The sequence below is a fragment of the Phyllobates terribilis genome, unplaced genomic scaffold (assembly GCF_046119375.1).
Source record: "Phyllobates terribilis strain yellow unplaced genomic scaffold, ASM4611937v1 Scaffold_11__3_contigs__length_659146591, whole genome shotgun sequence".
Lineage (NCBI taxonomy): Eukaryota > Metazoa > Chordata > Amphibia > Anura > Dendrobatidae > Phyllobates > Phyllobates terribilis.
The window spans coordinates 134763973-134908151 of record NW_027362771.1 but is presented as its reverse complement, the minus strand read 5'-3'; the positions used below and the strand labels follow the sequence as shown (position 1 = coordinate 134908151).

Genomic DNA, 144179 nt, shown 5'->3' with positions numbered 1-144179 from the left:
TTAGTGCCGCTGGTGGAATTATAACTGATAAGCGCATCCGCCTGTCAACTGAAAATGCTGACAGGCTGACTCTTATAAAAATGAACAAGGGCTGGATTGGGCCAGACTTCTCAACACCACCGAATGTCTTTTCTTGGGAGGTGTATTCTCATGCACCTTTTCACACCCACACATGGGTATACGCTTCTTGATTTTGGCTATTTGCTCTTGTCCTCCTCCTTCTCCTCATCCTCCACCACCATATCACCTGGGTGACCGTGGTCTGTGATGCAACACCCACATAATTTTTTAAAGGGTGTTTATGATGCCCGTTAAAAAAGCTTTTTATACAGTAAGTTCAGGTATACCCCCCAGGGGTAAATGTTTGTCAGCCCATACACTTAGTGCATGGGCATTACATGTATAGGAGGCCCACTCCTTTCTAATGGGAACATTTTTTTATGAGGCCCTCCGCCACGTCTCTTCCAAGGGGCATTGAAGTACCTCCAAATTTTTGGCAGCCCTTGCATTCACTGCATAGGCCAAGACTATGGGAGACTCTCTCCTTTGTAATGGGAATTTGTCTTTACTGTGGCCCTGCTCTATGTCTCTTTAAATTGTTATTGAGGTTTTTCCTAAATTTGGTCAACCGTTGGACTCACTGCATACCCTATAACTGTATAGCAGACCATCTCCTTTCTAATGGGAACATGTCGTACCTTGTTACTGTGGCCCTCCTCTGTGTGTCTTTAAATTCTTAGTGGGGTTTTTCCTAAAATTGGTCAGCCGTTGGACTCACCGCATACCCTATAACTGTATAGCAGACTCTCTCCTTTCTAATGAGAATTTGTCGTTACTGTGGCCCTGCTCTATGTGTCTTTAATTTCTTAGTGAGATTTTTCCTAAATTTGGTCAGCCGTTGGACTCACTGCATACCCTATAACTGTATAGCAGACTCTCCCATTTCTAATGGGAATATGTCGTACCTTGTTACTGTGGCCCTCCTCTATGTGTCTTTAAATTCTTAGTGGGGTTTTTCCTAAAATTGGTCAGCCATGGACTCACTGCATACCCTATAACTGTATAGCAGACCCTCTACTTTCTAATGGGAACATGTTGTACTTGTTACTGTGGCCCTGCTTTGTGTGTCTTTAAATTCTTAGTGGGGTTTTTCCTAAATTTGGTCAGCCGTTGGACTCACTGCATACCCTATAACTGTATAGCAGACTCCCTCCTTTCTAATGGGAATTTGTCGTTACTGTAGCCCTGCTCTATGTGTCTTTAATTTCTTAGTGGGGTTTTTCCTATATTTGGTCAGCCGTTGGACTCACTGCATACCCTATAACTGTATAGCAGACCTTCTCCTTTCTAATGGGAACATGTCGTACCTTGTTACTGTGGCCCTGCTCTGTTTGTCTTTAAATTCTTAGTGGGGTTTTTCCTAAAATTGGTCAGCCGTTGGACTCACTGCATACCCTATAACTGTATAGCAGACCCTCTCCTTTCTAATGGAAACATGTCGTACTTGTTACTGTGGCCCTGCTCTATGTGTCTTTAAATTCTTATTGGGGTTTTTCCCAAATTTTGGCAGCCCTTGCAGTCACAGCATGGGCATTACCACTATAGGAGACCGGCTCCTTTATAATGGGAACTTTTTTTTTACTGAGACCCTCCTCTATGTCTCTTCAAAGGGGTATTGGGTTGCGTCCAAATTTTTGGCAGCCCTTGCAGTCACTGGATACGCAATAACAGTATAGGAGACCCACTTGTTAATAATGGGAACAACAAAGCATAGCCGGCTGATGGCTCTCTAACAATAGCAAGGGCCGACTGCTGACCTTTTAAGAATAGTAAGGGCCGTCTGATGGCCCTATAAAAATAGGCTTTATGACTTTCAGAGTCCCTCCATCATAAATAAAACAGGATGTGTCTGATGATGCGTCACACACCACATTGCCAGATAAGATTGTAAAATGTTAAAATGACATTTCCCGGTGAATGCATTTGACTTAAAAAATAACGTAAAAAAAACAAAACAATAGGATCTTTCGTTAGTATAAAAAACAGCGTCACCAATTTAACCTCAATGTAATCACATTGTTCAGCTCCTGCACCTCCTCCTCCATCTCCGAAATGACCACATCAGTCACAAGCTGACAGCACTGCAGCACTGCCTTGGCCAAGCGGCAACAGGCTGTGCTGAAGATAACATGCTTAATGCTTAATTGACAAACCACCCAGCGCTGCAGAGTTGTTGAAAGCTCTAACACAGCAGCCTGATCTGTGGCTCTCACCGCTGAACATACACCCAGGCATGGTCGTGTGTGACAATGGACGGAACCTGGTGACGGAGAAATGACAGCCGGAGTAGATACGGTTTCCCTCTCCAGTCCTTTCACCGAGCTAAATACAACTCTCAGCAAAAAAAGCTGTGTACTGGCTTCGCACCGTCCCTGGCCACATTCACCTGTCCACGTTTTTGTGGGTAGGCGGTCCTTCCCAGTAAGTGCACTGGGGAGGGCACGGGTAATGTTGTGGGACCTGTGCTTGTGGAAGGCGGAGGCGATACCGGGAAATATAGTGGGGGCTGGGGACCGAGTATGGATACCCGGTCGCCGCCGGCATGAGGTTGTGAAAAGCTTCCGTCTCCACGAGCCTAAAAGGCCATATTTCAAGTGCAAGCAGCTGCCCAGAAATCTGACAGTTTAGTGTTGCAGTCTGTGGGTGGGTGGGTAGCTGGCTGCATACTTGCGCTTGCATTCCAGGTAACAGAAAACTAAGCAGATGGTGGCCTCTATCATCATCATGCCCTCACCTCGGCACTATGAGCTCTCCTGAAGGAGAAGTCAGGGCCCACCGGAGGAGTCTCCGGTTCTCTGGTGGGCCCTTCCAACCCTGCCTAGAAGCAGCCCTTGCTAAGAAAAGTGTGGGGGAAGGTTCCCGGACACTCTATGGCTTCTTTTTTAATGTGGATCGGACATGCTTATGCATGTTATTCCTCAAACCGCATTGCAGATCAGGCCATTGTCCAACTCTGTATTCATGAAATTAAATGCGCAAAGAAAGATGTTTGTGTGTCAAAGCACCACCGACAAGTGCGAGTTGATGTTGGATGGGCTGCCATTGCTTCTGCAACTAGCTGCTTTAGAGGACTTCTTGGGAGAAATGACACCCAGGGTAGATACGGTTTCCCTCTATGCCAGTCCTTTCACCAAGCTAAATACAACTCTCAGCAAAAAAAAGCTGTGACTGGCTCCATACCGTCCCTGGCCACATTCACCTGTCCACGTGTTTGTGGTTAGGATGTCCTTCCCAGTAAGTGCACTGGGGAGGGCACGGGTAATGTTGTGGGACCCGTGCTTGTGGAAGGCGGAGACGATGCTGCGAGAAATAGTGGTGGCTGGGGACTGAGTATGGACACCCGGCCGCCGTCGGCATGAGGTTATGAAAAGCTTCCTCCTCCACGAGCCTAAAAGGCCACATTTCAAGTGAAAGCAGCTTTAGAGGACTTCCTGGGAGAAATGAAAGCTGGGTAGATATGGTTTCCCAAGTCCTTTCACCTAGCTAAAGAATATGGCTGTGGTGAAATACAACTCAGCAAAAAAAGCTGTGGACTGGCTCCATACCGCCCCTGGCCACATTCACCTGTCCACGTGATTGTGGTTAGGTGGACCTTCCCAGTAAGTGCACTGGGGAGGGCACGGGTAATGTTGTGGGACCCGTGCTTGTGGAAGGCGGAGACGACACCAGGAGAAACAGTGGCGGCTGGGGACCGAGTATGGACACCTGGCCGCTGCCGGCATGAGGTTATGAAAAGCTTCCTCCTCCACGAGCCTAAAAGGCCACATTTCAAGTGAAAGCAGCTTTAGAAGACTTCCTGGGAGAAATGACAGCTGGGTAGATATGGTTTCCCAAGTCCTTTCACCAAGCTAAAGAATATGGCTGTGGTGAAATACAACTCAGCAAAAAAAGCTGTGGACTGGCTCCATAACGTCCCTGGCCACATTCACCTGTCCACTTGATTGTGGTTAGGTGGTCCTTCCCAGTAAGTACACTGGGGAGGGCACGGGTAATGTTGTGAGACCTGTGCTTGTGGAAGGCGGAGACGACACCAGGAGAAACAGTGACGGCTGGGGACCGAGTATGGACACCCGGCCGCTGCCGGCATGAGGTTATGAAAAGCTTCCGCCTCCACGAGCCTAAAAGGCCACATTTCAAGTGCAAGCAGCTGTCAAAAATTTGACAGTATAGTATTGCAGCCTGTGGGTGGGTGGGTGGCTGCATACTTGCGCTTGCATTCCAAGGAATGGAGTAGGGACAACTGAACGCTGCACTGGGACATGGACGTGGGCGGTGTTTGTTGCAAGTCTAAAACGACAGTTGCATGGTGGGAGGCATCTTCACATGCGCCAAGGATCACTTATGATGAGCACACTTTTAGGCAGTGACCTGGGAGTCAGAAATGCTTCCAGAGGTCTTCCCCATGCTGTTCCCATGTCTTTTCAGCACTGTATGCATGTGTCTGATGATGTGTCACACACTACATGGCCAGATAAGGTTGTAAAATGTTAAAATGTCATTTCCTGGTGAATGCATTTATCTTTGTTGAAAGCAATGCAAAAGTGCAAAAACGCATCAAAATTCGCTTCGTGTGAACATAGCCCAAGGTGTGGAGGAGTATTTTTGGTTTTGGTAATTTATTTTGCCTTATATACAGGTCATTACCCTGGAAAGGATGTTCCTTAATATATTTCCCAGGAAAATCCATTTTGGTTTTGTTTTTGTATGTTTTATTGTGAATCCGTAAAAGTGGCGTAATACTCTGACAACGTTGTTGACAGCAGTGACCTGGGAGTCAGAAATGCTTCCAGGGGTCTTCCCCATGCTGTTCCCATGTCATTTGAGCACTGTTCCCATCGATTTGGGCAATTTTTATGCCCTCTGCAGACCCCTGGGGGGAGCTGCCTGAAAAATGCTCGGGTTTCCCATAGACTTAGATTGGGCTTGTTGCTAGGGTTGAGTACCCGAGTATTCCAATTTGCTCAACCCGAGCAACGAGTACCCGATCATTTTAGTGCTCACTCATCACTACTCCCGTGTGGTGTGCTGAAGAACACTGACCTGAGCGGGCAAACCCGCCATATTGTATGAACTGTTTATTTTCTATTTTCACTCTGTGCTGGAAAACGCTGTTTTTGTTTGCATATGCTGAGCGGTATATGAAGTCTGAGTAAACCTGCCTGAACATATTTTTGAAACCGCCTCGTGTGCCTACCTGAACCGCAGCTGAGTGAGTACCAAACCCTTCTGCTGCTATAGTTCTCGGGAATGCGAGTCCTGATTGCACAGAATAATATGCCACAGACAAAGATGATCTTGCACTGCATGGCAGCCTGTTTACACTCAAAGATTAGTGTTCTTAAGGCTAAGGTCACATGAGCGTGCACTCTTTCATCAAAGAAAATAGGGTTGATTATGAGACGGAACAAATGAGAAAAGACACAGACAGATATGTTTTTACAGGCCAATAGAACAATTTCTTTACTGTTCAAGAAAATGGAAGGTGCTATTGTTAAAGAGTAACTAAACTTTAGCAAAAAAATGTAGTAATTTTTTGTCCCTTTAATTGCTTGTAGATTAGTGGGGGTCTGGACCCTGAGACCCCTACAAATTACTCAATAAACCACAAGAAGAACAGACTTTCTATTAAATCTTTACTTTTCAATGAGAGGGTGCTCAGGCAGGAATTGTGAGCTCCTGTTTCCTAGCTGCACAGCTTCTCATATAGTGGCTTGTGAAAGTATTCAACCCATTGGTTTTTTACCTATTTTGTTATTTTGTTATATTACTACTTGTGTTTAAATATTTTTGTAATCCAATTTGTATGTGATGTATCAGCACCAAATAGTCTAAGTTGATGAAGTGAGAAAACTATAGGCATAAATTAAATTTATTGGATCAAATAACTGAAAATTGGCAAAAATATATGTATTCATCCCTTTTGCTTTGAAGCCCTTAAAAATTTCTGGTGCAAGCAATTACCTTCATAAGTCACAAGCTTAGTGTAAGGAAGTCCACCTGTGTACAATATAAGTGCTGCATGGTCTATCAGTAAATACACACCTTTTTTGAAAGGCCACAGAGGCTGCAACACCATTAAGCAAGAGGAACCACTAACCAAACAACACTATGAAAACCAACGAGATCTCCAAACAAGTCAAGAGCAAAGTTGTTGCGAAGTACAAGTCAGGGTTGGGTTATAAAATAAATCCCAATCTCTGATGATCCCCCAGAGCACCATCAAGTCCATTATCATCACATGGAAAGAACATGGTAACACAACAAACCTGCCAAGAGAGGGCCTCCCACCAAAACTCTCAGCCCGGGCAAAGAGGGCATTAATTAGAGAGGTAGCACAGAGACCAAAGGTAACCCTGAAGGAGCTGCAAAGTTCCCAAGAGACTGGAGTGTCTATCCATATGACCACAGTAAACCGTACACTCCATAGAAGTGACTTTTATAGAAGAGTGGGCAGAAAAAATCCTTTACTTACACACAGAAAGTGTAAGGCTTGGTTTGAGTTTGTCAAAAGACGTGGGAGAATTCCCAAATTTATGGTGGAAAATGCTGTGGTCAGATGAGACCAAAATTAAACTTTTTGGCTGCCAAGTTAAACGCTATGTCTGGCGCCAAACCAACACAGCTCATCACCCTAAGAACACCATCCCCACAGTGAAACATGGTGATGGCAGCATCATGCTGTGGGGATGTTTTTTTGGAGCAGGGACAGGGAAAATCGTCCAAGTCAAGGGGAAGATGGAAGGTGAGAAATACAGGGATATTCTTGAGTAAAACCTATTTCAGTCTGTCAGTGATTTGAGAGTGGGATAGAGGTTCACCTTCCAACAAGAGAATGACCCAAAGCATACTGCTAAAGCAACACTCGAGTGGTTTAAGGGGAAACGTGTAAATGTTTTGAAGTGGCCTAGTCAAACCCCAGACCTTAATCCAATTGAGAATTTGTGGTCAGACTTGAAGATTGCTGTTCACCATTAAGAAACCATCTAACTTGAAGGAGCTGGAGCAGTTTTGCCTTGAGGAATGGGCAAAAATCCCAGTGGCAAGATGTGCAAAGCACATAGAGACTTATCCAAAGTGACTTGAAGCTATAATTGCTGCAAAAGGAGACTCTACAAAGTACTAACTTTAGGGGGGTGGATAGTTATGTGACTCGCCCCCTGGGCCGTGGGGCACTCGGATCCGGGCAATAGGGGGAACGATGGGGGTAGTAGTGGCAACCCGGTTCCGTGGCTCAGGGTGGTCAGGCCAGTGGTAGTCCGTTATATTGATTATGTCCGACTACGCCACCCGTGGATTGCGGTTATTAGGAACCGCCGCTGCATGCAGACCGCTGGGGCTGATGAGGTGTGCAGCTATGGTAGTGTGACTCCCCACGGGAAGAGTGCGGCCCCAGGGCAGTATAGTGGATGGTGGGAGTGATGGTAGTGCTGGAGGAGCAAGGAGCACACAGACAACAGGTTGCAGTCCAGGGTCTTTACTAACAGGTAAACTGACCCACAAACAGTCCCAGCTAGGAGGGGACCTGGATGTCTGAGAGCAACGGGGAAATTGGCCCTGGTCAGGGTGAGGGTGTAGGCCTACCGTGCTTTCTGCGCTCCTTCTGACTATCTCCTCCTGATAGGATAACAGCCCACGTTTCCGAGCTTTCCGTGCTTTCTCGCCTGTATGACCTGCGACGTGGGTTCCTTTCTGCTCCCAGCCTTGTACGGCTTTACTGGTCCCTTCGGTTGTGGCAGGGCCTCCAGGCTTCTTAGGCCAAGGAATGTACAGTCCCTTGCGGGCTGGTTCTCTGCTGGGGGATGTGGAATCCTTCCAGCCTCAGACACCAAAGTCTGGTAAAGTTAAGTCTTTTCTCTGCCAAGACAGGCTCTCTTCGCCTCTTGTCTCTGGCTTGTGGCTCTCTCCTACTGCCACACTTCCTCTTAGGTTACAATGCAACTTTCTGTCCCTGCTCCACTCTGGGACACGTCTCAGAGCTGAGACAGGCAATCCAGTTCTCCCTAACCCTGTCCCCAGTACCAGCTTTTATAGGGGCAGCCTGCTCCCCCTACTGGCCTGAGACAGGAGGCATTGCATGCTAAAGTTCCCCTAACCAGAGAACCTCCCCCTTGCTCTCAGACACAGCTTTAATTACACTTGTGGCATCCAGGTAGGGTGACACATTCCCCCCTAGTGAAATTTAGTACTCCGGGACTAAACAATAAACAAAGACAATATGCACAACAATAAAACATTAACAGACAGACGACGCACAGATCGAGTTCTTAAGGTCACAGTGTGGTCTGTGACCGGGTGTCCATATCACCAAAACAACGGGGAGCCTTAACCAGGTGGGGGTCTGTCCTACCCCAAGTCCTTCACAGTCTTAGTTCATTCCTGGGTTAGGCTCAGAATGCAGTCCATGCAAGGTCCCGGTTATAAAAGTCCATAACCTGTGAGTCCTTACGGTTGCTGCAAGAGACTGAAACACACTATCAATAAACATGCAGGTAACTTTGGCAAACATTTTAACATTTGGCAACAAGGTTATTTACAATTTAGTGCATCCTATATTCTCCAGCGAGCGGGTATCTGTCCCTTTGTGCTCCTGGTTGACCTACGTAGCCCACTGTCTGGTGGTGGACCAACCTGACTTTCCCCACTAGCGTTAGGGGTACAGCTACCAGCTGGGTGTACAGGTAGGGCAGGCAGCTGTCTGCGGGTTCTTTGGCTTACCGCAGGCATGGCAGGCTCACTGTCAGCAGAGGGTTGACTCTCCTGGGCTGCTGGTACAGGCTCTTCTGCCTCTGGAACCGCTTGCTCCTCTTCACCTTCCGGCTCTGGTGTTGGTTGTTGCTGTGCCGGTTGCAGGAAATGCAGGACAGGTACCACTATGGCATCATTTATGCGAGTCCAGGACTGAGGGAACTCTCCGAGAACGGTGCTGATCATTTCTTCCTTGTCCTCTGCGGGTTCAATGTCACTCTGATCCTCTTCTGCACTACGGAGTTGCTCAGGGCACCTTTTGAGGTGGTCTCTGGAGACGACACTAGTGGTTTCTCCTCCGTCCTTGGTGATTACGCACACCTTTGGGTTGTCGTGGTCAGACTGCAGTACGGTGTAGGGTTCCCTTTCCCACTGGTCGTCCAACTTATGTAGCCTTCTTTTTCGCTTCAGGACTTGCTCACCAGGTTCTAGGGGACTAGCAGGGGCGTGTTGATTGAAGAGTCTTTCTTGCTTCTCTCTCACCTGGGCCAGGCTCTTCTCCACACTCTCCTGTACCTTCTTGTACTGCAGTTGCCTTTCCGTATCCCAGTCCGCATCCGGGGAGGTGTCCTCAGGTATTAGGACTCCCATCTCCAGGTCTACGGGCAGCTTTCCTGGTCTAGCTCGCATCAGGTAAGCCGGGGTGCAGTTTGTAGCATTCACCGGGATATTGTTGTACATGTCTATCAGGTCCGGTAGTTTTTCTGGCCACAGGCTGCGTTCCTCCAGGGGCAACGTCTTCAGGAGATCAATGACTATATTGTTCATCTTCTCACACATCCCGTTGGTTTGTGGATGGTAAGGCGTTGTCCGAATCTTCTTACAGCCATAGAGGTTGCAGAACTCCTGGAAGATTTCAGCCTCGAACGCTGGACCCTGGTCTGTCAGGACCTGTTCCGGATACCCGTGTGGACGGCAGAAGTATTGCTGGAAGGCTCGGGCCGCTGTTTGGGCTGTCAAGTCCTTTACCGGGACCACCACTAGAAAACGGGAATAGTGGTCCACGATTGTCAGGGCGTAGATGTATCCGGACCGGCTTGGAGCCAATTTGACGTGGTCCAGAGCTACCAGCTCAAGAGGCTGCGTGGTGACGATGGGCCTCAAGGGTGTCTTCTGGCTAGTGCGGTCCTTCCTCCTCAGGTGACAAGGGCCACAGTTTCTGCACCACTTTTCTACAGCTCCTCTCATGCCGACCCAAAAGAACCTTCCTCTTAGTAGGAACTCCAGTTTCTTCCAACCGAAGTGTCCCGCTCTGTCATGGTAAGCCCCCAGGACCATAGCGGCATCTCGCCTTGGGACCACAACTTGCCAGGTCAGCTCGTGCGTCCGGTGGTTAACAATCCTTCTGCACAACTTGCCTTCGTAGAGGAACAGCTTGCTCTTCTTCTTCCATAGCTGCTTGGCTTCCTCTGGGGCATCTGGATCTAGGCGGGCGTCTTCCCGGGTCAGCAGATCTTTCACCAGGCGGACAGCAGGGTCACTATCTTGGGTCTCGGCCCAGCTGTGGTGAGGTAGGGGATTCATCATCACAGTTGTTAGATCCTCCTCCTTCACGCGGTGAGAGTGTTGAGCGGCTCCATACCGGTGAAACGCGGGGAGTTCTACCTCCTCCAGCTCTTCTGGGTCTTCGTCACCTTCAGGTAAGTGAGGCATTCTTGATAGGGTATCCGCGTTGGCGTTGGTTTTGCCTGCCCGGTACTTGATCACGAAGTCATAGTTGGAGAGACGGGCCATCCACCGCTGTTCCAGGGCACCCAGTCTTGCATTGTCCAGGTGTGTCAACGGGTTGTTGTCCGTGTACACGGTGAACTTTGCGGAGGCCAGGTAATGCTTGAAGCGTTCCGTCACGGCCCACACCACCGCCAAGAATTCTAGCTTGAAGGAGCTGTAATTCTCCGGGTTCCTCTCGGTGGGCCTCAGCTTCCGACTGGCGTATGCGATCACCCGTTCTCTGCCCTGTTGGTTTTGGGACAGTACGGCTCCCAGTCCCACATTACTGGCATCTGTGTGGAGAATGAAAGGCTGGCCATAATCAGGGTAGGCCAGGATCTCATCCCCAGTGAGGGCCAACTTTAACTGGCGGAAGGACTCCTCTTCCGGTTTATCCCACTTGAAGGGTGGCTTCTGACTTCTGGACTTAGACTGTCCGATCAGGAGGTCCTGCATAGGAGCTGCCATCTTAGTGAACCCGGGGATGAACCTTCGGTAGTAGCCTACCAACCCGAGAAACTGTCTCACCTCTTTGATGTTCGAGGGGCTTGGCCAGCTCTTGATTGCCGTGACCTTGTCAGGGTCGGGGGCCACTCCTTCCGCGCTTACCATGTGCCCTAGGTACTGGACCTTTGGTTTCAGCAGGTGGCACTTCGATGGTTTCACCTTCAGGCCATAGCCTGCCAGGGCTTCGAACACCTCGGCCAGGTGCTTCAGATGATCCTCGTAGGTTTTCGAATAGACGATTGTGGCACCCCAGGGGTCTGGTTTCCACAGTAATAGCAATCTTACGTCTGAGAGCAGGTGGGAGGTCTCTTGGTCAGGAATCCTATGCATGCCACACCTCCTGCCCAGTCCTGGGAGGGGAAGAACTTCCCCTATATAAAACTGGGGCTGAGGCAGGGTTAGAGAGTTGAGAAGAAGAGAAGCAGCTATAGGAAAGAGAGATCAGGAGCTCTGGGGAAGTCGTGCTAAAAGGAATCAGGGGCTGGCAGCTGTAGAGCTCGCCCTGATTGAAGAGTTACCACCGGACCCGGAGTCCGAGGCTGTGGGGGCTAATCCTTACCCAGCAGCAGAAACCGACCGGCAGGGGATTTCAGGTCCTCTGGCCAAGAAACCCGAAGGCACGGTCACACGCATGGGACCAGCACCGCCGTCGTGGAGCGGAAGCTACCAGAAGGCCCCGAGTCACCGGCCATACGGGTGAGCACCACACGGTACACTCAGGGACGTGGGCTACTTTTACCCGCCTCTAGCAAGGTAGCCAGAAGAGTACAATTAGTTGGGGAGGCCTACAACTCCGCCTGGCCAGGGGAGATCCCATCTGCTCAAAGACTGACCAGGCCCCGATCGCTAGCCAGTACTCCGGGAGGGTCTATCTTTATCACCAGTAAAGACCCTGAACTACACCGCATCGTCTCTGAGTGGTTCCTGCTACCCCCATCATCCACATCGGCTGCCCTGAGGCCATACCCCTCCCGTTGGGGGTTATACCATCTACGCTGCACAATCGTACCACCGGCCTCAGCGGTCTGCCCTGCAGCGGCAGCTCCATAGCTGCATTCAACGGGTGGCGTAGTCGTCCAACATCTACTGCTAATACTCAGCCACACAGTTTGACTCCCTGGGCACGGACCGGGTCACCGCCACGAAACTACTACCCCCAACAGGCCCGGCTCCGGGTAGTCCCCGCGTGCGCAACGCTACACTAAGTAGGCCCAGGGGCGCGTCATCTTTTGGCGTAGTCGGCAGGATCTCGTGCCCGCAACCACCGGGTACTGCGTGCCTGAAAAAGACTGTTCAAACTTACCAGTGGGGAAGATTCCCGCCATCCGGCGCCATCTTCTACCTTCTTCCCGCCATCCGCGAAGTTTTCCCGCCATCTGGCGCCATCTTCTGCCTTTTTCCCGCCATCCGTGGAGTTTTCCCGCCGTTGGACGCCATCTTGAAGACGCCGCGCGGGAAGAAGAGGGGCGTGGACTCTGAAAGCGCGCGAGAACTGAAGCCCCGCCTCACGTCAGGACGTTGCGTAAGGTCCTGGAAGGAGCCCAGCAGACGCCGACGTCACAGGAGTGCGACGGAAGGTCCTCAACCCTGACGATCCACTGCGGAGCCGCGGCCTACGGAAGAGAATCATCGCAAGGTAGGCCACGGTCCACTAGGGGGGGAGAAAGATGTCGGATACGGAGGAGAGCTTCACTGCCTCAACCCCCGCCAGCGCCACCGCTGCTGCAGTCATGCCTTTCACCATGCCCTATATCCCGGGAGCAGCCTGGCTACCCCAGTACTCAGGGGAGTCACATACCCTGAATGACTTTAAAGAAAAGCTGGATAGCCTCTTCCAGGTGTACCCCCTCACAGAAGAGCAAAAAGTGAGCATCCTGGTGGCCCAACTAACCGGGGCAGCCCAAAGGGAGGTAAAGTCCTGGCCACCTGGGAGGAGGACTGTCGCAGGGATACTAACCCGGCTGAGGGACACCTTCGATACCCGCACCTCAGCCGAGATTAAGCTTAGATTCTATGGGTGCAAACAGCGAGCACATGAGAGTATAAGGGACTATGCACTAAACCTACAAGAGGCCCTGAGAGCCATTAAGCAGACCGACCCTGACAGCGTGGGAAACGAGGACAGGCTGTTGACCGAGCAATTTATAGAGGGACTATATTGCAATGTCCACCGAACCCAGTTGCGGGCCATAGCCTTACAGGATCCTCATCTGGACTTTGCACAGTTCAAGGACAGAGCCATCCGGTTGCTCCGAGAACCGACACCGGGTGGCGTTGTGACCCACAGGCGCCCAGCTACCACTTACCACCAGGAGGCGGCGCCCTTGTCGGCAGGGCCTGTGGGGGCTGATGCGCAGGCTTTGAACAATGACCCGGCTCCGGACCTGCACCATCAGGTCCAAGAGCTAGCTAAAAGCGTTGCTGCGCTAACCCGAACTCTGCAGTCTTTACAGGTTTCCACTCCAGGGAAGATCCAGCTGGCATCCGGAACGGAGGACATCCCGTGGCGCTGACCAAGGAGGACCCCACCGGCCAGAGGAAGACCCAGCGACCGGTACAACGAGGACGGACAACCTATCTGCCGCCGCTGCAATCAACCCGGACATATGGCAAGGTACTGTCCTTTAAACTGGCACAACCTGGGGTAGAGGGCCAACCCCCAGGAAAAAGATCACCAGGCCCATCGAACTGGCACGACAAATATGTGGGAGGACGTCCAGTCTTGCCTGTGGTACTGGATGGCATCCCTATGAGTGCCCTACTGGACACCGGGTCACAGGTCACCACCATCCCGTACGTGCTCTTCAAGCAGTACTGGAATGACTCGGATATAACCCGCTATCCAGACGACGACTTGAGTATCATCGCCAGTAATGGTCAGCCCGTGCCACAGATCGGATTTAAAGAAATGACCATTAAAATCGGTAGAGTCGAACTGGCAGCACAGGGACTGATCATTGTAGACATTGACAAGCGCGAGAGTCACCCAAAGATAACTCTAGGAACTAATGTGATTGAAAATTGTCTTGCAGAGGTGATTTTCATTTTACAGCAGGTTGCCAAGAACGCCAGCTCTGGCCAGCAGCGAGTGCTCCAGAAAGAGATCCGGGCACTGATGCGACGGCAACAGGTGGAACTCTCCGGTGGTGAGATTGGTAGCGTAAGAATGTGTGACCCTTTCCCTATTGCCATGCCCCCGAAAAGTGAAATGATGATTTGGTGCCGGGCAGCTATTGGTCTGAGAGGTAGAGATTACCAGGCCATGGTAGAACCAGTCTACTCAGACAGTAGGCCCACCATTTTGACAGCACGGGGGGTAGTTGATGTACGCCATGGGATGGTGCCCGTTCGTATAATAAATATCGGGAAAAGGGAAGTATACCTGCCCCGGTATGCTACGCTAGCCAAATTATATACTATCAACCAAAATTCTATACAGTCTGTGGAACCCTTGCCTCCATCTCACCCGGAGGAAGGTAACGGCTCTACGAAAATAATGGAGGATTGGTGTCAGCAACTACATTTGGGTACTGACTCCACTCCCTCCCACCAGAAACAGGGAGTCTACCGGGTGGTTCGAGAGTACGAGAGAGTGTTTAGTAAACACCCGTTAGACTTCGGGCGAGTCAAGGGGGTAGAACACCACATCCCCACGGGAGACCATCCTCCCATAAAAGAGAGGTATCGACCCGTACCCCCTGCACACTACCAACACGCCAAGGGGATGCTTAGAGACATGAAGGAGGCTGGGGTAATCAGGGATAGCTGTAGCCCCTGGGCAGCTCCACTAGTCTTGGTCAAAAAGAAAGACAACACCATGAGAATGTGTGTAGATTACCGGAAAATTAACCGTATCACACACAAAGATGCGTACCCCTTACCAAGAATAGAGGAGTCTTTGGCTGCTTTAAAATCTGCTAACTTCTTCTCCACCTTGGATCTCACTAGCGGGTACTGGCAGGTTCCTGTAGCAGAGGCGGACCGGGAGAAGACCGCATTCACCACCCCGATGGGACTTAGCGAGTTTACCTGCATGCCGTTCGGACTCTGCAACGCACCAGGAACCTTCCAGCGATTGATGGAATGCTGTCTGGGACACCGAAACTTTGAGACGGTCCTGTTATACCTGGACGATGTCATCGTCTATTCCAAGACCTACGAGGACCACCTGAAACACCTGGCGGAAGTGTTCGAAGCTCTGGCAAGTTACGGCCTAAAGGTGAAACCCTCCAAGTGTCACCTCCTGAAGCCAAAGGTGCAGTACCTGGGACACGTGGTGAGTGCTGACAGAGTGGCTCCCGACCCTGATAAGATCACCGCAATTAAGGAATGGCCAAGCCCCTCCAGCGTAAAGGAAGTGAGGCAGTTCCTCGGGTTGGTAGGCTACTACCGAAGGTTCATTCCCGGTTTCACCAAAAAGGCAGCTCCTATGCAGGACCTCCTGATAGGCCAGTCCAGGAAGGCCAAGAACCAGAAGCCACCCTTCAGATGGGAGAAGCTGGAAGAAGAGTCCTTCCGCCAGCTGAAGATGGCCCTCACGGGGGATGAAATCCTGGCGTACCCTGATTATAGCCAGCCCTTTATCCTCTACACCGACGCCAGTAACATCGGGCTAGGAGCCGTACTGTCCCAGATCCAGCAGGGGAGGGAACGGGTAATTGCTTACGCCAGCCGGAAACTGCGACCCACCGAAAGAAACCCTGAGAATTACAGCTCATTTAAGCTAGAGTTCCTGGCAGTGGTGTGGGCAGTCACCGAACGCTTTAAGCACTACCTCGCTGCTTCCCGGTTCACCGTGTACACGGATAACAACCCGTTGACACACCTGGACACTGCAAGACTCGGTGCCCTAGAGCAGAGATGGATGGCCCGCTTGTCCAACTATGAGTTTACAATCAAATACCGGGCAGGACGCTCCAATACCAACGCGGACGCCCTGTCCAGGATGCCGAACCTACCGGACGTAGGGGAAGATTCAGAGGAACTGGAAGAAGTTGAACTCCCCGCGTTCCACCGTCATGGGACTTTCCAGTATTCCCACCGTGTAAGGAGTAAGCAATCCGCTACGTTCAACCCATTACCTCATTACAACTGGGCGGAGACGCAAGACAGTGACCCTGCCGTCCGACTGGTAAAGGAGATGCTGACTCAGCCAGAGGCTCGCCTTGACCCAGACGCTCCGGAGGAAGCCAAGCAACTGTGGGCTGAGAAGAGTCGACTGTTCCTTTACAAGGGGAAGTTGTGCCGCAGAATGGTTAACTCCCGGACGCATGAACTAATATGGCAAGTAGTGGTGCCAAGAAGAGACGCAGCTATGGTGATGGAGGCATACCACGACGGAGCTGGGCACTTCGGATGGAAGAAGCTGGAGTTCCTGCTGCGCGGGCGGTTCCATTGGGTAGGCATGAGAGGAACCATCGAGAGGTGGTGCAGAGACTGTGGCCCATGCAACCTAAGAAGGAGGGACCGTGCCAGCCAGAAGACTCCCCTGCAGTCCATCATCACCAGACAGCCGTTGGAATTGGTAGCCTTGGATCATGTAAAACTGACCCCAAGCAGAAGTGGCTACGTCTACGCGTTAACCATCATGGATCACTACTCCCGGTTCTTGGTTGTCGTCCCCGTCAAGGACTTAACGGCTCAAACAGCAGCTAGAGCCTTCCAGCAGCACTTCTGCCGTCAGCACGGATACCCGGAGCAGGTGCTGACGGACCAGGGGCCTGCCTTTGAAGCGGAAGTCTTCCAGGAGTTCTGCACCCTGTATGGCTGCCGGAAGATTAGAACAACACCCTATCACCCGCAAACTAATGGACTTTGTGAGAAAATGAACCAGGTGGTGATAGATCTTCTGAAAACATTGCCCCTGGAAGAACGTAGTCTGTGGCCTGAAAAGCTGCCCGACCTGGTGGACCTATACAACCACATCCCTGTAGGTTCCACCAACTGTACCCTGGCTTACCTAATGAGGGCAAGACCTGGTAAGCTTCCTGTTGATCTGGAGATGGGAGTCCTGACACCCGAGGACACTTCACCAGAAGCAGACTGGGACACAGAGAGGCAGCAGCAGTACCGGAAAGTACAGGAGAGCGTGGAGCGAAGTCTCTGTCAAGCTAGGGAAAGACAAGAGAAAACTTACAACCAGTATGCTCCCGCTGTTCCCCTGGTGCCCGGAGAGCAGGTCTTGAAGAGGAAAAGACGGCTCCACAAGTTGGACGACCAGTGGGAGAAGGACCCGTACACCGTACTGCCCTCAAGCCACGACAACCCAAAGATCTGTACAATCAGTAAAGACGGAGGGGAAACCACAGCCATTGTATCCCGGGATCACCTGAAGAAGTGTCCTGAACAGCTACGGAACCCTGAAGAAGAACAAGAAGACCCTCGACCCGCAGAGGAAGAGACAGAGACGGTCCGTACTGTACTTGGAGACTTCCCCCGGTCTTGGACGCAAGTCAATGGTGCTGTTGTGGTACCCGTCCTCACGTTCCTCCAACCAGCATCCCAAGTGCCTACGGAGACACAGGTAGAGCTGGAAGAACAGCCGGTCCAGGAGGCAGAAGACCCCACACAAGCAGACCAGGAGAATCAACCCTCTGCTTATAGTGAGCCTGCCATACCTCTAGTGAGCCAAAGAGTCCGTAGACGGCTGCCCAGTTTACCCTTGACAGCTCCTACACCCTGTAGCTCAGGACCAGTCAGTCAGCTTCGTAGGTCCACTAGGGTTACTAGAGGCCAGCTGCCCATACGTTGGAGGATCTAAGTGTTTAGACTGTATTATTTGTATTCACTTGTTTTCTGTTACTTGTAAATAATTATGTGTTTCTAGTTATTTCATAGGAGTCTTTGGTGGATTTACCGGGAATCCTTTGTGCATATGGTTGGAGCGTAACCCAGGAACGGACTAAAGACTGTTAAGGACTCGGGGCAGGACAGACCCCTACCTGGTTACGTCTCCCTATTTTTGGTGAAATGGACACCCTTGTTTTCTTGAAAAACTGCACCCGGTTGCGGACACGCCGTGACCATCCTAATGTTTTTCTTTATAGCGTTGTTTCTGTTTGTAATTTGTTATGTTACAAAAATATGTTTAGTCCCGGAGTACTAAATTTCACTAGGGGGGAATGTGGCACCCCAGGGGTCTGGTTTCCACAGTAATAGCAATCTTACGTCTGAGAGCAGGTGGGAGGTCTCTTGGTCAGGAATCCTATGCATGCCACACCTCCTGCCCAGTCCTGGGAGGGGAAGAACTTCCCCTATATAAAACTGGGGCTGAGGCAGGGTTAGAGAGTTGAGAAGAAGAGAAGCAGCTATAGGAAAGAGAGATCAGGAGCTCTGGGGAAGTCGTGCTAAAAGGAATCAGGGGCTGGCAGCTGTAGAGCTCGCCCTGATTGAAGAGTTACCACCGGACTCGGAGTCCGAGGCTGTGGGGGCTAATCCTTACCCAGCAGCAGAAACCGACCGGCAGGGGATTTCAGGTCCTCTGGCCAAGAAACCCGAAGGCACGGTCACACGCATGGGACCAGCACCGCCGTCGTGGAGCGGAAGCTACCAGAAGGCCCCGAGTCACCGGCCATACGGGTGAGCACCACACGGTACACTCAGGGACGTGGGCTACTTTTACCCGCCTCTAGCAAGGTAGCCAGAAGAGTACAATTAGTTGGGGAGGCCTACAACTCCGCCTGGCCAGGGGAGATCCCATCTGCTCAAAGACTGACCAGGCCCCGATCGCTAGCCAGTACTCCGGGAGGGTCTATCTTTATCACCAGTAAAGACCCTGAACTACACCGCATCGTCTCTGAGTGGTTCCTGCTACCCCCATCATCCACGTCGGCTGCCCTGAGGCCATACCCCTCCCGTTGGGGGTTATACCATCTACGCTGCACAATCGTACCACCGGCCTCAGCAGTCTGCCCTGCAGCGGCAGCTCCATAGCTGCATTCAACGGGTGGCGTAGTCGTCCAACATCTACTGCTAATACTCAGCCACACAGTTTGACTCCCTGGGCACGGACCGGGTCACCGCCACGAAACTACTACCCCCAACAGGCCCGGCTCCGGGTAGTCCCCGCGTGCGCAACGCTACACTAAGTAGGCCCAGGGGCGCGTCACGATCACGTCGTCCAGGTAAAGGAGGACCGTCTCGAAGTTTCGGTGCCCTAGACAGCATTCCATCAGCCGCTGGAAGGTCCCTGGTGCGTTGCAGAGCCCGAAAGGCATGCAGTTGAATTCGCTCAGTCCCATCGGGGTGGTGAAGGCGGTCTTCTCCTTGTCAGCCTCTGCCACAGTAACCTGCCAGTACCCGCTAGTAAGGTCCAAAGTAGAAAAGAAGTTAGCTGATTTTAGTGCGGCTAAAGACTCCTCTATTCTAGGCAGCGGATATGCGTCTTTGTGAGTGACACGGTTGATTTGTCTATAGTCCACGCACATTCTCATGATGCCGTCTTTCTTTTTGACCAGAACCAAGGGGGCTGCCCAGGGGCTACAGCTGTCTCTAATGACCCCAGCTTCTTTCATCTCCCTCAGCATACCCTTGGCGTTCTGATAATGTGCAGGGGGTACAGGTCTTTGCCTCTCTTTTATTGGTGGGTGGCTCCCTGTGGGGATGTGGTGTTCCATCCCTTTTACTCTGCCGAAGTCTAGCGGGTGCTTACTAAAGACTCTCTCGTAATCCCGTACCACCCGGTAGACTCCTTGTTTTTGGTGCAGGGGAGTGGAGTCAGCACCCACGTGGAGTTTCTGGCACCAGTCCTCCTTTTGTTTCTGGGAGCCATTACCCTCCGCCTGTGGAGATGGAGGCAAGGGTTCCACGGCCCTGATAGCTTTGTGTTCGACGACAAACAGTTTGGCGAGTGTAGCGTACCTGGGTAAGTGTACTTCCCTCTCCCCAATGTTGAGGATGCGGACGGGCACCCTCCCATGACGGACATCAACCACCCCCCGGGCTGTCAAAATGGTGGGCCTGCTGTCTGAGTACACGGGTTCTACCATGGCTTGGTAGTCTCTACCTCTCAACCCGATTGCAGTCCGACACCAGATCATCATTTCACTTTTGGGAGGCATGGAAATGGGGAATGGATCACTGAGTCTTACACTACCGATCTCACCACCAGACAGTTCTACCTGCTGCCGTCTCATCAGGGCTTTTATCTCCTTGTTGAGGACTCTCTGTTGGCTGGAACTAGCATTCACCGCCACCTGTTGTAGAATTACAATTACCTCTGAAAGACAATTTTCAATTATGTTAGTACCCACAGTTATTTTAGGGTGACTTTCATGACGGTCAATGTCCACAATAATCACTCCCTGTGCCGGCAGTTCAACTTTACCAATTTTAATGGTCATCTCCTTGAACCCCATCTGCTGCATGGGTAAGCCATTACTGGCGATGATGCTCAAGTTACTGTCTGGATACCGTGTGATATCAGCATCAGTCCAATACTGCTTAAAAAGTACATAAGGGATTGTGGTTACTTGTGACCCAGTATCCAGCAAGGCGCTCATGGGGATACCGTCCAGCACCACGGGTAAAACCGGGCGCCCCCCAACGTACTTATCACGCCAATTATAAGGGCCTGGTGATCTTATGCCTGGGGGTCGGCCCTTTGCCCCAGGTTGGACCCGTTTAAATTACAGTACCTGGAAATGTGTCCGGGCTGGTTGCATCGACGGCAAATGGGCTGTCCATCCTCTGCGTAGCACTCTGTGGGTCTCCCTCGGAATGACGGGATCCTCCTCTGTCGACGCCACGGGACATCCTCCGGACTTGAAGCCAGCTCGATGGGTCTTGACGGGTCCACTTGCAACGCTTGGACGGTCCTGGTCAACGCCGCGACGCTCCTGGTCAGCTCCTGGACTTGGTGGTGCAGATCTTTCGACGGGGCTTGGTTCAGGGCCTGTGCATCAGCCTCCACGGAGTCCATAGAGGAGGGCGCCGCCTCCTGGTGGTAGATGATAGCAGGGCGCCGGGGGTTTATAGCGCCACTAGGTGCAGATTCACGGACCACCCTTATGGCCCTGTCCTTAAATTGGGCAAAGGTCAGGTCGGGGTTCTGGAAGAACATGAGGCGCAGCTGGGCCCTGTGGGCGCTGGACAGCAGACCCTCTATGAATTGCTCTGTTAGCAGCTTATCGGTTTCCTGCACACTGCCAGGGTCAGTTTGTTGAATAGCCCTCAAGGCTTCCTGTAAATTTAAGGCATAGTCTCTGATGCTGTCCTGTGCCCGCTGCTTACATCCATAGAACCTCATTTTAATTTCAGCGGAGGTACGTGTATCAAAGGTACCTCGCAGCCGGGCCAGAATACCCTTCACAGTCCTTTTCTCCTCAGTGGGCCATGATTTTACCTTCCTTTGGGCTGCGCCAGTTAACTGCCCTGTCAATATGCCGACCTTCTGTTCCTCTGTCAGGGGGTAAACTTGGAACAAACTATACAGTCTTTCCTTGAAGTCAGTTAGGGCATGGGGCTCCCCTGAGTACTTGGGCAGCCAGGCCGCTCCCGGGATGTAGGGTAAGGAAAAGGGCATAACCGCTGCTGCAGCTGCATTGGTGGTAGTGGGTGCCTCTGTGTCCGACATCTTCCTCCCCCCTAGTTAAGCGTGGCCTACCTTCCGACAATCCTCTTCTGCAGGCCGCGGCTCCGCTGCTGCTCCTGTGGACGAAGACCTGGCGTCGCGTCCTGATGACGTCAGCGTCGCTCTCTCTCCCTTCCAGGACCTTGCGCAGCGTCGGTGCGTGGGGCGGAGCTTCGGATCTCGCGCGGTTTTGACGTCCACGCCCCTCTTCTTCCCGCGCGGCGTCCTGAAGATGGCGTCCGATGGCGGGAAGACGGCAGAAGACGGCGGGAAACGGTCCAAGATGGCGTCTGATGGCGGGAATCGGCTCCGGATGGCGGGAAACGACTCCGGACGGCGGGAAACTTCTCCACAGGTAAGTTTACAACAGTCTTTTTCAGGCACGCAGTACCCGGTGGTTGCGGGCACGAAATCCTGCCGACTACGCCAAATCTGACTCGCCCCCTGGGCCGTGGGGCACTCGGATCCGGGCAATAGGGGGAACGATGGGGGTAGTAGTGGCAACCCGGTTCCGTGGCTCAGGGTGGTCAGGCCAGTGGTAGTCCGTTATATTGATTATGTCCGACTACGCCACCCGTGGATTGCGGTTATTAGGAACCGCCGCTGCATGCAGACCGCTGGGGCTGATGAGGTGTGCAGCTATGGTAGTGTGACTCCCCACGGGAAGAGTGCGGCCCCAGGGCAGTATAGTGGATGGTGGGAGTGATGGTAGTGCTGGAGGAGCAAGGAGCACACAGACAACAGGTTGCAGTCCAGGGTCTTTACTAACAGGTAAACTGACCCACAAACAGTCCCAGCTAGGAGGGGACCTGGATGTCTGAGAGCAACCGGGAAATTGGCCCTGGTCAGGGTGAGGGTGTAGGCCTACCGTGCTTTCTGCGCTCCTTCTGACTATCTCCTCCTGATAGGATAACAGCCCACGTTTCCGAGCTTTCCGTGCTTTCTCGCCTGTATGGCCTGCGACGTGGGTTCCTTTCTGCTCCCAGCCTTGTACGGCTTTACTGGTCCCTTCGGTTGTGGCAGGGCCTCCAGGCTTCTTAGGCCAAGGAATGTACAGTCCCTTGCGGGCTGGTTCTCTGCTGGGGGATGTGGAATCCTTCCAGCCTCAGACACCAAAGTCTGGTAAAGTTAAGTCTTTTCTCTGCCAAGACAGGCTCTCTTCGCCTCTTGTCTCTGGCTTGTGGCTCTCTCCTCCTGCCACACTTCCTCTTAGGTTACAATGCAACTTTCTGTCCCTGCTCCACTCTGGGACACGTCTCAGAGCTGAGACAGGCAATCCAGTTCTCCCTAACCCTGTCCCCAGTACCAGCTTTTATAGGGGCAGCCTGCTCCCCCTACTGGCCTGAGACAGGAGGCATTGCATGCTAAAGTTCCCCTAACCAGAGAACCTCCCCCTTGCTCTCAGACACAGCTTTAATTACACTTGTGGCATCCAGGTAGGGTGACACATATGCACACTGAAATTTTCAGTTATTTAGTCCTGTTTGTTGTTTGCTTCACAATAAAAAGAAAACCAAATGTTATCAGTTGTAGGTATATTCTTTACATGAACTGCTGCAAACCCTCAAAAAAACAGTGAAATTCCAGGTTGTGAGGTGGCAAAATACAAAAAATGCTAATGGAGGGGCAGAGTGGGGTGAATACTTTTGCAAGACACTGTAGGTCTTTCGTGTAATTGGTGTGAGTGTCAGGGCATAGATTCCAATTGATCCATGAGCAATTGAAGGGACAGAAAAATGTATATATAAAAAAGTGCAAACAATGTATTACTATTTAAAGAAGCACTCCCATCAAAGTTTTTATCCTCTTAATATATTGAAATCATCATATTCTATAGCACTGTGTACTAACAATTGCTTATTAGAAATAGAAAGGCAAAATGAAAGTACACAGTGCTATATAATATTATGATTGCAATACATTGACAGGATAAAAACTTTGATGGGAGTGCTTCTTTAAGAGAAGCTAACTCCTTTACCCCCGAAGGTGGTTTGCACGTTAATGACCAGGCCAATTTTTACAATTTTGACCACTGTCACTTTATGTGGTAATAACTTTGCAAAGTTTCAACGCATCCCACTGATTCTGAGATTCTGTTTTTTTGTGACATGTTGTACTTCATGATAGTGGTAAAATTTCTTCAATATGACTTGCGTTTATTTATGAAAAAATCGGAAATTTGGTGAAAATTTTGAGCATTTTGCAATTTTCAAAATCTGAATTTTCATGCCATTAAATCAGAGAGATATGTCACAAAACATAGTTAATAAATAACATTTCCCACATGTCTACTTTACATCAGCACAATTTTGGAACCAAACATTTTTTTGGTTAGGAAGTTATAAGGGTTAAAAGTTGACCAGCGATTTCTCATTTTTCCAATAAAATTTACAAAACCATTTTTTAGGGACCACATTACTTTTGAAGTGACTTTGAGGGGCCTTTATGACAGAAAATACCCAAAAGTGACACCATCCTAAAAACTGCACCCCTCAAGGTGCTCAAAACCACATTCAAGAAATTTATTAACCCTTCAAGTGCTTCACAGGAATTTTTGGAATGTGGAAAAATAAATGAACATTTATTATTTTTCACAAAAATGTTATTTTAGACCCAATTTTTTTTATTTTCACAACAGTAGCAGGAAAAAATGGACCCCAAAATTTGTTGTGCAACTTTTTCCGAGTAAGCCGATACCCCATATGTGGGAGAAAACCACTGTTTGGACACACGGCAGGGTTTGGAATGGAATTAGCGCCATTTGAGGTTTTGAATGTAGAATTTGCTTGAATTAGTGGATGCCATGTCACGTTTGCGGAGCCCCTGATGTGCCTAAACAGTGGAAACCCCTCACAAGTGACACCATTCTGGAAACTAGACCCCTCAGGGAACTTATCTAGATGTGTAGTGAGCACGTCGAATCCCCAGGTTCTTCACAGAAGTTTATAACATTCAGCCGTAAAAGTAAAATTTTCACAGTTTTCCCACAAAAATGTTTTTCAGCCCCCAATTTTGCATTTTCATAAGGGTAACAGGAGAAACTGCACCATGTAATTTGCTTAGAAATTTCTCCTGAGTACACCGATACCCCATATGTGGAGAAAAACCACTGTTTGGGCACACAGCAGGGTTTAGAAGGGAAGGAGCACTGTATGATTTTTTGAACGCAAAATTGGCTGGAATCGAGAGCGGACACCATGTTGCATTTGGGGAGCCCCAGATGCGCCTAAACAGTGGAAACCCCCACAAGTGACCGCATTTTTGAAACTAGACCACTCAAGGATTTTATCAAGGGGTATAGTGAACATTTTGAACCCAGAGGTACGACACAGAATTTGATAATATTAGGTCATTATTTTGAATAAGTTGTCATTAGTCTTGAGCGCAAGTGCTCGCTAGTTGAGTTTGCATCGGGTACTCGGGTATGCACCAAGTATCGCGGGTGCTCGAGTGACATGCTCGAGTCCCCGCCCCGCATGTTTTATAGTTGTTAGACACCCCCAAAAAAACATGCAGGGATTGCCCATGCATGGCAGGCAACCCCCGCATGTTTTTTTGGATGTATAACAGCCACAAAACATATGGGGCAGAGACTCAAGCATGTCACTCGAGCACCCGTGATACTCCGAGCACCAGATGCAAACACAAGTAGCAAGCACTTGCGCTCAACACTAGTCGTCATATTGTCGTAATTTTTTTTTTTTTCACTTTTGAAAAAATTCCAACCCCAACACAATCCTAACCCCAACCCTAGCACAACCCTAACCCCAAGCCTAGCACAACCCTAACCCCAGCACAACCCTAACACTAGCACAACATGTATGTAAGTACCTGGATAAGAATGAAGTGATTAACCAGAGTCAGCATGGGTTTATAACTAACAAGTCATGTCAGACTAACTTAATTTCCTTCTATGACAGAATCACTGACTGGGTGGATCAGGGAAATGCTGTAGATATAGTATATCTTGACTTCAGCAAAGCATTTGACAAAGTATCTCACACCATCCTTATTGAAAAAATGACCAAGTATGCAATGGACCAGGCAACTGTTAGGTGGATTCATAACTGGCTTAGTGATCGGACTCAAAGGGTGATTGTAAATGGCTTCACATCCAGCTGGATGAATGTCTCAAGTGGGGTACCACAGGGCTCCGTCCTGGGACCTGTATTGTTCAACATCTTTATCAATGATTTAGATGAAGGAATTGAGGATAAACTGATTAAATTTGCTGATGACACAAAGCTAGGAGGGATAGCTAATACTAGAGAAGAGAGAGAGAGGATTCAAAAAGACCTAAATAAACTGGAGCAGTGGGCAGCAACCAACAGAATGGTTTTTAACAGGGAAAAATGCAAAGTACTACATCTGGGCAATAAAAATGAAAAAAGCATATACAGAATGGGAGGAATAGAGCTAAGCAACAGTACATGTGAAAAAGACTTAGGTATACTAATAGATCATAGACTGAACATGAGTCAACAGTGTGATGCAGCAGCAAAAAAGGCAAATACAATTCTGGGATGTATTAACAGAAGCATACAGTCTAGATCACGTGAAGTCATTATTGGTCTTTACTCCTCTTTGGTCAGACCTCATCTGGAATACTGTGTACAGTTTTGGGCACCACATTTTAAAAAAGACATAGACAAACTGGAGCAAGTTCAGAGAAGAGCGACCAGAATGGTGACTGGTCTGCAAACCATGTCCTATGAGGAACGGTTGCAGGATTTGGGAATGTTTAGCTTGCAAAAAAGAAGACTGAGAGGAGACTTAATAGCTGTCTACAAATATGTCAAGGGCTGTCACATTGTAGAAGGATCATCTTTATTCTCATTTGCACAAGGAAAGACTAGAAGCAATGGGATGAAACTAAATGGGAGGAGACACAGATTAGATATTAGAAAAAACTTTTTGACAGTTAGGGTGATTAATGAGTGGAACAGGCTGCCACGAGAGGTGGTGAGTTCCCCTTCAATGGACGTCTTCAAACAGAGGCTGGACAGACATCTGTCTGAGATGATTTAGTGAATCCTGCTTTGAGCAGGGGGTTGGACCAGATGACCCAGGAGGTCCCTTCCAACTCTACCATTCTATGATTCTATGATTCTATGATTCTACAACCCTAACCTTAACCCTAGCACAACCCTAACCTTAACCCTAGCACAAGCCTAACCCTAACACAACCATAACCCTAGCACAACCCTAGCACAACCTTAACCCTAGCACAACCCTAACCCTAGCACAACCCTAGCACAACCCTAGCACAACCCTAACCCTATCACAACCCTAACCCTAGCACAACTCTAGCACAACCCTAACCTTAGCATAACCCTAAACCTAGAGTTTATTTTTTACACCGTTCCTCATGCGGTATAAGTGATTAGACAACTTTATTCTTCGGGTCGGTACGATTACAGCGATACCAGATTTATATTGGGTTTTTATGATTGACAGCTGTCACACACTAAAAAACCCTTTTTTTGTAAAGACTAGTTTTTGCATCGTCATATTTTGAGAGCTATAATTCTTCCATATTTCTGCCGACAGAGTCATGTAAGGGCTTGTTTTTTGCGGGACAAGTTGACGTTTTTCTTGGTATCATTTTTAGGCACGTGGCATTTTTTGATCGCTTTTTACTCCAATTTTTGGGAGGCCGAATAATATGATACAACTCACTAAAGACACCTAATACCATAGAAACAGACACAAGTAAAAATGTGATCCATCCACTGACAGCCAATAGATATATCACTTATTATAAAGCAGTTTGTGGCACTCGTGCAAATGACACCGAGAGCCACTGGTACACTATCTCTGAGTCAGAATCCATCTACCTATGTCAGTGATGAATCACAGATATACAAATACCACCAGGAAATACCATTAATAAACAATACCGGTGAAGAAATCTAATTCCACTCCAAATTAGCAGTATAGATAAATATTTCCCCAACTGAACCACGGTAGCAGATAATAACCCACACAAATTACAGTGAAAAATTTCATATGGATACAGTAAACATTTACCAAGCTATTTTCATAGATAATTAGAATACATAGCCGGAAACTGATAAAAGTTGCACATGGGTCCCTTCCACCATTCACATTAGACAATGCTAGATTTTGCCCAGGCATTAATTATAAAATGAGAGTGCAAGATTTCTCAAACTGTGGGAATCCTGCCTCCCCTGTCAGTCGTGGAATACCACAATAATCAGACTGAACCACGGTGGCAGAAGATAACCCACATAAAATACAACACAAGATTGCATAAAGATACATTAACAGTTGCCAAGCTACTATCATAGATAATTAAAATACGTAGCCCTTCTGGGCAAAAGCTAGTATTGTCTAGTGTGAATGGTGGTAGAGACCCATGTGCAAATGTTTTTCTGGCTACGTATTTTAATTATCTTCGTAGCGATCTATACACAGCAGGGAGCCGCACGGTGCCATCTATACACAGCGGGAGGCCGCACGTAGCCATCTATACACAGCAGGAGGCCGCACGGAGCCATCTATACACAGCGGGAGGCTGCATGGACCCATCTAGACACAGCGGGAGGCCGCACTGTGCCATCTATACACAGCAGGGAGCCGCACGGTGCCATCTATACACACGTCCCCCCTTCCAGAGACAGCAGGAGGCCGCATGGCGCCATCTATACTCAGCAGGAGGCCGCACGCAGTCACGCACGCAGTCACGCACACAAACATATACAGACATATACATACACGCATAAACACATTTGAAACACAAAAATACATATAAACAGACATCACACAATGATATCTGCCTGCACACAAATACATACATACACATACACACACACACTCACTCTCACACATACACACTCTCTCACACACACACACTCACCATCCCCCGGCTCGGCTCCAGTCCTCCTGGCTCTTGCTCCTCTCCGGTGGTAAGTAGCAGTGCAGGCCGGGCGCGCACTGCGCACAGGGCCGTGTCTCCTAGTAGTGACACGGCCGGGCCAGCACACAGGGAAGTTAACTGCTGCAGTGCTGGCCCGGCCGAAGAAGAAGCAGCGGCCGTGCACCGCTGCTGGGGGAGTGGTCCGGGGGCCCCCCCCGCCACTGTCTGCTGGTATGTGCTGCGGGGCCACACATATAATGAGGGCAATCCGGCCATAGCCCCCCCGGAGCCCCGGGCCCCCTGGAGACCCGAGGCCCCGGGCAGTAGCCCGGATTGCCCTCATTATAATCCGCCTATCATCAGTGGCTCTCGGTGTCATTTGCGCGAGTGCCACAAACTGCTTTATAATAAGTGATATATCTATTGACTGTCAGTGGATGGATCACATTTTTACTTGTGTCTGTTTCTATGGTATTAGGTGTCTTTAGTGAGTTGTATGACACTATTTTAATATAATCTATTAAAAGTTTTTTTTTTTAAATGGGTTTTTCTATGTGAGACGTATTTACATACCCATGAGCATATCCTATTTTTGTGATCTGAGGCAGAATAATAATCATTTTATTTATTTATTTATTTTCATTATAATATTTATTTATGGGTACAGTATATTTTTATTTTTTAATTATTTTTTCATTTTTTTTTATATTTTGTTAAAAAAAATTCACTTTCTAACACTTTTTTTTAACATTTACACTTTGTCCCACTATGGGACTTTCATTTTTTGCAGGCTGATCACTTGCACAGCATAAGGATGAAGCATCATCCCTTATGCTGTGCAGGCTGCGGCCCCTGCACACACAAGTTTGGGCTCGCTCTCACTTGCAATTAAATCGGACAAATGCAATCCGATAAAAATTCAGATTGCACTTGGACCAATTTAATCCCATGAGTGTGTGCTCAGTGGCGTTTTTTTTTCCAGCAGCGATCGGATTGCGATCGGACTGGAAAAAAATTACAGCATGCTGCGATTGCATGCTGCATTCTGATCACACACACCCATATAATCTATGGGTGTGTGTGAAACGTCGCACTGCACTCAGATTACACCTGAGTACAGTGCAATACCCTCCGATGTCAGCAGCAGAGGAGATGGAGAAATTGATTTCTCAGTCCCTTCCGCAGCTGTGCTTCGATCCTCTGCGTGCGAGCGGGAGCTGAATGTCATTAGCATATCGCATCCAATGCTATTACTTCAAACGCCATACGCTAGTGGGACCCTGGCCTTAGGTAGATTGTGCACTGAGCATGATCTACCTATCTTGCTGATGCATGGTAACCCGGATGTCGTCATGACGACATCGGGTCACCATAGCAACTATCCGGACCCAGCATACACAGCGAGGGATGCGGGATAGAGGTAAGAGACTCGCTCTTACTCATGCCTGCACCGGAAAATGCTGCGATTGACTTCGATCGGAGCATTTCGGGGGTTAATGTGCTGGGAGTGGTGCGGCACTGTTCCTAGCACATAGTACCGGGTGTCAGCTGTGAATATCAGCTGACACCCGGCGGCGATCGTGCAAGAACAGCCTCTGTGCGGGCGCGATCGTCAGGGCATAATAATATATACAGTACAGATCAAAAGTTTGGACACACCTTCTCATTTAAAGATTTTTCTGTATTTTCTTGACTATGAAAATTGTACATTCACACTGAAGGCATCAAAACTATGAATTAACACATGTGGAATTATATACTTAACAAAAAAGTGTGAAACAACTGAAAATATGTCTTATATTCTAGGTTCTTCAAAGTAGCCACCTTTTGCTTTGATGACTGCTTTGCACACTCTTGGCATTCTCTTGATGAGCTTCAAGAGGTAGTCACTGGAAATGGTCTTCCAACAATCTTGAAGGAGTTCCCAGAGATGCTTAGCACTTGTTGGCCCTTTTGCCTTCACTCTGCGGTCCAGCTCACCCCAAACCATCTCGATTGGGTTCAGGTCTGGTGACTGTGGAGGCCTGGTCATCTGGCGTAGCACCTCATCACTCTCCTTCTTGGTCAAATAGCCCTTACACAGCCTGGAGGTGTGTTTGGGGTCATTGTCCTGTTGAAAAATAAATGATGGTCCAACTAAACGCAAACCGGATGGAATAGCATGCCTCTGCAAGATGCTGTGGTAGCCATGCTGATTCAGTATGCCTTCAATTTTGAATAAATCCCCAACAGTGTCACCAGCAAAGCACCCCAACACCATCACACCTCCTCCTCCATGCTTCACGGTGGGAACCAGGCATGTAAAGTCCATCCCTTCACCTTTTCTGGGTCGCACAAAGACATGGTGGTTGGAACCAAAGATCTCAAATTTGGACTCATCAGTAGTGTTGAGCCACCCCCGTAGTGTTCGGGTTCGGTTCGGTTCGTCGAACACCGGGATGTTCGAGGAACTGTTCGTCGAACTGTTCGTCGATCACCTTAGAACACCGTCGAACACCGTTAAAACCAATGGCAGGCAAACAAAAACACATAGAAACACATAGAAAACACCTGCAAAGGTGTCCAAAAGCTGACAAACTGCTCAGAAGACACTCTCTTTAAAAAAGCCGGCCGGCAAGTTCAGCAGCGGCATACACCGGTACCCGACAATTTAGACAAGAAGGAATAGAGCATCACACATAGATTAGATAGATAGAAACATGTCAGTCACACATATAAGAAGCACAGTGACAGTGTTGGTTACTGCACTTGTCATTTAGTGTAAAGGATTTATTAAAAAAAATATTAGTGTTTTCATGCACCGTCTCTTTAAAAAAGCCGGCCGGCAATTCAGCATCTGTACCCGACAATTTAAAACAGAAAGAATAGAGCTTCACACATAGATTAGATAGATAGAAGCATGTCAGTCACATATATAATAAGTACAGTGATAGTGTTGCTTACTGTACTTGTCATTTAGTGTAAAGGATTTATTTAAAAAAATAATAGTGTTTTCATGCACTGTCTCTTTAAAAAAGCCGGCCGGCAATTCAGCAGCGGTACCCGACAATTTAGAACAGAAAGACAGAGCTTCACACATAGATTAGATAGATAGAAACATGTCAGTCACATATATATGAAGTACAGTGATAGTGTTGGTTACTGTACTTGTCATTTAGTATTAAAATAAAGGATTTATTATTAAAAAAATTGGCGTGGGGTTCCCCTTAATTTTAGGCTCTAGCGGAGGTTAAGCAGATGGCTGGGGCAGATGTTTGAAGCCTGGGAAGGGGGTAATACCCACGGAGCTTCCCAGGCTACTAATATCAGCCCCCAGCTGAATACATAGCCTTTACTAGCTATTAAAATGGGGGACCCCCCCAAAAAAATGACGTGGGGTCCCCCCTAATTTAATAGCTAGCAAAGGCTAGGCAGACAGCTGGGGGCTGATATTAATAGCCCAGGAAGGGAGCCATGAATATTGGCCCCCTCCCAGGCTAGAAACACCAGCCGTCAGCCGCCCCAGAAATGGCGCATTCATAGGATGCGCCAATTCTGGCACTTAGCCTCGCTCTTCCACGCTGCCCTGGTGCGGTGGCAGGGGGTAATAGGGTTGGGGTTGATGTCAGCTTATAATGCCAGCTGACATCAAGCCCAGGTTAGTAATGGAGAGGCGTCTATAAGACACCCCCATTACTAACCCCATAGTCAAAGTTAAAAAAAACACAAACACCCAGAATAAAGTCCTTTAATTGAAATAAAGACACAATCCTTTATTGTTCTAAATTAAACCATACTTACCATCACGCCCATTCCAGCTGAAGCCAACGATCTCCTGCAATAAAAGAAAAATAATAAAGCAACCTCATCCTTACCTTTCCATGGTTCCCACGACAGCTTCAGCTCTGCTACATCGAGATGACAGGCTGGACCGCAGCAGAACGCTGCCATCCAGCCTGTCATCCCGCAGACACTGAGAAGCGCAGGCTTGCTTGCGCTGCTCAGCGTCTCTCTGTGACGACATCCAGATGAGCCGAGTTCATGTCCAATGAACTCGGCTCACCTCATGCACGTCACTGACAGCGTGGGAAAATTCTCACGCTGAAGCGCTGATTGCAGGAGAATTTTCCCACGCTGTCAGTGACGTGCAGGAGGTGAGCTGAGTTCATTGGACATGAGCTCACCTCATGCACATCACTGACAGCGTGGGAGAATTCTCCTGCACTCAGCACTTCAGCGTGAGAATTTTCCCACGCTGTCAGTGACGTGCATGAGGTGAGCCCAGTTCATTGGACATGACCTCGGCTCATCTGGATGCCGTCACAGCGAGACAGTGAGGAGCGCAAGCATGCCTGCGCTTCTCAGTGTCTGCGGGATGACAGACTGGATGGCAGCGTTCTGCTGCGGTCCAGCCAGTCATCTCGATGTAGCAGAGCTGAAGCTGTCGTGGGAACCATGGAAAGGTAAGGATGAGGTTGGTTTATTATTTTTCTTTTATTGCAGGAGATCGTTGGCTTCAGCTGGAATGGGTGTGATGGTAAGTATGGTTTAATTTAGAACAATAAAGAATTGTGTCTTTATTTCAATTAAAGGACTTTATTCTGGGTGTTGTGTTTTTTTTAAATACTTTACTAGAAATTCATGGCGGTCATGTCTAATACTGGCGTGACCCCATGAATTTTGGGCTTGGGGCCAGCTGATAATACCAAGCTGGCCCTAACCCCTTTATTACCCAGTGAGCCACCGCACCAGGGCCCTGGATGAGTTGGGTACAGCGCCAGAAGATGGCGCTTCTATGAACGCGCCATTTTCCGGGGTGGCTGCGGACTGCAATTTGTAGCGGGGGGGGGCCCAGAAAGCTTGGGCCTCCCTGCGCTGCAGATTCCAGCCCCCAGCTGCCTAGTTGTACCTGGCTGGACACAAAAATAGGGCGAAGCCCCACGTACTTTTTTTTTAATTATTTCATGAAATTCATGAAATAATTAAGAAAAAAAGGCCTTCCCTATATTGTTGTGTCCGGCCAGGTACAAATAGGCAGCTGGTGGTTGGGGGCAGCCCGTTCCTGCCTGCTGTACCTGGCTGGACACAAATATAGTGCGAAGCCCCACTTCAATTTTTTTTAATTATTTCATGAAATTCATGAAATAATTAAGAAAAAAAGGGCTTCCCTATATTGTTGTGTCCGGCCAGGTACAAATAGGCAGCTGGTGGTTGGGGGCAGCCCGTTCCTGCCTGCTGTACCTGGCTGGACACAAATATAGTGCGAAGCCCCACTTCAATTTTTTTTAATTATTTCAGGAAATTCATGAAATAATTTAAAAAAAATTGACGTGGGGCTTCGCACTATATTTGTGTCCAGCCAGGTACAGCAGGCAGGAACGGGCTGCCCCCAACCACCAGCTGCCTATTTGTACCTGGCCGGACACAACAATATAGGGAAGCCCTTTTTTTCTTAATTATTTCATGAAATAATTTAAAGAAAATTGACGTGGGGCTTCGCCCTGTTTTTGTGTCCAGCCAGGTACAACTAGGCAGCTGGGGGCTGGAATCCGCAGCGCAGGGAGGCCCAAGCTTTCTGCGCCACCCCCGCTGCAAATTGCAGTCCGCAGCCACCCTGGAAAATGGCGCGTTCATAGAAGCGCCATCTTCTGGCGCTGTACCCAACTCATCCAGGGCCCTGATGCGGTGGCTCACTGGGTAATAAAGGGGTTAGGGCCAGCTTGGCATTATCAGCTGGCCCTAAGCCCGAAATTCATGGGGTCACGCCAATATTAGACATGACCACCATGAATTTCTAGTAAAGTATTTAAAAAAAACACAACACCCAGAAAAAAGTCCTTTAATTGAAATAAACACACAATTCTTTATTGTTCTAAATTAAACCATACTTACCATCACGCCCATTCCAGCTGAAGCCAACGATCTCCTGAAATAAAAGAAAAATAATAAAGCAACATCATCCTTACCTTTCCATGGTTCCCATGACAGCTTCAGCTCTGCTACATCGAGATGACAGGCTGGACCGCAGCAGAACGCTGCCATCCAGCCTGTCATCCCGCAGACACTGAGAAGCGCAGGCTTGCTTGCGCTCCACAGTGTCTCTCTGTGAGGGCATCCAGATGAGCCGAGTTAATGTCCAATGAACTCGGCTCACCTCATGCACGTCACTGACAGCGTGGGAAAATTCTCCTGCACTCAGCGCTTCAGCGTGGGAGAATTCTCACACTGAAGCGCTGAGTGCAGGAGAATTCTCCCACGCTGTCAGTGACGTGCAGGAGGTGAGCTGAGTTCATTGGACATGAGCTCACCTTATGCACGTCACTGACAGCGTGGGAAAATTCTCCTGCACTCAGCGCTTCAGCGTGGGAGAATTCTCACGCTGAAGCGCTGAGTGCAGGAGAATTCTCCCACGCTGTCAGTGACGTGCAGGAGGTGAGCTGAGTTCATTGGACATGAGCTCACTTTATGCACGTCACTGACAGCGTGGGAGAATTCTCCTGCACTCACCGCTTCAGCGTGAGAATTTTCCCACGCTGTCAGTGACGTGCATGAGGTGAGCCGAGTTCATTGGACATGAACTCGGCTCATCTGGATGTCGTCACAGAGAGACGCTGAGCAGCGCAAGCAAGCCTGCGCTTCTCAGTGTCTGCGGGATGAGAGGCTGGATGGCAGCGTTCTGCTGCGGTCCAGCCTGTCATCTCGATGTAGCAGAGCTGAAGCTGTCGTGGGAACCATGGAAAGGTAAGGATGAGGTTGCTTTATTATTTTTCTTTTATTGCAGGAGATCGTTGGCTTCAGCTGGAATGGGCGTGACGGTAAGTATGGTTTAATTTAGAACAATAAAGGATTGTGTCTTTATTTCAATTAAAGGACTTTATTCTGGGTGTTTGTGTTTTTTTTAACTTTGACTATGGGGTTAGTAATGGGGGTGTCTTACAGACGCCTCTCCATTACTAACCTGGGCTTGATGTCAGCTGGCATTATAAGCTGACATCAACCCCAACCCTATTACCCCCTGCCACCGCACCAGGGCAGCGTGGAAGAGCGAGGCTAAGTGCCAGAATTGGCGCATCCTATGAATGCGCCATTTCTGGGGCGGCTGACGGCTGGTGTTTCTAGCCTGGGAGGGGGCCAATATTCATGGCTCCCTTCCTGGGCTATTAATATCAGCCCCCAGCTGTCTGCCTAGCCTTTGCTAGCTATTAAATTAGGGGGGGCCCCACGTCATTTTTTTTGGGGGGTCCCCCATTTTAATAGCTAGTAAAGGCTATGTATTCAGCTGGGGGCTGATATTAGTAGCCTGGGAAGCTCCGTGGGTATTACCCCCTTCCCAGGCTTCAAACATCTGCCCCAGCCGTCTGCTTAACCTCCGCTAGAGCCTAAAATTAAGGGGAACCCCACGCCAATTTTTTTAATAATAAATCCTTTATTTTAATACTAAATGACAAGTACAGTAACCAACACTATCACTGTACTTCATATATATGTGACTGACATGTTTCTATCTATCTAATCTATGTGTGAAGCTCTATTCTGTCTGTTATAAATTGTCGGGTACCGCTGCTGAATTGCCGGCCAGCTTTTTTAAAGAGACGGTGCATGAAAACACTATTATTTTTTTTGATAAATCCTTTACGCTAAATGACAAGTACAGTAAGCAGCACTGTCACTGCACTTCATATATATGTGACTGACATGTTTCTATCTATCTAATCTATGTGTGATTCTCTATTCTTTCTATTCTAAATTGTCGGGTACCGCTGCTGAATTGCTGGCGGCTTTTTTTAAAGAGACGGTGCATGAAAACACTATTATTTTTTTTGATAAATCCTTTACGCTAAATGACAAGTACAGTAAGCAGCACTTTCACTGTACTTCGTATATATGTGGCTGACATGTTTATATCTATCTAATCTATGTGTGAAGCTCTATTCTTTCGGTTCTAAATTGTCGGGTACAGTTGTATGCCGCTGCTGAATTGCCGGCTTTTCGTGTTTCACTGTGAGCACTGTTCCCATCGATTTGGGCAATCACTGTAATGCCACAACCACCATGGCTGTGGCATTACAGTGAGTGGCAGACAATCCCTGCATGATTGGTGCTCTAAATAGCGCCAGACATGCAGGACACGCTTTTGGTGCACGAACAGTTATCGAACATAACCTCGAACAGCCGAATTTTTTGCAAATCGTTCGGGTTCGTCGAACAACTCGAACACCGCCCAAAACAGCTCGAATTTGAGATTGGCGAACAGTTCTAGTCGAACACCGCTCATCTCTACTCATCAGACCAAATCACAGATTTCCACTGGTCTAATGTCCATTCCTTGTGTTCTTTAACCCAAACAAGTCTCTTCTGCTTGTTGCCTGTCCTTAGCAGTGGTTTCCTAGAAGCTATTTTACCATGAAGGCCTGCTGCACAAAGTCTCCTCTTAACAGTTTTATGCAAATATGAAATCTATGAAATTAGAATATTTTTATGTTTACAGTGTTAGCTGTTGTGGCACTTGTGTCTCCTCAAAGGTATTTTTGGCTTTCGACTGACTTTGCTGTTGCAATAAATAACACTGAGGTTGCACCTGCAGGCAATTAGCACCCTATTCTTGCAGCACTAGAGTCCTTTGTGCACACCTGACCAAAGTAACATGTACATCGATGCCGGTATTTTATCTCTTCAAATACTCTGATATATGGTGTGTGAGATAGCAAAATTAGAAAAGAAGCACTACTAGGATAAAAAAAATCTTTGTCTTCCTATTTATCGTTATACAGTTTTATCAGTCATTACCTTCCTAAGCTTTCACCATTGTTCCAAAGATGTCTATTGTCCAACTTGTACTTTTAAAGACATTTCTTAAATGACAGTTAAACTGGTCATAGTTGTGCACTTAAATATATTCATTCAACACAATTTTGACTTTTTTTTCTGAACATCTGAGCTTTAGTCTCCTTTTCCTAAGCTTTCTGCTCAGATGACTGTAGATATCATTGTGTATACTAAAAAGAGAGAGTCATAACAAACAGCACATAAATATGGAACATACACAAACTCTTAATTATAATTTGTTTAACAGTGATATTAGACCTATGATATAATAACATGTTAGGCATTGCTTAGGATTTGGATAAATACTTTATTTCGCAATCTATTAGCCCAGACCTAAAAGACAATTTCGGGTGAGCTAAGAAGACTCTCATGCTGTGTATGGACCACTCCCTGGGACCAGCATGATGCAGGCAGCTTGCTACAGCTTGTATGAGGTGGATTTGTTTCAGACACTATAGTCTCCTCCCATTCATTCCTCCTCTTAACCCAGCTCTGATGGAACATGTGCAGATCCGTCATCATCACACAGTGTATACACAGCAGGCGTGCTCTCGGATCACATCACCCATCATCCTCATCTTCTTTCCTTAGGGAGGTAAGGTGTATCATTTTATAACCATTGTTTTATTGATGTGTAGCTGAAATGTGCGGCGGGGAGGTGAAGGGGTTTTATGTGCGGTGGTGATGCTGCGTGCACTGGAGGCCTGTCTGATGCTGATGGGATTTTATTCCTAAACAGACTCGACCATGGGATGGAGCACATGTCTGCAGCTGGTGCTCCTGCCAATGTGCTTGTGGTTGGAAATCAGGTGGCATCTAGGTGACCATAAATCATAGAAAGATGAACAACCGCCTTGCAGGACCCAACGTTATTACATTATGAAGCTATTGAGAGTCGGCACCTATTGTATTGTATGGATATAGATGTTATATTACAGAATTGTAAAAAAAAAATGAATAGACTACCTGATTAGAGATGTTGCCTAAAGTGAAACAATTGCTACTTATTATTTCATTTCAGAGTAGATACACTGTATTGACTGGATGAAGAGATCCTTTACGTCTGCGCAACGTGAATGATTCATTTTCTACTGATATCAGCCTCAGGCGCCTGTGAAGGTCGAAAGGTAGAATTGTGGTTAAATCTTGATGTCATTACCCTTTTTGATGGCCCTAGTAAATCTCATTAGGACGATGCAGGTTCCTAATCATATAAGCTGACAGGGAGGATAAAGGGATGAAGGTTGGTGCTACCGCTGGTATAGCGTCTGTGGTATACATCGCTCAGCCACAGGAACGCAAGACCTAGAATAAATAGTCGCAGGAAATATTATTGATTAATGTGTCCGACAAGTTGGAATATTTTGAAAACTCAGTACGGTCCATGCTCGGAGGTAGTGCATTGCCTTTCAAGGGCAGCCTCCATTGCCCCCCTTCCTCCATGTAAACTATGGTAGAGTAAACCCTGCCCTGCTGCTGCTGCCTGCTGCATGAAGCTGTGTGGATTGCCTTGCTTGCAGAGAAGTGCCCTCCTCCTCCCATTCCTCTTATGTCTATTCTCCTCAATGACAAGGATAGGCCCACTTTCATCTGAGTGGAACGCCCCTATTCATTGTATCCTTGTCATCTTTTAAACATGAACTCTCTGGGAGCGCTCCAGCATGGGAACAGCTGCTTTCAAAAGAGAATATAAAGCAATATGTCCAAGAACGTTCAACCTTTTATATGTTAAACAGCAATCACTTTTTGGCCTTTTCAGACATCACAAATACATCTATACACAAACCTTACATGTGCGTGTAATTTAGTGAATCCCTGAGCACTTAAATGCTAGTCTAAGTTATAGCAGGTTAGTCAGGGAATGAATAGCAATTTAGGGTTCTTTAGTTACATTTTAGAATATGACCAAATCTACTTTAAAACTATAGGAACCGGTCAGACATTTGCTTCTATTGTATAACTTTCACCTCACAGATGATTGGTTACTCTGGTTTTGGCAGTTTTGGTGGTTTTACCTAAGCAAGTGAATATGTTTTACTGAACTAAATAGGTTTCCCACATCTTATTTAGGTTATTCTACACTATATATATAAGACATACTTTGTGACCAAGTGGTTAAAGAGGAAATTCTGTAACTACATTAAAGTTGATGATCTACTTCCACTTGGACTGTGCCGTCAACATCTTAGCTTTTACTTTAGCATGGGTACAAAACCTCCAACCTGGGGGTGACATGTGACCCTCAAGGTCCTACTTTGCAGCCCCAACCATATAAACATATTTTTCAAGGAACAGCATGTAGTGTGGGAGCAAGGATGGGTAAATATTGATGGTGTGTCCAGTTCTTTAACCCCCATACATTGGTAGATTGGGGGTCTTCTGACCTAGGTGGCGCTCTAGAAGGGGCTTGATGAGTTGTTAAGGTGTCTTTTCTGATTAGTAGGCCCAGTGCAACATTATTTGATGATGACGTGCTAGACCATCTAACTAATAAATAAAAGGAGGTTCTCCACAAGTCCGATAGCCACAAATGTATTGACTTATTGGAGTAATTTTAGCAACTCATTTAAGCTATGAACCTAATCAGACATTTATGACTTTAGGTATGTATGTATATGTGTTATATATGTCTGATATTTTAATTCCAGCCCCTGGGATTGGTTCAATCTGATGATGTGGGCCTTGGAAGAGAAAATGTTGTACACCGCTGTTCTATAGTATATATCAATTAAACAATTGATTGATTTAGTTCCTTTAACAATGATTGAACCTGGTGTATGTTTGTGTATGTTTCTACTGCGATTAAAGCTCATTGATTTGTTTAGTGAGTACATTACTAATACACACAAAATCTATTTGCTTGATGATGCAATACAGCCATTTTATTGCAAACCTTCAGAGTGGTAATGGCTCTTATTGAAGAGACACTTTAGTAAGGGCAGACTTATTTACAGACAATGTGGACTGTGAAAAAAAAATTAATTAACTGGCTTCCAGAAGGAAAAAGCCTGTCTTATATCAGCCACACCAAATATCCATCCAAAAAGAAGAGAGACCCATCTAGAGGGCAGTGACTGGCTGGATGAGTTGCCTTAGACAAAGTTGATTGAGAGTACTGTAAATTAATAACAGTACATATACCATGGGTATATTAAAGACCACCATTATTTAAATATTTATTTTTAACACATGAATAGTACAGATGAAAATAAGCAAGTTTGTAATATATCTTATTAGAAAAATCTGTTTTTTTTTTCCTACTGAACTGACCATTAATTCTAAAAAATCGCAATTCATGGGTAAAATCTGTCTTCAGTGAATACAGATTTTTCCCTTCAATGAGATAGGCGATAACATTGTCTGCCTTCTCCTCCCCTTCTCCATAACATGAAAGCAACACCGCTTATCTCAGTAATGGGAAAATCTTTCTTCATTACATACAGAATTTACAGATTTTATCCAAGAATTGAGAATGACTGATCAGTCCAGCAGAGAAAGAAGCGGATTTCTCTAATAATATATATTATAAAGTTGCTTATTTTCATGTGTATTATTAATTTAGGAAAGAAACATTAAAACAACAGTTACTTTTTTAATGACTTTGTACTTTTCTTTTGACATGAACTTATATCAGCAGAAATAATTATTTAGTCTAGAGTTGAGCAAAATCATTTTACCTTGTCCATAGTCCATGGCTGCTGGACAAGAACTCTGTGAATCTCCTCCTACCTGCCGGTATTCCTGGTGCCTCTTCTTATTAGTGGTAGTCCTGGTTGGTTCAATATCATGCGTGTGTCGCTCCGCAACAAAGATGTCCTGCTGGATCTGCTAATTAGAAGTGGAGCCAAGGATGTCAGCAGATAGGTTATTCGCCTTTGGTCTGATGGCCACAGACTACAGATGTGACCACTGTACCTGGGTCCTGTGAATCTTGTTGCAAAACTCTAGTTTAGTCCCATAATTTTATATTTTGTTCCTGACTTAGGATTTCTGGTACTATGGCTCTACATATATGCTGTGCATATTTACATACATCCACACAAAGCTGTCTTTAAATGACGTCAATGCATATCCACAAATATAAAATCACAACCTCCATAGGTCCACCATGCACCGAGCAGTACAGCGATTTCCATTACCCTTATCAACCTCTGACCATTGCAGCTCACAATGTAAATCTTAAACTTTCCTATCAGTATGTTTTTTTTTTTTATAGTGATTGGAAATTGGAGCTTCCAGAGAAAAGCCAGTCATACATTGGCAGAACATACACTAAGCAGAAGTTTCCCTTGGTCAGATTCAAATCCAAGACTCCCGTGCTGCAACCCAACAGTACTAACCACTGAGCCACTGAGCTGTCCATGCAATATAATATTATATGAATGACCATAAAACAAATACCTGCTGCAGCTGCAATATTATTATGACTTGTTTGTCTGGAAACATGCCAAAATGCAAGAAGGCCCCGATTCATCAAAGCGATTATGCCAGAATTCTGGCATAAATCACTTTTGAAAGTTGGAACATTTTTGCGCTACTTTCACCCAAAGGGTGTAGCTGGTGGTGGTGAGGGATGATAGTTTGTCATGAATTAGTCCCTTATGCTAGAAATCTTATTCCAGTCTTTAACTGGAGTGACATGTGTGGTGAGGTGCAGCCAACTTTTTAGACATGCCTGATTCAATAAAAGGCACGCACCTCTTAATGAGTAAGGCACCTCTGACTCCAGCACACCCCCTCATCAAGACTGGCATGAACAGCACCATGCTTAATGAATCAGGGCCGAAATGTCTCACCAACCAGAAGGAACGGTGAGAAATATCACAGTATCAGACTGGTCTTTAAAGGTGTCATGTCTTGTAAGTAATGATGTTTAATTGTGTATTAATTGTCATTTGATTTATATTTTAATAGCACCTCATTTTCGTGATCTCTAGTAAGGGTTTGCTGCAACTGTATTCAGTCTAGTCGATTATCTGTAATCTAATAACTGCACTTTACTTATACATCTCATTAGGCCACGTTCACACGTTCAGTATTTGGTCAGTTTTTTTTTTCTGGAGTGGGAGCCAAAACCAGGAGTGGGTGATAAATACAGAAGTGGTGATGTGTTTCTATTATACTTTTCCTCCACTCCTGATTTTGGTTTACAAATACTGATGTAAAATACTGACCAAACACTGAATGTGTGAATGTGGCCCAACACTGATACACAGAAGGAAATGATCAGGACAAGTCTTTTGCTGCTGATGCATTTCCTAGAACTACATACAACTGTAGCAAAAGCCTCAACAAACCTTTAGATGATGTAGGAAAGTTTTCAGCAACCGACAATGTTCTTTTCACTGGCACGAAACTGAAAACATGTAAATGGGGCAGAATCGAAAGTCAATGAGTAAGCTTTATTCCCATAAAACTGGAAAACCCTCCATTATATTTATAGCCTGTTATTTCTTTTAGACAGATAAATTATGGCTCTGTAGTATGGAGCCATATGGGGCTTTGTTTGCCAATGTACAGTCTCTCTGTCTATTGTTTAGAAATAGGAGGAATCATCACATGCCATTCTGTGTATGTTGGCATTACCATCTAATAGATGGCTTATGATAACATGTTTTTGAACAGGAGGAACACATTTAGTAAATTTTTCTAGATTCTATAATTATAATAACTCAAATTATTATATAAAGTGGTTATCTCAGGACGACAAATCTTATCTTTATGCGCAATTAAGGGCAAATGGACTTCATAGAACAATCCTCCTGTAAGGCCACGGCCCCACTGTCAGTATTTGGTCAGTATTTTTTCTCAGGAGTGGGAGACAAAACCAGGAGTGGGTGATAAATGCAGAATTGGTGACTTGTTTCTATTATACCTTTTCTCTGATTGCTCCTCACCTGGTTTTCCCACTCCTGAGAAAAAATACTGACCAAATACTGATAGTGGGGCCATGGCCTTACAGGAGGTATCATTCTATGATCCCCTTTAAATATAAATAAAAGTATATGAAATAACAAAATAATGACTACTAAAGTCCCACTTAAATATTACTTTCTATGGAAGTATATCTAAAAAAAAACCAAGATTCATGATGTTAAGATCTTGACAAAGCCACAGATAGAGGTGGGAAAGCTGGAAATAAACGTTAATGAATGCACATGCTTGGTACATATCGTCCAAATGCCTAAGTGCACTTGTCAGATTTATACGCAAAATGCGGCATTGGATAAAACAGCTGCATTTCTATGGCTACTGAAACTATGGAAATGAACTTTTTTTTTCTTTAATCCCCCGAGGATTGTTGTCACATGATGGAAACTCTACAGCCATTTCGTTTTTTGGCAAACTTTTCAAACAGCTATATTGATAGCTTTGAAGTTTCTTTGAGTATGTCATGTGAATAAGATATTTATGATTATTCAGAATAATTTGTCTTTCCAAATTACAATCCCTTTTCATTTTTGAAGCAGAAAATATGAGATTTGTTCTCTTGTCAAGAAAAAAGTTTTCTTAATGGAAAATTAACTTAATATATTTTTTTAAGAACTGAGCTCCTGAAATGTGATGCGAGGATAGAAGGTAAAGGACGTATATGTGAAAATGGTATATTAGATGTATAGGAAAGAGCTCCTCCACTTACACATGTACAGCCACTTATCTACTCCTGTTACCACTAAATCCTAGTCCTTTTTGGGTCCTGTAGGATCATGTATTAATGCCATTATTTGGATAATTGTTTGGACAAAAAGACTTTTCCGTTTTTATCAGTACATGGTCTTCCCGTGATTTCTGCTGATTTCTGTCGTTCACTAGGGTGGGCTGTAAAGCATCATCCATTGTGCATGTTTTAGGAACATAAGTCATAAAAAAAAAGTAGCTTTGGTACTGTGTAAACTGGTTGAATCTCAGTAAGGCCTCAGTCACACGTCAGTTTTTCTCTTACGAGTGGTATTTGTGTTCTCCATGGATAACTCTCATACCTACGATAGCGAAAAGAGCCATTCACATGTTTGTGTTTTTTCGTGGAACAATAGAGCAAAATCACAAAGACCTGTCCAATTTTGATTTGACTGTCAGATCAAAATCAACAATGCCATTCTATGGGTCAGTGAAAGAATCAGACATCAATCGGATACCATACGAGTGCAGTACGGTTTTATGGGCTGTTAGGTTGGAGAATGTGAAGAATCTTTTTTTTTTCACAAATGAGAAAAACTGGTTTAAATCGGACCAACTCTGATGAAGCTCAGATGAAAATCACTGATGTAACACGGTCCATTTTTCTCTTATGTGATAAAAACTGATGTGTGAATGAGGCCTAAGAGAAACAAAATAATCTTGGAAATCTTGCTATTATTATTTTGTTTCTTTTACTGACAACAATACACGACACTCCTCTCCCACAGACTGGCCGGTCACTCTTTGGCCACGTGCACACATTGAGTATTTAGTGAGTATTTCCATCAGTATTTGTAAGCCAAAACCAGGAGTGGGTGATAAATACAGAAGTGATGACGTGTTTCTATTATACGTCTCCTCTGATTGTTCCTCTCCTGGTTTTGGCTTATAAATACTGAGGTAAAAAACTCACCAAATACTGAATGTGTGCGCGTGGCCTTAGGGTTTGGGTGTGCCCATCTTCACAGGCGCTGCTAAAATTTATATAGATGATATTGCAAGAACTTAACAATGTAGAATTGTGTATAGCTTTGCCAAATACATGTTATAATTTGTAATTTGTGTTGTAAAGACCTTGTTCTTTTTTGTACAAAGACACTTTAGATGGGATAAGGAGGGGGACTTGCTAAAGAAATGTGACACAAATAAAAATGCATGAAAGACTATTTCTACCTTTGCCACAATTTTTGAACAATCTTAATGCATCTAAAATAAAAATTTAGCCAACTTTGCAACAGGCATGGTTAAAAAAGTCCTATTGTTTTGCTTCTACAGCTACTGTTTAGACCCCTGCATCTTCAGTTTTTGGTATCAGACAACACATATTCTGATCTAGCAGTCATTATTGCTTCCATTTGTTTCCTACTGTACACTAAAGTACATTTTGTAGGTGAAGGGATTATTTCTGTCTTTAAAAGTTATCAGTTATGTCATACCGTTCACGAGAACAGGGTTCTGAATGTCCAATCTGAACAGAGCTGTGGCCATACATGCCGACATCTGCTCCATTCATTCTCTATGGGACTGCCAGAGTTAGACAAATACAGCGCTCTGCTTTCTTTTGGCAGTCCGAGTATAAATAGAGTGTTGGTGAGCATGTCTGACCTCCGCTCCATTGAGGCGAACTCTACAGGGCCCTGAACTTGGGATCGTTGAGCGATTCATTGGTCAGATCTCCTGCAACCACCAAGTTGTAAAACTTTCTAAAGTTTGTGAATAGTCTTTATTAAAGAGTTACTCCCATCTTTAGAAGTTATCACCTAGCCTAAGGTTAACTTCTAAAGATGGGAGTAACCCTTTAATTAAGACTAGTCACAAACTTTTGAAAGTTTTACATAGTCTTTTCTAAAGATATAGTTCCTCATCCAGGATCCTTTCAATTTCTTAAATCTAAACCACTTACCGTAATCACTATTTTGGCTCTATTTATAGCTTACACAAGGCCTATAACATTTGTTGAGATCTATCCATCTATCTCTGTATCCATATCTATCTATCCATCTATATCGGTATCCATATGTCTCTGTATCCATCTATCTATCTATTTATGTATGTATGTATGTATGTATGTATCTATCTATCTATCTATCTATCTATCTATCTATCTCATATCTATCTATCTATTTATCTACTGTATATATATATATATATATATATCTATGTATCTATCTATTTATCTATCTATCCATCTATCTATGTCTGTCTTTCTATCTAAAAGTTACATTATCATTGTAGCATATTTTTAATAGTGTCATAAGAATTACGGTTTACAAAAGAAGACTGAGCAACTTAATGTAGGTCTGTCAACAAATTTCGGTTCATTATTAGATAGGTCTCTTAAACCAAGCTGGTGTACTTATTCAAGCATACATGTTTAGTAAAATACTGTTTTTCATTTCAGGCAGGAACATTTTAGAAAAGAACTATACAGCCATTCACAAATTCTGGCCAATAATTCTAACCCTTCAGTAGTCCACCATAAAAACCTTGACTCTCAATATTAAGGTCTACTGTAATCTGGGAAAGTTTTGTGTGGTAACTTTCCTCGTGCTGTGGGAACAATTCTGCATATTCCAGTACTAGCAATGTCCTTCAGAGAAGGCGGCAACATTGAATAAAGCCATTATGCCTCACATAATGAGTTGTGAATGTGAAATAATCCCTCCGAACTAATATTACAGTCATTTTAATCTCATGCTTGGCTTTTACCCAGCAGTTAATAAATATTCTGTACACTCCATTTAAAAATTCCTTTTGAAAGTGAAGCAATGAAGTGGGTGTTAAAATAGCCAAGAAGATTACTTTCATATACTAAAACCTTGTTTTCTAATATGTGAATATATGCCTTCTATTTATTTCATAGATACCAACCACTATGGATCTTTAGAGAAAGTCGCCAGTGATGCCGCAAATATAAACTTAACTATTACTAAAAAGTAAACCTATTTTATCAGATCAACTTTGCTGACAAGATCCAGTATTTGAGGACATTTGTCTTTCTATCTTGAGCCAATACAGAAACTGTATCATACCTTCAGATGCCTAAGAACAGTAAGGTAGCCAAAAGAGAGCTGGACGATGATGTTGTGGATTCGGTTAAGGATCTGCTGTCCAATGAAGATTCATGTGACGAAAGCTTTAAGAAGAGTGAGCTGATGGTCCAGGATGAGTTGGACAAGGACAGAGATATTGAGGATGGATCTGACATTGATGATGAACGTCCAGCCTGGAACAGCAAACTACAGTATATCCTCGCACAAGTTGGCTTTTCCGTTGGCTTGGGAAATGTGTGGAGATTCCCATACTTATGCCAGAAGAATGGAGGCGGTAAGAAATAAATATGCTTTTTATATGATAAATTAACAAATAATAGTTCTATATTATTAACAGCGAAAAATCAAATTAGCACAACTTATCATTAGTTTTGGAGGAATTAAGAGACAGAATACAAAATGAGAGTGATAAAAAAATGTTGTAATGTTACATATGACAATGACAGGCATTACACAGTAATACAAATCTGATTTTTGGTAAAGTACATCTGTAAATCCTCTAGTTTGTTCAATACTATACCATGCTTTTATCTCAGACTCAGTTCAGACTATTTTACGGAGGCCCCGTCTCAGGTTTTTTTTTTTATTATTTTAAATGTCAAGCAAAAATTGAGTTAACGCTATGCAAATAGGCTAAAATAGCAAGTATAAAAAAATGTTCTTTTATGTTACCTTCTGGAGTCTCTTTCTGGTTTTGGTGGAGAATTGATTATCCAGAAATGACTATAAAAAAATTTTCTCTTGTAGTCTTTACCAACCTGTTGCTTCTGAGATTTAGCAGACCAATAAAACTTTTCACAATTTCATTTTTTAGTAGCCCGTTTCCAGGAAGATTAAAGGGATTTTCTGTGAAATTATATTTACCGACATATCTGTAGGGTAGGTCATAAAAATCAGAGATTCCTGGTACCACTACAAATCAGATGATTAAGGGGATTGCGGTACGTCAGAAGGGTCACTGCTCAGTACAATGCGGAGTTGCTGCCAATGGTATAACAAGCTATTTTCTTTACAAATGAATAGAAAGCTACTACAACATCAAAACTTCACCTAGTTAATTATTTTACACCTTATGAAGACTATTATATAAAAGGGAACCTATCACCGGATTTATGCTGCCCAAACTATTGGCACAGGAATCAGAGATCAACTTAATTTTTGCACTTGTGTATGTTTTACTCTCAAACGCTGCACCCGGTCTGGAGTGCTCCAACTAGGATGACTAGTCCAAGAGGCAGGTCCCCGGCGGCTACTCTCTGCCCCACACCCTTAGACTGACAGGACTCTCCCCATACACACATTTTAATTTATGTTTGTATATAATAACGGAGCCTGTCTCTGATTAATGTTGTCCATAGTTCGGGCAGCATGAATCAGCTGCCAGGTTCCCTTTCAGGCTCCAGACCTACTTGTTTTGCAGTTTGTTTTCTTATGGACTATATTTGTATGTACAATGCTAAAATGACTTAAAGATCTATGTTCAGGTTTATTATCTCTACTTTGTAGTAGAATTAAACCTTGTCCCTAATTGTACTTTTATATTCCTTCCAGGGGCTTATCTGGTGCCATATTTAATACTTCTATTAGTTATTGGGATTCCACTTTTCTTCCTGGAGCTTTCTGTGGGCCAGAGAATACGTAGAGGAAGTATTGGGGTCTGGAATTATATCAGCCCTAAAATGGGTGGAATCGGATTTGCCAGCTGTATTGTAAGTATTCATGTTGGTGCTAATTTTGTCAAATTTCCGCTCACTCAGGTGGTCATTTTCACTCAGTGAGCAGAAGCATGAAATAATGGGGTCAAAGAAAAGTGGCAACGCAAATGTAGAATCCAGTCAGCAGGAGGGTAAATTAAATGAGCTTATGCTTCAGATGCTGGAGGGAAAGGAAGCTGACAAGCCAATCTGTCTTGGTCAGGATATTTAGGTATAGGCTTGGGCAACAAACCAAATTATAGGCATGGTGAAACAAGCCTACCTATGACTCTTCATAACTGTAAGCCTAAAAGAAGATTATTTACTTGTACAATATTCTGGTATTAGCCATATCAGTAGATAATGGTGAGACCATGAAGCTAATCCTTTGAATGAAAGGGCCCAGTACTCAGTAAGGAGCCAGATCAAGGGTGAGCATCTCTGGGTCATCCATCAAAAAGGCCGAGCATCCAGTGACTTCAATAGAGTGATTGTATAGCATTCCTGAGTCATAACCTTTAAGAACCCGAGAGCTCCAGCAGTTGTCCAAGGGCAAGGGCACCTTTGTTCAGAGCATCCATGATATAGTACTTTAAGTTCATTATTTGATACTCTTCTCCTTTATGTCAGGCAACTGTATTTATGTATTCATATACCAGGGTTTGTTCACCTGAACCGTACAGTTGGTTTCCCTCATTCCCTCATAAAGTTCATAGTATGAATCTACTTTTACTTTTTATTTCTTTTATCTATATATTTTAGTAACCCTCGTTTCACCATACTGCTGCACGACCAGCTCTACCCTCACCTACTGTATTCTCACCCATCCCTTGTAGACTGTGAGCCCTCGCGGGCAGGGTCCTCTCTCCTCCTGTACCAGTCGGTGACTTGTATTGTTTAAGATTATTATACTTGTTTTTATTATGTATACCCCTTTTCACATGTAAAGCTCCATGGAATAAATGGCGCTATAATAATAAATAATAATAATATTTTATGTACTTATATAGCGCCATTAATTTCCACAGAGCTTTACATCACCACTTTTTTACTTAAAATCAATACCAATGTGGGTTCCCACTAGAAGAGCTGGGTTAATGTATTGTTTAAAAATTGCAGAATAATTAGGACATATCATATATTTGTTTAAGTTTGATTGTAATCAATGTCTTATCTAGCAAGAATAATTGTCCTGCCGCACATGCGATAAGGATATAAGCTGAAAAATTTCTATAAATATAGTAATGAATAGCGAGAGGTGTATGCATCACTCTGATAGAAAGTTTGAATTTGAATTTCAGGCTTTTATTCTTAAATAAATGGGGTTATCCACTATTTAGCTCAAAGGTTCAGCTATGTATGAAATAACAAACTATACTTTCTTATTCCCGATTCAGCGAGATGTCTCTGCCATTGGCCCAGTATCTGTTGTTTGGCTGCAGCGGTGACATCACTTTGATAATACTGTATTGAATCACTGATATCAGCAGCTCCTGCCCTCTAAATCGAGCCGATTGGCTGCAGCACTATTGACAGGATGTTACCGCTGTAGCCAATCCACAGGGACTGGATGAAAGGCGGAGATGCCTCGCTGGACTTGGTAAAGAAAAGTATAGCTCAGTTTGTTATTTTCTACATACCTGAGCTGTTAGCTAAATATAACTGAATAAGGACAATCCCTTTAATGACATCTAAAATAGGATGTATAATTGTCCACTTCAATTGCATGCACTTACCTGAATGAAATATTGCATTGCGACTGTTGATATATGCAGTCACTCTGATGGCCATTTATTACACAGTCATGGGACTCTGCATCTTTATTAAAGGGGTCCTCTGGTTTTTAAAATCCATTGTTGTATGGCCTAATAAGGGATTCTGGGTTAATAGAGGGTCCACTGTTGAGAATCCTGATCTTTTGGCCAGTGTAGAGTGGTTGTAAAGAGCATCACTTGTTCTGGAGGATACTTGGGATCAGCTTATTCAATGGCTAATAGTCAGTAGATAAGTATTTAGAAGCCTATAGTCTTAGGCTAGGGTCACACCAACATATTTTCTCTCATCCGAGAGAATCAGTCAGATGCTAATCACACTCTGATCACAGTGTGATCTGATTCTCTCGGATGATAGAATGGATTAAAAACATTCTCCATCTTCACCATTCTGTCAGTCTGTGAAAATCGGACTGCACTCAGTTGTCATCTGAGCGCAGTCCGATGCTTTGCACAGGCTTATTGACTTGCATGACCGAGTGTGATCCGAATATCGGATGCAAATCGTGCATGTTGCGAATTTTTCCTTGTGCAGACTTGGACCGAGGAAGAAAAACGGACATGTGCATGGCCTCATAGACTAACATTGGTCCAAGTGTGATCCGATGTTTTCTCGCATCGCACTCGGACCAAAAATACGATCGTCTGCTCGAGCCCTTAGATAACAGTTTCAGTATCTCTGATTAGGACCTTCCCAAGTTTATAGTTTGCATTTTCATGAAGAATATTTATATCTTTATCAATTTAATTTGAGAAGATTAACGCAAAAAAATGTGCAGGGTACGTTATTTCATTCTATTACAAAAGCTGGTCACATAATAGTAAAATAGTTTTAGATTAAATGGAAATTTCCTGCAGTGAAAGTGGAACAATTATTAAAACTGCTTTATTTTCCAATGTAGAAGGATTTATGAAGCAATTCATCATCAGGGAGTTATCTGTAGGGGAGGGAATGACATGTGAACCCTCATGTTCAGTGATAGCGAACCACTGACACTTATTCTGTAGTATAATCTTCTTCATTGCATTCATCGTTTTTTTCAATCCACGGGTCACATTGGCACATGGTGCTGTAATTATAAAAAGACAGCATTATGACATGATGTGGGCTGCAAACATATTATTTCTATTACTAACCTAATTGTTGTTGTTTCCATACATCTGTACTCATACACTTGATCTATTTCACAGGTCTGCTTGTTTGTGGCTCTCTACTACAATGTCATTATTGGATGGAGTCTCTTTTATTTCTCACAGTCCTTCCAACATCCTCTGCCTTGGGACCAATGCCCTTTGGTGAAAAATGCTTCTTATACCTGTGAGATATTAACATGCTGTTATTTACTTGCATTAAAATGCATCCCATAGTGTAGATATTGATAAGGGTATGTTCACATGGGTAGGATCAGCAGTGGATTTACTGGTCGGAAAACTATCTGAATATTTCACTACCAGCATTGAGGAAGGACCTTTATGAATTCTCATTCATAAGCTACATAGAAAATCCACAGCAGTTTTTGATGGAAATTTTCATGCATTTACACAGCAAAATCCATGATTTGGAACAGAGTTTGTTGCTGTCCACCAAACCAATGCTTTCTTATAGGTACTTGTAGGTAACTCTTAAAGGAAACCTATCACCTGTAAAAAAAAAAAGCTATTAACCTCAGATATGGGGTTAATTTGGAGGATAATAGCATTCTGAACCTGCCCGGCGCCTGCACTTTGAGCCCCGCTGCCAGGAGGAAATGAAATTTATTCCTCCCATCAGTGTTCTGGTTTCAGTCAAGGGGGAGGTGCCGGTTGGTGCAGGTTCAGTCACCACACTGTGTTTGTGTATAGAGAGCAGCAGCTGTAACCGCGCCCCCTGCACTGACTGACAGCATCTCAGTATTAGAGCTGGCTGTCAGTCAATGTCAGGGGTGCAGTTACAGCAGCTGCTCTCTATACACAGAGTGGTGACTGAACCCATGCCAGTGCCATCCCCATGACTGATCACAGAATGATGCCAGAAGGAATAAAGTTAATTTCTTCCCGGCATCGGGGCTCAAAGTGCAGGCGCCTGGCAGGTTCAGAACGCAATTAGCCTGCAGATTAGCCGAATAGCTGCAGGTTAATGGCGTTTTTTTCATGTGACAGGTTCCCTTTAAGGCACATCATTCTTGTTTTCTATAGGCAGCAGTAGGGATAGCTTAGATATAATGATTAGTGTTGAGTGAATTTGTTCGGCATTTCAAATTTGGGTTTGTGTTCGGGGTTACGGCTTGTTCGCGCCAAAAAAATCGGCTCCGCCCATGAACATCCCTGATTTGCCACGCTGTCACGTAGATAATAACATTTGCGTGACAATGTGGCAAATCAGGGATGTTCATGTGCGGAGCCAATTTTTTGGCGCGAACAAGCCGGAACCCCGAACATAAACCCGAATTTGAAATGCCGAACAAATTTGCTCAACACTGATAATGATATTTCATAAATGTGTAATTTTTTTAACTCTTAAAGCAGATACCATAGTATAATGTAGCGGATATATAATTGGCGCAACCTGTGCAGCCGTGCAGGGGCCCACCTCCAAAGCAGCTGGAATTGTGCATTATGATGAGCTATTGGACTGCAAACGGTCCATATATTGTTCTTGCACAGGGGCCGTCTTCTGTCAGTGTCCGCCAGTGCAGGTCGCCATTTTCTCCCAGTTTCAGTGGCGCATTTGTTTCCTGCTGAATCAAACAGTGGTTGTTTTCTGGAGCGGAGGTGTCGTTTTTGAATCTTCTCAATGCAATTTTCTTAATCTTTTCAGTGCATGTCTATGAGACTCAGAACTAGATTTCCATTTCCTGATTCTCATAGACTTGTACTGAAAGAGTAACCACCGCTGCACACAGTGAAATGACAGGTTACAGATGGTGCAACAATGCACAGGAGTGCCGCTGAAACTAGCAGAAGATAGCAACCGGTGAGTATGCTACTACCGTCATGACACTTACACACATTATACCTAATAAAGATCACTGAAGTGGTGCTTTATGTAGACTTTAAATGGGTTATCCACAACTAGATAACCCCTTATTAATGGGCTCAGAGAGGTAAATAATAATAAAAAAAAATTGATGCAAACCTTCCAGATTGGCTCCTCCATAGTCAGTGCTGCGTCCCCTACTGGTCCATTGGGATCAACATCTGGCAGGGGCAGCATGTAAGCGCTACAGCCAATCATTAGTCACTGATCAGCTGTAGTGCTTACATTTTGTTCAAGCCAAACCCCCCCAAAAAAATTGGGTAGAAAAATATGTATATTTTTATCACCTCTCTGAACCCATTAACATTGGGTTATTTATGCACTAAGTGGGGTTTAAATAGTTGCAAACTCCAGCAAGCTTATCGTGTGTTACACATCTAGAAGAATTCATACTATTCATACTAAAGTTTTATTGTTTTTCAGATATTGAACCTGAATGCGAGAAAAGTTCTGCAACTACTTACTATTGGTACAGAGAGGCTTTAAATATATCCAACTCAATCACAGAAGGTGGAGGCCTCAACTGGAAGATGACTCTGTGCTTACTAGCTGCATGGATAATGGTGTGTCTCGCTATGATCAAAGGCATTCAGTCTTCAGGCAAAGTGAGTATATATGAGCAGTCCTGTGACATCCTCTGTGTGCTGACAACAGGTTTATAAGTTCGTAAAAAGGGGCAGGGAAACCATTTTAATAACGTATTATTGTAAGTATATTGAGATTACGATATATTGTTACCATAAAATGTACAGTATGTAACAAATCATGCAATATACAATTCTTATTCACAGTATATAGAAAAATTATGGCATGATTCGTTAGGACTGGCGTTTTGCACACTAATCATAATAAAAGGCGTGCGGGAATACGATGCACCAAATTTTCAGAGGAACATGCCACATGAATTTGGCGCACTTTATCAGTGTGTTGAATTTGGTGTTCTGCTGTATCCAAGCTCCATCCTGCCCTGACTTCTCTCTAGCTCTGCCCATTTTGGCAAAGCTGCCTGAAACTTGCGTGTAAATGGCAAAAGTTGAAGATTTCTGGCCAGCTCCTTGTTGCTCAAAAACTCTGCGACATTTCAAAGTGTTTTACCCCAGTTTTCCGGCATAAACACTTTGATGATTCAGAGCCTTCGTTTTTTTCCAAGTTACTTTTGCTGTCACAGCATAGAATGTAGTTGAGGGCGTATTTGATGTAGGCAAAGGAAAATGAAATTTTTCAAAAGCCCATTTCACAAATAATAAGATTCACAAATAACTTGTACTAAGGATTTAAAAGGTTATTTAAAAAAAAAAAAAGTTATCGCCATAACATATAGGGATATGTTACCGCTCACTGAGAGTCTAGCAGCTGGGATCGATAGCGATCTTGAGATTGGAGCTCTGGAATCCCCAGAACAGGGCTCTGAATGGAGTAAAGGTGCCAATGCTCGACCTACACTACATTCATTGTTTATGGGATATCTAGAAATAGCAGAGCGCGGTACTGCCCGTCGAATAAACAATGAATAAATCAGAGGCCAATCATGTGCACCTCCAGGATGGGGCTGCAGAGCCCTGTTCTTGGCATTCCAGGGCCCTAATCTTGGGATCGCTGTGGTCCAATGCTGGGACGGTCAACAATCAACAGGTTGTCCTCTTTTCCACAGATAGCGGATAACTTGTATTTTTAAGGAATAACCATTTAACTGCAAATTTTGGCTGCATGTTGCATACCTTAGCTAATCTTTTTGAGAAGTAGTAAACCTTTACCATTTTTCTGAATGTAAATATGAAAATGACCATTCACAGACAGCAAGCTGATCTTAAAATGGTAAAAAATGAAACCAAAATATTAAAAAGTAGCCAAAATTTTTACTGAATTATGTTATATATTAAAATTGTTAGGAGATTCATGCTTCCTGCAATACCGGTAAATGCTCCCTTGGCACAAACAGCTATCTTCCATCCTGTTGTGCTATTCTGCATTTGATTGACAAGCCTTTCCCTATTTGTGTTGATAGAGACCTGTCAATCAACCTGAGCCAAGCAGCCCTTATGCCTTCTCCCTGTTCCTGGCTCACTAATAAACAATTGTATGTTTTCTCTGAAGTTCAACATCATTTTGGAGTAAAAAGTAGCAGCTTGTAAAAAGGGAGCCTGTTCCTTTTTGTACTGCCTGTGGTTCACCGAAAAAAAAAATCTCCTGACCCTTTAGGCTCATCTGTCACTTGAATATGCCACCCTGTTGAAGCCAGTCAGACATTTCTCCTGCGGTGGCTGACAGTCATTCTGATGAATGGGTCTCCATGTAGTACATGGAAGGCTTGTGTCCACCAAAGCGGGAGCGCTTACAGAGCAGATTTCCTTTTAGGCTCCAACAGGCCGGTTTAGAGCTCGGGTTTCCCTTTATGAATCCATATAATTTGAAACATGTCTGAGAGCTGCAACTAGTGTATATATCCAGCTCATTTATGTAGGGTCTTTTATAATTCATCTTTGGCATCTATAGACCATCCTTTACCAGATAGAAGCAATGACTCAATGTACTCCTTTGAATGACGGATGCCAAAATGTGGCATTTGTCATAACTTTTCACTATAGATATACGGAGGGCAAAACGCAGTGTGAAAAGAACCTGAATTATAAAATCTTTGAGCAATGTTGAAGGACAGCAGTGCTGCTAGAAGTATGGGGAACTGAGGTTGTAATGTTTTGCATAGGTGTGGGTCCTCAAAGTCAATTCCACTGGGGCACCTAATGTACCCATAGATATGACAACCATTCCAGGGATCCCTGCCTACTTATGCCCAGGCAGCTTAGCTGGCCAAGCCACATGGATGAGATCAAAACATATAACAATCTCAGAAAGAAGGACCGTGAAACTAGGATAGGACTGTGACAATGTCTAATATGTTCTGTATTTGTGTTCCCCAGGTCATGTATTTCAGTTCTCTTTTTCCATATGTGGTTCTAACCTGTTTCCTCGTGAGAGCTTTGCTCTTAAATGGCTCAGTTGATGGCATCCGACACATGTTTACTCCAAAGGTAAGAGTTTATAGTCAGATAGTCAGAGTCACAAGTACTTGACCGTTTTCCATTTCTTTTATTTTCTGTACGTTTTGCCAAAAGCAAGCACAGAGGTTGATTGTTCACTAGGTATTATTAAAGGGAACCTGTCACCAGGTTTTTCCCATATAAAGTATGGCGAGTATCGTAAGTCCTCTGTTACAGCATTCTAGAATGCTGTATATATGTCCCCAATCCGCTCTGTATAACACAATAAATAGTTTTTTTTATACTCAGCTATGGCACTGGTCTGGATCAGGCGCCTACTCTCTTCTTGAGATCACCGTCCTACTCCTTGCTTTGTGTGGATGACGCGTCCGTAGATGAGTATAATAAAAGATATTTTTTGTGTTTTACCGAGCGCATTGGGGACATATATATACTACATTCTAGAATGCTGTAACAGAGGGCTTACAGATGCTGGCCCTACTTTATATGGGGAAAACCTAGTTCCCTTTAAACTCATGATGTTATCATTCACAAATCTAAGAAAGCAAATGCTACTCATAAAGCTGTTCTAGCTGTATAAGACTCTATTAGCACCATGTTTAGGTTATATATCCTGTATACACATTATAAATATCTGCACACACGCAACTGTATAGCATATAGTTGTGTATGTGTGCCAAAACTTCCATTGCAAAAAATATATATATATACATATATATTTTTTTAAATGACACACACAGCACAATGCAGGAAGATATCTTTTAGAAGAAACAGCATCTTGACACCTAACCCGAAATTAACAGTGGCTTGTTCAGTTTTCTTTGAAATGGTATACTTAAAGGGGTTGTCTACTACTCTACTACTATCATCGGATAGCACTCGCTCCAATGTTATTGACTAGCCCAGGGGATGGGGGATGACTCGGTTACCCGGGCCTTTAGCCTTAAGGAGGTCGCGGTGGTTGGCTCCCGGGTCCGTACTCTGGTGTAGATATCAAGTTTATAAAAGTTCGTGACGCCACCTATGGTTTCTGATGATATTCACCAGCGCTGCGCAGTCCACTGAGGCCGGTGATAAGGCTGCTAGATGGTATGGCTCCCCACAGGTGGAGCTAGGCCTCAGGGCAGGGTACGGACGGGGTATGCAGGACGGAGAGACTCAGCTGGGTCAGAGCAAGAACAGGGACGGACACAATAGTCACTTCAGTACCTTTTACTGATGGAAATTCAGGCACTCCCCGGAGCACTGTAGGGTGAAGGGTGTATGTCCGGATCCTCCCCAATGAGCGGGTTTTGGGCCTCCTGTTTCTTGCCTCTGCGTAGTAAGTTTCTGACCTGCCTGGAGCTAGGCCTAACTTTGTCTCTGTCCTGCGCTGGCTGACCTTGTGGTAGGGCCTTCTCTTGGAGTGCACGCTCCCAACCTACGGGGCCTATGTGTCTCCTGGCTCTGGTACGTATCAAAACTTTAGCGATCCTGGGACTTGTAGTTCTCCAGGGATTCCGGTTTATCTTACTGGGTCATGGAGATCCCGAAAAGCTTCGGACCCGGTGTCCGGTAACTGCTTCTTCGGGGTGAGCTAGTTAAGCTCCTCTGCCCCCTATGAACTAACTCTCTCTACTCGCCTTCGGCCTACTCGGGCCCTCAATAGGCTACTCACACTAACGGCAGCTTGCCCCGCTTCACCGATCTTATGGCGCCGACACACCTAAATCTCACCTCTCTGAGCTACAACTGAGTCTAGAATACGCTCCACCGCAGACTGACCTCTCTCAGGCTTCTACTGCTGGAACCCTCTCAACAAGTTTGCTCCCTGTCAGTTCCAGTGTAGACTAACTGAGCTCGACTCTGCATTCAGGTTTGTACTTGCTGAACTCTCCAGAGGAACTGAGCTGCCTCGCTCCACCTTCCCTATTTATCTATCCATAACGGGCTCCCTCTGGTGGTCTGAGGTGGAAGGTGGAGATGTGTGAATGGTTATGGGGGCCTCTTGTGGAGGAATCCTTTAATACACCCTTCTAGGATTTGTGATACCAAGCACAGCTGGGCTTCACATTCCCCCCTAGTTAAACTCAGCACTCCCGTGCTGAAGTACATTTTATATAACAGTAACAATAGGAACTTAAGCAATACAAGAACAATCTTCCCTTTATGGGAGGCACAAATCTTAAAACGTTACATAACAATAACAAAGCAGAGTGTCCTCAGAATTCAAGTCTCTTATGGTGAGGTTCCCAGAAAGGATGTCCATCTCACAAGGTAGAGTACTTTGGTGGTTTTGAGGGACCTGTCCTAAACCCTCTACGTAGGCCCTGGGGTGGCTGCAGGGCATGAAGATCCTGAGTTGGACCTCCTAGAGAGCCACTCCAGACAGGTTTTCCTTCTGAGGTCACCTAAAGGGCACTCCAGGGAGCGCAATTATATACAATAAAAGTTTTTGGGCTGCACACAGTCCTCAGCCACGAAGTTCATTATGTAGGCATAAAGAATTAATAGGAAAAAGCACAAATTGATAAGCATGCATGAAATTATACAACTATGCAGTACATCACAATTTAATATACAATACTCCAGGGGTAACTATCTGCACTCTCTGAAATTTTGCTACTTTACTCAGTGTACCTAGCAGGGGGTTTACCTCTCGTGCTGCGTACTGATCTGTGTAGTGCTGTGGTTGGTGGAGTGTCAGTGTCTGTATCCTCAGTTACTCTATCAGTTCTACGTGTAAGCATGTTGTAAAGCTGCCTTAACCTCTCTCTTGGACTGGCAAGTCTACCATTGGCTGGGCCTTCTTGCTCTGCTCCTGCCGGGGATCCTTCATTAGGGGATACTTCTTGAGCTGGCTCTTCTGCAGCACTTACAGGTACAACTTGCTGTGGAGGGTTTTCTAGCTGTTCATAGAATTGGAGTACAGGAATGATTACTGCATCTCCTATCTGAGGCCAATCAGCTGGCAAGTCTCCAAGGTCAGTGTGTATCACCACTTCTTTAGGTTCTTCCTGGATTGTGAGAGCCACTTTTTTTTGGGGTTTCAGTAATTCTGGACACAACTTTAAGTGGTCCCTGGACACTGTAGCAGATGTTTTTCCTCCATCACGACTGATTATGCATGTCTTTTTGTTGTCAAATCTTGACGGTAACACAGTGTAGGGTTCTTTTTCCCACTGGTCACGTTTGTGGTTACGTCTTTTCCTTTTTAGTACTGTTTCACCAAGTGTGAAAGGTTCTGCTGGTGCGTTTTTGTTGTAGTGCATTTCCTGCTTTTCTCTCACCCGAGTAAGACTGTCCTTGACACAAGCTTGTACCCTTCTGAACTGCTCTTGTCTGGTCTTGTCCCAGTCCTCAGTGGTCATATCAGTTTCAGGTTCAACAACACCAAGCTCCAGATCCATGGGCAGCTTTCCTGGCCTTGCCCGCATGAGATATGCCGGAGTGCAATTGGTGGAACTGACTGGTATATGATTGTGCAGATCCACTAGGTCTGGTAGTAGGTCTGGCCACTGGTTTCTCTCCTCAAGTGGTATGGTATTTAGCAGGTCGATGATGATGTTGTTCATCTTTTCGCAGAAACCGTTTGTTTGTGGGTGATAAGGTGTAGTTCTTATCTTTTTACAACCGTAGAGATGGCAGAACTCTTTGAACAATTCAGCCTCAAAGGCCTGGCTTTGGTCCGTCAGCACCTGCTCAGGGTAACCATGGGGTCTGAAGAAATACGCTTGAAATGTCTTTGCTGCTGTCTCTGCCGTTAGGTCTTTGACGGGGACGACCACCAGAAAACGTGAGTAGTGATCTACCATAGTCAGAGCATAGGAGTACCCTGACCTGCTGGGGGACAGCTTGACATGGTCCAGGGCCACGATCTCCAGGGGTCGAGTCGTCTTTATGGGTTGCAGGGGTGCCTTCTGGCTGCTGAAGTCTTTCCTTCTTAGGCCGCAGGGTCCACAGTCCCGGCACCACCTTTCAATGGAGCTGCGCATTCCTACCCAGTAGAATCGACATTTCAGCAGGGTCTCTAGCTTTTTCCAGCCAAAGCTCCCCGCTTGATCGTGGTAAGCCTCTAATACCATCTGGATGTCTGTCTTCGGGACCACTATCTGCCATACCATCTCATGGGTTCTTGGATTAACGTACCTCCGGCACAGCTTCTCACGGTAGATAAACAGTCGGCTTCACTCGTTCCACAGCTGCTTTGCTTGCAGAGACGCATCTTTCTCCAGGGAGGCACCTTCTTGGGTTATCAGCTGTTTGATGCGGCTGACAACCGGGTCACTGTCCTGGGTCTCTTTCCAGCTGTGGTGAGGAAGGGGGTTTAACGTCTTTCCACGCTGCTTCCTCGAGGCTCGTTGCTCATGGATCATCCCACTTCGGTGAAAGGCAGGTAGCTCTATCTCTTCCAGGTCATCCACCCTCTTCTTCTGTGTCTGACTGGTGAGGCATCCTAGACAGGGCATCGGCGTTGGCGTTCTTGCGGCCCGCCCGGTATTTGATTGTAAACTGGTAGTTTGACAGCCGAGCCATCCATCGTTGTTCCAGAGCCCCCAACTTAGCTGTTTCAAGATGGGTCAAGGGGTTGTTATCAGTAAAGGCAGTGAAGTTGCTGGAAGCCAGATAGTGCTTGAATCTTTCAGTGATGGCCCAGACTAAGGCCAGGAACTCCAACTTGAAACTGCTATAGTTCTCTGGGTTCCTCTCAGTCGGACGGAGCTTCCTGCTTGCGTATGCGATGACTTTCTCTTGCCCTTTCTGCTTCTGACTTAAGACAGCGCCCAGGCCTTCGTTGCTGGCATCCGTATACAGCAGGAACGGTTGGCTGTAGTCAGGGTAGGCAAGGATCTCATCACCTGTCAGGATCTCCTTCATCTCCTGAAACGACTCTGCTTGCTCCTTACCCCAGTGGAATGGAGGGTTTTTGCCTTTGGGGGACTGTCCTACCAGGAGGTCTTGCAGAGGAGCTGCTTTTTTTGTGTAGTCCTTTACGAACCTCCGGTAGTATACTACTAGTCCCAAGAACTGACGCACCTCCTTGAGGTTCTTCGGCTCCCGCCACTTCTGGATGGCTGTGACTTTCTCCGGGTTTGGTGCTACGCCTTCCAGACTGACAATGTGTCCCAGGTACTGTACCTTCTTCTTGAGCAGATGGCACTTTGAGGGTTTCAACTTCATCCCGTACCAGGACAGTGACTCAAATACCTCTGCCAGGTGTTTCAAGTGGTCCTCATATGTTCTGGAATACACAATTACTTCATCCAGGTAAAGTAACACAGTCTCGAAGTTGCGGTGTCCCAGGCAGCACTCGATCAATCTCTGGAACGTTCCGGGGGCATTGCAGAGTCCAAACGGAATGCTGTTGAACTCGCAGAGTCCCATCGGGGTGGTGAAGGCCGTCTTCTCCCGATCCTCCTCAGCCACAGCTACTTGCCAGTATCCACTAGTGAGGTCAAGGGTGGAAAAGTAATTTTCAGACTTCAAGGCAGCTAGGGACTCCTCTATGCATGGTAAAGGGTATGCATCTTTATGTGTAATGCGATTTACTTGACGGTAATCTACACACATTCTCATGCTCCCGTCCTTTTTCCTAACCAGCACTAGGGGAATCGCCCAGGGGCTACAACTATCCCTTATTACTCCCGCCTTCCTCATGTCATGCAGCATTTCTTTTGCCTTCTGGTAGTGAGCTGGGGGTATAGGCCTATAACGTTCTTTGATTGGGGAATGGTCGCCTGTGGGGATATGATGTTGAACCCCCTTAACCCTCCCGAAGTCAAGTGGATGTTTACTGAACACCTGCGAGTATTCCTGAACCCCCCTGGTGTACACCCTGTTTTTGATGGGCAGGAGTGGTGTCTGTCCCAACATGGATCTGTTGACACCAATCCTCCACCTGGGTTGCAGGCTCATTATCCTCTACTTCATCTGGTGAGGTTAAGGACTCCGCCTCATGGATGCAGTTATTATTGACAGCATGTAATTTGGCAACAGTGGCATAACGTGGCAGTCTGACCTCATCTTCCCCTAAGTTGAGAAGACGGACGGGCACCCTCCCATTACTTACATCTACCACTCCCCTGGCGGTTAAGAGCGTGGGTCTATGCTCGGAGCAAAGGGGTTCTACTACCGCCTGGTAGCTCTGTCCTCTAAGACCTATGGCAGCTCTACACCAGATGAGCATTTCACTCATTGGGGGGATGACAATGGGTATGGGGTCTGTTATCCTCACGTTACCGATTTCACCGTCTGTTAGCCTTACTTGCTGTTGATACATCAGGACTCGGATCTACTTCTGTAGCGCCCTCCTCTGTCCTGGTTTGGCAGTGTCAGCTATCTGTTGGAGTAAGAACACAACCTCTCCCAAACAGTTACCAACAATGTTAGTGCCAAGTACCATGTACCGAGTAATATGTTAACAGGATTGGTCTCTACTACAATTAGTCCCTGGTCCTTCAGCTCCACTCTCCCCACCTTTACAGTCACATTCTTAACCCCGAGTAGGTTAAGGGGGAGTCCATTTGAGGCATATACAGTCAAATTTGGAGCTGGCGGACGTAGGTCGTCCATGGACCAAAACCTCTTGTAGAGAACGTCAGGCATGATGGTTACCTGAGATCCTGTGTCCAGCAGGGCATACGTCGGGATCCCGTCCAGTACAATGGACAGGAAAGGTCTTCCTCCGACGAACCTGTTGTACCAGTCTGATGGGCCTGGTGAGTCTACTCCTGGGTGTCGGCCCTCGGACCCAGGGTTTTCTCGTTTAAAGGACACTTCTGGGCGAGGTGTCCGGTCTTGCGGCAGCGGTAGCAGGTCGGGTCCCTCAGTGGATGATGCTGGTCACTAGTCCTCGGCGAGGGCGGAGTTGGCCTCCTCCTCCTGCGCATCCAGGGGACATCCTCAGGGCTATCGGCTAGCAGGATCTTCCCTCCTTCCTTGGGCTCCGTCCGCAGCTGCAGAGCACTCAGCACGGTGGTCAGAGTTTTGCTCAACTGACGCACCTCAGAGCGCAGACTGTCCAGTTCTTTAGGGGACGTTGCTGGGACTTTAACTTCACCAGCCACTGGGGATAAGGTGGGTGTAGCAGGCACTGGGGTAGCCCCACCCTGGTAACGTTGGATGGCATTTGTTTCCAGGGGCTGCAGTCCTTTTATAGCCATGTCCTTAAGATTGTCAAAGGTGGCATCCGGATGATCGAGGGACCACCAACGCACAGTCCTGCTCTCCTCTGGAGACTTCAGTCCCCGGACAAACTGTTCCTGCAGCATTTTGTTCTCATTCTCAACGCTGGTTGGACTAACCTGGTTCAGAGCCCGCAGGGCCCCTTGGAGACGCCAGGCATAGTCCCGAACATTGTCCTCTGGTTGTTGGGAGCAGCTGTAGAACCTCATCCGGAGGTCCGCCTCAGTAAGGTCCTCAAATACAGTCTGTAGTTTTTGGAATATTGCGGACACTGACTCCTGGTCTGTGGCTGACCATGTTTCCACTTCCCGTTCCGCAGCACCGGTCAGTTGTTCTAATACAACGGCAGCTCTTTGTATGCCAGTCATTGAGTACATGTCTAAGATACCACATATCTTCCGTTTGAATCCAGACAGGGTATCTGGTTTGCCGTTATACTGGGGGAGCCACTTTGCTCCAGGAATGTACGGTAAAGTCAAAGGAATGACGGGTGTTGCAGCCTCTGCTGGTGGGGCGGCGGCTTCGGCCTGCTCATCATCGGGCGCTGGTTGAACTTCAGGGACGTTGACCGGCAGGTCGGCGTTCTGCTGCTCGTCGGACATCTTAGCGCCCCCCTAGTTAACCGTGGCCTACCTTCTGGTTTTTCTTCCGGTAGGCCGCAGCTCCGCAGGTGACGGTTATCTTCAGGACCTTGCGTCGCTTGCGTCCTACGTCAGTGCGTTCAGCGACGCTCCGTACAGGACCTGGCGCTTCCTGACTTGACGACGAGGCGTGGGGCGTGTCCGGGACTTCGCACTCTTTTGCAGGTACGCCCTTCTTCTCGCTCAGCGGCCCAACAATGGCGGCAACCTTCACCACAACTTTACGTACACAGTTCAGAATAAAGGCGCACAGTACCCGGTGGCAACGGGCAAAACACGGCGTCGTTGCAGCGGGCACGCAATCCTGTTCATGACGCCAGAAGAGATGACTAGCCCAGGGGATGGAAGATGACTCGGTTACCCGGGCCTTTAGCCTTAAGGAGGTCGCGGTGGTCAGCTCCCGGGTCCGTACTCTGGGGTCTCTCTTTAAAAAGGCGTTGATAGATATCAAGTTTATAAAAGTTTGTGACCCCACGTATGGTTTCTGATGATATTCACCAGCACTGCGCAGTCCACTGAGGCCGGTGATAAGGCAGCTAGATGGTATGGCTCCCCACAGGTGGAGCTAGGCCTCAGGGCTGGGTACGAACGGGGTATGCAGGACGGAGAGACTCAGCTGGGTCAGAGCAAGAGCAAGGATGGACACAATAGTCACTTTAGTACCTTTTACTGATGGAAATTCAGGCACTCCCCGGAGCACTGTAGGGTGAAGGGTGTATGTCCGGATCCTCCCCAATGAGCGGGTTTTGGGCCTCCTGTTTCTTGCCTCTGCGTAGTAAGTTTCTGACCTGCCTGGAGCAAGGCCTAACTTTATCTCTGTCCTGCGCTGGCTGACCTTGTGGTAGGGCCTTCTCTTGGAGTGCACGCTCCCGACCTACGGGGCCTATGTGTCTCCTGGCTCTGGTATGTATCAACACTTTAGTGATCCTGGGACTTGTAGTTCTCCAGGGATTCCGGTTTATCTTACTGGGTCATGGAGATCCCGGTAAGCTTTGGACCCGGTGTCCGGTAACTGCTTTTTCGGGGTGAACTAGTTAAGCTCCTCTGCCCCCTATGAACTAACTCTCTCTACTCGCCTTCGGCCTACTCGGGCCCTCAATAGGCTACTCACACTAACGGCAGCTTGCCGCGCTTCACCGATCTTATGGCGCCGGCACACCTAAAGCACACCTCTCTGAGCTACAACTGAGTCTAGAACACGCTCCACCGCAGACTGACCTCTCTCAGGCTTCTACTGCAGGAACCCTCTCAACAGGTTTGCTCCCTGTCAATTCCAGTCTAGACTAACTGAGCTCGACTCTGCATCCAGGTTTGCACTTGCTGAACTCTCCAGAGGAACTGAGCTGCCTCGCTCCACCTTCCCTATTTATCTATCTCTAACGGGTTCCCTCTGGTGGTCTGAGGTGGAAGGTGGTGATGTGTGAATGGTTATGGGGGCCTCTTGTGGAGGAATCCTTCAATACACCCTTCTAGGATTTGTGATACCAAGCACAGCTGGGCTTCACATTATCCTATGGAGCAGTGCCGTCTAGCTTTCATTTTCTCATACTGAAACGGCATGAGATGAAAATCGCTGCGTGCTGAGATTGACAGTGTCTATCGGACGGCACGCATCCATTCAAGACTATGGGTGCGTGCAAAACATTGGACTGCACTTGGATGTCGTCTGAGTGCAGTGTGATTACCCCAGACTCCGGCAATTGAGGAGATGGAGAAATTACTTTCTCTGTCTCCTCCGCACCAGTGCTGTGATTTTCTCATGTGAGAGGATCGGAGCACAGAGCACTGATACTCGGCTCATGCTTGCAGCAGAGCAGGAGCCGAGTGTCATTAGCTTATCACATCCCATGCTCTCACATAGGATGTGATATGCTAATGTGACTGTAGCCTTAGAGATTTATGTTGAAATGGATGCACTTTGTGATGTGGATAAACTGCAAATCCTGAATTTTTATTTTTTTTTACTATATGCACCTTTTTTTTAACCTTTATCTAAAGAACATGCCCACAATTGTTTTCCAAGAAATAGTGGCTGAGAAAGTATAATGACGCTACTTGTTTATTAGGATATTTTCGGCTTATTTATTTCCCTTGGCTGGAGACATAACAAAGTGTTGTAGGAAGAATTGTTCTGAATTAATCGGAAACACCAGACGAGTGACTGTGTGTATAGGCTTGTTGACCTTCATTAATAAAACAAGACAGAGAGATTGTGATTACTAAACACATAATACAAGATTCATAACACAATTCCAGCTATTTTAGTATAAGGCTGTGTTGGGGTAAGGTTCTCATCATGTCACATGTGGATTCTGCACTTCACAATTTGACATTAAACAGCATCTCTTTAAGCATTAGCCTTGTATACCATGATATATCTTTTTTCAACCGAGTTAGAAAACATGCTAATTTTCTCTCTACTACTGGAAAGCACAAAAATGTTTACTTCTTGTCAATGGCAGACATATGTCATACAGGAATACAGTTCCATATATTTAATGGGGTTGTCACTAGTGATGAGCGCAAGTGCTCGTTACTCGAGTTTCCCTAGGGTGCTCGGGTAAGCACCAAGTATCGCGGGTGCTCGAGTGACATGTTTGAGTCTCCGCACCCGCATGTTTCACAGCTGTTAGTCAGCCACAAAACATGCGGGGATTGTCTGACAAACACAGCAATCCCCATATGTCTAACAGCCCGAAAACATGTGGCCGTGGTGACTCAAACATGTAACTCGAGCACCCGCGATACCCGGTGCATACCTGAGCACCCTAGGGAAAGTCGAGTAATGGAGCACTTGCGCTCATCACTAGTTGTCACATGATTGTTCTTCAGGAGCACAATGCTCCCTTGCCTCCCAGCGTCTTACTTCTTGGGGGTCAGTGCGCGCCAGAAAAGTGAGAGTTCAGCTGCATCGTTCCACTTATCAATGCTCAGAAGTGTGCGCTCTCCAATGCTGCCAGCAGAGGCAGCTTCATCACTCTGAAGCAAGCGTGTATGCCTAGCCTAGGAAACTGGCCGCCTCTGATAGACTGCAGAGGTGGCCGGTAACCTAGGCAGCAAGCAGTAAACTATAAGAATTTAAATCCCTCTGTTCTTGAGAATTTAGAGGATTTTTAGTAAGTGGTAAATTGCAAAGTTGCTTGTTTTTACAATCGCTTTGCTGTTTTACCCATTTAAGAAAATGAGAATAACCCTTTACGTTCAGATGAACATTGGCGTTCTTAGACCAGTCGCCAGCACAAATTGTCCACAAACTAGCAACAGTCCAAATGATAGCTGGCACTCATGTCTTCTTAAAAGAATTGCTTTATTGATCCAGTAATATAAAAGGCACATAAAATGGTTGAACACAGCAGCACAAAAATTAAAAAGGCAGAAAAGAAATATCCCAGGCAACATGCTTCAGACCTACATGGTCCATGGTTTTGTGCTATTATGTTCAACCATATTTTTTGCCTTTTATATTACTGGATCAGTAAAGCAACTATTTTAAGAAGATGTGCGTGCCGGCTATCGTTTGGACTGTTGCTATTACTGGAGGATTTTGCCGTGCAACCGGACAGGTGAGCTGATTGCTTCTTTTTCACAATATCCACAAACTTACATTAACACAAACACTGTCTCGTCTGCAAAGCTGACAAGGTTAGTGTTTGTTGTGATTTTACCCAAACGGAGGTTACGTCCATGGGAAAATCACACCTGTGCATTTGCACACTGACTAGCATGGACAACATACTACCCAAAATATGTTCATCTGAATCGGCAGCAATTTCCAAAAGTGGTTGGAAAAGTTTATTTAGAAAGTGAAAATATATATTCTTGTACCGTGTTAGCCAGTAGATAGAAAAATATTTAGATTTGAGAGTCCTCAGTGGTTGATACCTTTTAATGGCTAACTGAAAAGATGGTAACAAATTGCAAGCTTTCGAGACTACTCTGGTCTCTTCATCAGGCATAGTATTATGCCTGATGAAGAGACCTTAGTAGTCTCGAAAGCTTGCAATTTGTTACCATCTTTTCAGTTAGCCATTAAAAGGTATCAACCACTGAGGACTCTCAAATCTAAATATTTTTAGAAAGTGAATTATTATTTGTAGTCACTCATTGCTCCAACTACCTAAATGAAATAATCCCCTTGTATTTCTCGAATGCTCTAATAATATATTTCAAAATAGATAAAAATAGGTAAAAACACAGCGTGACACCTCTCTTGTTATATATCAAGGTTTCTCCTGGTTGATTTAGTATTAAGCCCTTAAAATTTCCTGTGTACTTTACAATACATTTTCTTGCTTGCATATTATTTTTTAGGATTTACCTTCAAACAATTGATGTAAGCTAAGACCTAATATTAATAATATATATAAATCATAAATAATAATATACAGTCATATGAAAAAGTTTGGGCACCCCTATTAATCTTAAGCTTAATGTTTCATAAAAATTGGTGTTTTTGCAACAGCTATTTCAGTTTGATATATGTAATAACTGTTGGACACAGTAATGTTTCTGCCTTGAAATTAGGTTTATTGTGCTAACAGAAAATGTGCAATCTGCATTCAAACGAAATTTGACAGGTGCATAAGTATGGGCACCTCACCAGAAAAGTGACATTAATATTTAGTAGATCCTCCTTTTGCAAAAATAACAGCCTCTAGTCGCTTCCTGTAGCTTTTAATGAGTTTCTGGATCCTGGATGACTGTATTTTTGACCATTCCTCTTTACAAAACAATTCCAGTTCAGTTAAGTTTGATGGTCGCCGAGCATGGACAGCCCTCTTCAAATGATCCCACAGATGTTCAATGATATTCAGGTCTGGGGACTGGGATGGCCATTCCAGAACATTGTAATTGTTCCTCTGCATGAATGCCTGAGTAGATTTGGAGCAGTGTTTTGGATCATTGTCTTGCTGAAAGATCCATCCCATGCGTAACTTCAACTTTATCACTGATTCTTGAACATTGTTGTCAAGAATCTGCTGATACTGAGTGGAATCCATGCGTCCCTCAACTTTAACAAGATTCCCGGTGCCGGCATTGGCCACACAGCCCCAAAGCATGATGGAACCTCCACCAAATTTTACTGTGGGTAGCAAGTGTTTTTCTTGGAATGCTGTGTTTTTTTGCCACCATGCATAACGCCTTTTTGTGTGACCAAACAACTCAATCTTGGTTTCATCAGTCCACACGACCTTCTTCCAAAAATAAATTGGCTTCTCCAAATGTGCTTTTGCATACCTCAGCCGACTCGGTTTGTGGCGTGCTTGCAGAAACGGCTTCTTTCGCATCACTCTCCCATACAGCTTCTCCTTGTGCAAAGTGCGTTGTATAGTTGACCGATGCACAGTGACACCATCTGCAGTAAGTTGATGCTGCAGCTCTCTGGAGGTGGTCTGAGGATTGTCCTTGACTGATCTCACCATTCTTCTTCTCTGCCTTTCTGATGTTTTTCTTGGCCTGCCACTTCTGGCCTTAACAAGAACTGTCCCGGTGTTCTTCCATATCCTTACTATGTTCCTCACAGTGGAAACTGACAGGTTAAATCTCTGAGACAGCTTTATGTATCCTTCCCCTGAACAACTATGTTGAATAATCTTTGTTTTCAGATCATTTTACAGTTGTTTTGAGGAGCCCCTGATGCCACTCTTCAGAGGAGATTCAAACAGGAGAACAACTTGCAAGTGGCCACTTTAAGTAGCTTTTCTCATGATTGCATACACCTGGCTATGAAGTTCAAATCTCAATGAGGTTACAAAACCAAAAAAAGTGCTTTAGTAAGTCAGTAAAAAGTAGGTAGGAGTATTTAAAACAAGAAAATGATAAGGGTGCCCATACTTATGCACCTGTCAAATTTTGTTTGAATGCAGATTGCACATTTTCTGTTAGTACAATAAACCTCATTTCAAGGCAGAAACATTACTGTGTCCAACAGTTATTACATATATCAAACTGAAATAGCTGTTGCAAAAACACCAATTTTTATAAAACATTAAGCTTAAGATTAATAGGGGTGCCCAAACTTTTTCATATGACTGTACATAAAGTGTAAATAATAAATCATAAATAATATTGTTCAGAATGCCAGTTTTTATGTTTGTAGAGAATGTATGATGCATATCAGATTGTAGCAATTCATACTACCTACCAGGAACTTTTCTACTTTATGCTGATGGTGTTAGTGACCATTTTTGAAACCTGTATATAGTGCCACCTAGTGCCTAGTAACATAATTACTTCTACCATAAAAAGAAATGTACCGTAACTTATGAATATTTGACACAATAATAATAATATTAAAAATAATAATTTTATTTATATAGAGCCAACATATTCCACAGCACTTTACAATTAAGGCACATGAATTAATGTACTTTAGTTACTTTAAATATATTTTCCTATCACTATTTTTATCATAGCTCATTTGACTTTACAAAGCTAAAAAAAAGTCGAAAAAAATAAATGTTAAAAAAAATTGAAAATGCAGCGGAAAAATAACCAAAGGGCACAGTTTCTGCAATCATTTCTTAGTAATGTGTTTTCTGATTTCAGCTTGAAATAATGCTCGAGCCAAAGGTCTGGAGAGAAGCTGCAACACAAGTGTTCTTTGCTCTGGGTTTGGGATTTGGAGGAGTTATTGCTTTTTCAAGCTACAACAAGCGGGACAACAATTGCCACTTTGATGCCGTCTTAGTCTCACTAATCAACTTCTTTACATCAGTTTTGGCAACTTTGGTGGTGTTCGCTGTATTAGGATTCAAAGCAAACATTATGAATGAAGGCTGCATCTCTGAGTAAGATTTTGGGATTTTTCATATATTAGTCATAAAAACTAACATACATGTAAAATATTCTACTTTGGTACCTTTATTATTGTAGGAACGCAGGGAAGATTGTAAGACTTTTGCAGGCGGGCAATCTCACTCACAGTGTTATTCCGCATCATGTGAATTTCTCCAGTATTACAGCACAGGATTACCAGTTGGTGTACGATATTATTAAAAAGGTGAAAGAAGAAGAATTTGAGGGGCTTGGGTTGGCAGCTTGTCAGATCGAAGATGAACTTGACAAGGTAAAAAATTACCCCATCATTGTTTTAATATTTATGTTGCTGGAATTTTTTTTTGTTTCCTAGTCTTAAAAAGGTGCCTTTAAAGCATGCTCTTAGATTCCCATGTACAATATGTTTGCGGAGCCTTTCCTTTCAGACCTCATCCATGTATTCTGCAAATTTATCCTATTTCCTATTAAATTGAAAGGAGCTGTACCACAATGGTGATTAATTTATCTACAAACTTGAAAGCACACATAACATTTATCATTCCTTCTCTCCCCATTATCCTTTGTTAGTTTCATTCTTACACACTACTTCATTCAATGCTGATGCTGCCGTGATCACAGGACAAGCCAGCAACAGACTTTTAAGTAGCCTGTAACATATTGTTTGGGGAAGATTTTCAGATTGTTTACACACAATGCATTAATTTCACACACTTAGGTATGCATCATAAATGGACATATAGCCCTGGACAAATTTTGGGGGTTTGTACTTCCCCTCATCAAAGAGCTATAACTTTGTTATTTTCCATCATCATGGATGTATGATATATATATATATATATATATATATATATATATGTATATATATATATATATATATATATATGTACAGTACATTTTTATATATACACTGCACAAAAAATAAAGGGAACGCTTAAACAACAGAATATAACTCCAAGTAAACCAAACTTCTGTGAAATCAAACTGTCCACTTAGGAAGCAACACTGATTGACAATCAATTTCACATGCTGTTGTGCAAATGGAATAGACAATAGATGGAAATTATTGGCAATTATCAAGACACACTCAATAAAGGAGTGGTTCTGCAGGAGGGGACCACAGACCACATCTAAGTACCAATGCTTTCTGGCTGATGTTTTGGTCACTTTTGAATGTTGAATGTTGGTTGTTTTCACACTTGTGGTAGCATGAGATGGTAAGAAGGTTTGCTGTGTGTGTCAGCGTAGTGTCCAGAGGCTGGAGGAGCTACCAGGAGACAGGCCAGTACACCAGGAGACATTGAGAGGGCTGTAGGAGGGCAACAACCCACCAGCAGGACCACTACCTCCGCCTTTGTGCAAGGAGGAACAGGAGGAGCACTGCCAGAGCCCTGCAAAATGACCTCCAGCAGGCCACAAATGTGCATGTGTCTGCACAAACGGTTAGAAACCGACTCCATGAGGGTGGTATGAGGGCCCGATGTCCACAGATGTGGGTTGTGCTCACAGCCCAACACCGTGCAGGATGCTTGGCATTTGCAACAGAACACCAGGATTGGCAAAGTCGCCACTGGCGCCCTGTGCTCTTCACAGATGAAAGCAGATTCACACTGAGCACATGTGACAGACGTGACAGAGTCTGGAGATGCTGTGGAGAGTGATCTGCTGCCTGCAAGATGTTTCAGCATGACCGGTTTGGCAGTGGGTCAGTAATGGTGTGGGGTGGCATTTCTTTGGAGGGCCGCACCGCCCTCCAAGTGCTCGCCAGAGGTAGCCTGACTGCCATTAGATACCGAGATGAGATCCTCAGACTCCTTGTGAGACCATATGCTGGTGCGGTTGGCCCTGGGTTCCTCCTAATGCAGGACAATGCCAGGCTTCATGTGGCTGGAGTGTGTCAGCAGTTCCTGCAAGACGAATGCATTGAAGCTATGGACTGGTCCGCCCGTTCCCCAGACCTGAATCCGATTGAGCACATCTAGGACATCATGTCTCGCTCCATCCACCAATATCACGTTGCACCACAGACTGTCCAGGAATTGGCGGATGCTTTAGTCCAGGTCTGGGAGGAGATCCCACAGGAGACCATCCGCAACCTCATGAGGAGCATGCCCAGGCGTTTTAGGGAGGTCATACAGGCATGTGGAGGCCACACACAATACTGAGCCTCATTTTGACTTTTTTTAAGGACATTACATCAAAGTTGGATCAGCCTGTAATGTGTTTTTCCACTTTAATTTTGGGGGTGACTCCAAATCCAGGCCTCCATTGGTTAATAAATTTGATTTCCATTGATGATTTTTGTGTGATTTTGTTGTCAGCACATTCAACTTTGTACAGAACAAAGTATTCAATGAGAATATTTCATTCATTCAGATCTAGGATGTGTTATTTGAGTGTTCCCTTTATTTTTTTGAGCAGTGTATATATGTATATACATATACATAGTTTTAAAGGTAATCTGTCAGTAGAATCAACCCTCCTAAGTAGTGTTGGGGGAACTCGAACAGCAAAGTTTGGCGTCCGTACCGAACATCTACTGTTACTGTTCAGTTTCGGGTGTTTTCCGCGCTGTCACTTGTGTGACAGCGCAGAAAACACAGGCTCTGATTGCGGTAATACAATTACCACGATCAGAGCGCTGTGACATCATGCTGACTGGTGTCAGGATGACGCTACAGCTGTCAAAGTAACCTGGTCTCCCACGCTGTCACTTGCATGACAGTGCAGCAAACACTGGCTTTGATTAGCGTGATCAGAGAGCTGTGGCATCATGCTGACAGTGGGCACAGGCGCCGCTGGATGGGAGCAGTAGTTTCCCATCCGCCAGTGTCTGTGTTGTGCCGAAAGTAAAAAAAAATGTTAAAATTAATAAGAAAATATTAAAATAAAAACAATATACTCACCTACACCTTGTCCCCAATGTTCTCTGCACCTGCAAAAAATAAAAAAACACCATATACTCACCTTACACCTAATCCCTGAAGCCCATGATCTCCTGTAATAAAAGTAAAATAATAAACCAACCTCATCCTCACCTTTCCAACGCAGTCCAAATAGCGAGGGTCCCACTATGATCCCATGAACAGAGTGGCCACACAGTATGTGACCGCTCTTTTCATTGGCCGGCAATACACTGACTCAGTGTATAGCCGGCAAATGAGGCTGTGCATGCGCAGTGAGTATTTTCCCACGCATGCAATCAGTTGACCTGATTTTCCGGCTATACACTGAGTCAGTGTATTGCTGGCAAATGAACAGAGCAGTCACATACTATGTGGCTGCTCTGTTCATGGAATCTTCATAGGACACTCATTATTTGGTCGTCAGAACGGTGAGGATAAGGTTGGTTTATTATTTTATTTTTATTACAGGAGATCGTTGGCTTCAGCTGGAATGGGCATGATGGTAAGTATGGTTTAATTTAGAATATTAAAGGAATCATGTCTTTATTTCAAATAAAATATTTTATTCTGGGTGTGGGTGTTTTATTTCACATTTTACTTACTCTATGGGTTTAGTAATGGGGGCGTCTTATAGTTGCCTCTCCATTACTAACCTGGGCTTGATATCAGCTGGCATTATAATCTGACATCAAACCCAACCCTATAACCCCACTGCCACCACTACTGGGCAGTGGGTAGAGCGAGGATAAGTGCCAGAATTAGCGCATCCTATGGATGTGCCATTTCCTGGGGCGGCTGAGGGCTCCTATTTCTAGCCTCAGAGGGGGCCAATATTCACGAACCTGAATCGAATCGAGATGGTTTGGGGTGAGCTGGACTGCAGAGTGAAGGCAAAAGGGCCAACAAGTGCTAAACATCTCTGGGAACTCCTTCAAGATTGTTGGAAGGCCATTTCCGGTGACTACCTCTTGAAGCTCATCAAGAGAATGCCAAGAGTGTGCAAAGCAGTCATCAAAGCAAAAGGTGGCTACTTTGAAGAACCTAGAATATAAGACATATTTTCAGTTGTTTCACACTTTTTTGTTAAGTATATAATTCCACATGTGTCAATTCATAGTTTTGATGCCTTCAGTGTGAATGTACAATTTTCATAGTCATGAAAATGCAGAAAAATCTTTAAATGAGAAGGCGTGTCCAAACTTTGGTCTGTACTGTATCTACTATCTATCTAAATATCTTTCTATATATCTATTATCTATCTATCCATATATCTATTATCTATCTATCTATCTATCTGGAAAAAACCTGGAAGTCTGAACTGAAATGTATATTGATGTGCATGCAAAATGTAAATGCATGTTCACATAAGGCCATTAGACAGAAAAAAAAGAAAGACAAAAGCAAAATACACTAATACCTAAAAATAAATGGATAAATCGCACAGTGCATAGAAATAATGATAAATAATAAAGGGTATTTAGTAGTGATGAGCGAGCATACTTGCAAGTACTCGGTACTCGCCCGAGCATCTCAGTACTCGAGATGCTCGGAGCTCGCCGAGTACTTGCGAGATGCTCGGGCGGATGCTCGGATCCCCTCCCTGCATGTTTAGCGCTCTTTAGAGCGCCAATCAACATGCAGGGATTGCCTTCCACTCATTGTAATGCCTCAGCCATGGTGGTTGTGGCATTACAGTGATTGGCTGGCCGCACAGCGTCATCAGGTCTATATCAGACCGGGCGCCGCCATGCTCTTCACAATCAGGCCATGTGCCCACGTAGCGTTTTTGTAACATTTTTACGGCGTTTTTACGGCCGCGAAAACGCTTGTAAAACCGTCTGCCATGCAAAGCAATGTGAATTCGGATGTGCTGTGCACATGATGCGCTAATTTGCGCGCCGAATTCGCATTGCGTTGCAAAGCACAGCATGACCATTTCTACCACGATTACGCTGCAAATTCGCGGCCATTGAGTAACATTGAAATGCAGCAAACCCGCAGGTATATGTGGATTTGCTGCGTTTCAATTAAATTCAATGGCCGCGAATTTGCAGCGTAATCGCGGTGCGTGTGGTACCCAGGATGAAGAGGAGACTACAACGCCTCTTCATCCCAGCTACCACGCGGTGAAAAAAAGAAATAAAAAAGTTAAAAGTAAAAAAAACCTGTATATTCACCTCTCCGGCGGCTCCCAGTTTGCTCCCGGCGGCGTCCTCTCTCCTTGGCGTCCCACGGTGTACTTGCAGGACCTGCGGTGACGTCATTTAGTCAGCTGATGGTCACACGACTGCTGCCGTCAGCGGTCAGGTGATGGTCGCGTGACCATCAGCTGACTAAATGACGTCACTTTAGGTCCTGCCAATACACCGCGGGACGTTGAAGAGAGAGGACACCGCCGGGAGCAGACCGGGGGCCGCCGGAGAGGTGAATATACAGGTTATTTTTATTTTTAACGTTTTAATTTTTTTCTTTTTTTTACTATAGATGCAGCATTTAAAGCATCTAAGTTAGTCACACAATATAAATCCATGCCTTTTGCATGGATTTATATTGTGTGACCAACTTGTCAAGCACTTTTCCAAGTGATGCTCAAAATCACTTGGAAAAGTGCTTGAAAAAACGCATGTGAAAACGTATGTAAAAATGCTGAAAAAACGCTTCTCTCTGGCAGAAAAAACGCATGTAAATCTGCATGCGTTTTTTTCTGCCAGAGAGAGGCAAAACCGCTCTGCATCAAATCTCCTACGTGGACACATAGCCTCACTCCGGAATCAGGCAGTGTAGGGAGAGGTGCTGCTGAGCTAGGGAGAGATTTGCTTGTCTATTATGTAGTGTAGGGAGAAAACACGTACATTACGCATATCCATCTCAACAAACAGTCCTTCTGAGGACTAATCCATCTGCAGAGATTTCAGGCAGGCTGTGTATATAGGCAGGCAGGCAGTGTACATAGCAGACTGCAGTGCATATAGCACAAGAGGTTCCATTCCAGTTCTTCCTTCTGCTGCTGTTAGATATTTCTAAGCAAAGGCCCAGGTCTCAGGGGCCAGGAATAATTTTTTTTTTATCTTAATCCTCATTATTTGCTTAAAAAGCGATCCAGAGAACACTGTATTTCTGCGCCATTTGCTTGCTGGCACTGCAGAATATAACCAGGTCCATTCCATATTACTGCGCTAAAAATCCAGCTATTTAAAAATGTGGTTTGTGCGTCACACAGATCACATATAATTGCGCTGAAAATACTGCCATTTTTGGCCTCCATTCAAATTTTTTTTCAGTGTGTCAGCGAAGTTTTTGCACCGGTTTGCTGTTCAAAATAGTTACCTACAGGCCAGGTATTTAAAGCTCTGGTTTCTCCATCACACGGATTACATATAACTTTGCTCCAAATGCATCCATTTGTAGTGAGCATGGAAGATATTGTCCTCCATTTAAAATGGGCAAGGTGCGAGGCAAGGGACGGGGAACTGGACGTGATGGTGATGGTGCATGCAGATGCCAAGGCCAAGGCCATGGGCAAGCTGAAATTGTGCCACAACAAACACCCACATCTTCTCACCCTACCTTCCTGTCCCAATTACTAGGGGACCACAGCACACCACTATTGAACCCAGAGCAGTGTCAAAAGGTTGTTGGTTGGATAGCAGATAATGCTTCCAGTCACTTAGCCACCACCACCACCCTGTCTTCCACATGGTCAAGTCTCAATAGCCGTGAGTCTGGCCCGCATATTCCTCACCCTCATCCTCCTTCCTCCCACCATGCTGAGTGCCCGGAGACAACTGATCCCAGACTTGGACACTCTGAAGAGCTGTTTACTTTTCCATTGATAGATTCGGGCATCTCGCCCGGTCCACTTGAAGCGGGGCAAGAGGAGATCGCATGTAGCAATGCCCAAATATTTGAGCAGCCACGGTCACACGAAGGTGACGGTGGGAAAGTGTCACAAGAGGTCAACGATGATGAGACACAATTGCCAGAAAGTCAGGAGAACCAGGGTGCGGAAGTGGAAGACGAGGTTGTGGATGATATAGTAACTGACCCAACCTGGCAGGAGGACAGCAGCACATAGGGTGAGGGAGGCAGAGCACCCCAACAGGCAGGAAGAAGCAGTGTGGTGGCCGCAGACAAAAGGCAACCATTCCCCGTGACACCAACACGAAATAAGTTACCAGTACAACTGTTAGGTCTTCCTGAGTCTGGTTGTTTTTTAAAGACTCTGCCAATAACCCCAAAAAGGCCATTTTCACCACCTGCCAGGCCAGCATCAGCAGGGGTGGCAAAACGACCAGCCTGACCACCACCACCTTGATCAGGCACATGGCAGCAAAGCACCCGACTTGGTGGGCCGAACCCCAGGATCCAGGATCAGTGTCTGCGAGTGGCACCATTGCTTCCGCCGTTGTTGTTCATGCAAGCCAATCCCCTGTCCATGGTGCATGCGAAGATGCCTCCTGCCCTGCACCTGTCGTTGCACACTCTCAAGTAGCAGCATCAGGAAGCCTGTCCACGTCCTTGTCCAAGCGCAGCATTGAGTTGTCCATACCCCAGTCCTTGGAACGCATGCGCAAATACGCAGCCAACGCCTCACAGGCCACACTACTAAATTCCCATATTTCTCGACTGCTTGCACTCGAAATGTTGCCTTTTAGGCTTGTGGAGTCCTCAGCCGCCACTATTTCTCCCGGTGTACCGTCCCCACAATACACAAGCACATCCCAAAATATTAGCCGTGCCCTCAACAACGCAGTTACCGGGAAAGTCCACCTAACCACGGACACGTGGACAAGTGCTTGTAGGCAGCGACGGTACATCTCGCTGACGGCACATTGGGTTAACATAGTGGAAGCCGGGACCTAGTCGGACCTTGGGACGGAACATGTCCTCCCGACACCAAGGATTGCGGGCCCTAGGTCAATCAGGGTTGCCCCCACAGTTTACAGCTCCTGCACCTCATCCTCCTCAGCCTCCTCCTCCTCTTCAGCCTCCATCTCCGAAAAGACCACATCAGTCACAAGCTGGAAGCACTGCAGCACTGCCTCGGCCAAGCGGCAACAGGCTATCCTGAAGCTAATATGCTTAGGTGACAAATCGCACAATGCTGAAGAGTTGTGGACAGCTTTGAAAGAGCAGGCAGATCTGTGGCTCACACCACTGAACTTAGCGCCAGGCATGGTCGTGTGTGACAATGGCCGGAACCTGGTGGCGGCTCTGAGCCGAGGCGAGCTCACACACGTACCTTGTCTGGCCCATGTGCTTAACCTCGTGGTTCAGCGGTTTCTCAAATCCTACCCAGAGCTGCTGGATCTGCTTGTTAAAGTACACTGCCTGTGTGCCCTTTTTAGAAAGTCACCTACAGCTTCTGCTGCCCTTGCCGTGTTTCAGCAGCGATTGCAGCTTCAGGCTCACAGACTGGTGTGTGATGTCCCCATGTGTTGGAACTCTACACTGCAGATGTTGGGAAGGATTTGTGAGCAGAAGAGGGCAGTTGTTGAGTACCAGCATCAACAAGGCCGTCGGTATTCAGTTCAGACTCCACACATAGGACCTCAGGAGTGGACATGGATGTCAGACATATGTACCATCCTCCAAAACTTTGAGGACTCCACCAAGATGGTGAGCGGCGATGACGCCATAATTAGTGTCACCTTCCCGCTTCTCTGTCTGCTGCTCACAATCAAAGAGGATGCATTGCAGGCGGAGCACAATGAGATGGAGCAAGGAAACATACAGGGTGATTACACACAGCCCAGCCTCATCTCATGCCAACGTGGATTGGGTCACAATGAGGAAGAGGAAGGACTGGAGCTAGTTTCATGCGCTATAGACGGTACTACCTGCACAGCTGTCATACCGTCTGTTCAGCATGGATGGCCAGAGGACAGAGAGGAGGAGGAGGAGGAGAGCATGGTCAGTCATCCTCTTGGTGAGGACACGGAAGTCTTGCCTGTTAGTAGTCTAGCATGCATGGCTGAGTTTATGTTACGCTGCCTTTCCCATGACCCTCGCGTTCTCAAAATTTTGGGTGACAGTCATTACTGGTTGGTGACACTTCTAGAACCACGCTACAAGGAGAACTTTATATATCTTATTCCTGGGGAGGACAGGTCTACAAAAATGGGGCTGTAGCAGAATGCCCTTGTTGCGGAACTATTAAAAAAATTCTGAAAACGCTGGCGGCAGAGGTCCCACTTCGTTGGACAACCAAGTAGTATAGGCGAGAGAGACACAACTTCAATCCAGCTGAGGCAGGGGAACACTGTCAAAGTTCTGGGAGAATTTTCTCAGCCCCTCCCATCGCACAAGCCCTGAGGCGCGGGGTACTCTCACAAGGAGTGCAAAGTTTGGGAAGATGCTGTGGGAGTACCTTGCCGACCGTACCAATGTCCTCCGTGATTCCTCTGTGCCTTATAATTATTGGGTATCCAAGCTGGATACGTGGAATGAACTATGCCTTGGAGGTCCTAGCCTGCCCTGCTGCCAGCGTTTTATCAGAGCAGATTTTTAGTGCCGCTGGTGGAATTATAACTGATAAGCGCATCCGCCTGTCAACTGAAAATGCTGACAGGCTGACTATTATAAAAGTGAACAAGGGCTGGATTGGGCCAGACTTCTCAACACCACCGAATGATAGCAGTGTAACATAAACTCAAATCCAGTGTCTTTTTTTTGGGAGGTGTATTCCCATGCACCTCTTCACACCCACACATGGGTCTACGCTTCCTGATTTTGTCTATTTGCTCTTGTCCTCCTCCTTCTCCTCATCCTCCACCACCATATCACAAGGGTGACTGTAGTCCGTGATGCAACACCCACATAATTTTTTTAAAGGGTGTTTATCATGCCCGTAAAAAAATTTTTTATACAATATGTTCATGTATACCCCCCAGGGGTAAATGTTTGTCAGCCCATACACTTAGTGCATGGGCATTACAAGTATAGGAGACCCGCTCCTTTCTAATGGGAACATTTTTTTATGAGGCCCTCCTCCACGTCTATTCCAAGAGGCATTGGAGTGCCTTCCAATTTTTGGCAGCCCTTGCATTCACTGCGTAGGCAAACACAATGGTAGACCCACTTCCTAATAATGGGAACATTGTTTTAAGGAGGCCCTCTGATCTCCACGTCTCTTCCAAGGGACATTGGAGTGCCTCCAAATTTTTGGCAACCCTTGCATTCACTGCATAGGCAAACACAATGGGAGACCCACTTCCTAATAATGGGAACATTGTTTTAAGGAGGCCCTCTGACCTCCATGTCTCTTTCAAGGGGCAATGGAATGCCTCCAAATTTTTGGCAACCCTTGCATTCACTGCATAGGCAAACACAATGGGAGACCCACTTCCTAATAATGGGAACATTGTTTTCAGGAGGCCCTCCTCTAAGTCCCTTCAAAGGGTATTGGGTTGCATCCAGATTTTCAAAGTGGTATTGGGGTGCGTCCAAATTTTGGGCATCCCTGCCATTCACTGCATACACAATAACAGTATAGGAGACCCACTCTTTAGTAATGGGAACACTAAAATGTAGCTGGCTGATGGCTCTCTAAGAATAGTGAGGGCCGACTGCTGGCCCTTTAAGAATAGTAAAGGTCGCCTGATGGCCCTATAAAAATAGACTTTGTGACTTTCAGAGTCCCTCCTTCATAAATGAAACACAATGTGTCTGATGATATCTCACACACCACATGGCCAGATAAGGTTGTAAAATGTTAAAATGACATTTCCTGGTGGATGCTTTTGTCACGGTTGAAAGCGGTTCTTGCCTGCTCTGCCTTGCTCACCGCTCCGGCGATTCTTGCCTGCTCTGCCTTGCTCACCGCTCCGGCGGTTCTTGCCTGCTCTGCCTTGCTCACCGCTCCGGCGGTTCTTGCCTGCTCTGCCTTGGTCACTGCTCTGGCGGTTCTTGCCTGCTCTGCCTTGCTCACCGCTCCGGCGGTTCTTGCCTGCTCTGCCTTGCTCACCGCTCCGGCGGCTCTTGCCTGCTCTGCCTTTGCTCACCGCTCCAGACGGTCTTGCTCTGCTCTGCCTTTGCTCACCGCTCCAGACAGTCTCGCTCTGCTCTGACCCTTTGCTCACTGCTCCGGCAGTCTCGCTCTGCTCTGACCCTTTGCTCACTGCTCCGGCAGTCTCGCTCTGCTCTGACCCTTTTGCTCACTGCTCCGGCAGTCTCGCTCTGCTCTGACCCTTTTGCTCACTGCTCCGGCAGTCTCGCTCTGCTCTGACTCTTGCTTACTGCTCCGGCAGTCTCGTCCTGCTCCACTCTTGCTCACCACTCCAGGCGGCCTCGTCCTGCTCTACTCTGGCTCACCGCTCCAGGCGGCCTCGTCTTGCTCTACTCTTGCTCGCCGCTCCGGGCGGCCTCACTCTGCTGTGTTTGTCCACTGCATCTGCGGTTCTGTTCCTGAGTCCCAGTCTGTACTGGGACCTATCCACTCTGTGCTCCAACCTGTCGTACCTGCCAGTACCTCCCTGCCTGCATATCAGTCGTGCTTGCCACCCGTCTGTGTGCCAGCCTAGCCTGCCTGTTCCTGTATTCCCCGGTGTGGGTCAATAACCGTGTCCGGGGTCTGACCAGGAGTAGCCCCTGGTCCCACCGCTCGGTTCCTCCCTGGTGCACTGGCGTCGTATGCCGTCGTGCGACCTTGGTCGGATCGGGTGGATACTTAGTTACGCCACTCCAGGCATTCACTCTCCGGTACGGTCCAGTGAAATCACTACATATACACGCAGACGCTAGTCAGTCCGGGCGTGTGCATTACAGCATGCTCAGGCCATGGTTCCCGTTGAGCCCCACGGCCTTCGCTCTCTGAGACGTTTTCCAGCGAATACATGCATCTAGACGAAATTTATTTATTTTTGCTACTAGCTGAGTTCCAGGCGAATTACGCACCCGTCCAGATGGAGCTTTCTGCACCCGTTCCTGCGGATCCACCACGTTACTATGGAGATCCAAGACAGAGTCGTGCATTTGTGGAGCAATGCATGCTACACTTCAAGTTCTACCCTCTTTATTTTCCCACCGATCGGGTTAAAGTGGGATTCATTATGTCTTACCTAGCGGGTGATGCCTTGAAATGGATCACCCCCCTATGGGACGCACAGGATCCTATCGTCCTGGACCTGCAGGCCTTCCTGGTGGCCTTTCTAATGGTCTTCGATGACCCTAACCCGGAAGCCCCTGCTGAAGCTTCACTTCCCAATATCCCGGAGCAGCCCCGATGGGTAATGTGTGTGGGTAGCTCACTAGTCCTCCTGCCCGAAGAGACTACTGCCCACCCAGAATCCACACAGGATGACTACGCTCTCCGGAATACTTCTCCCAACCTCAAGAGGCAGTCAAGACATGCTAGGCGTAGAGGCAAGCCGTCACGCCAGGGTCTGTCCTCCCAAAGACCTCCTGACCCCAACCTTGAAGTCCCTGCAGAAGCTTCACTTCCCAGTATCCCAGAGCAGCCCCGACGGGTAATGTGCGTGGGTAGCGCACCTGTTCTCCTGCCCGAAGAGACTGCTGCCCACCCAGAATCCACACAGGAGGACTTCCTGCACCCGGTATCTGATACTTCACCCACTTTACCCGGTGAGCCTGTCCAAGGGTACTCCGAAGCAGTGATTACCCCCGAGAATCTGCACTCTTCCGACCCGGCGGAGGACCTCCAGTTGTTTCCTGAATCCTCCGGGGTACCACCAGATAACAAAGGGACAGTGACTTTTCTACACCTTGTACCTGATACCTCGCCCATTTCATCCTGTGAGCTTGACAAGATGTACCCCGGAGCAGAGGTTACCCCCGAGTCTCTGCACCCCTCCAACCCGGCGGAGGACTTCCAGTTGTCTCCTGAACCCTCTGGGGTGCTACCTGATAATAAGTGGAGAGAGACTTCCTTGTGTGCTGTTCCTGGTACTCCACCCGTTTCGTCTGTTGCTGAGGATGGCTGGATAGGAGGTAACATCCTAGTTACTCAGATGAGACCAGTTTTGTCTCTTCCTGTGGACAGTAGCAGTAATCTCCTTGAAGAGAAGGATTGGCCCTCAAATTCCCTGCGGAAGATTCTGGCAGGCCTGAAGAAGAGGGGGCGTAAGGGGGGGGGGTACTGTAACATACCTGGCGGCGTCCTTGCATAGTGGTCCATCTCCCACTGTGCAAGAGCGTGCACTTGATTTCCAGTCCAAACTGCCACTCTGGCTTCTTTCCATACTGTTTGCTTTGCTCTGCTCTGGTTGCTTAGGGCGTCGCCCGCTGAACTTCCTGTTTCTTATAGCTGCTGAAGACACACCCCTAATGCGTCATCAGCCTATTTCTGTCTGTCACCTGGTATTTAAACCAGCTCCTCATTGGAATCCTTGCCTGAGCATCTTGTTCTGTCAGTTGGCTTCTAGTCACTGATGTGCCAGGTCCAGTCTATGTTTCCTGCCTTGCGGTATCAGTTCCCGTGTCTGAACTGTGTCCTGTCTGTGTACTCTAGCCAGCTGTCTTTCTGCCTTTCCTGGAGGCTGTATTTCCAGGCCCGTGTGAACACGCTCTTAGCCTGTTCCTTCTGCCCTCTAGGGGCCGCATACCTAGATCTGTTGTCTGTGTCTTTTCCCATTGTCTGTTCCTGCCCTAACTATCTTTCAGCCTGTTTCCCATCTGTCTCTACACCCATATCTTCCTTTTTTCTGCAGAGTCTGAACTCGAACCTTACTCCTGCTCGTTGTCACTGTACTTCCGTTTGTGAGTTTGCTGTCCACTCGCTACTTCAGTGCTAGTACCCTGTGGGTATCTGGTTCTGCCTTTCCCTTCCTGTCTGTTCCGTGTAAACAGAGCCCTGTCCCCTCTGTCCTGCCTTGCTCACCTCTCCGGTGGTTCTTGCCTGCTCTGCCTTGCTGACCGCTCCGGCGGTTCTTGCCTGCTCTGCCTTGCTCACCGCTCCGGCGGTTCTTGCCTGCTCTGCCTTGCTCACCGCTCTGGCAGTTCTTGCCTGCTCTGCCTTGCTCACCGCTCCGGCGGTTCTTGACTGCTCTGCCTTGCTCACCGCTCTGGCGGCTCTTGCCTGCTCTGCCTTTGCTCACCGCTCCAGACGGTCTCGCTCTGCTCTGCCTTTGCTCACCGCTCCAGGCGGTCTCGCTCTGCTCTGACCCTTTGCTCACTGCTCTGGCAGTCTCGCTCTGTTCTGACCCTTTGCTCACTGCTCCGGCAATCTCGCTCTGCTCTGACCCTTTGCTTACTGCTCCGGCAGTCTCGCTCTGCTCTGACCCTTTGCTCACTGCTCCGGCAGTCTCGCTCTGCTCTGACCCTTTGCTCACTGCTCTGGCAGTGTCGCTCTGCTCTGACCCTTTGCTCACTGCTCCGGCAGTCTCGCTCTGCTCTGACCCTTTGCTCACTGCTCCGGCAGTCTCGCTCTGCTCTGACCCTTTTGCTCACTGCTCCGGCAGTCTCGCTCTGCTCTGACCCTTTGCTCACTGCTCTGGCAGTCTCGCTCTGCTCTGACTCTTGCTCACTGCTCTGGCAGTCTCGTCCTGCTCCACTCTTGCTCACCGCTCCAGGCGGCCTCGTCTTGCTCTACTCTTGCTCGCCGCTCCGGGCGGCCTCACTCTGCTGTGTTTGTCCACCGCATCTGCGGTTCTGTTCCTCAGTCCCACTCTGTGCTCCAACCTGTCGTACCTGTCAGTACCTCGCTGCCTGCATATCAGTCGTGCTTGCCAGCAGCCACCCATCTGTGTGCCAGCCTAGCCTGCCTGTTCCTGTATTCCCCGGTAAGGGTCAACAGCCGTGTCCGGGGTCTGACCTGGAGTAGCCCCTGGTCCCTCTGCTCGGTTCCTCCTTGGTGCATTGGCGTCGTATGCCGTCGTGCGACCTTGGTCGGATCGGGTGGATACTTAGTTACGCCCCTCCAGGCATTCACTCTCCGGTACGGTCCAGTGGAATCACTACATATACACGCACACGCCAGTCAGTCCGGGCGTGTGCATTACACAGGGTGCTGCCCCAGCCGGGATAAGAGGAGATGGGGGGAACCAAAAGATAGGGGGAACCATGTAGTGGGAGAGGGTGGAGGACGCACTTTAGGTTACACCACAAAATTCATATTTAATAAGCGGCCATCTTGGGCTTATGGTCTTTGATTGTGATCTTCATCTCTGAACGTGGCTTTCTGTGTGAACCTGCAGCTGATTGAGGATACACGGTCCTCGTGCTCTGGCCTTGAGGCGAGGAGCGGGCTAGAGTTAACAGCTGTCTCTACCCGGTCAAGGTCCCTACCCAAGAAAGCCTGGAGGTGAGCAGAGGAGACAAGCTCCACAGGCAAAAAGATCCCAGGGGGATGCAGACGGAGCGGTATACGCCACCTGTCCTCACTATTCTGGCCTTGCCAGAGGGACTCCTGCTGCAAAAGGGGTACCAGCGCCCGATATTTGACTCTGTCACTTCAAGTCTTAGTCAGAGAAGCCCGGAGGCTAAGTGGATCCCACTGGGTAACGGACGGAGCAGAGTCGCCACTCGTACCCTTGTTCTGTGCATAGTCCAGAGGGAGACCAGGCCTTAGTACACGTACCACATACGCACAGGAGAGGACCTAGTGGGAAAGTCTAGGAACACTCTGGTGCAGGGGGGTCCTGATTGATGCACCTGATCTACGCGGAGTGTGCTGAACCCCTTCCTGGTAGCCACAGCGCGCCGTGAGGAGCAAGGAGAAGCCTTGCAGCTGACACCTAACAATGTGAGTAAAGCTTGGAAGACTGCATCCATTGCCTCCGGTCCCTTATTTCAGCACGACACCACACCGCACCACCCACTACGACTCCCCTGGTCTGTCTTCTCTGCCCTGAGGCCCTGCTCCGCCTGTGGGGAGTAGTACCATCTTCTGCTGCCACTACATCCCGCCTCAGAGGACTGAACGCAGCGCTGGTGGAGGATCACCAGAAATCACAGGTGGCGTAGTCATTACATCAACTCGATTAACACCAAACCTTGAAAGCCCATTAAACCTTTTATGTGACGGCCCTGGGCATGGAACGGGTCCAGGCCATGACTGCATCCACTCTACACACGAGGCCCGGTTCCGAGTAACCACATCTCCCAGGGTAGGGCTGTGAGCGTCACATATCAATATATCTATATATCTAACTATTATTTATCTATCTATAAATCTATTTATCCATATATCTATCCATATATATATGTATATCTCTATCGATCTATTATCTATCTATCTATATATCAATATACAGTGGTTACGGAAAGTATCTTTACTGAAAAAAAAAACAGAAATGTAGACATTTTTTCAAATTTATTAAAAAAGAAAAACTGAAATATCACATGGTCATAAGTATTCAGACCCTTTTCTCAGACACTCATATTTAAGTCACATGCTGTCCATTTCCTTGTGATCCTCTTTGAGATGATTCTACTCCTTCATTGGAGTCCAGCTGTTTTTAATTAAACTGATAGGACTTGATTTGGAAAGGCACACACCTGTCTGTATAAGACCTCACAGCTCACAGTGCATGTCAGGCCAAATGAGAATCATGAGCTCAAATGAACTGCCCAAGGAGCTCAGAGACAGAATTGTGACAAGGCACAGATCTGGCCAAGGTTACAAAATCATTTCTGCATTACTCAAGGTTCCTAAGAGCACAGTGGCCTCCATAATCCTTAAATGGAAGAAGTTTGGGACCACCAGAAGTCTTCCTAGACCTGGCCGTCCAGCCAAACTGAGCAATCGTGGGAAAATATCCTTGGTGAGAGAGGTAAAGAAGAACCCCAAGATCACTGTGGCTGAGCTCCAGAGGTGCAGTAGAGAGATGGGAGAAAATTCCACAAAGTCAGCTATCACTGCAGCCCGCCACCAGTCGGGCCTTTATGGCAGAGTGGCCCGACAGAGGCCTCTCCTCAGTGCCAGACATGTAAAAGCCCGCATAGAGTTTGCTCAAAAACACATGAAGGACTCCCAGACTATGAGCAATAAGATTCTCTGGTCTGATGAGACAAAGATAGAACTTTTTGGTGATAATTCTAAGCGGTATGTGTGGAGAAAACCAGGCACTGCTCATCACCTGCCCAATACAATCCCAACAATGAAACATGGTGGTGGCAGCATCATGCTATGGGGGTGTTTTTCAACTGCAGGGACAGGACGACTGGCTGCAATTGAAGGAAACATGAATGCGGCCAAGTACAGAGATATCCTGGATGAAAACCTCTTCCAGAGTGCTCTGGACCTCAGACTTGGCCGAAGGTTCACCTTCCAACAAGACAATGACCCTAAGCACACATCTAAAATAACAAAGGAGTGGCTTCAGAACAACTCTGTGACCATTCTTGATTGGCGCATCCAGAGCCCTGACCTAAACCCAACTGAGCATCTCTGGAGAGACCTGAAAATGGCTGTCCACCAACGTTTACCATCCAACCTGATGGAGCTGGAGAGGATCTGCAAGGAAGAATGGCAGAGGATCCCCAAATCCAGGTGTAAAAAACTTGTTGCCTCATTCCCAAGATGACTCATGGCTGTACTAGCTCAAAAGGGTGCTTCTACTCAATACTGAGCAAAGGGTCTGAATATTTATGACCATGTGATATTTCAGTTTCTCTTTTTTAATAAATTTGCAAAAATTTCTACATTTTTGTTTTTTTTCAGTCAAGATAGGGTGCAGAGTGTACAATAATGAGAAAAAAAAGAACTTTGTAGAATTCTACCAAATGGCTGCAATGAAACAAAGAGTGAAAAATTTAAAGGGGTCTGAATACTTTCCGTACACACTGTATCTATATATCCGTATATCTATCTATTATCTATCTTAGATAGATAATTAGATAGGTCAACAGATAATAAATAGATATGTGGATAGATAAATAGATAATAGTTAGATAGATATATGGATAGCTAGATATATAGATAATAGATAGATAATAGATAGATATACAGATAGATAAAATACATGATATATAGTCCGTACTTAGCGTGTGTACCTTACTGTTCATGTAATTTATTAATAAATGAATACATTTCTTGAAAAAAAATGGCATGGGGTCCCCTGTAATTTTATTAACCAGAGGGAAAGCGGACAGCTGGGGTGGATGTTTTTAGCCTGGGAAAGGGATAATACCCATAGAGCTTCCCAGGCTACTAATATCAACCCCCAGCTGTACACATAGCCTTTACTGACTATTTAAATGGGGGACCCCCCCAAAAAAAAAATTGATGTGGAGTCCCCCTATTTTAACAGCTAGCAAAGGCTATACAGGCAGCTGGGGGTTGATATTAATAGCCTAGGAAGGGGCCATGGATTTTGGCCCCCTCTTAGGCTAGAAACATAAGCCCTCAGCCGCCCCAGAAATGGCGCATCCATAGCATGCACCAATTTTGGCACTTAGCCTCGCTCTACCCACTGCCCTGTAGCGGTGGCAGTGGGGTTATAGGGTTGGGGTTGATGTCAGCTTATAATGCCAGCTGACATCAAGCCCTAGTTAGTAATGGAGAGGTGTCTATAAGACGCCCCCATTACTAACCCCATAGTGTAAGTAAAATGTGAAATAAAACACGCACATCCAGAATAAAATAGTTTATTTGAAATAAAGACAGTATTCCTTTAATATTCTAAATTAAACCATACTTTCTGTCACGCCAATTCCAGCTGAAGCCCTTTTATTAAAATAATAAACCAACCTCATCCTCACCTTTCCGACGTCCAAATAACGAGTGTCCCGCCACGAAGATTCCATGAACAGAGCAGCCACATTGTATGTGACTGCTTTGTTCATTTGCTGGCAATACACTGACTCAGTGAATTGCCAGCAAAACAGGTCACTGCATGCGCAGTGAGTATTTTTCCATGCTTGCCAATGAGTTCAACTGAATTCAAGTCATTGCATGCGTGGGAAAATATTCATTGCGCATGCGCAGACCTCTTTTGCTGGCAATACACTGCTGGCAATACACATACAGTGTGGCCACTCTGTTCATGGGATCACCGTGGGACACTCGTTATTTGGACTGTGTCGGAAAGGTGAGAATGAGGTTGGTTTATTATTTTACTTTTATTACAGGTGATCGTGGGCTTCGGGGATTAGGTGTAAGGTGAGTATATGGTGTTTTTTTATTTTTTGCAGATGCGGAGAACATCAGGGACAAGGTGTAGGTGAGTATAGTGTGTTTTATTTTTATTCTAATATTTTTTTATTAATTTTAACATTTCTTTTTTTACACTCAGCACAGCACAGACGCCGGCGAATGGGAGACTACTGCTCCCATCCAGCGGTGCCTGTGCCCGCTGTTTGCTATGATAGGAGGCGCCGGCTGATGGTAGTAGTAGTGCCATCAGCCGGCGCCTATGACACGCGGTAAGCTATTTACCGCCGGGTCACCTGTCACAGCTGTGGCATCATGCTAACACCTGTCAGCATGATGCAACAGCGCTCTGATCGCGGTAATGCAATTACCGCGATCAGAGCCTGTGTGTCCTGCGCTGTCACGCAAGTGACAGTGTGGGAAACCAGGTGACTGTCACAGCTGTGGCATCATGCTGACACCTGTCAGCATGATGTCACAGCGCTCTGACCGCGGTAATGCTGATTGACAGCTTCCCCAATTAGGCAGTGGAGAGCTGGCTGTCAATCAGCATGACACCAGAAGTCCAGCCCTGTCAACAGGAAGACAAACTGGTGCTCTGTTGACATGACATCAGCAGAAGCCTGTGACCGCTCTTTGCAGGCAGAGAACAGTGCCAGGTACAACAGGCAGGTAGATAGCAACTACCTGCCTGTTATTGTTTAAATACTTTTTTTTAACGTCCCAGATATCCCCTTTAACAGCTCATTTACATATTAAGAAAAAGGTGCATTTCTCTGGAAACAGACACCAGACATCGATATATCATTTTATCTACCTTTCTATGATCTGCATGTCCATGTAGATGACTTAGGAGGTTTTATCTTTCTGAGCACTTCCCTTTAAAGGCATCATTCACTTTACCATGAAAAATGGGGAAAAAAAGCCAAGTGGTAAAAAAAAATAAAATAATAAAAAATGATATATATATAATGTTATTTTTTAAAAAATACTTTACTGCTTTTAAAATTTTTTTGGGATACATACAACTTTTTAATTGCCTTTTATTCCATTTTTTCGGTAGGTGAGGTGATTACAAACTGTTTAGTGAGAGCATGTAGCAGGGGGATGATGCATGAGTAAAGACCAATACCTCTGAGACATCTAATCTCTTAAATACCATTGTCAGTAAAAGACAACCTAATCTGATTGTTTATACAGTACATGTACATGTATGGTAGATGTCGAGAAGGGGCATGAGGATCAATATAAAAGGAAACTTCCCACTTTAAATATGTTTAAGACATTTATTGCCAGATTCCTCACTTACTGAATGACACTCACATGGAGATGCAGTCCAATTATACAGGCAATAGGCTATTATCCCTGCTTGAAAGGAATCTGGACATCGTAGACTAAGAAGAAACTTTGACTTGGAGTTCCTCTTTGAGTTTTCTCAGTATTTGATGCAAAATGTGAATTTTAACATTAACATCTAGCAGGAGTCACTATATCAGTTGATGTCTGCTGATTTTGGCTACAAAACACTGGTTCTGCAGAGCCAGAAGGTGGCAAATTATGTTAACATGTACCATCTGCCATTGGGAACAATAAATGTAAAGTGTTTGAAAGTAGTACATTATATTGTAATACTTTAGTTTCCCGCATTGAAGTATAATACAAGCAAGAAGTTTACCAGAACTGGGGGATGCTTACTACACATGATGCTCTTTCAAATGAATGCTTGGCATGCCACAAATGCTTGTCCATTGTGCAGAACATTTGTATGGAAGCTGCTTAGTAATTACTGTAGGTGCGCCATCATACTTAAAAACTGAGGTTTCAGCGACTCCACTAGTGTTAATTTGTCGACATTTATCACCCTTTCTCTGCCAAGGTCGATATGTAAAATGTTATGACTTTAAATACTTGCCCTGACTAGAATGTCATATTAAATCCCTGAATCGTAGCTCAATATTTTAAGAAAAATGTTCAGGGCATAGCACTTTTTAAAGTTGGGAAGCAACAAACTTTTACTTCCTATGTGTCAGATACAGTACTGTGCAAAAGTTTTAGGGAGGTTTGAAAAAAATTCTGCAAAGTAAGAATGCTATAAAAATTAGATGTGTGAATAGTTTATTTTTTATCAATTAACAAAGTTCAAAGTGAATAAAAGCGAAATCTAAATCACATCAATATTTGATGTGACCACCCTTTGCTTTCAAAACAGCATCACAGCATCAATTTTTCTAGGTATACTGGTGCAGAGTTTTTGAAGGAACTTGTCAGGGTGGTTGTTCCAAATATCTGACTAACCACATTGTGGTTCTGTGAATTTTGTTTTTTCACAAATCCTTCTGTCTCTTCATGTAATCCCACACAGACTCGATGATGTTGAGATCAGTTCTCTGTAGGGCTATATCATCGCTTCCAGGACTTTTTTTTTTCTTAATTCAAGACCAAATACAGTAAAAAGAAGGTAGTTATACTGCATCAGCAAGGTCTTTCCCAGGCAAAGATTTCAAAGCAGAACACAATTTCAAGATGCACTGTTAAAGCTCTTTTGAAAAAGCAACAAGAAATAGGCAAAGTTGAGGATTATAGATGCAGTGGTTGGAAGACTTAGTGCAGCAGATGAAAGACAAATCATGTTTACTTCTCTCCGAAATTGGAAGATGTCCAGCAGTGCCATAAGATCAGAACTGACAGCAATCAGTGCAAACCAGATACACCCATCTAATGTTCAAAGAAGACTGATCAGGTGTGTTATTCATCGAAGGGTATACCTTCGACATGAAAACAAGGCCATGCGACTAAGCTATGAATGAAAGCATTGGAACTGAGGTGCAGAAAAATGGGAGCAGGTGCTCTGGACTGATGAGCCAAAATTTGTAATATTTGGCTTTAGATCCTCAGAAAATCTGTGGTTAGTTCTCTGTTTGGAATAAGCTCCCTGTCAATTTTCTTCAAAAACTGTGTGCAGGTGTACCTAGAATTGATGTTATTTTGACGACAGAGGGTGGTCATATTAAATATTAATTTAGATTTGTCTTTTGTTTATTCACTTTGCATTTTGCTAATTGAAAAAAAATTAACTATTAACGCTTCTGTTTTTGAAAGCATTCTTACTTTGCAGCATTTTTTCCACACCTGCCTAAAACTGTTGCACAATACAGTATATACAAATGTTTTTTCAGATAAACATTTCTGATCTAAGTTTGCATATTTTAGGCTAGCATATCTTGTGTGCCCACATAACAAAATATGTACTCTTGTATTCTGGACCAAATGTGATGTGTAAGGGGACTAAGATGGCAGCCACTTGTGTGCCACAATTTTCAGGACACAACACACTTTTCCCCATTTTATCTTCTTTTGGTACTACTACTACTACTACTACTACTACTAGTACTACTACTACTACTACTACTACTAATAATAATAATGTTTCCTTTATTTTTCAGTCTGTCCAAGGCACTGGTTTGGCTTTCATTGCTTTTACTGAAGCCATGACACATTTTCCTGCATCACCTTTTTGGTCAGTGATGTTTTTCCTCATGTTGGTGAACTTGGGCCTTGGTAGCATGTTTGGGACCATTGAAGGTATCACTACACCATTAGTTGACACATTTAAAATAAGGAAGGAACCACTCACTGGTAAGTACAAGCATCTATAATCACATTTAAGTGTGAGTTCAGATGGTCGTATGAAAAATTTTCCATTTTCATTGAAAAAAATGGACAATTTGTCATCTATATTGCCACCTGTAAGCCATCTGTATGTCTGTTTTTACATCCCTACGACATTGGTTTGGCATCTGTGTTTATGTCAATTAAAAAATTCTACATTAGACATTTTCCTACTTAATAATCGGAATAGATCTGTCAAAAATGGTTGCCATGTGGATCGTGTCCATTTTTTTTCTTACCTGTTTACTTCAATAAGCCAGTCTGATCTGAAAATTGGATGAGACTAGTAAATGCTGTGATGTTTTACACATGGAACATCGGTGTGCATGTAAAGATGTTCCTATGCACTACTCGTTCACATTGGTCTGTGTTCTGTCTGTGTATAGTACATTTGGCACACGGACAATATATGGACCAAAAATATGCTCATAAGAATGAGGCATTGTACAATGAAACTAACTTTCTTTTAAATTCTATTCACACTATGGATTTTACTAGGGCATAAAGAGATATCATTCATTAGTAAGAAATACTCCCCTTCTTAATCTAAATTTATAACTTTTGTTCACATTTGGGCCAGGGTGCCGGCGGAGGCCCAAAATTCTCCATATCTTGTGGCAGTCTAAGAGCCGTGAAGCATGCGGGCTCGGGGACTTGAACATGTCACTCGAGCACCCGCGATACTCGGTGCTTACCCGAGTACCGGATGCAAACTCAAGTAACGAGCACTTGTGCTCATCACTAGATTTAAGTTCTGCTCAGCAATTAGGCCTAAATCTTAGTAGAATAAACACAGTAGTCTGTGCTACCAACCTCTGGAATATACTTTTGACATGGTATCTATTCTTCATCACATTCAAGATCTTGGTTACAATCAGTACAAATATTATTGATTACATCTGAACACTGAAATCCTATAAAGATATAATATGTTTCTCAGATGAGGATTTGCTTCAATGTGTTACCCCCACAAAATCTTCAACAGCAGAAATCCCTGCTCCAGATAATTGGTTGCAATGAATGAGTGCAGATAGAATATATCAGCCTTGAGTCCAGGCTAGATTATCTCATAGAGGAGTTAGTAATATTACATCTTTACCGGTGTCCAGCCTCCAGGTATAAATAAGAATGTTCAGGAAGACGATAGATGCTAATTTTTGAAGGTCGGAATATACCCTCAAGAGTCCGTTTACACGGGCCGACCTGGGGCACTAAGCGACCGTCGATCAACTTCTTATTGCTTATTGGCAGGCGTTTACCTACACAGGCTGATCCAGCTTAAAATCTGTAATAGATCATTCAGTGCGCATAGCCCGCCATTATTCTTGGCAGCATGAGTGCTGTTTACACTGGACGAGGTGCTGCCGACCCCATGAATGAGTGTTTTGCTTGCTTGTTGGGGGATCGGACACCTGTTTATACTGCAAGATTATCATGAATCAAATGTTTGTAGTTCATGATAATCTGGACCTTAGTATCTCAGTTGTATATAACACAGCACCTCACCTTATTATTGTATTGCTGTTGTGTATAGTATTTCATTCTGAGTATACTTTTATCTTTTAACCTTCAGTTGGATGTTGTCTGCTCGCATTCTGCATTGGCTTACTCTTTGTGCAGAGATCCGGAAATTATTTTGTTACTATGTTTGATGACTACTCCGCAACATTACCTCTTCTTGTCGTGGTCATCCTGGAGAATGTCACTATCTCTTGGATATATGGAATTGACAAGTAAGTTGTCATTTTTTTGTAGCAAGGCTTTTAGGGCAGAAGTTCTTCATAAAATGACTGGATAATTCATAGCACCAGTGTCTTCTATCAGCTTCATATGGATCTCACAAAAAACTTTTGCATGTTTCCATGTAACATTGATGACATACAGACGTAAAGTATTCTCTATAGGCTTCTTTTGAGCTTAGATTTCTTTTACTTATAAATACTGTATGTTGCTTTACAACTTCCATATGTATAAATTTACCTGTCAATACCAATTTCTATTATTTCATATTATGTAAATATCCAGTTAAATTGTGGTTTTATTTTTAAGGTTTATGGACGACTTAAAGGATATGCTCGGATTCACCCCCTACAAATACTACTATTATATGTGGAAATACATCTCTCCTATACTGTTGACTATTTTACTTATAGCAAGTGTTGTCCAGATGGGCTTTACTCCACCTGGTTATTATGCATGGATTGCTGAAACGGTAAGTGATGGGAGTAATTGCTTCCCTTACACAATGAAGTTCATTCCTTAAAATGTACCACCAGTGATCCACATAAAAGACTTTTGAGACTTGCAATTTGGTGTCTAAATTAAAATGAGTGATCTTCATGATGTTCATTCCCACACATGCTACATGTCCATTTTAGGACATAATCAGATATCAAAATCAAACATCAATGAGTTTCTGACAGATTTGCACTGAAAATCATATAACCAAATAGAACGCCTAGGTTTCTTCAACTGAGCTTATAGCTCAGTGGTTAGTGCACTGGCTTCTGGACAGAGAATTTTGAGTTCAAGTCCCATCAGCGAACAGTGACTTTTTTTTATTATTATTACAGTTGTAAAAGTCACTTATCAAATTCACTTGTCAAAATCACTTGTCAGGATCACTTGTCAGGATTATTTGTCAGAATCACTTGTCAGACAGGGTATTTAGCCTCAAACTGACATCATTCTGATGTTTGAATTTGATAGCCGATCATGTCCTAAAATGGACACTGTACTGCAGACTTGTTTCATTTCAGAGAATGAAAGCTAAAGTAAAATAGTAGAAGGAAATAGTAAGCTGTTTGCGTCTCTGTAGAGGAACCTTGCTACTTTGTAAAGTTCTGTGATTACAGCAACCTCAGCGCTAGTTCAACTTTGAAAATCCATGTCAGAATGACTCTATAATCCTTTGTGAAAGTTTCTCCACCTAACAGTAAAATGAGCTTACGCAGGACTCATAAAACGCTCATTTTAATATTAGTATTACATAGCATTTCTGAGAAGGAATTTCAAAGTTAGTACACCAGCCTCATTAGCTCTACAAGAGATCCATGCAATAATGGATGAAGTTTGTATTGTTTGTTATCTGGTGACTTTTACCATCATCATTTCATATGTTTTCTACACTTTACATATTTTGATTATTATAGCTTTTCATCCACTATAGTTTGTAGGAAACTAGGTATAGATGATTCATTATATACATTTTAAGACATTGAACTATGTGTACATTACATTCTGGACTTATATAATCCTTTTCTCCTTACAGGCAACTGAAGAGCGTCTAAGTTATCCAACCTGGGGACTATTTGTATGTGTATTGCTCATAGTACTCGCTTTACTGCCCGTCCCACTAGTCTTTATCGTTCGATTCTTTAATCTCATTGATGATAGCACTGGGAGCCTGGCTTCAGTCTCTTATAAAAGAGGGCGTATTATAAAAGAAATGTCTAATCCTGAAGAAGATGACGCTAGTCTGATCCATGAGAAGATTCAAAGTGAAATGCCCTCACCCAATATTGGAAATAGCATCTACAGGAAGCAGAGTGGCTCTCCAACTCTGAAAGTAGATACTGCCCCCAATGGACGTTATGGCATTGGGTACCTAATGGCAGACATGCCAGACATGCCTGAATCAGACTTGTGAATGAAATGGCAAGATGCAACTTTTTCCTTCTTGGCACTGTACACTAGCTCTTCTGAAGTGAAGAGGTTGGCTTTAATACTTGCGGAGCACTGATAACTGTGGACATCTAGTTTGAGAGAGAAGGGTTTTATGGATTGTTACCAAAAGGCATGGCACTATTTTGTTCTGGATATGGCTTTAGCCCTTAGCACTTTCTAGGACCTTAAGTACTGTATGTGTCTTACCTCTCTGTGCCTAATATGTCCCAACATCAAGTGGAAAATTACTGACATCTATCTTCTTTACGTGCGTCATAAATCTTAACATTGTATCGATTACAATCAACAATAAGGGCAATGAAATAAAAAGTGCCAGAAATGAAATTGTTTTACATGGGAATAATTGTTGCGGGTCCCTAAGCTCCCTTTAAGCCATATAAGTGATTGGGTTGTGAGCTGCAGTACTATCACGTATTATGGATATTTCTCAGTATTTTATTAGTGCGGATCATTTCCGTCATATAGGTCAGTTGAAGCTCAGGGCTATCAAGCAACTGATCCATTTTCATGTTGGTCCATTTTATGTGATTTTATTTTAGTTCATTTCCAGGTTCTTTCTTCAGTATTATTTCTTTCAGAATGTCAGGGTCATTCAGTGGTCACAATCTAACAGAATGTTTTTCTTCTCAATTTTGAATGTTTTTTTTTTTAATGACCAAAATTTGCATTTGCCATAGACGTATATGGCACAGAAATGCTAAATGTATATGTCTACAGTTCCTCATGAATGTATTCTATATAGAGAAGCATTATTAGGACTATTTACACAAGACAAAGCTATTTGTGCCAAAATGACTTACTTTTTTTGTAAAGTAGACATGAGCACTTATATTACCAATATGTTCCAAAGTAAATCTGTACAGTTAGGGATCATTATTACTAAGCTACTGTATGCCTGCTCACTAATATACAAAAAGTAACTAATGTACAAGTACCACCTCTTTGTCAGTAATAGACATCAAATTCAGAATAGACTTCTCTATTTTTACATGCAGGGCAAATGGTGATATATTTTTATGTAGATTTCAGTTCCTTGCATTATGGTGCCATGCAATATTTAATAGAATTTGCACAATGACGACGATTGTACAACTATTAGGTGCATAGATTTCTGCAGAATGTTTCATTGACCAAGTAAAATACTACTACTTGTAACATTGGTCAGTTTGCCTGGTACGGGAAACAGGAACACTTAGCCACGCACATTGGCATCGGACACTGGCTGTCTAGTATATGGCACCACTTCTAGATCCGATGGGTCTGGTCTATGTCTGGGGATGCAGTCACTGTTGAGTTCATAATTAGTTACAGAAGTTCATTCACATTGATCATTTTTCATTATAAACTGGCTGCAGTTTACTCTATGGACAGATTTGTTTTTGAGACAAACTGACCCCAGTTTTAACATAGCAAAGCCTATAACCCATTGTACTCCAATAATAGGCTAAGTGCTTGAGATTGGCATTGCACTCAATATCTGAAATGATAGAAACCCTGCTCCAGTAGCTTTCACCCATATACTAATACTTATCAACTCATGTTGACTTCAGATACTATTAATGCCTGTACTTGTATTTATAGCTCATAATGATTGTAATAAAGGGTACATTAACTAGTATACAGACCTAAAGTCAGGTGTTGTCTGCTTTATTGTCTTTCATGTTGCCAGCTTCGTAAAATTTGTCCACTACCATTAAAAAAAAACATAATAGTAAGTGTCAAAACTGAAGCACTTTGTGTATCAGTTCTGCCTTTCATCCTCCATTAAAGATGAAAGAAATATTAGTAAATGTTACCAAAAGCTGAGTAAAGGCTCTGTAGGGTTTAATGGTAAAATTCCTTTAATTGTCAGGCTGTGCTACTGTATTAGGAAATAGGTTGCTAGCAGTTGTGCTATTTTTACCATTGTTTTAAATAGTTTTTCCCATCTGCTATAGTAGGAGTGCACTACTCTCCATCTTCCCCTCTTCCTTTTTACTGGGGGGGGAGATGCCCTCCTGTTTGACAGTTTAAACCAGCGACGTCATTGCACCGCTGGCCCCTACTGTGACCTCTCCAAATCCTCTTATATAAAGCAACTTTGCCTCTGCAGCCGTAGAAGAGCACAATAGCACTGAAGCTCACTGGGGTCAGAGGCTAACAATGCACTCCAGCGATCTCGGTCAGCTTCAGTGCAGTGCTTACAAGCTCTATTAGAAAGTGTTTGTAAGAGCTGCACTACTTTTCTTGGAGATAGACTACAGAGATGGCCGGTAACCTAGATAACAAGCAGGAAACAATAAAATTACAAAATCCCTCTGTTCTTGACAACGGAGACAAATTTCAATGACAAATAAATTGCAAAGCGTTTTGCAATTTTTTTTATCAATAAAAGAATGTGGGAATAACACTTTAATGAAGGAGGAAAGATATGCCTAATAAGTTAAAGGGAACCTTTCATGTTGGAAATTTGGTACTACAGAATCTGCTGGGAGCATGCTAAAGCTAAGGTGATTTCTACACAGTATTGTTGGAAAATATTCAGTATACCTTGTAATTTACTGATATGTTTCTGTTCTTTTAGGCTTATGAGTCTAGTGTATGTTCTTACTGAATGATTCACATCCTTCGGCTAGAGTCACAAGACCATATATTCTCTCATCTGAGAGAATCGGGCCGATTATGCAAATGACACTGTGATCAAACTCTGATCAGAGTTTTATGGGAGTGTCAGCATAGTGTGATCCGATTCCGAATCGGAGCACACTGTGAGGAGCAGATGGAGAACATCCATCTTTTCCATTTTGCGAGTCAGCGAAAATCAGACTGCACTCAGTTGTCATCCGAGTGCAGTCCAATGGTTTCCATGCACCCATAGACTTGAATGGATGAGTGGCATCCCATTTGAAAGTGAAAGATTGTGCATTAGCACTGCCCCATTGAATAATATTTGTCCAAGTGCTAACTGATAAAAAATTGGATAGCACTCGTCCGATGTAAACGCTGGTGTGAACGAGCCTGTACATGTACTGTATGATTGTGCACACTCGACAGCTGTCAATCACAGTGTAGGCCAACCCACTGGACTCAAAGCCTTGAAGAAAAGAAAATGAATAAAGCAGAGATTCTACGTAGTCTTTTCCTGCAACGCTATCAATCTGCTGAGCTGCTCCTGCCCTGTATCATTGTGCAGACTGGACAGCATGGTCAATGTGACAGGTTAATTTCAATCCGTTATGGCATTCATTACCTCTAAAACACTTAATGACAATGTGAACAGGCCACGCTTCATAAAAAGACATATTAAAACCAACTATCTCTGTACTGTTTCCTCCTAAAAGCTTTGTATAGCTGCTCTACCCCCTAAAGATGATTGACACTTACAGTATACACATGAACTTGATTGTACTGTAATATAAAAAGTACTCTTATGTTATGAGCACTGTTAGGTCAGATTTACATAAAGTAGTATGCTTCTTATTTTCTTAGATATTATCTTTATAGATAATAAATTAGTAGTAAAAAATCATAACTATAGCACTTAGTAACTTTGGGGTGTAATCTGTCCCCTTTGCTGTGGATTGTATGACATAAAATTGTATATTTGGAGTAAAGAACTTTGATGTTAACTGCAAGATGATCTATTATCTGGTTATAGTAAGTTACAGTGAGAATTAAAGGTTTTTTACATGTCTTGTTCCTAATGGAGCCTTTGATTGCTATTTATTGTGGTTACATCATGTCTAATATGTTGTATATTTGTATGATCTACTTGTACTGTAAATATGTATATTACTATACACTGACTCATGTTATAGGCTGGCCGCAGAAGCAAATCTTCTCTTTTATTGATAGAGGACTTATTTTGGAGTTCTTGTGAAAACATGCATAAAGTGAGATAAAGACAAACAATATTTTTTGTACTTTTTTTTTCTTCTAACTTGAAAGATAAAACTAGTGACTCTGGTATTCCTCTTCAGCCGTACACTCAATACCTTTTCTGTTATTAGCATGTACCTATATGTCAGGTTCTGTTACATCATTCCTTATTTGTATTATGATGTATGTGTTATTAAAACATTAACAAGAAGTGTGGTATGTGTGATCATCATTATTAGAATTTCCTCATACAAGATTATAGTCTGCAATTATAAATATCAGTGTTGGTTTCCTACAACTAATTCTAAGGACTTCATTAAAGTGTTGTCCTCTACAGTGCCTACAAGTAGTATTCAACCCCCTGCAGATTTAGCTGGTTTGATAAGATGCAAATAAGTTAGAGCCTTCAAACTGCAAACGAGAGTAGGTTTTATGAACAGAAGCATAAATCTTACAAACCAAAAAGTTATGTTGCTCAGTTGAATTTTATTAAATTTTAAACATAAAAGTGTGGGTCAATTATTATACAACCCCTATGTTTAATATTTTGTGGAATAACCCTTGTTTGCAATTACAGCTACTAATCGTCTTTTATAAGACCTGATCAGGCCGGCACAGGTCTGTGGAGTTATCTTGGCCCACTCCTCCATGCAGATCTTCTCCAAGTTATCTAGGTTCTTTGGGTGTCTCATGTGGACTTTATTCTTGAGCTCCTTCCACAAGTTTTCAATTGGGTTAAGGTCAGGAGACTGACTAGGCCACTCCAACACCTTGACTTTTTCCCTCTTGAACCAGGCCTTTGTTTTCTTGGCTGTGTGCTTTGGGTCGTTGTCTTGTTGGAAGATGAAATTACGCCCCATCTTAAGATCCTTGATGGAGGAGCGGAGGTTCTTGGCCAAAATCTCCAGGTAGGCCGTGCTATCCATCTTCCCATGGATGCGGACCAGATGGCCAGGCCCCTTGGCTGAGAAACAGCCCCACAGCATGATGCTGCCACCACCATGCTTGACTGTAGGGATGGTATTCTTGGGGTCGTATGCAGTGCCATCCAGTCTCCAAACGTCACGTGTGTGGTTGACACCAAAGATCTCGATCTTGGTCTCATCAGACCATAGAACCTTGAACCAGTCTGTCTCAGAGTCCTCCAAGTGATCATGAGCAAACTGTAGACGAGCCTTGACATGACGCTTTGAAAGTAAAGGTACCATACAGGCTCGTCTGGAATGGAGACCATTGCGGTGGAGTACGTTACTTATGGTATTGACTGAAACCAATGTCCCCACTGCCATGAGATCTTCCCGGAGCTCCTTCCTTGTTGTCCTTGGGTTAGCCTTGACTCTTCGGACAAGCCTGGCCTCGGCACGGGAGGACACTTTCAAAGGCTGTCCTGGCCGTGGAAGGCTAACAGTAGTTCCATAAGCCTTCCACTTACGGATGATGCTCCCAACAGTGGAGACAGGTAGGCCCAACTCCTTGGAAAGGGTTTTGTACCCCTTGCCGGCCTTGTGACCCTCCACGATCTTGTCTCTGATGGCCTTGGAATGCTCCTTTGTCTTTCCCATGTTGACCATGTCTGAGTGCTGTTCACAAGTTTGGGGAGGGTCTTAAATAGTCAGAAAAGGCTGGCAAAAGAGATCTTTAATCCACACATGTGAAGCTCATTATTCTTGGTGCCTGAACTACTTCTTAATACTTCTTGTGGTTTGAGGGGTTGAATAATAAATGACACTCTGAATTAACTTTTAACGTTTTAAAAAAAAAAAAAAAAGAAACAAAAACAAAATTTGCTGCAGTGCATTTCCCACTTCCAGGCTGATCTACAGTACAAATGTCACAATGCCATGTTAATTCCGCATGTGTCAACCAGCTAAATCTGCAGGGGGTTGAATACTACTTGTAGGCACTGTATGTAGACACAACACATTATCATTACCCATGATCCTGATTAGGGATGAGCGGACCCGAACTTTACACAGACTTTCCCTGGATGTCTGTTACAATGTTTGGATTTCCGGGCGAAGGGAGAGAGAGAATTTTCCTGTTCAAAAGTTCAGGTCCCCATTGTTTTCAATGTGGTTCGGGCTTTCAAGTTTGGGTACATTTCGGGTACCCGAACCAAACTTTGGAATAAACTTCCACGAGTCTGCTCATCCCTAATCCTGATCAATGCCACTTACCTCTGGAGGGGTACAATGGCTGAAAAACACAGCCGTAGTCCTACACTAATGGCAGAGATCTTGGAAACCTCGTTTCCATTGTTCTTCTCTTTTAAGTCTCACAATTAGAGATGAGCGGATCAGAAACCTTTGAATTTACCTGTTCGTGTGGATTTTCCTGTGAAATTTCAATAGCAGAGAAGTTATTCTCCACCATCTGAATGTCTAGACCCCAGAGCATAATAAACGTAAGATGGAAAAAAATAAAAAAGATGCTTAGTTTCACCTCACTGCTCACTTCTCCGCCCCCTCCACCATTTACTGTGACACCTCTGGTCCTCACCGCATCTTCTGATCGCCGCCAATAGTGCTGAAGGCTAGGCTGGGACTTCTACTTTTGAGGAGGCCCGGAATGGTTCTTAGCAGGCGTACGGAAGGTCACAACGTCACGACGTGTGCTGTGAGTGACATTGCCTACGCATGCTTAGAAGCTGGGGATTCAGTGCTCATGACGGTAATTAGAAGATGGAACGAGAATCAAACAGGTAAGGGTGAGGACTGGAATGGTAGAGAAGTGATTGGTGAGTGTAAGTATTTTTTTTAACCATTTGATTACTCTTTACTGTTCAAGTAGAATTCAATTCCACTTGAATATATTCGCTCATCTCTAGCCGCAGTCACAACTGATTGCCTCATAGAAGTGCATAGGCATAACTGTGAGCCCTCTTTTTGACTGTATCACAGAGAATTGCCATTTGTGCCCCGGCCAAATATGCAAACATCCTTTGGCATTTGAAATAAGTATGCGTTGGACTTACAGCATAAGTAACAACTCTGACATAACTTATAGGGAGGTAAAAATATTTATTGTACAAAGATTATACTTACCTGGCATGTTATTGAAGCTGTTAACAGTGACTGTTTTATACACACAATGAGGTAGGTTGTTTTATACATATGATTCATGCAGAAGAGATATTGACAGTAGCCTGTGCTAAAATAGTCATTGTAAGGTGCTGAGATTTTACATTCATAACTTGTTTTTACAGTTTTAAGGATATGTATTTATTGGAATGTAGCACATCCTGACAATACAACAACTTGATAGATAGGCATTAATTATAACATTGGAGCTCTCTCATCTCATAATCTCATAAATCGTCTCCATCTCATTTGATTTATTTCTAGAATTACAGGCACATTCAGTGTAGAAGAGGCTTCGGAACCAATTCATTAAACATTTTAATCTATCAAATGAGAAGAAAACAGAAAAAAATGTTTAGCACAAATTGTAGGTGTGCAAACAATTTTGTGACTTTTGGCATTTTTCGGCCGATTATTTGAAAAATGAGTGGTGCTTAATAAGAGGGGTGTGGTCTAATGAGGTGTAAATTATTGCTGAAATGTACTCCAGCTAAAAGATGTGCCACCTCTTAATGAATTTGGTGCATCTTACTCCAGTGGATAGTGGATCAGGTTGTCTTGATGAATTCCCCCTTAGTCTTTGACAGTTATAGTCCCTATATTGTGCAGCACAAGTATCCTGTGCACCATTTCATAGACTAAAAATGACATGATATTTTCACTCATTAACTGGGCATACATGATTGAGAGAAAATGAGCAAATGTGGTGAGAATCCAATAAAATAATGATCAAAAGAATTACCTGTATAAAACCATGCCACTACAGTGCTCTTTGATGCTCTTTGCTTACTGTACATGGCTATATGCCAAGGTTCTGTCAACATTTGTAATACCTTTGGCCAATCAATGACCGCAGCGGTCAATCAATGACCTCCGACTGCTAATTAAATGCTAGTCAAATGATGTAAAGGAAGTATGATGGCCATAATATCTTACAATTGGTAATAGTTAAATTGGAGTGAATTAGGAGGTTTTCAGAAGCCCCAAAAAGGTATTATCTTGCTGTAGCCTTTAAACCCCCCTGAGAATACTGAGCTTGCAACAAGCAAACGTTGATCATCAAGGATCAGAGCTTCATCAGTTTGGTCTGAGTTTCATCAGCTTTTCATTGATGACAAAAAAAGGTTTTTCCACCTTCTCATATCTATCAGTCAGTGAAAAACGGACAGCACATGGATGGAATCCGAGTCCTGTCCTATTTTTTTTGGACGCATATACTTACATTGCTTAGTTTGATCCAACACTTGGATCAATTTCGAACATGTCCCTGTGATATTGCTTAGACCACATGGTCTTCAAAAAATCACAGACATGTGCAAAGCCCCATAGGCAATCATAGGTACCAGTGCTCTCTGTGAAAAACAAGAATAGCACTCGGACGTGAAAAACTGAAGTGTGAATGAGCCCTTAAATTGAACACCTCTATGGACTGTAAATATGAATGAATACTAACAGAATAGATTGCATACATACATATACCAGCTGTAAATAAATCATATGCGTAACTACATAAGAGCAGTGAATAAACTGCATACATAAATATATACCAGCAATCAATAAAAACATACATAAATATATACCTGCAGTATGTAAGCAACTTATATAAATGTGGCTATGACTGGAGTAACATTTCTGACACACAAAATACTGGTATGTTTGCTGAATTTGGAAGGTGGGTATAGCCATGACCCATCTGGCTCCTCCCAGCTCTGCCCATTTTGGCTGCTTCAAACTGGTGTGAAAACACCAAAAATCACACAATTTTTGGACATCTCTGCATTCTGCAAAGATTTTGTAACTTTTCAAAGTGTTTTACTCTAGTTTTCAGGCGAAAATACTTTGTTGAATTGCCCTCTAAGAAATGTCTTAGTGATTTTAGACAGCAGCTTCTTAGCCAAGGCATCTTGGTTACATACAACATATGCTGATCATTATGTGGGACACCAGACTCCAAGAAGAGCAGACTGCAGCCATTTCTCTTTAAAAAGTTTTTCAATCTTACACAAGTTGTGCACTGCTACTAATTGGTAGTGGTACTAGACAGCAGATCACTATTCATTGTTAGTGCTGGAATAATGCTTGTTATTGTATATATTGCATCAACTACTATTTACTACTGTTTAAAAGTGCATGAGTTTCTGTCTCCATCAATAGTGTTATATTGCCAATAATTCACTGTAAAAAAAAACACAGGAAGTTCCTGTTCACTCAGTGTGTAACTGGAGCACATTTTTTCTTTCAATTTCACTTCGCAAGCAGACACACACGATGCTAAGATTCTAAGCTATAAGAAAAAACAGTTGTAAGCTGTGTTATCTTTGTTCCTGAATAAATATATATTCACTGTTGAACGGTTGGACATACAGAGATTAATCTGCTGCCAACAGGCTATGGGCCCAGAAACCCAAAAACCCAGAAAACAACCCAGAGGAGAGAGAACAACTGTGTACTAAGAAGGAGCAAAGATGGCCACCAGCAGCAACTCTGTGTAGTTCACAGTGCCAAATTTGACTAATCAGAACTACCAAACCTGGAAATTCAAGGTAAAGATGCTCCTGATAAGAGAAGGTACGTGAAAATACACACAGTATAGATCTAACCCAGCACCAGAAGACCGGGTAGAGAATGATCCTTCTCAATATTTATGATCATCAGATTGTGCATGTATGTAAATGTGAAACTGCAAAAGAACAACTGCAGAAAGTGCATGAAAGGATAAATCTCAGCAATAAGCTCTCTCAGCTCAATTTAATAAGAAAGCTATACCAGTCTAAACTAAATAAGGGCCAAGATATGCAGGACTACATAAGAAATACTCTAGAAATTGTGGAGCGCCTGTGGGGCATTGGGGAAGATCTAAAGGATTTCCATGTTACTGCACTACCACTAAATAGTCTACAAGAAAGGTGTGACACACTTGTAACTGCACTAGATGCACACCCATATTATGAGCTTATATTGGAGTAAGTCAGCGGTATGCTTGTAGATGATTATAAGCAAAAAACAGAAAGTGTATGCAGCAGTGGGGTATCCAAAACAGGAAATGTTTTAAAAACCCAAGATCTACCCAAAAATAAAAGCCTCTTGAAAGAAACACGTGAGTGTTTTGTCTGCAAGAAATCAGGCCACCTAAAGGCTGACTGCTGAGTCTGAAAAGCTAGAATGAATCAGCTGAAAAAGCAAAATAATCATCAAAGGGTTTAAAGTGACATTACAGAAGAATATGACACTTCAAGTACTGAAGCTGTGTTTACTGTTAATGCAAGTACATCAAAGCATGCATGGTGTATAGACTCTGGGGCAACTAGTCATATGACTAATGACAGAAGCTTCTTCTCTAATCTTGACCAAAGTAAGTCAGAGACAGTGATCATGGCTAATGGTCAGTATATGAATTCAGAGGGAATTGGAGATAGTTTATTAATTGTCAAGTCTCCCCAACACAAAGCAGAAAGATCTAAGTAAAGGACCTGCTCTATGTCCCTAGTCATTGAAGCAATATGTTATCTCTGAAGAAACTCAGAAGACTACAAAATTAAGTTACATTTAAGATGACAGCTGTATGATCTCAAAACAAGGTTACACACTAGCAGATGGAAAAATCAAAGATGAGTTGTACCAGCTAAAATGCAAGAAAAGTGTTTACACTGCTAAATATGAACAGCACAAGAATCGTATTCATGTATGGCACAGGTGTCTTGCACATAGAGATCTAGAAGCAATAAGAAAGTCAATTAAAAAACAACCTGCTGATGGTATTACAGTCGATCTGTGTAATCAGACAATGAAATGTACTAGCTGTCTTAAAGGAAAAATGTCAAGAAAATCTTAAGAATAGTGCAACAAAATCAGAACAGCTTCTCGACTTTATACACACATATATTTGTGGTCCAATGAGTACTCAAACTCCTGGAAAGAAGAGATATTTTCTCACATTTATTCACATTTATTGATGATTATTCAAGATTTAAAGTTGTCTATTGGCTTCACAGCAAATATGAAGTTCCAGAGAGACTTGAAATATATCTCGCTGAAGTATATAACAAAATTGGGAGAATGCCAAAAGTTCTGCGTGCAGATAATGGAACTGAATATACAAGTGATGAGACACAATGCGTTTTAAGGAAAAATGGAATTGTGTTTCAGACCACTGTACCATACAAACATGTACAAAATGGTGTAGCAGAAAGAAGGAACCGGACACCAGTGAAAGTGGAAGAAGTATGCTCTTTGAAGCAGATTTGCCAACAACATATTGAAGTGAAGCAATCATGACAGCTTGGTATCTTCAAAACAGACTACCAGGTAAAGCTACTGAAAAAACTTCATTTGAGCAATGGAACAGCAAGAAGTCTGAACTAAAACACATAAGAATATTCAGAAGTAAAGTATTTGTACATATTTCCAAAGAAAAACGTACCAATTGGGAATATCATGCACAAGAGATTATCCTGATGGCATACAGTGAAACCCACAAAGGATATAGAATCCTGTACCCAGAAACAAACAAGGTCACAATAAGCAGAGATATAATGTTTGATGAGAACTTTGTGTCGCTCAGGTTTCATGACATCACACCAGCAGTCCAGCTGAAGGAACAAAAATCTCAGTCACAATTTCAATATAACAAGGAAAAGGATGTAGAGCTTTGGTTAAGTTCTTCACTGAAGAAGCTACAGAAAAATCAGGTGAACCTAAAGTCAGGAGATCATTGAGACCAAACAAGGGTATAGTAGCTAAGCATCTATCCTTCTTTGTCCAAGCACTAGCTGAGCCAGAGCCGCAGTCATGGGATGAGATGCAACAACTACCTGTCCATGAAATCTGAAGTAGATTAATTTTGCTAATGAGGAAATGAAGTTCCTTAATCAACTTCAAACTTGGAAGGTCATCAAACTCCTACAAGGCAAGAAAGCAATCAAATGTAAATAGGTTTTTAAGACCAAGTATGACACTGAAGGCAAGGTTCCCAGACTTAAAGCAAGATTAGTCACAAAAAGGATATTCTCAGAAATATGGTGAAGATTATGATGCCACATTTTCTCCAGTTGCTAAGCAGACCACATTCATGACTCTAATGGCTATAGCTGCCGTACAGAAGATGTTTGTCAGAAATTTGGACATCAAAAATGCCTTTTTAAGTGGTGACATTGAAGAGGACTTGTACATGACTCAACCTGAGGGCATAGGTGGATTATAATGAGGGCAATCTGGGCTATTGCCCAGGGCCCGGGGCTCCGGGGGGCCCTTGGCCAGATTGCCCTCATTATAATATGTGCGGCACTGGAGCCAATGCGGCACATACCGGCATGCAGAGGCGGGGGGCTCCCAGACCGCTCCCCCAGCAGCTGCGTACTGCCGCTGCTTCTTCTTCGGCTTGGCCAGCACTGCACTGTTAACTTCCCTGTGTGCTTGTGCTGACATCACGCAGTGCGCGCCCGGCCTGCACTGTTGCACCGGAGAGGAGCTGGACGACGGGAGCCGAGCAGAGGGATGGTGAGTGTGTGTGTGTATGAGTGAGTGAGTGATTGAGTGTCTGTGTGAATGAGTGTGTGTGTGAGTGAGTGTGTGTGTGTGTGCAGGCAGATATCAGCCTCCCGCTGTGTATAGATGGCTACGTGCGGCCTCCCGCTGTCTCTGGGGGCGTGGCGTGTGCTGTCTCCCACTATATCTGGGGTGCGCCGTGCGGCCTCCCGCTGTGTATAAATGGCTACGTGCGGCCTCCCGCTGTCTCTGGGGGGGCGGCGTGTGCGGTCTCCCGCTGTATCTGGGGGGTGCCTTGTGGCCTACCGCTGTGTATAGATGGCTACGTGCGGCCTCCCGCTGTCTCTGGGGGGGCGCCGTGCGGCCTCCCGCTGTGTATAGATGGCTATGTGTGGCCTCCCGCTGTCTCTGGGGGGCCGGCGTGTGCGGTCTCCCGCTATATCTAGGGGACGCCATGTGGCCTCCCGCTGTGTACAGATGGCTACGTGCGGCCTCCCGCTGTCTTTGGGGGGGCGCCGTGTGCGGTCTCCTGCTGTATCTGAGGGGTGCCGTGCGGCCTCCCTCTGTGTATAGATGGCTACATGCAGCCTCCCACTGTATCTGGGGGGCGCCGCTCGGCCTCCCGCTGTGTACAGATGGCTATGTGCGGCCTCCCGCTGTGTACAGATGGCTATGTGTGGCCTCCCGCTGTCTCTGGGGGGGCAGCGTGTGCAGTCTCCCGCTGTATATGGGTCTAGCAGAAAACCGGTGTCTGTAGCCTTGTCATCTACAGAAGCAGAGTATGTGTGTACAGCCCAGAGGTCTGTTGGTTGAACCAATTTTTAGGCGATCTTGGTAAGCCATCAACTCAACCTACAGAGAGTTATGAAGACAACCAAGGATGCATTAAACTTGCATACAGAGAGAAGATCAATACAAGAACCAAACACATTGACGTTAAACATCATCACCTGCATGGTTTGACAGAACGTGGCATAATTGAGCTTGTTTATTGTGAGACTGACCAAATGACAAAATGTTATGGCAAAGTCACTTCCAAGAGTCAACTTTGAAGAATTCAGAACCACTCCAGGACTAACAGGATAAATAGTTGTTGAGTGGAAGTGTTGGAATAATGCTCATTAATGTACATACTGCATTAACTACTATTTACTACTATTTAGTACACAGTCCAAAGCTGGCACGGATCAGTCGGCTGCTTACAGGAGTAAAACTATGCTCTAACTACACCTAAATAAAATGGGAATGGTTGGTTATATCAACTTCCTGTTTGCGGCACATTAGTATATGGGAGAGGGAAAACTTTTCCAGATGGGTGGTGACCATGACGGCCATTTTGAAGTCGGTCATTTTGGATCCAACTTTATTTTTTTCACTGGGAAGGGGGTCATGTGACACATCAAACTTATTTCGAATTTCATAAGAAAAACAATGGTGTCCTTGGTTTTAACTTTATTCTTTCATGAGTTATTTACAAGTTTATGACCACTTATAAAATGAGTTCAAAGTGCTGCCCATTGTGTTGGATTGTCAATGCAACCCTCTTCTCCCACTCTTGACACACTGTTAGCAACACCGCAGAAGAAATGCTAGCACAGGCTTCCAGGATCCGTTGTTTCAGATGCTGCACATCTTCACAGCATAGACAATTGCCTTCAGATGACCCCAAAGATAAAAATCTAAGGGGGTCAGATTGGGAGACCTTGGTGGCCATTCAACTGGGCCACGACGACCAATCCACTTTCCAGGAAACTGTTAATGTAGGAATGCTCGAACCTGACACCCATAATGTGGTGGTGCACCATCTTGTTGGAAAAACTCAGGGAACGTGCCATCTTCAGTGCATAAAGAGGGCAACACATCATCATGTAGCAATTTCAGATATCCAGTGGCATTGAAGTTTCCATTGATGAAGAATGGCCACACTATCTTTGTACCCCATATACCACACCTTACCATCAATTTTTGTGTTCCAACAGTCTTGGAGGGATCTATCCACTGTGGGTTAGTGTCAAACCAATAGCGGTGTTTTGCTTGTTAACTTCACCATTCACAAAAAAGTTTGCCTAATCACTGAACATAATGTTCTGTGTAAACTGAGGGTCCTTTTCCAATTTTTGTTTTGCCCATTCTGCAAATTCAGTGCGCCGATCTGGGTCATCCTCGTTGAGATGCTGCATCAGCTGGATTTTGTAAGGGTGCCATTTGTGAGTAGCTAATATCCGCCGAAGGGATGTTTGACTGATGCCAATTTCCAGTGACATGCGGCGAGTGCTGCGCTGTGGGCTCTTGCTGAATGAAGCTAGGACAGTCACTGATGTTTCTTCATTAGTGACAGTTTTCTTGCATCCACGTTTTGGCAAATCCAACACTGAACCAGTTTCCCGAAATTTGGCAAGCAGTTTGCTAACTGTAGCATGGGAGATGGGTGGTCTCGTAGGGTGTCTTGCATTGAAATCTGCTGCAATGACCCAGACTGCGTTCACCAGACATCAACACAATTTCTATCCGCTCCTCACGTGTTAACCTCTGTGACATGTCAATGGCTGTAAACAAAGAGAAACTTGTAAATAACTCAAGAAAGAATAAAGTTACGCTAAAACCAAGGACACCATTGTTTTTCTGCTGTGGCGGAACCTCCGGGCTTCTTAGGCCAAGGAACATACAATCCCCTGCGGACTGGTTATTTGCTGTAGAACTTGGAATCTTGACAGCCTCGGACACAATGAAGCTAGGACAGCCACTGATGTTTCTTCATTAGTGACAGTTTTCTTGCATCCACGTTTTGGCAAATCCAACACTGAACCAGTTTCCCGAAATTTGGCAAGCAGTTTGCTAACTGTAGCATGGGAGATGGGTGGTCTCGTAGGGTGTCTTGCATTGAAATCTGCTGTTCAGTTTTCTGTACAATGTTCAGTTTCTCTCTCAGCCAGGACAGGCTTCCCTCGCCTTCCATCCCTTGCTCGTGGCTACTCTGCTGCCACTCGTCCTCCTCAGCCTCAGCTGAACTGGCTCTCCCTACTCTGGGACACCTCTCACTCCAGAGACAGATCGTCCAGAACTCTCTAACCCTGCCCCCAGTTCCAGCTTTTATAGGGGCAGCCTGCTCCCCCTACTGGTCTGGGACAGGAGGTGCTGCATGCTAATGGTCCCTGACCAGAGAACCTCCCCCTTGCTCTCAGACACAGCTTTATTATACATTTGTGGCATCCAGGCCAGGGTGACACACTGCACATAACACATCTGCATCTCTGGCTGCTATGGGCAAAAAAGGGGACAAACTTATGGTGTGGCACCCATGCTCCCCTGACCTCAACCCCATTGAGAACCTCTGGAGCATCATCAAAAGGAGTGTCTATGATGGCGGGAGGCAGTTCACATGTAAACAACAGCTCTGGGAGGGTATTCTGTCCTCATGCAAAACAATTAAAGCAGAAACCATCCAAAACCTGACAAATTCAATGGACGAGAGAGTTCAGAAGCTCCTTTCGAACAAGGGGTCCTATGTGCAAATGTAACATCACCTAGAATAAAGTTTTGAGTTGAAAACTGTTTGATTTCAGTTTGTAATAACCTGCTAATGCTTATAATTTCAAAAATGACCATTTTTTTGTTCGTAATTAAAATGAAAAGGTTGAAAACTCTGCTGTGCATAATAATTTGGAACATGCATTTTGAGTGCAGTTTGAGTTTTTTTATTTTTTTAAAAATATACTGTTTTCATAGGCAGTTTGTACAAAAACCTTTCAATTGTACTCTAATAGTTATTTGACTGGAAAATTACAATGACTGCAATTCATATAGGTAATTTGGGAAAATCTGAGAAAATATTATTTACATAATAATTTGGAACACAATGTAACCTGTATGTCCATATTAATAGTTTAGATAGGTCAAAAGTGGTGACAGATTTATTTTAATCAGTAGGAGAAAAAACATGTACTCTCTGCCTTTGGGAAACTGCTGTTTACCGATACCAAATATGGACTCATTTAATTTAATAGTTTTTTTTATTATCCAAAAAAAACAAACCTCAAAATAATGTTTAAAAAAAAAGTAAAAAAGAAAAAGTATAATAAAAAATATGCATAATACTTATAAGAGTAAAACAGAAATAAACTAGTGGAGTCACAATTTTTTTATATATTTCTTCAGAAAAAAATGTCTCGAAGAAGTACAAAAAAAACTGCAACTTTCAACAAATGCATCCTGCACAAACCTCACATATTTAATGTATTGATTTCTCACTAGATGTCGCTGTAATCCAGCTTTTCCCTTCTTTTTTTCTCAACAAGCTCCATCTTGTGACGAAAGATAAGTATGACTATATATTGTATATAATGTCACATTTTATAAGCAGCCAGTTTCTAAAATAAATGCATTACATATAGAATTATAGAGGTATTACAATATTGTTTTTGAGTGTATTTTCTATATAAATTCTTTGTGTGGGGAGGGGGTCTAGCTTGTATTCTTTATAAAGCAGCTTTTAGTATTTTCTTCCATGGTATATAAAGACATGTGCACATGGGTGTACCAGAACCAGGACAGGTCTTTATTCCCTAGAAAACAGCACAAACATGTACCAAATTTATTAAGAGCCATTTGGTTCTTAATAAGTTTGGCATGTCTTACCCCAGCAGACTTTTGATCACAATTTGCTTCTCCATTTATCAACATTTTTTTGTAAAGTAAATAACTGACATTATTCTATTGACATTTTATTTTGGGCTCTGGCATCATTCCTATAGGTACAAAAGGAAAAAACTAAGCTCACCACGCTTGTGTGTAAATATTAGGCTGAGAATCGTATGCTAGTGGGTGCCATATCCTGTTGGTGATATGCAGCAAAATTACAAGAATTCAGAGGAAAGGTTCGCACAACCAATGGATAAAATAGAAAAACCTTTTTTTCAAAATCGATTGAAACAAGGAAGTCCATGGTGAGATAATTAAAACTAACGCGTTTCAGGCGTATCACATGCCCTTAGAAATAGTTGTTTTAAACTTCTATGAACCAATCACATAAAGGTACACTTATTTACCTAACCAACGACAAACATGTGCTACAAATATCCGCTCTGTTGTATTGCCATCCTCCGGAAGAGCGTTGTCATCGATGACAGATTAAGTAGAAGGGGTTACAATAAAACGACCTTCAATGAAGTAAGTTCCAAAACCAGAAATATGATTCTTTATAACAATGAAGATATCAATATATCAAATTCAAATGCTACAGTTTCTCCCAGGGGCATACAAAGAAATCATGGGGCCCCTTAGCAGAAGTTCTAATTTGGCCCCCTTCTGCCCCTTCCTCGCAAAAAAATAATATTCAGCGTGGTCACAGAAGTGCATATCTTACAATCTTGCAGCTCTTACAAAGTAATTTTCCTCCTATTGAAGTCTCTAGATTCCCCTTTCATTGATCTCTTAAAGTATGATCCAACAAAAGTGCACCCTCAAAACACAGTATGATGCCCCCACAATGAATTCCCCCACAGTACCCTCCACATGCACAGTATGATGACTCAACTATACCCCCATCAACCACCCCGGTAAAGTTTGTTGACCCCAACATGGTATGATCTCCCAACTGTGACCCCCACACAGCCCTCCATACAGTATAATGGCTTCCACACAATATGATGCCCCAATACAACCCTCCACACTTTATAATGGCCCCCACTAGCCCTCCAAACAGTATAATGGCCCCCTACATAGCTCTACAAACATTATAATGACCCTCCACATAGCCTTGCAAACAATATAATAGCCCCCCACGTAGCCCTGAGAACAGTATAATGGCCCCCACATAGCTCTCCAAACAGTATGATGTCTCCCCACACAGACCTGTAAACAGTATAATCTCACCAACATAGGCTTGCAAATAGTATAATGGCCCTCACATAGTCCCCCAAACAGTATAATGGCCCCCACATAGCCATCCAAAGAGTATAATGGCCCCCACATAGCCCTCCATATAATATACTGCCCCCCACATAGCCCTACAAATAGTATTATGGCCCCCACATAGCCCTCCAAACAGTATAATGGCCCCCACATAGCCCTTCAACCAGTATAATGCCCCCACATAGCCCTCCATATAGTATACTGCCCCCCACATAGGCCTACAAATAATTTGATGGTCTCCTCATAGCCTTCCAAATAATATAATGGCCACCACATACCCTCCAAATAGTATATTGGACCCCACATATCCCTCCTCACAGTATAATGGGCCCCAACATAATGCTCCATACAATATAATGGGCCCCACATAGTCCTCCATACGGAATAATGGGCCCACATTGCCTTCCATACAGCATAATGGTCCCCACATTGCCTTCCTTACAGTATAATGGACCCCGCATAGTCCTCCATACAGTATAATGTGCCCCACATTGCCTTCCATACAGTATAATGGGTCCCAAATAGTCCTCCATGTAGCGCTGGCATCCCTGCCCTCTGCTAGGCAGGGACGCTGCTCCCCTCACCGCTCTGCTGTCAGCGCGCGCTCCGTCCCGGCGTCCTCTCCCCGCTCTGCTGGCAGCGCGCGCTCCGTCCCGGCGTCCTCCTCCTGCTCTGCTCCGTGCCCGGCGTCCTCTCCCCGCTCTGCTGTCAGCGCGCGCTCCTTCCCGGCGTCCTCCTCCCGCTCTGCTCTCAGCGCGCGCTCCTTCCCGGCCCCTGTGCTTAGGGCGCGCGCGCGCGCGCTCCCCTCCTCTTAAAGGGGCCGCGCGCGCCGTCCTAAGGAGTCCCCGGCCAATGGCTGGAGGACTTCATCATATATAAGGCACCTCCTCCAAAATGGAGGTGCCCGAGCAATGTTGTTTGCACCTGTGTCTCACCTGTGCTTCAGCCCTCAGGTCCCGTTGCCAGTTACCTGCCAGTTACCTGCCAGTTTCCTGCCAGTTTCCTGCTAGTTACCTGCCTGATTCCTGCCTGAATACTTGTTACCTGCCTGCCTGCCTGAGGTCCGACGGTCTGCCTTACAACTCCGGTCAGTCTGTCTAAGGACCAACTTGTCCGCTCACCTGGGAGCGCACATCAGCTACCTGCCTGCTTGCCTGAGGTCCGACGGTCTGCCTTACAACTCCGGTCAGTCTGTCTATGGACCAGCTTGCCCGCTCACCTGGGAGCGCTTCTCCGCTACCTGCCTGCTTGCCAGCCCGGAGGCTCCATTGTCACGTGCTGTGACCACCAGCTATCTCAGAGACTCTTGCCCGCTCACCTGGGAGCGCATCTCCGTTACCTGCCTGCTTGCCAGCCCAGAGGTCCCGTTGTCACGTGCGGTGACCACCAGCTATTCCAGAGACTCTTGCCCGCTCACCTGGGAGCGCTTCTCCGTTACCTACCTGCCTGCCAGCCCGGAGGTTCCGCCGTCACGTGCCGTGACCACCTGCTATTCCAGAGACTCTCGCTTGCTCACCTGGGAGCACACATCTACCATCTGCCTGCTAGCCTACCCGGAGGCTCTGCCATCACAGGTCGTACCTACCCCTTACCCAGAGACTGCCCTGATCACTTGCCGTAACTCCCTGTCCGTTCACCCGGAGACTGCCACCCGCTCCCTTACAAGGGCCGCCCCCTTGTATAGTAGCTCAGAGGTTCCGCCTCCCGGACCCGTTACAGTTTGCTCGGGCCATGGAACCCGGTGGCACCCAAGCTCCCTCGCTCTCGGACCTCTGTCTTGAACTGTCCCGTCAGAAGTCCCAACAGGAGGCCATCCTGGGTCATCTGCGGAATGTTAATACTCGCCTGAACACCCTGTCTGATCCTGCAACTACGGCCAGTACCATGGTATCCTTTTCCGGACCCCGGCTCTCTGCACCTCCTCGCTTCGGAGGCGACTCCGTCCTGGCTCGGGGCTTCATAAATCAGTGCACCCTGCATTTTGAACTATTGTCCCACCAGTTTAACTCCGACCGAGCCAAAATTGCATTCATCATGTCCCATCTCACCGGGGAGGCTCTGGCCTGGCTAAATCCTCTGTGGGAGAGAGGAGACCCCCTGGTGTCCGACTTGCCTGCCTTTCTCACGGCTTTCCGGAAAGCCTTCGACGAACCCGGACGGAGGACCTCATCCGCATCATCTCTGCTACGCCTCCGTCAGGGAAGCCTCACCGTGGGTCAATATGCCATACGGTTCCGTACCCTTGCCTCGGAGCTGGCCTGGGATAACGAAGCTCTGGTATCCGTCTTCTGGGAGGGTCTGTCCGGCCGTATTAAAGATGAACTTGCTGGTCGGGACATTCCTACCACTCTCGATGACCTAATAACTCTTGCCACCCGGATTGACCTACGGTTCCAGGAACGTGCCAAAGAGGTCACCCGTGAAAAGGGGCTTCCACGTCTGGGTCCTACTTTTCTGAAACCCGTCACTCCTTCCGTTTCTCCCCAGGTACACTCTCCTGAGCCTATGCAGGTCGACCAGACCAAGATGGTCAAATCCCGTCAGGACTTTCGCCGTGCCGAGGGGAGCTGCTTCTACTGTGGCAGTAAGGAGCATCGGATCCGTGCCTGCCCGGAGAGGTCGGGAGAACGCCTGTGTCTAGGTTCGCTCAGAGGACTTGATCTAGACAAAAATAAATCCTCTCCATCCCTGCTGCTGTCTGTCTCAATCATCTGCGGGGAGAATCGTTATTCCGAACTAGCCCAACTTGACTCTGGAGCAGCCGGAAATCTTATTTCACTGTCCCTGGTGGAGAAATACCGCATCCCCACCAAACCTCTGGCTGTACCCTTGTCTGTTGTTGCCGTGGATGGGGGCCTCTTATCTCGCCCCATCCAATTCATCACCGAATCCATTACTCTGCAAGTGGGTATGCTGCATTCAGAGAGTATCTCCCTTCACGTTCTGCCTGGACTCTCTCACGCCCTCTTGCTAGGTCTGCCTTAGCTCCAGAGACATGCACCCGTGCTTGACTGGCAAACCGGAGAAGTCCTTCGCTGGGGACAAGACTGTCATAAAACCTGTCTGGTTCCCGTCCATTCCGTCCGTCCCTCTCCTATCCCAGCTAATCTACCTGGACTTCCGATTCCTTATTGGTCTTGTGCTGATGTCTTTGATATGGAGGAGGCAGAGACATTACCACCTCGTAGACCATGTGACTGCTCCATCGATCCCGCCAGAGTAATGCAGGTGGCCCCCGTGAGTCTAAATTGTCTCCCTCCTGGTAAGACGTTCGTATCGGTACCTGATCGGGAGAGGATCCTACACTGGGGTCATTCGTCTAAACTAGCTGGCCACGCCGGTCAGAAAAAGACCCTCCAGCTTATTACCCGGCACTACTGGTGGCCTAACCTGCACAAGGATGTTATGGACTTTGTTTCTGCCTGTGTGTCCTGCGCCCGCAACAAGGTTCCGAGACACCTGTCGGCCGGCCGCCTTCTTCCTCTGCCAGCACCTGCTGCCCCCTGGCAGCATATAGCGATGGACTTCGTAACTGATCTGCCCGTCTCTGCCGGTTGTACGGTCATTTGGGTGGTCGCTGACCGCTTTTCCAAGATGGCTCACTTCATTCCCCTGCCAGGTCTTCCGTCTGCACCCGAGCTGGCCAGAGTCTTTATCCGCCACATCTTCCGTCTTCATGGCCTGCCCCGTCACATCGTGTCGGATCGTGGGGTACAGTTCACTTCTCGTTTCTGGAGAGCCACTTGTAAATTGCTAGACGTCACTCTGGACTTCTCCTCCGCTTACCACCCACAGTCTAATGGTCAAGTGGAGCGGATCAATCAGAACCTGACCAGTTACCTCCGGCACTTCGTTAATGCTCACCATCCTGACTGGGTGGATCTCCTGCCATGGGCCGAATTCTCGTACAACAATCACAAGAGCGAGTCTTCCTCCATATGGGAGAGTACCCGGTCCGCACTCCTTCTGTCATCCGAGCGTATGAAAAGGCACGCTGACAAAGGACGTCTGGATCCTCCTCAATTCCGTCCTGGGGATAAAGTCTGGCTCTCGTCCAAATATGTCCGGCTCAAGATCCCTTCCTATAAGTTGGGGCCTCGGTTCATCGGCCCACTGGAGGTTATCAGTCAGATCAACCCGGTGGCCTATAAATTGAAACTCCCGGCCAACTTACGGATCCCTAACTCCTTCCATGTATCTCTCCTCAAACCTGTGGTACTTAACTCTTTTTCTAAGTCTACAGGTACGCCTCTTGCTCCGGTTTCTGCTGAGGACGAGTTTGAGGTAGAGAACATTCTTGCCACCAAAAGGGTAAGAGGAAAGACCTTTTTCTTGGTAGATTGGAAGGGGTTTGGTCCTGAGGAGAGAACGTGGGAGCCCCGGGAGAATATCCATGCCCCTCTCATCCTAGCTAAATTTCTGTCTGGCCTAAAAAAGGGGGGGCCTAAAGGGGGGGGTACTGTAGCGCTGGCGTCCCTGCCCTCTGCTAGGCAGGGACGCTGCTCCCCTCACCGCTCTGCTGTCAGCGCGCGCTCCGTCCCGGCGTCCTCTCCCCGCTCTGCTGGCAGCGCGCGCTCCGTCCCGGCGTCCTCCTCCTGCTCTGCTCCGTGCCCGGCGTCCTCTCCCCGCTCTGCTGTCAGCGCGCGCTCCTTCCCGGCGTCCTCCTCCCGCTCTGCTCTCAGCGCGCGCTCCTTCCCGGCCCCTGTGCTTAGGGCGCGCGCGCGCGCGCTCCCCTCCTCTTAAAGGGGCCGCGCGCGCCGTCCTAAGGAGTCCCCGGCCAATGGCTGGAGGACTTCATCATATATAAGGCACCTCCTCCAAAATGGAGGTGCCCGAGCAATGTTGTTTGCACCTGTGTCTCACCTGTGCTTCAGCCCTCAGGTCCCGTTGCCAGTTACCTGCCAGTTACCTGCCAGTTTCCTGCCAGTTTCCTGCTAGTTACCTGCCTGATTCCTGCCTGAATACTTGTTACCTGCCTGCCTGCCTGAGGTCCGACGGTCTGCCTTACAACTCCGGTCAGTCTGTCTAAGGACCAACTTGTCCGCTCACCTGGGAGCGCACATCAGCTACCTGCCTGCTTGCCTGAGGTCCGACGGTCTGCCTTACAACTCCGGTCAGTCTGTCTATGGACCAGCTTGCCCGCTCACCTGGGAGCGCTTCTCCGCTACCTGCCTGCTTGCCAGCCCGGAGGCTCCGTTGTCACGTGCTGTGACCACCAGCTATCTCAGAGACTCTTGCCCGCTCACCTGGGAGCGCATCTCCGTTACCTGCCTGCTTGCCAGCCCAGAGGTCCCGTTGTCACGTGCGGTGACCACCAGCTATTCCAGAGACTCTTGCCCGCTCACCTGGGAGCGCTTCTCCGTTACCTACCTGCCTGCCAGCCCGGAGGTTCCGCCGTCACGTGCCGTGACCACCTGCTATTCCAGAGACTCTCGCTTGCTCACCTGGGAGCACACATCTACCATCTGCCTGCTAGCCTACCCGGAGGCTCTGCCATCACAGGTCGTACCTACCCCTTACCCAGAGACTGCCCTGATCACTTGCCGTAACTCCCTGTCCGTTCACCCAGAGACTGCCACCCGCTCCCTTACAAGGGCCGCCCCCTTGTATAGTAGCTCAGAGGTTCCGCCTCCCGGACCCGTTACACTCCATACAGTATAATGTGCCCCACATTACCTTCCGTACAGTATAATGGGCCCCACATAATCCTCTATATAGTATAATGCACCCCCATATCACTCCAAACAGTATAATGGGTCGCCACAATGTTCACATTGATTAAAAAAAAATACTCACTTCTTCTCGTACTCCTGCTGCTCCCTTCTCTGCAGCATGTGAAGTTCTGCACTATTTGGCAAAGTGGGCACGGGGTGGTGACATCATCGAAAAAAAATCCTAAATATTCATAAAAAACATTTATGAACAATATACTATAAATAAATTGTATTCACTTCTCTCAAAACTTTCTTCATTTGTATAGGCTTATTATTGCCCTAGACATAACCACTCAACATATCTTTACATAGATGGGGTGTAATAGGAGGAATAAGAGGGTCCCTTCTATTGGGCTGATTCTGATTCAGCAAGGACTTTCTGCTTCTGTTTTATTACTACTATTCCCTTTCTCAATGTAATGGAACAAGAAAAGAACAAGAAAAGAAGGGGATCTAATGGGATATCCTGGTGATTACATTCTCATAGGCCATGAATAGATCCACTTTTTTTCTTCTCATTTAGGGAAAATCAGTTTTTTAAGCCTGTAATCCTTGGACTCTACTCTGGATGAATTGGATTTCACTCTATTTTTCAATAATCCATTTTTTAACTGTCCCCAACCTTATTTAGTTCTCCAATAGCTGAATGTTTTTTTTTCAATTTTTTAATTATTTCATCACTTTAACTTATTTTGCATATATTTTGCATATACTAGAGATAGAGGCCTTTTTTCTATTGTTTTTTATTGTCTATATTTATCTATCTGTGTAATATAGTGAATCCTGCTTTGAGCAGGGGGTTGGACCAGATGACCCAGGAGGTCCCTTCCAACTCTACCATTCTATGATTCTATGATTCTATGATTCTATGTGTGTGTGTGTGTGTATGTGTGTTTAGCTAGCTAAGGAGTCTGGTCGTTACTTAGTAAATGTTGGTTTCAAACTTGTGAATATAAATTCTGCCATCATACATCCTTTATAGAATATACAATATTCTATAAAAGAATGTCTACAACATTGGGTTTACCTAAGGTGAGATGTATGGTAAGATAGTCATAGTGTAAGATTATTGTCTGCTTGAATTTAGATCAGACATATTGCAATTATTCTATCCCCTCTGTCTCCATTTCCTTTACATATTTCCACAGGACAATTATTATTCTGAGTACAGGACGTTCAAAGGAACAATCTGTTGTTAACCTGTAAATCTAGCATTTTGACAGCATTTTACATAGAACATGATGCATAAATTGCTATTCTAGTATATCCTGTTGGCTATTTTCCATTGATACTTCAATATGACTTCTGGCTTATTTCAATATTTAAAATATTTCTTCAATTATCTCACATGGTTTTTAATTCATTTCCTGTATTATATTCCATGTTCTCTATAGGGAATGTGAATGTGTTTAAAGAATAGTTTTTTCAATGAAAGCATTTCTTCTGTGACCTGACGCTAGTCTGTTATTTCATTATTCTTGACCCAAATCAGGAAGGATCAGTTATGGCTAATGCTGACCAGAGAAAGGTCAACTGCAAGGAACATAAGCCATACAACAGCCACCCCAACATTGGGACCAACTACTATCCAGGTGGCCCATAGTCCAGCGATGTCAGTGCACTTGGTAAGAGCACACCAAGTTCCAGTGGTACTACCGTCCAGGTTTAGATACCAGGACCAGCCATGGAGAAGATGAAAATCTCCACAGAATCCACAGAAAGATGAAACTGCCACGGAAACGTCCTTAGTCCCTGAGGAATGAGTCAATGAGTGACTTGATAATTGCCTCAACTCCTGCTTTGGGTTCAAGTAGCCCTGAGTAGAGATGAGCGTTGTTCTACTCGAACTGTTCGCCAATCTCAAATTCGAGCTGTTTTGGGCGGTGTTCGAGCCGGTCGGCGAACACGAACAATTTGAGAAAAATTCGGCTGTTCGAGGTTATGTTCGATAACTGTTCGTGCACCAAAATCATAACTGGATTTTTTCTCAGTAATGATGAAAATTAATGTTAATACGCAGTTTGAGTGTACAGCGGGGCGGGGGGAGGGGCAGGGGATGGATCTCTGCAGGAACAATGAAGATCTCCATTTTTTTTTCTCTTTCCCGCATTTGCAGTGGGGAGGTGCAATCTGTCAGCCTATCAGCAGCGCACACACGGAGCGAAGTGCTTTTTTTCACACAAGCAAGGGCATGTGTGATTGGCAGTGTATGTCACATGTCCTTGCCCTATAAGACCAAGCCATTTTCCCCGTCGCCACCATTTTCTCACTGCTGCAGCTGCGTGTTAGACGGCACCGCTGTTGCTGTGTGCGCTATACCTTGTTAATTTCAAGCCAATTTTCGCACAAATATACAGATAGCTTGGGAGTAGGGAATAGTTGTGATTGCAGTCTTTTTAAGGACTAGGTTACAGCATTTCCTACGACTTTTATCAGGCAGGTCTGTGCTCTTAAATAGATAGATTGTGGGAGTAAAGACTAATTGTAATTGGAGTCCTTTTCAGGACTAGGTTACATCAGTTCCTATCAGTTTTTGCCAGGCAGGTCTGTGCCAGTGCTGTGCAAGTTTTTTTCACAGCATTTGGCTGAATCTAGCAAAGCTAATCCTTTTTGGCCTATTGCAGAGTGTGTTAGTCAGTGGAGTAGCCTATCTGTGTTGCAAGATATACCACCTGTGTATAGAATACCAATTTTTTTACTGCACCTAGTGAAGTAAAATCTTTTGGGCATAGCATCATTCTATTAGTCCATCTATACTGACCTCCATCAGGTTGCAAACTGAATATAATTTTTTTCTGCATCTAGCTCTGAAAAAATATTTGGGCTTCTAGCAGTGTGTGGGACTTGGTCTATTAGTCCATCTATACTGACCTCCATCAGGTTGCAAATTAAAAATAATTTTTTTCTGCATCTAGCTCTGAAAAAATATTTGGGCTTCTAGCAGTGTGTGGGACTTGGTCTATTAGTCCATCTATACTGACCTCCATCAGGTTGCAAATTAAAAATAATTTTTTTCTTCATTTATCTCTGAAAAAATATTTGGGCTTCTAGCAGCGTGTGGGACTTGTTCTATTAGTCCATCTATACTGACCTCCATCAGGTTGAAAATTAAAAATAATTTTTTTCTGCATCTAGCTCTGAAAAAATATTTGGGCTTCTAGCAGTGTGTGGGACTTGGTCTATTAGTCCATCTATACTGACCTCCATCAGGTTGCAAATTAAAAATAATTTTTTTCTGCATCTAGCTCTGAAAAAATATTTGGGCTTCTAGCAGTGTGTGGGACTTGGTCTATTAGTCCATCTATACTGACCTCCATCAGGTTGCAAATTGAATAAAAAAATTTTCTGCATCTAGCTCTGAAAAAATATTTGGGCTTCTAGCAGTGTGTGGGACTTGGTCTATTAGTCCATCTATACTGACCTCCATCAGGTTGCAAATTAAAAATAATTTTTTTCTGCATCTAGCTCAGAAAAAATATTTGGGCTTCTAGCAGTGTGTGGGACTTGGTCTATTAGTCCATCTATACTGACCTCCATCAGGTTGCAAATTAAAAATAATTTTTTTCTTCATTTAGCTCTGAAAAAATATTTGGGCTTCTAGCAGTGTGTGGGACTTGTTCTATTAGTCCTTCTATACTGACGTCCAGCAGGTTGCAAATTGAATATAATTTTTTTCTGCATCTAGCTCTGAAAAAATATTTGGGCTTCTAGCGGTGTGTGGGACTTGGTCTATTAGTCCATCTATACTGACCTCCATCAGGTTGCAAATTAAAAATAATTTTTTTCTGCATCTAGCTCTGAAAAAATATTTGGGCTTCTAGCAGTGTGTGGGACTTGGTCTATTAGTCCATCTATACTGACCTCCATCAGGTTGCAAATTAAAAATAATTTTTTTCTGCATCTAGCTCTGAAAAAATATTTGGGCTTCTAGCAGTGTGTGGGACTTGGTCTATTAGTCCATCTATACTGACCTCCATCAGGTTGCAAATTAAAAATAATTTTTTTCTTCATTTAGCTCTGAAAAAATATTTGGGCTTCTAGCAGTGTGTGGGACTTGTTCTATTAGTCCTTCTATACTGACCTCCAGCAGGTTGCAAATTGAATATAATTTTTTTCTGCATCTAGCTCTGAAAAAATATTTGGGCTTCTAGCGGTGTGTGGGACTTGGTCTATTAGTCCATCTATACTGACCTCCATCAGGTTGCAAATTAAAAATAATTTTTTTCTGCATCTAGCTCTGAAAAAATATTTGGGCTTCTAGCGGTGTGTGGGACTTGGTCTATTAGTCCATCTATACTGACCTCCATCAGGTTGCAAATTAAAAATAATTTTTTTCTGCATCTAGCTCTGAAAAAATATTTGGGCTTCTAGCAGTGTGTGGGACTTGGTCTATTAGTCCATCTATACTGACCTCCATCAGGTTGCAAATTGAATAAAAAAATTTTCTGCATCTAGCTCTGAAAAAATATTTGGGCTTCTAGCGGTGTGTGGGACTTGGTCTATTAGTCCATCTATACTGACCTCCATCAGGTTGCAAATTAAAAATATTTTTTTTCTGCATCTAGCTCTGAAAAAATATTTGGGCTTCTAGCGGTGTGTGGGACTTGGTCTATTAGTCCATCTATACTGACCTCCATCAGGTTGCAAATTAAAAATAATGTTTTTCTTCATTTAGCTCTGAAAAAATATTTGGGCTTCTAGCAGTGTGTGGGACTTGTTCTATTAGTCCTTCTATACTGACCTCCAGCAGGTTGCAAATTGAATATAATTTTTTTCTGCATCTAGCTCTGAAAAAATATTTGGGCTTCTAGCGGTGTGTGGGACTTGGTCTATTAGTCCATCTATACTGACCTCCATCAGGTTGCAAATTAAAAATAATTTTTTTCTGCATCTAGCTCTGAAAAAATATTTGGGCTTCTAGCAGTGTGTGGGACTTGGTCTATTAGTCCATCTATACTGACCTCCATCAGGTTGCAAATTGAATAAAAAAATTTTCTGCATCTAGCTCTGAAAAAATATTTGGGCTTCTAGCGGTGTGTGGGACTTGGTCTATTAGTCCATCTATACTGACCTCCATCAGGTTGCAAATTAAAAATAATTTTTTTCTGCATCTAACCCAGCCAATAGTTTTGGCCTAATACCACAGTTTGGCCACTCAGCTCTGCTCGGTTACCATCCATTGTTTTTTTGTGCAAACAACTCCAGAGTTGTGAATTAGTTAACCACCAAAATGAGTGGAAAAAGGCCTGCTGCTGGTGGAAATGGGAATAGGCGTGTTGGGAAGGGGAAAAAAGGTTGTGTCCGTGGGGTAGGTGCAGAAGAAAGACCATCTTCCAGCCAAACTAAAATGTCTAATTCTTTTAGCGGACAATGTGATAAGATCCCTTTCTTACGGCCACGCCAATCGCTACAAATTCCAGATGAGGCACAAAAACAGCAGGTGCTTCAACGGATATCAAGTGCTCCTTTAAGTGGGCTCTCCTCCACATCAACTTCAACATCACAAATACTCCAGTCCTCAAAGGTGTCACCCAAATCGCACTTGCTTCCTCACAGCTCCCAAATCTCCAGCTGCCCGTCTGAGTATGAGGTAGAACAGATGGTTGAGTCTGCAGAGCTGTTTACTCATACTATAGCCTGGGAATCAGAGGTCGACTCCAGCGCTTCTGTGAATCCAGACGAGGAAATGATCTGCACTGATGCCCAGAATCTTTATGAGTCGGATCCAGGACCAGACGCAGAAGGTTCTGACCATAATGTAGACCCTCATTCCCAAACTGTAACTCCTGTTGGTGGAGACAATGAGGAAGACGATGATAAGACTCAAATACCTGATTGGAGCGACAACTTTAGTTTTTTGTCAGGGCAGGAACAGGTTGGCTCTGAGGACGACGGGTGTGATAACGCACAGGGTGATGATGATGAGGTCGGAGATCCCACTTACTGTCAACCCACAGTCAGCCAAGAGATGAGGTCAGCAGAGGAGGTGGAGGAAGATGCTAGTGACGACGAGGTCAGGTTGCGCCTTCCTGGACAGAGACGTAGTACTGGAAGCACGTCAACAACTGCATCCTCAAACACAACTCTGCCTCTCACCACAAGTCGTGGTGGCTCTTCAGGTCGCATGGGTGCTAAGCCTTGCATAGCCTGGGCATTTTTTCAGATCGATAAAGATGACCCAACTCGTGTTATCTGTAACATTTGTCAGCAAAAGCTAAGTAGAGGCCAAAAAATACATAGTTTGAGTACTTCATGCATGAACCGGCACATGGACATGAAGCATAAGTTGCAGTGGGAAGCTCAGTGTGCTACAATGCGGTCTAGCCGGCCGGGCCAACCACCGTCTGCCATATCTTGTGCATCCGCGGCCTCTTCATCCTCTGTGACTGGGGGGACAGCAGTCACACCTGTTTTGGGGCGCAGACCTGCCACCTCTTTACCCGCAACAGCCAGCGTGATTGGCAGGTCATCATTTTCTTTGGAGGTGGTAACACCAGCTGGTCTTGAGCGCTGTCCGACATCGATAGCACCACCTTTGGATCAAGGCAACCTAACATGTCCGCCTGCATCTTCCTCACAGACCGGCAGTTTGCCGGGGACACCCTTATCAACCCCGTCTAAGCACAATAGCCAGCCCTCGGTCCCTCAGATGTGGACAAGTAAAAGACCATTTCCTCCTAGCCATGAGAAAGCTAAGAGGTTGAATTTCACCATCTGCAAGCTCTTGGCTACAGAAATGCTGCCTTTCCGCCTGGTGGACACAGAGGATTTTCGAGACCTTATGTCCGTCGCAGTGCCCCAGTACCAGATGCCCAGTCGGCACTACTTCTCAAAGAAAGGTGTGCCTGCGCTCCACCAGCATGTCGCACACAACATCACCGCTTCTTTGAGAAACTCTGTGTGTGACAGGGTGCATTTCACCACAGACACTTGGACGAGTAGGCATGGACAGGGGCGTTACATGTCGCTGACTGGGCACTGGGTAACTATGGTGACAGCAGGACAAGGGGCTGCTGTCCAAGTCTTGCCGTCCCCACGAGTTGTGCGTCAATCCTCTTTATGTCATTTTTCCTCCACTGCTTCTGCCTCCTCAACCTCCTCTCGGTCTTCCACCTGCACCCAAAGGCTGTCTGGTCATGCCACAAGCTTTCTAACTGCGCAGAAGGGATCCTGCACACCTCCTTACTATGCTGGCAGTAGGGCTCAACGTCATCAGGCGGTTTTTACATTGAAATGTCTGAGAAATGTGAGTCACACAGCTGAGGAGTTGTGGTCAGCTCTGGAGAACCAATTTCATGAATGGTTGTCTCCACTGGACCTGAAACCAGGGAAGGCCGTGTGCGACAATGCTGCAAACCTGGGTGCGGCCCTTCGCCGGGGCAATGTCACACACGTGCCTTGTATGGCTCACGTGTTGAACCTGGTTGTCCAGCAATTTTTAGCCCACTATCCCAGACTAGATGGCCTTCTGCAGAGGGCACGGTCGCTGTGTGCTCACTTCCGCCGTTCGCATCCCGCAACTCAGCGACTTACATCTCTACAGAAGTCGTTGGGCCTGCCACTTCACCGGCTAAAATGCGATGTGCCTACCCGGTGGAATTCAACTCTGCACATGTTGCAGCGACTGTGGCAGCACCGACAAGCCCTGGTGCAATACGTTCTGACGTATAGCCTGGGCCAACGAGATTCAGAGGTGGGGCAAATCACGCTGGAGGAGTGGTCTCAGATCAGGGACCTATGCACCCTTCTGCACAGTTTTGAAATGGCGACGAAGATGTTTAGTGCTGACGATGCCATTATCAGCATGACTATTCCGGTGATTTACATGCTGGAGCACATGTTAAACAGAATTCGGAGTCAGGTGGTGGCACAAGAGGAGGTGGAGGAAGTAGAGGAGGAGGAGTTGTATGCGGAAGGGCTAACATCTGCAAGGTCCAGACGGTCGGCAGCACCAAGGCGGCAGGCATGTGAGGGTGGGGGAGATGATTTTACCAGGGCGCATGGTAGCAGCCAAACTAGTGAGGAAGGTGCAGGAGCCCAGGAAGAAGTGGAGGACGAACTGATGGAAGACTCATCAGATGAGGGAGACCTTGATCACATTTCTGTTGTGCGAGGTTGGGGGGAGAGGACAGAGGAAGGAAGCATGATTGCTACCTCGCCACCAACACAACAGGGACTTGGTGCTCCTGGATGCGCAACACACATGAGTGCCTTCTTGCTGCACTACCTGCAACATGACCCTCGAATTGTGAGAATTAGAAATAATCCTGACTACTGGGTTGCCACACTGTTAGATCCCCGGTACAAAAGTAAATTTGCAGAAATTATTCCTGCCATAGAAAGGGATGCACGCATGCAGGAGTATCAGCAGAGACTGTTGCAGAATCTTACATGTGCTTTTCCACAAAATACCAGTGGTGCACGTAGTGAATCTCACAGTTCCAACTTGCCAACCGTGGGACCGTCAAGTGTTCAGCACTCAAACCGTAACAGAACCACAGTATCTGCTGGTAACATCAATTTTGCGGAATCATTTCACCACTTTTTTAGCCCATCCTTTGCAAGGCCACAGGAGACAAGAAGTCTGACACATAGTCAACGCCTAGAGACGATGGTACAGGAGTATCTCCAAGTAAACATTGAAGCCACGACTGTGTCACTGGACCCTTGCTCTTTTTGGGCTTCCAATCTGGATAAATGGCCGGAGCTAGCCACTTACGCCTTGGAGATCTTGTCATGCCCCGCAGCCAGCGTTCTGTCTGAACGTGTGTTCAGCGCTGCTGGTGGTGTGCTGACAGATAAGCGCACGCGGCTCTCCACTGATAATGTAGACAGACTCACGTTCATAAAGATGAACAAATCATGGATCCGAAACGACTTTTCTACCCCTGTGTCATCCTGGGGAGAGTAAAAGCTTGATGATTGGTTAAAATCACCCTACCAACCGTTTTAAGCTTTCAAATTACTAATCATGTTTATCTGTATCTTGACTGGAAAATAATTTGGGCTTTGTAGCAGTGTGCAGCACTGATCCTATTAGGCCATCTATAATAAGCTTCACCAGATTTAAAATTAAAAATAATTTTTAGCTGCATCTAGCCCGGAAAATAATTTTGGGGCTCCGAGATGCGCAAGACACATAAGTGCCTTCTTGCTGCACTACCTGCAGCATGACCCTCATATTGTCAGAATTCGAAGTAATCATGACTACTGGGTTGCCACACTCTTAGATCCCCCAAACTTTTCGATCAACCTTTTCATTTTAATAAAGACCAAAAAAATGGTCATTTTTTAAATTATAAGCATTAGCAGGTTGTTAGAAACTGAAATCAAACAGTTTTCAACTCAAAACTTTATTCTAGGTGATGTTACATTTTCACATAGGACCCCTTGTTCGAAAGGAGCTTCTGAACTCTCTCGTCCATTGAATTTGTCAGGTTTTGGATGGTTTCTGCTTCAATTGTTTTGCATGAGGACAGAATACCCTCCCAGAGCTGTTGCTTAGATGTGAACTGCCTCCCGCCATCATAGACACTCCTTTTAATGATGCTCCAAAGGTTCTGAATGGGGTAGAGGTCAGGGGAGCATGGGGGTCACACCATAAGTTTGTCCCCTTTTATGCCCATATCAGCCAGAGATGCAGATGTTTTATGTGCAGCATGAGATGGTGCATTATCATGCAGAAAAATGATCTTGCTGTGAAATACACGGTTCTTCTTCTTGAACCATGGCAGGAAGTGCTGTTTGAGAAAATCCACATACATTATGGAGTTCATCTTTAGCGCCTTCAGGGATCCTAAAGGGGCCGACAATCTCTCTCCCCATGATTCCAGCCCAAAACATTACTCCACCTCCTCCTTGTTGGCGCTGTAGCCGTGTTTGCGTGGGGTGTCCATCAACCAGCCATCCTCCACTCCATTCATCTGGACCATCGAGCGCTGCACGGCACTCATCCGTGAACAAAACAGTTTTGAAATCAGTCTTCATGTAATGTTTGGCCCACTGGAGCCGTTTCTGCTTGTGTGAAGTGGATAGAGGAGGTCGACAGGATGGCATATGCACAGCTGCAAACCTCTGAAGGACCCTGCATCTTGTTGTTCGGGGGACGTTGGAGGCACAAGCAGCTTCAAAAACTTGTCTGCTGTTATGACAAGGCTTTTTTGCCGCTGCTGTTTCAACCTGACGTAATTGCCTGTAGGAAAGAGTCCTCAATTTGCCCTTATCAGCACGCACACGTGTGTACTGTGAATCAGCTACATACTTCTTGATTGCCAAGACACTTCATCCTGATCATCGCACAATGTTGATTGTAGTCATGCCTTGACCTAAACACTCCACAATTTGTTGCTTCTCAGCAGCCGACACATCCTTTTTCTTTCCCATTTTGGCAGAAAATGTAGGCTGCTTAATAATGTGAGAGAGCCTTCTTAAGTAGTCTTGCCTTTCATTGGACACACCTGCCAAACTAATTAGCACAGGTGTCTGCAATTGCTTACAGTGATATAAAGAGCCCTGACACACATCACCATCAATGAGTTTAACTGACAAACAAACAAATTCTTCCCTTATCACTCCTAAACACTTTTTGCATAATAATTTGGAACGCGGTGTACATGTGCTTTTCCACAAAACACCAGTGGTTCACGTAGTGAATCTTACAGTTCTAACTTGCCAACCGTGGTCTGTATGGAATTGTTCAATAAAGGGCCCAAAATTAAGATAACATAGATGGGAGAGGTCTCTATGAATAGGAATTCCTAAGTATTTGATACCCTGTGAGGGCCAGGCAAAGGGAAAGTTGGACTGGATGGAATCCTATATGGATTTAGGGAGGGAGACATCGAGGGCCTCAGACTTCGCTGCATTGATTTTAAAATTTTACCATGTAACAAAGTGATCTATTTCAGCCATAACAGCAGGGATGGATATATGTGATTGAGTGATATATACTAGGACATCATCAGCAAATAGAGAGCACTTGTACTCGGTGCCTCCCACCTCAATCCACCTAATATTGGGGTTATGGCGAATTGATGAGAGCAGGTGCTCCGTCACTAGGATGTATAAGAGAGGGGACAGAGGACATCCCTGCCTTGTCCCATTGGTGATTGTGAAAGGTGATGAAAATGTTCTGACGCACCCCCTGGGCCTTGGGACACCCGGAGCCGGACCCTTTTTGGTGGATGCTGGTGGTTGTAGTCTTCGTGGCGGCGATCCGGTTCCGTGGCTCAGGGCGGTCAAACCAGTGGCGGAACTATTTATGTGGTTTTGATGTTTAAATGTCCGACTACGCCACCCGTGGATTGCGGTCAGAGTGAACCGCCGCTACAGGGCAGACCGCTAAGGCTGGTGTTGTGGGTGCAGCAGAGCGTAGCATAACTCCCCACGGGAGGAGTATAGCCTCAGGGCAGTGTATGCGGAGGATGGGGGTGATGGTGCAGGGCAGCAGCAGTAACGACACGGAGTCAGTGATGCAGTTCAGGGCCTTTACTCACAGTTCTTATTATCCAGACCACGTCTGCAGGTAACGGCTGCCCACGTCGTACTGTGCTCACCAGGTGAGGGGCTCAGACAACTCCCAGATAACTTTGGAGCGCTTCACAGGACCCCCTTTGTGTGTCCTTTGTCTGGCCTTTCTTACCAACACTTCTGTCCGGCTGCCTCGGGCCTCCTCTTGGTAAACTTGGCGCCAGTTTCCCTGACCCTATGTGGTGCCTTCCTAGCGGGTGGAGCAAGGGGCTGCGCCACATAAAATGTCAGAGCCTCCGGTTTCTAGCTGAGGGTCGTTTCCTGCCTCCACTAGTTCGGGGACCGGTCTCCCCCTTTGGCCTGACCCCTCCACGCAGGTGGATTCGGGCGTGCGGTGGCGACTCGCCCGTCCGCACCCCTGGGATTCCTTCATTCCTCGTTCCTGGAGTCTTCTCCGCTCCTCTTCCTTCCTTCTCCCTCTTGCAGGCCTGGGCCTCTGTTACTAGGTCCGCCTCCGGAGCAGAGCTCATGCAGAGCCCCTGCTCCCTGCCACTTCTGCTCAGACTTCTCTGCACTGAACTAAGATGGTGCCCACCTTTTATACTCCCTTCTCAATGCACCCAGGAACTGCTTCCTCCCTGCTCCTGCACTGCAAGGTTCCCCTTCCTCAGTGTTCCCTCCCCCCACTCCAGCCAGGGACAGGGACTGTCGTGCCCATCTCAGGGGCATATTGGTCGCTCTGCCCCACGGCAATGTGGTGTAATGCATGCAGGTGTCGGGTCCTGATCCACACTCCATCCTTATCTGAGAGTGAGATATCACACCTCTGGGTGAGGTGCAATACGTCTGTAGCAACCGAGCCCTCGGTGCTACAGTTCCATTTATCTTCAGCCTAGGTGACGTATTGTGATACAGGGCCGTGATTTTGGCTATAAAAGGGTCCCCTAGACCCCTACCCCAAGCTTTTTAAGAGAATCATATATGGCGTGCCAGGAGACTCTATGGAATGCTTTCTCAGCATCCAACGAGAGTATCTACTTACAAATTTTTAACTGCATCTAGCCCAGGAAATACTTTGTGCCTAGTAGCAGTGTCTGCTAGTCAGCGGATTATCCCGGCTGTTAAGCAAGCTACACCACCTGTAGTTTGGACACTTAATTTTTTCAAAGGAAATGCTTCGGGACCACGGGATACTTAGTGAAGAGCATCAGGAGGCACCCCAAGGCATAGGGGCTGGGACTGGCACTAGGATGCCTTGCGGTGGACAGCCGAGCTCGATCCTTATAAAAGCTTTTTAACTGCAGCAGCTTTAGTGGACGCTACTGGAGCTGGAATTACGCGGCTGCTGGCATGAGACTTGCCCTCCAATAGATCCTTGTAAATGGATTTAAAGTGTATTCATTCAAATTAGAGGGACAATTTAAATTAAAAAGCTTAGAGCTGCCTCCACCACAGGGGGGCTCTCTCGACCCACCAGCGGACAGGCACCAGTATTGGGAGAGGGGGGCTGGCCGTCAGGGTTCACCGCGGCTCTGGCACAAACCCGGCGACACGGAGGTGGCACGGGCAGGAGCGGACTGGCCGTCTCGGCTTCTCACTTTTTGGATTTTAGAAGGGCATGACATGCCTATATCTGTGTCTCCCCCTCCTTTTACTCCTCCACCTCTTTTCTTTCGCATGACTATATGTACTTGTCACTTTTCCATGTGTTAGTTGTGTCTTCTGAGCAGTTTGTCAGCTTTTGGACACCTTTGAAGGTGTTTTCTATGTGTTTCTATGTGTTTTTGTTTGCCTGCCATTGGTTTTAAAGGTGTTCGACGAACAGTTCGACGAACAGTTCGGCGAACACACGGGTGTTCGACGAACCGAACCGAACTCGAACACTACGGGGGTGGCTCAACACTAGCCCTGAGTTCCAAGCCGAGAAGGCTTTATTTTTTACTTACCTTTTTACAAGAACTTTGCTTGTATTTTAAAGGATTGTTTTTTTGGACTCTCATATAGAACGAGTTGACATTTTCTCTCCTATAGCTCAGAGAAAAGAATGTATATAATGTTGAAATATACATTCCTCAACATTGAAATTACAACAACAAGAAGGAAAAGTCGTGGAGTTATTGAATTAACAGAATAGATAGACATGTTAAGGATATGAAAATGATGACAAATTTATTTAGTCAGTAACGAAAATGAGCACCATACACAGAAATACACTCACTAATATGCCTTAGCATGGTATCAATGACGTTATTTATGGATGTCTGAGGAATGTCGGCCCTGCTGAATGCACTTGGCCACACAAATCATCAAAGTCCACTGCTGACAGCTCTCTTTGCAATTGCTGACGAATGACATCCCAGATGTGCTTGGTGGAAGACAAGTGGGGTTTAGCTGGGATCACTATTGGGGCAGCAAAATATCATTCTTGTGCCTGGAATATCTCTTTTAGGACTTTCAATATGTAAGTCTTAAACAGACCCTTTAAACAGTTAGAGGGGGCTTTTCCATGCGTATAACCCTGATCACTGGGTAATGATGGACTACTATTGCAGCAGATGTTTAACAGTGTCTGCTATGTAACTTGTTGCTATATTTTCTTTTCTTTGTACATGGCCCGTACAACCCCTTTGATATGTCTTTAGTGCATGCACTAAGGGGGGTTAATAGTGTAGTCAGACTTTGAGGTCATGTTCCCTACTTCTTAATTTTATTTTTTTATATAAAATGTGACCATGCCATTTCAAAAAATGAACTTGTTTCTATATTTTCTGTACAAAACACACACAGAAATAAAGTGAGGGGAAACTATTATTAAAATCTTTGGAATCATCAAGTAAATGGTCTAAGTACTGCTTAGAACACACAAATGGCAACAGCTGGTTGTCTCTGAAAATATGCATTTCTGGCAAATGTCAAAACTATCCGCAGAGTACATAATGTGCACACTATTAATTCCTGGATAAAGTCAGTGAATTGCCTAGGCATTGGGTTTTATACATACACGCATAGATAATTCAGTATGACATGTTCACAGAGCAGCAGGCAGTACAGGAGTTCTACTCTGAGTACTCCACATGCCTCAGCCATTAGTTATAATATGTTTCTGCTTGTTTTATTATGTGCCTGTAATGTAATACTGGAATTTGGTACACCTCTACAGGTAACATTGGCTCACATTTACTGATGCTATCTAATGACTTTTTCCACACATCAGATTTTTCGATACGTGTGATATCCATTATTTTTGCAGATAAATCACAGATCCTACTATAGTGAATGTGCCTTTTCATGTGTTACTTTTTTTTGGCAGACCAATTGCCTGCAAAAGTCAAACTCGCCATTCCATGGTAGTGGCCCCATGGAAAAACATGGGCAGCACACGGCTGTCATCAATGCGCTGTTTGTATTTTCGTAGAAGAGGCCAAGAAACTTTTTTCTTCACAGTAGAAAAATAGATGCAACAAGGGTTACAAAAACTGACACATGGTCCAAAAATGGATCCAGCTCGTTGAAGGGAACACGGACAGTTTTTCACATTTGAGAAAAAAATCTGAAGTATGAAATTGGCCTAATAACTTAGTCCAGGCTGTCGGAAGAAATTTATCGCAGTGGCCTATGCTATGTAATAGATTTGGCACATCTTGGTTGAAGTTAGACATCTTTCTCCTAATAACTCATTTTTTTGGCTTACTTTGTTGATATGGCAAATCCAGCAAAAATCCGGTCTTTACAGATGACTTGAATAAAAGGAAAAAGTATTTAGAATAAAAGCTATAATTAAAATGGATAGATAAAGGTAAGATATCAAAGCAGTATTTAAGTCAGAACTTTGGCTTACAGCTATGGAGTTTCTATTCATACCCAGACCAAATAATGTTTAACATTAGTATTAATTAAACAATCATAAACAATTATTAGTTTTAAAAGATATTATCTCACAAAAGAGTTATTTGTTGAGTTTAAACAAAACATGATTTTATAAAGCTGGTCTATTTGGAATATAACAAGTAATTTAACATATTGGAAAATTATGGATTTTATAAGCTGTTTATATCTTATATCACTATAGACCATTAATTTGCTCCTAAAACTGGTGCAGCCCATTCATAAATCTAGTGCAATTCTACCCAATTCCCCTCCCCCTCTTTCCATGATATACAACCTCTTTTTTAGATACTGAAGTTTAAGTGAAGTTTATGATCTCAGGGTAGCAGTCATTTCATAATTGAAGTTGCTCAAAGGGCCAACTATTGCTCTTACTGGAAATCTAACATTTCAACCTGAGGACCGTGGAATTGTCTCAATAGTTAGGCTATGTTCACATATTGTTTTAGCCGCATGTCAATGACTCTGTCATTGCCTCCATCTGAAGCCCTGAAAAAACAGGATTCAGGCGTATCCGCTGATGAGGTTGTGGAGACACGAGGGTCAGTGGGTACTCTCAGGCCGCAGGCCTGGCTGTCGTTAGGAAGACTGCATGGACCAGGGCTCATCCCACTCCCGTAGTCCGTTCCCATGGTCAGAATACTACTCGGACAACACAGGGTGAAGGTAACACAGTGGGGTGATACTTTATTGGAGCGCCAACAGTCAATAACTTATAGTACAGTCCCAGCAAGTACATAAGATGGTGCAAATGACAGAGTCTCACCCTTCCGCTGGCTCGACGGGAATTAGCGCATCTGCAACTTTGGGGTTTCCAGGGCCAACTACCCCAACCAGTGGCAATCTCTAAAAGGCAGGAACTGCCGATAATGAAGGCAGTGGACAAAGTCAATATATGTACTTTATTAAAGTTGAATATGCTTGAATCCCATTTTTTATGGCTTCAAAGGCCACGATGGAGCCTTGGAATGCTATGTGAATTATTCAAAAAAAGAAAAATTTCTAACTAGGGTCAAAGGGCTAGATCATGTTTCTGTGTGAAATTATTGCTTTCACGGATGGGCTAATCTCACATATTGTCTATCTGTGACATATCAAAAGATAATTTGACTAGATTTCTTTTTTGGGGTGGTAACACTTACTGTGTTTTTTTCTGCATAGAAGCATTTTTATAGCAGTGTTTCTGCCATATTTGATGAAATTTTTTACAGCAACCATTCTGTGATCAGATGTTAGCTGTACACTCAGTAGGGAACTTGAAAGGATCCTGTCATCTAATTTATGCTGGCCAAACTGCAGGCAGCATTAATGACACACTGGCTGCATGATTGCAGTTATGTATATTTTTCTCTGTAACACTCCGGCATTGCAGAGAAAGCATAATTAGAAGATTTTGATGAGGACCGTAGCCAGAGACGAGACTAGTCTTGTCTTCAGATACGACTCTTCCCAGGTCTACTCAGAGTTGCTAGAGGTGATTGCTAGAGCTACTGGCTCTTCCCAGCACTGCTAGAGGTGATTGACAGGTATATAGGGGGAAGTCTGTCAATTACTTGCAGCAGCGATGGGTAAAGCCAGCAGGGGCAGAGGCTGGACTACTCTTATCTCTGGCTATGACTTTGGCCAGACCTTCTCACTGCTGGAATATTTCAGAGAAAAAAATCTACCTGTCTCCAATCGTGCAACCAGGCTCTGATTAATGCTGCCTGTGGTTTGGGCAGCATGAATGAGATGACAGTTTCCCTTTAAACACACTGCAGTGTTTTTTTTTCAGCCTCCTGGTTATTTTTTAGCATTTTTAGGTATGGGTATTGAATTTTTAGACGCATTTCCCTTACTTGTCTTTACTTAGCAAAAAAAATATATGAAATATATATGAAAAAAAAGTATGTATAAAAAAAAGTTACAAAAAGGTTTGGTAAAAATCAACACTTTAATATTGAAACTAACACTGCAAAAAGCTATATGTGACGATTCCTTAAGAAGTTTTTGGATCTTTTTGGACAAGAATGCAGTTGTGTTTTAATTAGCAAACACCAGGAGTTTTTTGATCAGAATATACACAATTATGCCTCGAGTTTTGAACTTTTCAATATTTCACCAAAATTTAGTATAATATCCAAGAAGCACATTATATGGGTTCTCTGCACTTTTACAATACTTTTCTTTGAGTTTAAATTAATTCATAAAATAATTTGACTTTCAACTTTAGTGTTGCTTGAGGGAACTTGTTACTCCTGAAACTAGTGGTATGGCTGTAGTAATTTGACAAACAGATATAATTATTTTTGCTTTACTAGGACTTACAGTATACAATGATACAATTAGCTTCAGTAGTAAAATCCTCCTATCAGATTCCCTTTAACAGGACAGCTGAATTTATTAATTCCGTGGTGTACCATGTAGATAATTCATCCTGCTATGGAATTTATATTATCAATCAGCACATGGGGAACTTTTCAGTTGTTCTTTTTATATGCTAATAAATCAATACCATTGAGTCCAGATAGATGGCACTGATGTTACACAAAAATCATATCTGAGATTGATGAAGCCGTTTTACTACATAGTACAGGTAGAGTAAGTACCAATATCAGATAACAAAAATGTCCTTGCAGACATTGCAGTGAGTTACAGGTTGCATTGCAGCTAAGGGAAAAGGTAATTGTATATAAATCATATATTATAGCGAGTGTGAATGAACTTGTGAGTGTGATTTGTTTTAAATGTGATTTGGTTACAGTGGTGGCCAAAAGTATTGTCACACCTGCAATTCTGTCAGATAATACTTAGTTTCTTCCTGAAAATGATTGCAATCACAAATTGTTTGGTCTTATTATCTTCATTTAATTTGTCTTCAATGAAAAAAGACAAAAAGAATTGTCCTAAAGCCAAATTGGATATAATTCCACACCAAACCTAAAAAAGGGGGCGGACAAAAGTATTGGCACTGTTTGAAAAATCATGTGATGCTTCTCTAATTCGTGTAATTAACAGCACCTGTAACTTACCTGTGGCACCTAACAGGTGTTGGCAATAACTAAATCACACTTGCAGCCAGTTAACATGGATTAAAGTTGACTCAACCTCTGTCCTGTGTCCTTGTGTGTACAACATTGAGCATGGAGAAAAGAAAGAAGACCAAAGTCTAAGGACTTGAGAAACCAAATTGTGAGGAAGCATGAGCAATCTCAAGGCTACAAGTCCATCTCCAAAGACCTGAATGTTCCTGTGTCTTCCGTGCGCAGTGTCATCAAGAAGTTTAAAGCCCATGGCACTGTGGCTAACCTCCCTAGATGTGGACGGAAAAGAAAAATTGACGAGAGATTTCAATGCAAGATTGTGCGGACGGTGTATAAAGAACCTCGACTAACATCCAAACAAGTTCAAGCTGCCCTGCAGTCCGAGGGTACAACAGTGTCAACCTGTACTATCCGTCGGCGTCTGAATGAAAAGGGACTGTATGGTAGGATACCACGAGACATAAAAAGCCAGGCTGGAGTTTGCCAAAACTTACCTGAGAAAGCCTAAAACATTTTGGAAGAATGTTCTCTGGTCAGATGAGCCAAAAGTAGAGCTTTTTGGGAAAAAGCATCAACATAGAGTGTACAGGAAAAAAAAAGAGGCATTCAAAGAAAAGAACACGGTCCCTACAGTCAAACATGGCGGAGGTTCCCTGATGTTTTGGGGTTGCTTTGCTGCCTCTGGCACTGGACTGCTTGACCGTGTGCATGGCATTATGAAGTCTGAAGACTACCAACAAATTTTGCAGCATAATGTAGGGCCCAGTGTGAGAAAGCTGGGTCTCCCTCAGAGGTCATGGGTCTTCCAGCAGGACAATGACCCAAAACACACTTCCAAAAGCACTATAAAATGGTTTGAGAGAAAGCACTGGATACTTCTAAGGTGGCCAGCAATGAGTCCAGACCTGAATCCCATAGAATACCTGTGGAGAGATCTCAAAATGGCAGTTTGGAGAAGGCACCCTTCAAATATCAGGGACCTGGAGCAGTTTGCCAAAGAAGAATGGTCTACAATTCCAGCAGAGCATTGTAAGAAACTCATTGATGGTTACCGGAAGCGGTTGTTCGCAGTTATTTTGGCTGAAGGTTGTGCAACCAAGTATTAGGCTGAGGGTGCCAATACTTTTGTCTGGCCCATTTTTGTATTTTTATGTGAAATGATCAATGATTTGATTTTTGCTTCATTCTCTTTTGTGTTTTTTCCTTGCAAGCAAATTAAATGAAGATAATAAGACCAAAGAATTTGTGATTGCAATCATTTTCAGGAAGAAACTGAGTATTATCTGACAGAATTGCAGGGGTGCCAATACTTTTGGCCACCACTGTAAGTGTGTGACTTGTGATTTAGTGAGTTTGGATTCAGGGAGTTTAGAGCGGAGTAACTTGCATTAAATAATTATATTTACTTGCTTATTTCTTTATTTCTTGTGAAATTCCCATTAGTAATATGTGCTCCATGGTTGACAAGGCCATACAGTGTGTATCTTGTCGCATGTATGCAATCCTTGAACAGCCATTTGAGAGTGAATTCTGCTGTGCAAGATGTGTGTGCCTTCTATACATGGAAGCCCAGATACTGGATCTAAGTGAACAACTGGCAACACTGAGATCCATTAACAGTTTGCTGCTCACTGAGGTAGATGTGGGGGAGGATCATAGTATGGAGCTTCAGGACAGTAAGGCAGCTTACTGGGTGACAGAAGGAGGGGTAGAGAGAGGAGTGTCAGGGAGGCTAGTCCTGATCTGGCACACCCCTAGAAGTTTGCTAAGTTGGCAGATGAGGGGGGGGAGTCAATACAGAAGTAGCACTGCTGCAGCAAGACACATCCTTTGTAAACCAGGGGAGTGTCTGCTCCACTAAGTAGCGGAATAGGAGCACAGGGCAGGGCAGACAGGTGCTGGTAGTAGGGAACTTCATTAGAAGGGGAACAGATAGGGCAATCTGTCACAAAGACAGGGATCACTGAGTGATTCGACACATCGCTGATCAAGTTGACAGATTACAGGAAGAGGATGGTGAAGACCCAGTAGTCCTGTGGCACATTGGCACCAATAACAAAGTTAGAGGTAAGTGGAAAATCCTTAAAGATGATTTAAGGGAATTAGGCTGTAAGCTTAAAGCAATGTAGCATTTTCTGAAATACTGCCTGTACCACGTGACATGACAAAGAGACAGAGGGAGCTTAGGGAGGTGAACAACTAGCACAGGAATTGCTGTAGGAAGGAGGGTTTGGGGATTCTGGAAAACTGGCCCGACTTCTCTGTTGGCTACACGGTCTAAGTTAGGGTGGACTGTACATAAATAGGGAGGGTGCAGCTGTGCTGGGGGAAAATGGCTAGAAGCTTGAAGGAGTGTTTAACCTAGGGACTGGAGGGGGGCAATTACTGTGCAGCTGGAGAAGATAGTGTATGTAGTGACCCAGGAATAAATATAAGGAAATTGGGAGTGGCATGAGGGGAGGGGTTAGGACAGTAAACACACTAATCAGTAATAGAGGTACAAAGAGATATTTATTTATTTTACTCACTTATATAGCACCATTAATTCCACAGCGCTTTACAGACATTATGGGCACTGTCCCCATTGGGGCTCACAATCTAAATTCCCTATCAGTATGTAACGTGGTGTGGGGCGGCAGCCATGGGCGAGGTACTCATCTTTCATGCCCCGGCACGCTATATGAAGATGGCGGTCCTGGCTGGGTGTATGGGCTTTGTCTACGGGGGCACTACGCCTTTGCAGCCCACACAATGCTGGTGACTTCTGCTGGCCAGGACTAGAAATAAGCAAACGTGTTCAGAAAACATTCAGTAATTTCAAATTTGGCACAAACATTGCACATTTGGATTCGTGATCGGATTTCCGAGCATTTTGCTCAAAATTGGCAAACGTCAGCAGAGCCCGAACCAGAACATCACTGGTTTCTCATGCTGCCGTCTGTGTGACTGCGTGGGAAACAGGGGATCTGATCAGCGGTAACATTGTTATCGCTGGTCAGAGCACTGCGGGATCACGCTGTCAGATGTCAGTGTGATCCCGCAGCTGTGACAGTGACCTGCGGTAAAAAAGCTTAGCTATGAGACTATTACCCCCATCAGCTGGCACCTGCTGTTACTGTAAACAGCAAGTGCAGTTGCCGCTGATGGGAGCAGTAGCCTATCATCAGCTGGCGCCTGTGCTCAAAGTAAAAAAAAAAGTTAAAATTAATAAATATATAAAAAAAAACATTATATTCACTTACATGTAATCCCGATGCCATTGTCACCTGAAAAAATTAAAAAAACAAAAAATACCATAGACTCACCTTAACCCCTAATCCCCGATGCCAATGTCACTTGTAATAAAGAAAAAATAATAAACCACCATATTCCACACCTATCCGCCGTAATCCCGAGTGTCCCATGTAGATCTCATTAATAGAACAGCCACATTGATAGATGAGACCACTCTATTCAGCAGCCAGCAATACACTGACAGAAGGATAATCGCTCCTGCAATGTATCGCGATGAGCTGCCGGGAGTGAGGTCACTGGAGTTCATCAGCTAATGAAGCTCCGGAGACCTCACTTACGGCATCAAGGGTGCGTGAAAAAGTTCTCACGCAGCAGTGGTGCCATGAGGTCACCGGGGCTCATCAGCAATGAACTTAAGTGACTTCTCTCACTGTAGCTCAGTGCTATACACTGCAAGAGAGATTATGCTCTTGTCAGTGTATAGCCGGCTGCTGAATAAAGTGGTCACATCTACCTACAGTATGTACCTGTTCTATAAGTGTCATTCTAATGATGGATCATGGTGTGGAACAGTATGTAGAATGGGTGAGTATTATGGTTGTTTATTATTTGTCTTTTTTTACAGGAGACCAGAGCATCGAGGATTAAATGTTAGGTGAGTATAATGGTGTTTGTTATTTGTAAATAAGAAAGTAAAAGTGTGTGTGTTTTATTTCAAATAAAGGATTTTTTCTGGCTGGATTTTTTTCAGACATTTTACTATGGGGTTTAGTAATGGGGGTGTGTTATAGACGCCTCTCCATTACTAACATGGGCTTCATGTCAGCTGCCAATACAAGGCTGACATGAACACCAACCCTATTACTCCACTTGCCACTGCACCAGGGCAAGTGGGAAAAGCAAGGCTAAGCTCCAGATTTGGTGCATCTTATGGATGCACCATTTTTGGGGCCGCTGAGAGCTGACATTATTAGCCTCAGAGTGGGTCAGCATCCAAGGCCCCTTCCCTGGTTATTAATATTAGCCCACAGCTGTCTGCTTAGCCTTTGCTGGTTAGATTTTGTAGGGGGACCCTGTGTCAATTTTTTTCAGGGGTCCCCCTGTAATCTAGCCAGTAAATGCTATGCAAACAGCTGTA

General features: G+C 45.0%; 1 protein-coding gene across 2 annotated transcripts; it reads left to right on the top strand.

Moving 5' to 3' along the window:
• The first annotated feature begins 37722 nt into the window (after positions 1-37722).
• On the top strand, positions 37723-101453 carry SLC6A15 (solute carrier family 6 member 15). 2 transcript variants are annotated; one of them, XM_073651621.1, is made up of 13 exons: positions 37730-37872; positions 38299-38404; positions 46819-47282; positions 48560-48717; positions 51666-51792; positions 53914-54095; positions 56409-56519; positions 70844-71085; positions 71171-71363; positions 93472-93664; positions 95271-95430; positions 95747-95909; positions 96969-101453. In XM_073651621.1, the coding sequence occupies exons 3-13, from the start codon at positions 46994-46996 to the stop codon at positions 97344-97346; spliced, it is 2196 nt and encodes a 731-aa protein (XP_073507722.1). In that variant the 5' UTR covers positions 37730-37872; positions 38299-38404; positions 46819-46993; the 3' UTR covers positions 97347-101453. The 2 variants fall into 2 exon arrangements, with proteins under 2 accessions (XP_073507721.1, XP_073507722.1); XM_073651620.1 differs by lacking the exon at positions 38299-38404 and having other exon boundaries at positions 37723-37872.
• Positions 101454-144179: the final 42726 nt, after the last annotated feature.

Bases quoted from the DNA above. Each gene is read 5' to 3' on its own strand.
- SLC6A15 (XM_073651620.1), top strand. From the start codon at position 46,994: ATGCCTAAGAACAGTAAGGTAGCCAAAAGAGAGCTGGACGATGATGTT. The intron at 56,520-70,843 runs GTAAGAGTTTAT...TTCTGATTTCAG, and splicing joins GACACATGTTTACTCCAAAG to CTTGAAATAATGCTCGAGCC. The intron at 93,665-95,270 runs GTAAGTACAAGC...TTTAACCTTCAG, and splicing joins AAGGAAGGAACCACTCACTG to TTGGATGTTGTCTGCTCGCA.